At 47.5% G+C, this 121896-nt stretch overlaps 1 protein-coding gene and 1 pseudogene across 2 annotated transcripts; one reads left to right on the top strand and one right to left on the bottom strand.

The window, feature by feature from the left end:
• Positions 1 to 270: 270 nt before the first annotated feature.
• Positions 271 to 61087, bottom strand: LOC309601492 (ubiquitin-conjugating enzyme E2 R2). Its single transcript, XM_082334518.1, has 5 exons — positions 60828 to 61087; positions 14008 to 14094; positions 9833 to 9930; positions 4039 to 4173; positions 271 to 1228 (listed from the first exon to the last, which is right to left on the bottom strand). Exons 1-5 carry the CDS (start codon positions 61002 to 61004, stop codon positions 1009 to 1011), a joined length of 717 nt encoding a protein of 238 aa, XP_082190644.1. The 5' UTR covers positions 61005 to 61087; the 3' UTR covers positions 271 to 1008.
• A 30132-nt stretch (positions 61088 to 91219) lies between these two features.
• On the top strand, positions 91220 to 108640 carry LOC309601924 (nucleolar protein 6-like; annotated as a pseudogene). Its single transcript has 22 exons — positions 91220 to 91237; positions 91994 to 92104; positions 92372 to 92551; positions 93080 to 93248; positions 94038 to 94172; positions 94317 to 94480; positions 94974 to 95094; positions 95408 to 95466; positions 95621 to 95706; positions 96238 to 96353; positions 96759 to 96936; positions 97338 to 97399; positions 98031 to 98097; positions 98258 to 98406; positions 99179 to 99261; positions 101132 to 101272; positions 101572 to 101689; positions 101908 to 102056; positions 102292 to 102448; positions 102904 to 103056; positions 107402 to 107531; positions 108491 to 108640. The product of its transcript is annotated as a nucleolar protein 6-like (transcript).
• The last annotated feature ends 13256 nt before the right edge of the window (positions 108641 to 121896 follow it).

Here is a 121896-nt window from a genome sequence, read left to right as displayed (position 1 = left end):
AGCAACAGAAATAAGTCTCAGGCCAGCACTGCATTTGGGCTGCAGGAAGCAAAGGCTGCTAGTGAGCACTGAGGCAGGAGACTATCAGTCTCTCTCACTGCCAAAAAGAAGTTCAGGATGAACACCGGCCTGCTGGGCAGCGGGATGCATGTCTGTTCTCCTCCCTCCAGAGAGGGGCAGCTGGCAGCAGATCTCAGCAGCACAGCTAAACTGAACTTTTTCAACCCCAACCTAGTCTGAAAAGAAAAAAAAAATAGCAACCCAAGGCTCAGTTGTACAGACATGAAGTGTTAAGTGTTTATTTTAGGGTTCATATCACAAGCCTTTTTCAGAGACAAAGTTGATTGTGCCCTCTGGGGCTCCAGGGGCCAGCTATTTCCTAACTTGAGCAGGCTGAAAAGGAATACTGTACCTTTCAGTGACATCCCATCAAGCTCAACACACAGTAGCTTTACACCCTCCGCCCCACACCTTATGAAGGAAAAGCCACCATGACAAGGCTAAACAAATGTACACACGCTATTATTGTAAATGGAGCAGCTAAACCTTGGCAATATGCTTTGTGTGGATTTTGCTTCCCAGTAAATGCAGCACTTGAGCTCCCAAAAACCCAGCTTCCGATGGGTTTGTTCCAGCTTTAAATACATTAAACATCTCAATGCAAGACTATTTAATTCAAGAATTTAAACGTGAGCAAACCTGTTTCACTGTGAGCATTTCGTAGAAGTGAAAAGGGGAGTTTCTTTTTTTAAAAAGAAATCATAATACAGTGATGAAAGGGTTAAGAATGCAAGAATTCAGACATTCTGTGGAGGGTCTCTAAGAGGTCCATAAAAAAAGGAGCAAACAGATCCATACAACAGGAGACAGCAGGAGACAGGTTTTTTTTTTTTTTATCCCCCCCCCCCACACACACACACACACTTTTTTGCTGGACTGCTGCTAGGTTACCACTGCTCCCTTCTGGCCTGAGTCGGCAGGGCAGTACAGGGGCATAGAGGGAGCAGGTCACGACTCCTCATTGCCAGAATCATCATCATCATAACAGTCGGCATCCTCCTCCTCCTCATCTTCATCATCAATGTCATCATCATACAAGTCGTCATAAAGCAAATCTGAACTGTTGTCATTGGAAGGCACTTTAGTTTTGATGCAGTACTCTGCCAGTGTAGTGGGGACCTTCACACCATCCTTCTCTGCCTCGGCTTTGGTAGCCAAAACCTGTTTCCTGCAGGGAAGAGGACACAGCAATGTAAGCAGGGCCACGTGCCAGCAGCAGCAGCATGGCTCAACTCCCCACCTCCCAGCCAGCCCCCCTATCAGCTCAGAGTCAGGAGAGCTGATGTTTGGCTGAAGCACCACAAGCAGCACTAGTAACAGATTTAGTTCCTGCAGCTCCAGGCTTGGGTGTTTGCAGCACGCACACTCTCAGCAACATATGAAATCAGTTATTCTACAGGACTCTGCATTAGAGACCTGTCAGAGCTCAGAGCAAATTTCATTACATCTGCTACAGAAGGGATGGTCAGAGATTTCCTAAGATGACTTACTGACTCCACCCACTGATGAGACTACCCCAACAGGCTCAAAACCACAATTCCCACAAGCATTTGGCAGCTCTGAGCTCCTACTGGAGGTTAAGAGCAGTCAGAGCATGTGGCTGCACCAAGACTGAAGCCAAGGGAGCTGGAGGGGACTAAGACAACCTCCCAGCAAGGCTCTTTGCACAAACCAATTGCCCTGCATCGCTCCAAGCAGAGGTGAATCATCGAGTCAACAAGGTTGGAAAAGACCCTTAAGATCATCGAGTCCAACCATTAACCTATCACTGTCAAGTCCATCACTATACCATGTCCTTGAGCACCACATCTATCCGTCCTTTAAATACCTCCAGGGATGGGGACTCAACCACTTCCCTGGGTAGCCTGTTCCAGTGCCTGACTACCCTTTTGGTGAAGAACTTTTCCTAATATCTAACCTAAACCTCCCCTGGCGCAGCTTGAGGCCATTTCCTCTAGTCCTATTGCTTGTTACTAGGGAGAAGAGATCGACCCCCACCTCGCTACATCCTCCTTTCAGGTAGCTGTAGAGAGCAATAAGGTCTCCCTTCAGCCTCCTCTTCTCCAGGCTAAACAACCCCAGCTCCCTCAGCCGCTCCTCATAAGACTTGTGCTCTAGATCCTTCACCAGCTTCACTGCCCTCCTCTGGACACGCTCCAGCACCTCAATGTCCTTCTTGTAGTGAGGGGCCCAAAACTGAACACAGTACTCGAGGTGCGGCCTCACCAGTGCCGCGTACAGGGGCACTATCACCTCCCTGGTCCTGCTGGCCACACTATTCCTGATGCAAGCCAGGATGCCATTGGCCCTCTTGGCCACCTGAGCACACTGCTGGCTCATATTCAGGCAGCTGTCAACCAACACCCCCAGGTCCTTTACTGCCAGGCAGCTCTCCAGCCACTCCTCCCCCAGCCTGTAGTGTTGCATGGGGTTGTTGTGACCCAAGTGCAGGACCCGGCACTTAGCCTTGTTGAATCTCATACAGTTGGCCCCAGCCCAACGATCCAGCCTGTCCAGGTCCCTCTGCAGGGCCTTCCTACCCTCCAGCAGATCGACACTTCCACCCAACTTGGTGTCATCTGCAAACTTACTGAGGGTGCACTCGATCCCCTCATCCAGATCATCAATGAAGATATTGAACAGGACCGGCCCCAACACTGAGCCCTGGGGAACACCACTTGTGACCGGCCGCCAACTGGATTTGACTCCATTCACCCCCACTCTCTGGGCTTGGCCGTCCAGCCAGTTTTTAACCCAGCGCAGAGTGCACCCATCCAAGCCGTGAGCAGCCAGCTTCTCCAGGAGAATGCTGTGGGAGACAGTGTCAAAGGCCTTACTAAAGTCCAGGTAGACAACAGCCACAGCCTTCCCCTCATCCACTAAGCGGGTCACCTTGTCATAGAAGGAGACCAGGTTGGTCAAGCAGGATCTCCCTTTCATAAACCCATGCTGGCTGGGCCTGATCCCCTGGTTGTCCTGCACTTGCTGCATAATGGCACTCAAGATGACCTGCTCCATGACCTTCCCCGGCACCGAGGTCAGGCTGACAGGCCTGTAGTTCCCGGGATCCTCCTTCCAACCCTTCTTGTAGATGGGCATCACATTTGCTAACTTCCAGTCATCTGGGACCTCCCTGGTTGACCAGGACTGCTGGTAAATGATGGAGAGTGGCTTGGCCAGCTCCTCTGCCAGCTCCCTCAGTATCCTCGGGTGGATCCCATCTGGCCCCATGGACTTGTGTGCATCCAGGTGGAGGAGCAGGTCAGTGACTGCCACCTCTTCGACAACTGGGACTTCACTCTGTGTCCTATATCCTGCATGCCCAGCTATCAGAGTCAATGCAGATATGGTCTTTCACCAGCCAAGTGTGACAGTGATCCCACTGCAATATGGGTTGCCCATCCACTGCTCTACAGCAACCCTAGCTCAAGTTTACATCATCTCCCTACAGCACCTGATTAACCATGAACTTCTCAGCAAAGGACAGTCAAAACTGAACAGTTCTTCCAGCTAGTCAAACCCAGCTTTGCAAGTGCTTGCCAAATCCCACTGATATTCCTTCAAATTGGAGGGACAAGATTAAGATTCATGAGTGCATTAAGCACAGAATTAATAGGATGCAGTCAGTTTGAATCACATCCCAAGCAATGCAGGCAGCGCTCAAAGGCAAGCAGGGACTTCAACTGGGATTTACTAGCAGCCAATAGGTTTTGCAGAGCATCATGCCAGATTAGTCTGAAAAAAGAACAATTTAAAGATAGATCAGCCCAGTCCTCCTGCTCCAGAAGTTTGCACTGCTTCTGTGTGCTGAAAAACCTAGAGGGACCAGAAGTGTAGACTTAGAATAAAGTGGTAAAATTCATTTCCAAAGAAGCAACCACAGCAAGAAGCTGGTTTCAGCAAATTCAGCAAGCAGCCTGTTTTATAGGATTCAAAGCAGGAGGCTTGTAGCACAGCATCACACATGGCAAAGCTTACCTTATGATTTCAGCATACTCCTTGTCTTTTCCTTTACTGTCCCTCCATTTCCTGAACATGACTGACGCATCCACATTGGCAGGAGAGAATGTGTTGGGCTCATTAAGCAAAGAGATTACACTCAGTAAGATAGTCCTGAAAAGGTAACCACAACAACAGTCAGAGCTAATGCATTCATAGATTCTGGATGCCGTCGACTTCTTTACGTGATGCATCAGAAACTTGTTTAAAAATCAAAGCTTAAACTAAGGATAACTAAGGATAATAGTTGAAGCGAGAGTAGATATTTATGAACTTTAGACCCCAGCCATCAGCATAGGAAAGGTGACACAATACAAACCTCAAGAACCTAAACTGACTACAGATCATCATGTCTATGCACATGCTTGTGAAGGGGTGGCAGCTAAAGCTCAAATCAGACCCGAGTTCAGCTTGTCCACACTGCCCATGGATAGTACAGGGCTGGAAACCTGCTTGTTGAGCCTGTTCCTAGTGATATTTGGCATCCCAGCAGAAAGCTGGGCTCTCCACCTGCCCCCTGCGTAGGGAGGACCACTACAACACAAGACCATGAGGTGAGACTGCACTGCCTTCCCTGCCCTACTGGCTGTTAAGAGGTTAGAGCTGTGGCCAGGTCTCTCCTCTCCTCAGCCCATGCGCAGCTAAGGCTACTGTAACAGTACACAAGCACGGCAAGGGGAAGACAGTGCAGATGTTTTTCAGTACCCAAGCAAGCCACCAAGGGCCCAGCAGGATTCAGCTGCTGGTACTCAGCAAAGCCAGCATGAGCCAGTCACATAACCCCCAGCAGACAAAGCCTTCCTGGATTGCTAGCAGCAGCACAGAGCTGCTAGCTGCCAGCTGCCCTGCTCTGCTGGCATTTACCAGAGCAAACACCACCTCCCTCACTCAGACCCTTCTCCTGCATTTCCTACAAACCTCTGCACTTCAGAGATTCAGCCCTTTGCTCCTCGCACAGTGCCACAACCAGCACAAAACTCAACAAGTCCCATCAGGCAGCTCTACACACACCACCACCTGGCTGTAGCTACCACAACAGCTTCATGTGTCCAAGGTGGTCCTGCTGGCAACAACTTTCAATTTAAATGGAAGGGAAGAACAAGAGACAAGCAATAAGTCTTGAAATACAGCAGCACATAGCAACTGCTGCTGGAGAGTAGGAATGCCCTACAGAGGGACCTGGACAGGCTGGATTGATGGGCTGAGGCCAACTGTATGAGGTTCAACGAGGCTAAGTGCCAGGTCCTGCACTTGGGTCACAACAACCCCATGCAACGCTACAGGCTGGGGGAAGAGTGGCTTGGAGAGCTGCCTGGCAGAAAAGGACCCGGGGGTGTTGGCTGACAGCTGGCTGAACATGAGCCAGCAGTGTGCTCAGGTGGCCAAGAGGGCCAATGGCATCCTGGCTTGCATCAGAAATAGTGTGGCCAGCAGGACCAGGGAAGTGATCGTCCCCCTGTACGCAGCACTGGTGAGGCCGCACCTCGAGTACTGTGTTCATTTTTGGGCCCCTCGCTACAAGGAGGACATTGAGGTGCTGGAGCGTGTCCAAAGAAGGGCAAGGAAGCTGGTGAAGGGTCTAGAGCACAAGTCTTATGAGGAGCGGCTGAGGGAGCTGGGGTTGTTTAGCCTGGAGAAGAGGAGGCTGAGGGGAGACCTTATTGCTCTCTACAACTACCTGAAAGGAGGTTGTAGCGAGGTGGGGGTCAGTCTCTTCTCCCTAGTAACAAGCAATAGGACAAGAGGAAACAGCCTCAAGTTGCACCAGGGGAAGTTTAGGTTGGATATTAGGAAAAACTTCTTCACCAAAAGGGTAGTCAGGCACTGGAACAGGCTGCCCAGGGAAGTGGTTGAGTCCCTATCCCCAGAGGTATTTAAAGGACAGGTAGACATGGTGCTTAGGGACATGATTTAGTGGTGGACTTGGCAGTGCGAGGTTAACGGTTAGATTTGATGATCTTAAGGGTCTTTTCCAACCTAAATTGTTCTATGATTCTATAACTGCTTTGCAGAACTTAAGGAGAGTACAGCCCCAGCTGTACTTGCATTGATTTAGGGGCCCATTCAGAGCAGCATGTGCTGAGCACATCTACCAGATCATATATCTGGGACACAATTCCAGGAAGTGCTTGGTCATTTGGATGTGAGTTTCTTGAAAAGGTTTTGAAACTAGACACTTGTGTCTGGTCAGACTGTTCAGTGCAGCTATCAGGAGAATCTTATACAATTTATTTTCCAAATGATATAGTTCAGTAGGAAAAGAGAACAGCAGCTCTGGAAAAAACTGTCTGGTCAGACTGGAATGATGGGCAGAAGAGAGACCATCTTCTACTTCATCTCAAGAATTCATTTAACATCCGTTGATTCTCAGCAAACAGGCCGTAAAGCCAGCACGTCAGCTCCAGCATCATTGCAACAGCTTTACTGTAGAGCAAGCAAAGTCTAGGGAAGGTCAAGGACAGGAATCCATGTCTGGATTTAGTATCTGCTCTACCACACTTCAAAGTGAAGAAAAGCAGATTTCTACTGTGGTGCCCCAGACTCCAAAGTTACTGCAAAGCTACTTAAATACACTAAGGCAACTGTCTATTAGAGGTGAGGCTCTCTGCACTCTTCATTCCTGACCAGCACGTTAGATCAGCTCCATCACTGCTGATACCTTAAGAGCTGGACAGTCTGCTCCGGCTCAAACCCTGCTACTGTGGGTAAGCAAGGTGATCAAGGTACAGTAACAGGAAGGGATCCCAACACATGAGATCTGACAGGACCAAAACCACAAAAAAAGTTCAACCATGTGGGACTGAAAACATCCTCAGCATCAGATACAAACTGCACTGGACTGGATACAGACTGACCATCTGCAATATTATCGGGGACCTGCAGAGTGGGGATTTCAAGCCTGCCTTCTGCTTTCTTACATCCCACACCCCATTCTGGGGAAGATGAGCTGTTTTAAGCATTTACAGCACTGTTGTCTCCAGACTGAGTCTCTACATCCCTTTACCAGCAGGGGAGGGCAGCCAGCAGAGGCTCAAGGAAACAGACCTGTTAAGTACCTTTTTCTCTCCATGTATCAACACAAAGCTCAGACACAGATGAATTTCATCCAAAACAGACATTATGTAGACTGGCTGGGACTCCCAACCAGTACATCTATTATACACCTTGTTGAAAAGGTTGTGGTTTTTTTGTTTTTGTTTTTTTTTTTTTTTTGTTTGTTGGTTTGGTTTTGGTTTTTTTTTTTTTCCTTTTCTTTCCCCAGATGCTATCCACATTGTAGCCTCTCGGAACCACCTTTAGAGGTAGGTATCATTTTGTCCTAGCACATTTTTGCTCTCCAGTATAAAGTAAAAAGTTCCGGCTTAGGCTGTACTGACAGTCATGTTAATGCATTGAGCTGGTTGCAGAAACCATCCAGATCTTAGGCAGCCAAAAAAAGCCAACAAAAGTGGGCATCCTCAGGAAACAAAGCAATAGTGAGGCAGGGCATCACCTATCTTCACAAGATACAGATGTACCAACATCTTGAATATTGTGCTCAGTTCTGGCCTGTGCGCCTCAAAGGACAGAGGGTAGACAGGGGAGATATGGAGAAGGGCAACTAAAATGATCAGAGTCTCAATTCTAAGCCCTGCCACCACTTCCTCAGCTTTCTGGGACTTGGGATGCAAGAAAAGCAGTATTCTCTGCCACACAGATCACAGCTGCATTCCTTCACATCTTGCTGGATGTTTGCTATACTTATTTATGCCTGCCTCATCTAGCTCTAAGTGATAGGAAAGTCCATATTGATTGTGTTAAAAAAGTTAGAGCATGCTTGACATTGTTAGAGGTAGAAGCACAGGTGCTCTCAAAGTTGAAAAATGACATTCCCCTCTCCAGACACTTCAACCAGTTATCTGTAGTAAGCAGTCAATACTTAGCAGGATTTACAAAATTTAGCAGCTGAAAAGAAGCCCTAGGTTACACATCCAGCTCATTACAAGCATGCTCCCCTCCCAAACCTTCAGCCCTGCTGCCTCCTATCTGACACTCTGGAGCTTTGCAAAGCCAGATGGGACCCCAGCAGGATGCATTTCTATCAGCACTTGGCCCAACAGGTGATGCTTGTAGCAGGCTAGCAGTTAAGAACAAGTTTTATTTCTGTTTGTGATACAGCTGAGGAATGTTTTCTCCCCAAATGTCACCCTTAAGCCCAACACATTCCAAGAGAGTAAGCACCAAGAACTGCACCGTGGTAAGGGAGAACAGAAATCAGAGAACTAGCACCATGAGAAGTTTCATGTCAATCTTTAGGGTTGTATATAATGAAATACTCAAAATGTGTGTGTGTGATATAAGTGATTAATGCCCAAAGCTGTTTCCTAACTATGAGTTGAGGCTTGTCACCTACTCCTAACCATATCAGATGTATGAAAACACAGTTTAATAGCCACATGAGCAGAGGGACAGGTGAACATAACTTAGCAATATATAGCTTAAAATAGTATTTAAGTTTGTTTGTTTTTTTTTTAAAATGAACTAGAACTTTATGAGAGGTTGCTTCATACTCACTTGTACTTGGCACAGATGGACTGGATAACCTTTACCTCAAGCTCAGAAGGTCAGATTCCCAACCCTTCATGACTTCACACAGCTAAGACACCATTTCTCTTGAGCCTTTTTAACCTTGAAGCAGCATGCTCCAGGAAGAACATCAGTTGTTTTAATTTGCTGACTGCTACAATTCCTAGTCTCCTGCCATGTTAGCTCTAGTTCAGCACTTTGCAGAGCGCGTATTACAATCCTATTTCAAGGGTCAAGAATGCAATAAATCCCCCTTGCTAGATCTTCACTTTGACAAAGGCTCTTTTCAAATTAATTTCATGAAGCCAAATTAAATGAAAGCTGAGTCAAACTATCACATAACCCTTTTCAAATCACTGCACTCCCTCAGGTGTGCCAAGATCCCTAGCTGGCTTTATCAGTAAATAAGTAAGATAGATGTTGGTTCACCAACTTGACAAGTCATCACTCTGAAAGCAAGCATAATTCTCATACGATATGCTGAAAATCTAGAGGCAATTATTTTAACTTTAATCTGATTCATTATCCAAATAATAAGTTAGAACAGGAAGTACCTTACTTTAAGGTTTTTCTACTACATCACTCACTACTCCAGCTGCACAGGTCAGTGAGCTGCTACTTGATACAAAGTTTTATCAGTTCTTTATTGGCAGTCTTGTAATAAGAACAAAATTCAGCTGGTGTTTCAAAAAAAAAATGGACAGGCTAGCCTTGAATGCCTCTAGTACTTAGTGATCCTTCATTTTTTTGGCAGGAAGAAAACTACCTGGCTATCTGCTCAAGATACAATACTGCAGGACAGAAGACAGAGACAAATACTGGAAGGCAAACGGTACATAGGATTATGCCCACCTGAATAGGCCTGAATACTAAAAAGTGTTCTTTTCCACTAGTTGTGGGAGTTTGAAAAACCTAAGCGTAGGAAAACATGGACTGGGAAATACTAGAACATTTGAGATAATTTGCTTTAAGAGCATAAAACCCTGTGAACAGGACAGAAGTCTCCACATTGTTAGCCCAGCATCAGGACACACAGCACTCCAGTATCTTAGACAGCTTGATAAGTCTGGTTCCCACTTGATTCAAGCCCTAAAACCCCCAAAGTCTTAAATTCCCTTCCAAACCTCTCCCAACACAAGCCTTAGTCTTGGAGACAGACAACAGGCATTTGAGGGCACTGTTGTGCATCATGGATTCACGCTGTTACCTGACATTTTGGGTAGGGTTCCACCTCTCAGATGGCAGCTCTCCACTTTGTGGGTCATCTACAGGTGGGTGAAGAATTGAAATACATACATCTCCATTCTGCAAGACAGAAACAAAAGCTGAGAATAGAGGTAGAGGTCTGACAAATCGACTCCACCACTCTGGCTACGTTCTGAGCAGTTTAACCTTGTTGATATTAACACCTCAAGTGCCAGTAAAAATATGCAAGAACTGGAAGCCATTCTCAATTCTTCCTGGGTCTACTGTATGTTCAAAAGTTTCCCTTGCTAAACAGAGTTAGTCTGCAAATTGGTACAAAATCTCAAGAGGTTTAAAGAATGTAGCAAAGCAAGCAAAAATAGTAATAAAGTCACATAAAACTAAATTGGTCTCCAGATAGCAAGTATGTCACAGTGACAGAAGTGAGCTTTAGTCACAGGAGATCCAAAGTAGGGTTAAAGTTTTTTTGTTCCCAGTGGTAGCCAAGTTAGCTACAGGAATTTTTGAATTGAAGGGTTTAGTACTCTCTACTAGCTCAGGTATCAAAACAATGCTTCTCCCAGGACACAAGGAGGTTGAACAGATGGTGCAGGGCAGGCTTATGCCACTCCCCTAGGACACAGCTGTTTGAAATATCAGGTGAAAAAGCAGGAGATGCTTTCTGAAAGTTTCACTGAAAATCCCTTCCAGCATGCAAGAGGAAGAATATTTTGGCAGTATATGGAAGCTATACAGCCACATAATTCTCCATCTGTGTTTTACTCACCAGTGTTATAGCCTGAATATAGATTTAAAGCTCTATGCCTACCATTTATAAACACTTTGAACAGCCTGTAAAACCAATTCTCCATCAGCAACAGCACTATGACATGATTACTTTGTAGGAGTGCTGTAGCAGTACCCACCACAGCTGATATTCTCCACTGAAGATGACTCCAGGGACTCATGGGGTCCCAATGCCTTAATGCAGGATGGGGTGGAGGTGCAGATGGGGCCTGAGGCTAGCCAGCAGATGTTGACTTCTCCAGGCCCCGCTGGCTTGCTGCCTCTTGCAGCTGGGTGCTGGTATGACTTACAAGTTCCTAGAGGCAACCCCACACCTTCAGGTGGCACAGCCTCAGCTGAGGGGCAGCACTCATGCTGTCCCTTGTCACCCTGATCCAAGGTACATGATGATAGGAACAAGAGAAGCTGCAGATAAGTTCTGTTTGAGACTGCAGGCTGGCAGCTCCCCACACACCTGGTCTCAGCTACATCCTAAGGACCCTCCAACACTGTTCAACATATAGGAGCCAGAGCACAAAGCAGTGCTGCTCACTATGATAGCATCCATGCCTTTGAGCCTGAGCCAGTGATCACAGTTACAGATAGCAGCAGCTCACCTGAAGGGTCTCCCAAATATTTCAACTCACCTTGATTAACAATGACATTTGTTTTATAGCCAAATGAGATCCTACTTCAACATTGGAGGCTTGTGATCAGTCATCCAGATTTCAGTGGCTCACTAATCCTGCCAGGTATGCTAATCTAGCAAGTCCTCATCATTTCAAAACAGGTTTTCGTCAAGAACACAACTACACTCAGCAATGTAGCACCTGGAGCTGCTGAATACCCAAGCATGCACTTATGTTGCTGGAACAGTTTGCCATAACAAGGCAGTTTCCTTTTAGGACTCCAACAGGCTTGTACACCTTAAAATGATATTAAAAAATATTTCTAGATTGAAGTTAACTTTACCAAGGTTAGATTATGTTCACAGCCTATTCTGGTTTTATTAATAATTTCCATAAATTTACCCAGTTTTTCCTTTAACCATCTCCTGGGAGAATACAGTGCTGGTGGCCAGAAGAAAGCATCACAGCACTTGGGTGAAGTTCCTTGAGCAATCAGGTCAGCAGCATGTGGACAAGCAGATATTTGGCAATATGAAAATATAGAGGAAAGCAAGAACAGGAGAAGTTTCCCTCTTGCAACAATAAATGTTACATGTTTGGAAATTCAAGCAGGGCAGCACTGCATTATAGAGTCTGAAAGGGTAAAGGTGTCATGGGGCCCGATGAGATCAGCACAAGGTTTTAGGGATCAGTGTAGTCAAGGGGAGAGCCTTTCCCTACATGCATTTTTGAAAGATATAAACAAGGAGGGTGGAGTATTCATCTGCCAATGGGAAATAACCTATACTTCTATTAGGACTGAGAACTGTTATGTCATAAAAATAAAACAAGTGAATGTAGTTTTACCAAAATTAAACTAGATGACCCAAGTAAACTGGAGATGGGGAAAACACAAGTTACTCAAGCCTCTCTGCTTAGAACTGGAACATCAGCCCCAACCTCTTCATCTGGTCCCACCAGCAGATTCTGTAAACTGCTACTTTCTTTCATCTTCCTTATACTGAAAGATTTTTTTCCTCCTGACAAACCCTCAAACCTCAAGCACTTTGCTGATTTATTCTCAGTTTCATTTGGAGTTATCCCAGTGCCTCATCTTCATTGCTTAAATGTTGTTTCCAAAACAGCCTGCAAGCCACTTCAGATTCCCTCAGCTCCAAGAAATACTGCTATGAACAAAGTACAAAGCTGAGAGCTGGAGTATTTGACCAGTAACCCCAAAATACACCCATCAAGTTTTGGGTTAGTTTCTCCTCCTACCTTCAGTTGTTTCTAGAGCCAATTTTTCATCTTTCCCACCAGGGCTGGGAGAGGTCCTTTCCAAGACTCATTTTGTACATACCATTTTGGTAACCATTTCCCACTCACCTCCTGCATGAGAATTTCTGGATTCAGAATCAACATCCACAGTATGGATCTGCAATAATCCGCAGGTCACAAAAGTTGTCTTTATTTATAGATCAAACTCCTACATAACTGAAAGAGCGCCTTAAAGAGAAACACCATCCTTTGCTACATGCAAGATTCTGTGCCAAGTCCAAAACTCAAGTCAGAAAACTATCAGGTGACTGATTTCAGGATGTCCCTGGGCTTAGGGCAATCCTCCTGAGCATCCAGTAATTAAAGCTGATTACTATCCTGTTTTGCACTGAAGTTTGGAGAGGCTTTTGGCCACTTATTACTAAGCCATCAGTGTACATTTTCACCATGACATTTGAAGCATGGTTATTCCAGGCTGGACATTTAGGAGCAACAACTTGTTCACAGCAAAGAAGAGAAGTGACATTCCTGTTTTGAAGTGGGCCCAAAGGAAGCCTACAGAACCTCTCACAGGAAGACCTGTGATAAGGTGACAGAGCTGCACCAACAGGAACATTTTGAAAAGCCTTTAGCTCCTCAAACTATTCAACCAGTAGTCCTAGCAGGCTGACACTTGTCTAGATATCCAAAAGTTTAGTGAGGATTTGACTGGCCTCCACTAAAAAAATCAAGTTTTGAGCCAAAACAGGCCTTTAGCTTTCAAATACAGCTCTATGAAATTCGGTAATTTTGAACTGATTGCTTCTATATAAAATCATTCCCCTTCTGGACCTGCTATGTAGTTGTACCATGATCCAACTATGGACTTGACAGCCCATAGCATTACCCTCTGAACGTGAGCCATACAACACACTGAACTAAAGGCTACTTCAAATTGACTAGCAGCCATCAAGTCTGAAGGTATCTGGTCACCCTGGTCCCAGGGTGACCAGGCTGTGCATCACTCCTCCTGAAGCTAGACTCCAGCCCAGCTCCAGTTCTTTCTGCAGTCGGAGCACCCAAAGTCCAACCCCCTTCATTTGTAGGCTGACTGCTGCAGAAGACTGTTTTCCATTATTTCTTGTCTCAGCACACAATTTTGTAGGATATACTCAAATTAAAGTGTACTTGAACTGTGTACAAACAACAACTAGTTACTTAAGTATTACAGTAGGGTAAGACCACATACACCAGCCTTGATCCAAGAATCCTCTAAAATTGCCAACACTCATGGCATAGTGCTTCAGCTGAGGCTGCCTGCTGCACTTGTAGGTATGAGAACAGCTCCATCCCTGCCTACAAGAACAGCATTGCCTACAACATTTAGATTTAAACTGTTCAACCATGAAGCTGACATTTAACACCAATAGCTAACCACTTTAGTTATGGCTAGAGACATTTAGTACCTTCAATACTTCCAGAAGTTTAAGGAAGTAGAAAGCCTTCTAACATGCCTGAGAAAAAGATTATTTAAAAAACACCTTACCTCATAAATGTTGGGGTGCCACATTTTGGTCAGAAATCTAAAGGTAGGTGGTGAATATGGATAGTCAATAGGAAATTTAATGTGAGCCTGGAAAAAAAGCAAAATATTTTAGTTATGAAACAGAACAAGAGATCAACAAGCCAACATTACAATAAAAAAATGGAAAAAACAATTTCAATTAAGGCCATTGAACTGTTCATTTTACATACCAGTGCCCATATGGCCCCACAGTATAACTCCACACAATTTCTTATGAGCAAAATACTAACTGAACAAGAAAAATCTACACACCAGGACTGATCTGGGCTGGTAATGCTCAGAAAACAAGCCAAAAGGCATCTACTACATCCTAATTCTAGAAGCACTATCCAACAACTGTTGTTAAACAGGGTAAAATAGATTTGAAAAGCTGGAACTCAAGATACTACTGATGTCTTTCTGGGTTCAGAAGCAGGCTAAAAACATTTGCTAAGGTGAAGAGATCCATTTTACATTTGCCAGTGCAAATATTTTAAATTACTCTTTCTGTGCAGAAAAAAAAATTAAGATACTTGCTCTACTGAGATCCAAAGTTGTTTTGCCTTTCTTGTGCGAGAGTTAAGCTGGTCCATCTACCTGTATTCCTAATACTACATTTCTTGCCACCACAAGCATTTCCCAAGTCTGAATACCATCTGGGTCTGTTTAATAAATCAGTGCAACTCGATGAACCAAATATTGATGGGCAATGACAGCAAGCATTACCTTCCAGTGCCTCTGAGGTCAGCAGCCAGCTATGGGGCAAGACTCTGAGCTGAATCAGTTGTGGGAAGACTGCAGAGATCCCAGCACTGGATATTAACTTCTCTGCGCTGTCCTGCTATTCACAGCAGTCAAAAGCCAGCCAGTAGGAAAGAGGGCTGAATCTGGACTGATTAAGTGCCAAAAATGCTCCCCTCTGAAAGGGAGACACACACACTGCTTGCTGCACTGCGGAGCACAAACCCTTCCCTTGGCATTGCTCAACCCACTGAGAAAGTCCCACCACCAGTCTAGCATAGGATCTCCAGAGAAGCATCTCCCAGCCCCTGCACCACAGCTGGGCTCACATGTAACTGAGAATGCAAGAAGAGATCCCAAAAGCAAATTGCACATAGCTAGAGCAGAATCACAGGTCACCCCCTTTCATTTAAGCATCTAACCATGCCACTTGGACACAGGGTGCTGACCTTGTTCAGCAGGACAGACTATGGAAAGTTTTATTCCCAGAAACAGAAGCAGGCAACCAAACAAACTGGATTACTGAGTGATTAAGTACCTGGCTACAGTTTTAGTTATAGATCAGCATATGCCTTTGCCTTGCAACCCAAATTTTATGGGGCAAGAGCGCCAGTTAGCCAAGAAAAGAAGGTTTTCTGTTCACCTTTATGAAAAAATTCAGCAGCTCACGTGGCTTTACATTCTGCATATGCCAGCTCATAATACTGACTGTATATGGGGATGTTACAACAGCACCGAGTCCTCACCCCGCAGTCATTTGCCACAGCATACTCACAACCAAAAGATTTATGATCTGCTTAAACAATCCTAGCCCACAGTTTAAGGTCAGTTACACAAATGGCATTGCTCCAAGAGCAAGCAAATGCCTCTTGTCACCACACCATTGCAGAAGAGAGCAGCTGCTGCAGCAAGGACATGCCTAGCTCTACAACATGCCACCCTGCACTGGGAACAGAGCAGAGATTTACCCAGAGCAGATTCACATAGTTGCAGACTCCTCCAGACCACTGGGGTTTTCCCAAGAAAACCCATTCCTGTGCTTACATGCAGTTTCATGATATCCAAGACATAAAACAGCCCAATGACTGAGGTTAAAAATGCAAGAGAACAAAACTCAGGGTTGAGCTAGCTACAAGATTTCTTGGCAGAACCTATAAGTCTTCTACACAGGTATAGTTTTAGGCAACCAAAAAAGCATACTGCCAGTAGCATACCAGCATTACCATGTTTATATACCACATACATGGTCAAGGAGCTGAGGAAGCAGGTCTCATTCTTCTCAGTAAAAACCCTCTGCTCTCAAATTGTCTAACCCTGAGGGTTTTGTCTCAAGAAGACCACTGCAAAGGCTGAGCCTGGAGCACCAGTTATGGCCTCTGTATGTGATGCAGACTCATGCAGAAGCTGTAGGATCCTGGAAGACTGTTTCAAACTTCTAAACCCTGTTTTGCAGCCACAACTCTTTAAAAGAAAAGGGCTATCTGCCTGCAATAACAATCATTACAGAACTAAATAAAGCTGATGTTTTGCCACATGAAGGATGCTTCTTGAGCTCTGGCACCAGAAAACGCAACTGGAGATAAATAAGAGAAACCTTTTCTTCTCATGTGGAAGCAGCCGAGACCCAAGCTTGCCTGTAACCAGTCACATTTTTAGAGAAATCAGTCACATTACTTGTTGATAAGCTGTTTCTAACTAGCCTGTGTTTAGCAGGCTGATTTCAGAGCCAAAATCCACCAAACTAGGAAACCCCGCATTACAGGCAGGGATTTTTTGCAAACAAGAAAAAAAAAAAAAAAGCATCACTTTCAGGTCCCTATGTTGAGATCATTCAGAATTTGGAAAGTGAAACCAAATGCTTTTCCAGGGCATTACAAACAGATAACAAAAAACGTTTTTACAAATATATCAGCAACAGAAGGAGTGCCAAGGGGAATCTCCCTCCTTTGTTGGATGCAGAAGGTAACCTTGCCACGAAGGATGAGGAGAAGGCTGAGGTACTTAATGCCTTCTTTGACCAGTCTAACTAATAAAGACTGAGGCATCCTCAGGGTTTTCAGGCCCCTGAGCTGGGAGATGGAGGTAGGAAGCAGAATGAAGCCCCAGTTGTCGAAGAGGTGGCAGTCACTGACCTGCTCCTCCACCTGGATGCACACAAGTCCATGGGGCCAGATGGGATCCACCCGAGGATACTGAGGGAGCTGGCAGAGGAGCTGGCCAAGCCACTCTCCATCATTTACCAGCAGTCCTGGTCAACCAGGGAGGTCCCAGATGACTGAAAGTCAGCAAATGTGATGCCCCTCTACAAAAAGGGCCGGAAGGAGGATCCCGGGAACTACAGGCCTGTCAGCCTGACCTCACTGCCAGGGAAGATCATGGAACAAATCATCTTGAGTGCCATCACGTGGCACGTGCGGGACAACCAGGGGATCAGGCCCAGCCAGCATGGGTTTATGAAAGGAAAGGGAGGTCCTGCTTGACTAACCTGGTCTCCTTCTATGACAAGGTGACCCGCTTGGTGGATGAGGGGAAGGCTGTGGATTTTGTCTACCTGGACTTTAGCAAGGCCTTTGACACTGTCTCCCACAGCATTCTCCTGGAGAAACTAACTGCTCACGGCTTGGACGAGCGTACTCTCTGCTGGGTAAAAAAACTGGCTTAACAGCCAGGCCCAAAGAGTTGCGGTGAATGGAGTCAAATCCAGTTGGCGGCCGGTCACAAGTGGTGTTCCCCAGGGCTCAGTGTTGGGACCGGTTCTGTTCAACATCTTCATTGATGATCTGGATGAGGGGATTGAGTGCACCCTCAGGAAGTTTGCAGATGACACCAAGGTGGGTGGAAGTGTCGATCTGCTGGAGGGTAGGAAGGCCCTACAGAGGGACCTGGACAGGCTGGATCATTGGGCCGGGGCCAACTGTATGAGATTCAACAAGGCTAAGTGCCAGGTCCTGCACTTGGGTCACAACAACCCCATGCAACGCTACAGGCTGGGGGAGGAGTGGCTGGAAAGCTGCCTGGCTGAAAAGGACCTGGGGGTGTTGGTTGACAGCCGCCTGAACATGAGCCAGCAGTGTGCTCAGGTGGTCAAGAGGGCCAATGGCATCCTGGCCTGTATCAGGAATAGTGTGGCCAGCAGGACCAGGGAGGCAATAGTGCCCCTGTTTTGGAGAAGAGGAGGCTGAGGGGAGACCTTATTGCTCTCTACAACTACCTGAAAGGAGGTTGTAGCGAGGTGGGGGTTGGTCTCTTCTCCCTAGTAACAAGCAAGGACAAGAGGAAATGGCCTCAAGCTGCACCAGGGGAGGTTTAGATTGGATATTAGGAAAAACTTCTTCACCGAAAGGTTAGTCAGGCACTGGAACAGGCTGCCCAGGGAAGTGGTTGAGTCTCCATCCCTGGAGGTATTTAAAGGACAGGTAGACATGGTGCTTAGGGACATGATTTAGTGGTGGACTTGGCAGTGATAGGTTAACGGTTGGACTCGATCTTAAGGGTCTTTTCCAACCTTAATGATTCTATGATTCTAAGTCCCAGAGATTTACTCCACATATCTTCTGTAAGAGAAATAATGGGAAGTTATGTAAACTCGCTCTGCTCTCACTGAATGCTATTCAAGTTTGAGTGGGTTAAGCAAGCCAAGAATTTCCAAGACAAGCTGCAAGACTGTTTGCAAAGATGCAGCAACAGCTACAATTACAGGTCAGTTTTTTCACTAAAAGCCTAATTCTAACCATGTTGAGACAAAAAGACTTGAATTAGGCAGTAAACTTTTTTAAATAAAGCAGTAGCTCACAGAAAGGTTTCCACCCTACAGTTTCACTGATGTAAGACAAATCAGCTATCTGAGCTTATTTCTGGTAAGTTCAGCCAGGCACTGCTAGGTGCTAGAGAGTAGAGGAATTTTAGGGCAGCTTATTGTTAGCTCGGTTACAACCAAACTAATTTAGGTGGACTAAAGATGCAGCTCAGTCCCCCATCCACAAGTACCCAACCGTTACTGCATTTACTATGTGTTTGACTCCTCTAGCTGAGCTTAAATGGAACAAAAATAATCCTCTTTCAGTGTCCTGATTTTAGCCGCCTGCTCACCATGGCTCTTTGACACCACTGAATGTACTCAATAGCCAGGAAGGTAGAGACCACAGTCATCAACCCATTCCCCCCTTCCCTAACTTATAACTAGTCACACTTATAGTCCCTAGAAAAAGAATAAACTCCTCTGATGTTACATTGAATAGACCAGCCTGGCAGAAGATTCAGCCCTTTATAGGCATTTACAGCTACTGCACAAGAACTTCAACCTCTAAGTTACACCATGACACATTTTAAGAGTATTGCTACCAGTGTGGTCAACATGTTTCCTATTTTACTGCCTTGCTCCCTGGCATCCTCATTAGTGACTGCACTTCAGGTTTGTTATTTTTCTTTTATTTGGATAAGGCAAAGCCATAGTGAAATCTATGTATACCAGAAAAATAAAAGTCTTACTAGATACCATGCTATTTGACTGAAAATACAAACCTAATGTTTCTACCAATCGTTAAATTAAGTCCTGATTCAGTCACTATGAGTAACTACTACAGTAACTTTGTTTCTGGAGATCTTGCCATGCACTTGACTCAACACTTACATATATCATCTCCCTCTCAGTGGGGAGCACTAACACAGGCAGGACTCCCTCCTAGCTTCAGCTGGTCTAGAAATTCAGAAAATCTAGATCCCCAATTTTTAGGCAGCAAGGGCAGAAATAGTGAATCCATCCTATCTGCCCACTACAGAAAGGAAATGGGGGGGGGGGGGGGGGGGGGGGGGGAGAAGACCACACATTTCCTGGAAAGCCACCAGCATCACAACTGACCTGATTTGGGGAAATCAGGAGCACCAGCAGCTTTTACAGTGGCCAAACTGCAGCTGCTTGGTGTTTCTGGAAGTGCCAGTTAAAGGTAATTCTTATTATAAAACATCACAAGCTTAATGCAAGCCCTATGAAAATGTAGCATCAGTGAAACTGAGCATCCTTTGCAAACTGTACTTAAGATCAGATACAAAGAAAGTATTTGAGTTCTTAAAACTACTTTGTGCTTTTTTGTGATTATCTGCTACAGCCAGCCCACAGACAAGCTCCTATGACTCTGTGTGCAGGTACCACCAAGGTCTCCTACAGATCACCCACCCTACCCTGGTAAGAGTTACAGCACTTACAGACAGCACAAGGCCGCCTCATTTTTCTTTGTAACAGGCATAATCAGGTTCCTCGCTGTGCACATCATCACTTCCCATAGCTGCACTCCTAATGAATGGCTCCTGCCAGCATGCTGCTAACTACACCATACATTTAACATACAAGAAAACCAAAAAGAACAGGAACTACAGACCACTGCTGGTTTAAGTGTTAATATCTAATCCCACCAAATGCCCTTTACTGCTTTTGGCGCATCAAGCATTTATACAATTCATCTAATGGATTCTCCTCTCCCACATTAAGCCTGGATTAGTACGTGCAGTATTAAATACTATGTACTGGAAAACATGTTCAGTAGAGGTCAGCAATAAGTACTAGTAGCCTGTTTCTCACATCAATGAGGTTTAAAGCACCTTGATATCATCCAGCTTTAGAACTGTAAAGCAGCATTAAAGCTAGCCACATTGCTTTGTCAACTATTTGACAAGGTAAAAACGAATGTAGTACCAACATCACTATTTCAGCTCCAGATATTATGACTTAGGACATAAGTAATTTCTTGTGGCAGAGCTGGGCACTAGCCTGGTAATTTAGTCTCAGTTCTGGCCTCATTTCCCAGCAGCACCTTATCAATGCTTACTGATATTCATTGTGCTTTTAGAGAACTAGGACCACATCTCTGATCCAAGTTAGAAGATGAGTGACCAGGTAAATTAATTTGTGTGAGTCCTGAAAACTCCCTTGCTGCTACAATGGCCATATTAACACTAAGAGCAGCAAACCCCTTATATTCTCTATTACCTGTGCTTTTTCATAAGGAATTTTAATCACAAAGACCTGAATGTAAAGAGTGAACTAGATCTCAAAAAAGTACATGAAGCTTCTAAACAAGAAAGAAAATAGAGCCACAAGTCAGTAGGCCAAAGATGAGTCAAGTGAGGTTAACTTACAAAATCAGAGACTGGTTTGACAGGCAGAAGCCCATTCTTGTTTCACACTAGATCATATCTTATATACACTTCCTAATTTAGTTCTCTGAGGATTACTAAAAGCTATCATTTCCAATGAAGGACTCCTCTGATATAAACTAGGTTTCCTTTTACCAAAACTTCTTTTAATAGTAAATTGTTACTAAATATTTCTGTCCATGTAGCTATCTATGTTCATAAAGCTGGGACTGTTAAGTCACCCAACCCAGACCAAAGCAGAAAGCCTGTGATACAATAGTCAAAGTTACAATTATACCTTTAAAGAAAGGGCTTTGACCCACATACTAGTCTTTTGCTCCTTAGATCTGAAATCAGGACTAACAGTAGACATGAAAATGGGGTTGAGCTGAATGATAAGGGGGGGATTCACTACAGCCCTGTTAAGCTGGTTTGCATCCAAGCTCCTGCAATCTCATATGTTCACATTCCTGTTGCCTGGGCCATTTCTCAAGGGATCCAAGTAAATAAAACTGCTCTGAACAGTGACATTGGAACAAGCAGTGTTTGGAAACCAAACCATTTTCTTCTAACATTAAAAAAAAAAATCTTTTTTTTTTTTGAGTAATATTGTCTCCCTTTGATAACCTAGAAGTTCAGTCTAGAGGTTCTAGCCTTCATGATAATCGCTCATGGCAGCTGCTACTCATCTTGAGACTGAGTTAGCCCACAGAAGTCAGCAGTGTTTAGGATCTCAAGCAGTTCAGCAGTTAGAGAAGATATTTCTTTCTTGCAGTGGGTTTTACTGCAGGGACAGTCCATGGTATTGCCCAGCTAACCGTGCCATTCAGTCTGAACCATGTGACAACCATTTTGGCTCTGGCTAGAAACACTCATTGTCAGTGCTCTTGAGCCAGGGAGCATCTAGCTTCAGACATGGCAGCTGTTAACACTCATGTGGAAAGCTTGCTGGGGACTGAAAGCTAGGGACAGGCTAGAAGCCAAATAAGAAGTTTCCCTTGGCCAGAGGCCACCTGCACACTCCTGAAGCTGTTCCCCTCAGCTACACAACCGAGCACAGCCCCACCAGCATGGGGCCAGCAGGTGCCCATCTCCAGCTGTGCACAGGTCAGTCCTACAGTGTCCATGGTTTGACAGAGAGGTTTTTCCTGCCTCAGCTCTATGTCCCAGGCTGATAATGGCAAAGCAAGAGCATTTCCAGACAGGGCTAGACTTCTGAACTCCTTAGTATAAACCCTTAAGACACAGCTGTGTTACTTTGACAATTCCCCCCCCCCCAAAACTGCAGGTCAGTGCCCCCATAGCTCATGCAAAGGAGCATGTTACAGGAGCACTCGCCTACATGAGGCTAACAACTGCCAGGTTCACTTCCATTACTTTTATCATCAGTTTGACTTTACATGATGCTACAGAAAACATCACTGCAACAGCTGCAGGAGATGTAGCATCCAGCAAGAGAATATTGAATTGGAAACAGTGGCATCCTGAGGCATCCAAATGGTTCTTCTGTAACATGTCCATTTTCACTCAGTTTTTGCATTTGCCTGCCACCTCATCACAGAAAAGGAAACTACCAGCAGCTATACAAGACCTAACACCAAACAGAACTAATTGGTCCTCTTCCCTATGGCAAGCTGCCAGCCTAACAGCTTTGCTGAGCTTCAATCACAGGAGCCAAGCACTAAAGCAATTTCAGATTCCCACATGAGAAAGCTAACATCATACTGAGGTTTCTATATTTTCCTGGGAATTCCCATGCTGAAATATTATTAGATTCTGTCCCCAATTCAATCTTCACTCCAGGATCAGGCCTGATTAAGAGAAAAAATTAAGATTGAATATATTAGAGATTGTGACAGACCAGATGTGAGGAAACTTCTGCCATCACCGAAGGCCTCATGTTGAGATTGTGCTCTTGGGTCTGATGCCTTCTGGTTGCCTGCAGACTGTACGTGAGTTGTATGGCTTGAAATCAGGCACACTGGGTGCATGTTATGCAGAGAGGCTAGTCTGTGTGACTATTTTCTGGGCAGAAAGAGATAACTTCGTTCTTATTTATATCTGTATAAACACACTGACTTCCCCATTCGGACAAAATAGGAAGAATAACTCCAAATGTGTAAAACTTAAGTCTCCCTATAGCGTCTAATACTTGCTGAAGGAGCCAAAGATATTTGGCAATACTGCACCTAAAGTTTACTGCAAATCATACATCTCCTCTTAGGTCTCTGCTTTAGAGGAGAAGCTGGCACTTGAAATAGTCCTACTGCAGGTATAACCGAGGATGCTGGTACCTGAACTGGTAAAGCTTTAACACTAGTGCAGCTGTTCTAGAAACAGTTTGTGACTACTTCAGAAGAAGCAATTTTCCAATTCTTTCTATTTGCAAAAATAAGAGTTTTGCTGGAGCAGTGGTGGGAATATTTGAGGCTGCTTATTCAAAGTATCATGCTATATTACTGGCATCTCTGGCAGCAAGTGTGGAAATCCTCTAGTTAAGCATGGATGGGGTTGACACTCTGGGCACCTGCCTCCACTTGCCAGGCTTCAGAAGATTGTCTCTTTTGTTAAGAGCTGCATTAGTCTACAACATCTTCAGCATCCTGTTCAATCTCATGTTTTGAGCTTTCATTTCCTGGGTAAGTAATTTACTTTCTTGAAGCAGATTTACATACAGGCATGTCTATGGAATGGTTGAGCATGAGATAGTATGATATACTTCAGACTTATCCTGGTCATTTCTATAGTTTAGTTTGCTCAAATTCAAGTGATCATGACCAAAGCATATCCCAGTTTCACAGCATTTTGCATCAAGCTTGACAGAGTTTGTAGAAACTCACCTATTCATTCCTCCATTTGCATACTCGCCAAAACACAGCAGATTGCTTTACTGTTCAGTGAAGCAAGCCATACCATTTGCAACTGTGAGTGAAAAGATGTCCAAGCTAGCTCGATATACAAACACCCTTTCCTTCAGCCTGTTTTAACTATTTTTAGACAATTCTTTAAACAAGCACCATTCATGAGGCAGTGAATGACTAATTACCTTGATTTTCTTCATATACAAGCTGAGCTAGATACAAGAAGAAAGCTCTCCTCAAGGGACAGCCAATCATATGTTCTGCTAAAAACACTAGGCAGGTCTTGATGCAGCCACCTCTTTCATAAGCAGCAAGGGGAAAGGAATATTTACAGCATTGTAAGTATAAACCATAGCACTGTGCTGCAGTGTTACACAACTTTGCCTTTCTCAGCACAGCAGGCAGCAGTTCTTCTAACAAGACTTCTCAAGCTGGCATACCAGCCTTTATTTAAACAAGGAATATAGGTTTCTAGAAACTGAATGGCAGCACCTAGGAATTGCAGTCGAAATCTTATCTACACTGGCTGCTACATAGAAGCCACCTAGGCACTTATGCAGCCCTTCTACTTATTTTTCAGCCACTGCATTACTGATCATGAACCCTCCTGTTTGGAGCTGGTCACAGGCAGTAAATCTAGGCAGATGCAGGTAACACTTACTCAGCAGTAGTAGTAAGCAAGTCTGCTGGGCTGTACCACTTGCAACCAAAGAGCTAAATACAGCAGCACCATCTCCTAGTATGGAGATGCAATCAGCATTGTATTAGTCTAGATTTATAATCCTATACTGATACAACTGAGCCCCAGTGTGCAAGTGTGTATAATCCTGTATGAGCCAGTGAGATCTGATACACCTATGCAAGCTGCCTCCCTGCCCAGCATCCTCCAGTTCACTGCAGGAACCAGCACTATATCAGAAGGTATTTGCTAGTGAGAAGCCTATGTTTGAGACAAAAGCATATTTTCATGTTATTGCATAATGATGTGCCTGTCAGCTCCATTATCACAGGCTGCTTCAAACAGCTCAAGTTTAAAGTTTAAGCTAAAATAAGTGCATTAGCTGATACATACCCATCCTTGCTCCTAAGGTTTTCTTACACAAAATGTTTGCTTAAAAAAAGCAGATCAGACAGCACTGCTGCTGTAGTCACAGGGACAAGATATTCAACCACTCTGGTCTTCAGTGGCTCAAGTACTACTGTTTGAACCACATCTTGAGTTGCCTTGTGTTAGGTACCATATAGACCTTATGCTCCCAACATGGCCCTAAGGAAACAGCTACTGAAGAACGTCCCTTCACATACAGTCCTCATCTCCTGCAGATCACCAGGAAGTCACCTCCCTGCTATAACAACCGTGCTCCATTTAAAAAGCTAAGTACACATGGCTAGACTAGAACCAGCTACAAAATGGTTGGTCTTGATCATCATTAATACACTGATGCTTAAAAAAACATCTTTCAGGCCAGATGGATATACAAGAGAAAGTACAACACTGAAGTGAAAGCTAGCATTGATATTTCTACCTATGTTCCAACTAGTTGCCATGTCAACAACTAATATGACATCTAGATAAAGCCAGAATCCTCAGTTTGCTGAAATATCTCCTGAAAGAGCCAGCAAAAGGGTGCAAAGCAGGTTTATTCATCTGCAGTGCAGCACAGATATTTAAGGTACTCTATACTTCTGATAAAAGCAGAACCAGTGTAATCAAGCTAAGCTCAGAACATGAATGAACATCCTTGAAATTCAAGCTTGTATCTGATTAATTGTAACCATTTACATTAAGTTTGAAGGCATACAGGGTAAGAGTAGCAGTCAGGAAGAACCACTTCAGACTACTGCAGGTCAAGAGGATTTCAAGGTCAAGACAGAAGTATTGAGACAGAGATAAGATGAGAATGCAGGCAAGGGATCTGATCATTTGGACAGAGAAAGTTGGATCTTGTAGGAAAGTCAGAGGAAACTTGTATAATTGTGCAACTAAAAGCAACCCTTAAATAGCTCTAACGCTATGTAGCATTGCCTACCAGTACCAAGAAAGGAACTGGAGGGAAATTAAAACTCATTTAATTTTTATTCCTGTATTTAAGCATGTCATAGATATTATTCTTGATTTGAAGTGGCTTATCTGACTTAACTTTAGAAGAAATGTGTGACAGATAAGCGATCACCCATAAGTGACATACCAGGGAAGAGAATAAAAGATCTATGGTAGATCAACAGTCTGCTTTTAGCGAGAACAGTAGTATGGACGAAAAGCCTCCAACACAACAGTGGGGAAAAAAAAAGAGAGCAGTCTAAGTTGAGCAACAAGATAAACTGCAGTAGTAGATTGACAGTAGGAGCCCTTGCAAGAGGTGCTGCATCTATGGCTATGGATATTTGTAGGAACAGGTGATGCTTCAAGAAAAAAAAAAAAAAAAACGAACTTCAAGACAGAGCAAGTTTTCGACTGTGAGACATCACTGTCTACTTAGACCCTTCTGGTATCTACCTTCTGGTGAATTTTGGATAACTTTTCAGCTTCACCCTTCCCTTTTAAGGTCTTGAAGTTTAAGAACACTAGCTGAATACTAGAGAAACAGATAAGTAACCTCCCAATAGGTCCTCACATGTATGCCAGTAGCCACACAGCACTTTCTTATTTTGAAGCCTCCACAGAAACAAGTCATGTTGCTTTCCTGCAAAGACTCATCTAAAAGCTCCTCCACTTTCTAAACAGGATCATCGCATGTAAGTATCTGTGACTACAGAGATCACCGATGCTTAATCTACAAAAAATGCATGCTGTGTCTCCAATAGCTCCAGTACAGTGCTCCAGCATGCCACCACACTCAACAATTGTAGCATCCACACAGGCAGTTTAGGAACTGGATTATCTCTTACTCCATTCAGAGAAAAATTATACCCATACATCTGCAAAAGCTTAAGACCTGAGCACAGGACTTGCTTGCTTGTATATGGAATAAGCGGAGGCTACCAAAATCCAGGAATGGCAAAGAACAGAAAAATCCATCCTTATTTGTATGCTAGCCATGATCCCATGATAATATTCTTTCCTGTCTTATTAATTCTTGAAAACTTAGTCTTAATGTTGTTAGGCTGTTTGATCAGAGCCCATATCTCAGACATACTGCACCTGATGTAAGATGCCTACACCCTATCAAATTACAATGCAGTAATAGTCAGTATGCAGCAAAAAGTTGACAGTGTTTTGAGAATACAAGTGTAAGTACAGCCCTGTCATGGGAAACCTACCCCAGACATACATGGAAGTATCTGAACCCTAAAGTAATCTGCGTTGGTAATTATAGCCTTATCTATACTGGGATAAAATATGTTGATGTTAAGAAAATTATTTACCCACACTCATTACTACAAATATTTTCATGCTTGTTTTTTCCACTTACTAACAAGCAACACTAAAGTGATGTTGACTAGAAGCTTGTAAAGTTTATCAGTAGTTAATTATCAGTAACTATTTCAAATTGATTATTCAGATTCAACCATACCATCAAGAGGATGACTGATTATTTTGATTTAAAAATTCATTTCTTTTAAAGAAGTGTTACTCTGACAGATTCAGACATCTGCATGCTACTTAAAGAATGAGCTGCTTCCTGACACAGAAACATATCCAAAGCATGACTTGGAGGAGCCTCTAGTGGTGATAAAGTAGACATAATTATGAATTAACAGCTGCTCAAGTATAAGCTAACAGCCTTGCTGGTATTCACACTAGCCTACAGATGCATTACAGCATCTGAAAGCCACGCACACTTGGTACCAAGTATGATGATTTAAATAGTGTTCTACCTACAAGTTTTACCTTACCTTGATTCAAAAAGGAAACAAAATGGCTTGCTTCTTGTCCTCTTCAGCTTGTAGATAACATTTAGTACATAAACTGAATAAAGAATTCTGAGAGTTTCCTAGAACAGGGAACACTGTTCATACCTGATTTCTGCACCAAGTTACATACTGACACCGGTAGACCGCTATTTTTAATTAAATTGTGTCTATGCACACAGAAAGTAAGAACATTCAAGATCTGCACTGCAGCAACACATCCTTTGATCAAACTTAATGAGACATTAGAGCAGGATCTTCCATAGGTACCAAGACCCCATGTGCCGTAAGTCGAGCAGGCAGGGGAGAAGACCAGCCTGGCTGAACAGAGAGCTTCAGCTGAATCTCAGGAAAAAAGGAGAGCTTACCACCTTTGGAAGAAGGGGCAGGTGACTCAGGAGGACTACAAGGATGTTGTGAGGTTATGCAGGGAGAAGATTAGAAAGGCAAAGGCCCAGCTAGAACTTAAACTGGCCACCGCTGTTAAAGACAACAAAAAAGTTTTTACAAACATATCAGCAACAAAAGGAGGGCCAAGGAGAATCTCCATCCTTTGTTGGATGTGGAGGGAAACATCGCCACAAAGGATGAGGAGAAGGCTGAGGTACTTAATGCCTTCTTTGCCTCAGTCTTCAATAGTCACACTGGTCATCCTGGAGGTTTTCAGGCCCCTGAGCTGGGAGATGGAGGTAGGAAGCAGAATGAAGCCCCAGTTGTTGAAGAGGTGGCAGTCACTGACCTGCTCCTCCACCTGGATGCACACAAGTCCATGGGGCCAGATGGGATCCACCCGAGGATACTGAGGGAGCTGGCAGAGGAGCTGGCCAAGCCACTCTCCATCATTTATCAGCAGTCCTGGTCAACCGGGGAGGTCCCAGCTGACTGGAAGTTAGCAAATGTGATGCCCCTCTACAAAAAGGGCCGGAAGGAGGATCCGGGGAACTACAGGCCTGTCAGCCTGACCTCGGTGCCGGGGAAGGTCATGGAGCAGATCATCTTGAGCGCCATTACACAGCACGTGTGGGAGAACCAGGGGATCGGGCCCAGCCAGCATGGGTTTATGAAAGGCAGGTCCTAGTCCTGCTTTACTAACCTGGTCTCCTTCTATGACAAGGTGACCCGCTTAGTGGGTGAGGGGAAGGCTGTGGATGTTGTCTACCTGGACTTTAGTAAGGCCTTTGACACTGTCTCCCACAGCATTCTCCTGGAGAAGCTGGCTGCTCACAGCTTGGATGGGTGCACTCTGCGCTGGGTTAAAAACTGGCTGGATGGCCAAGCCCAGAGAGTGGGGGTGAATGGAGTCAAATCCAGTTGGCGGCCAGTCACAAGTGGTGTTCCCCAGGGCTCAGTATTGGGGCCGGTCCTGTTCAACATCTTCATTGATGATCTGGATGAGGGGATTGAGTGCACCCTCAGGAAGTTTGCAGATGACACCAAGGTGGGTGGAAGTGTTGATCTGCTGGAGGGTAGGAAGGCCCTGCAGAGGGACCTGGACAGGCTGGATCAATGGGCCGGGGCCAACTGTATGAGATTCAACAAGGCTAAGTGCCAGGTCCTGCACTTGGGTCACAACAACCCCATGCAATGCTACAGGCTTGGGGAGGAGTGGCTGGAGAGCTGCCTGGCAGAAAAGGACCTGGGGGTGTTGGTTGACAGCTGCCTGAACATAAGCCAGCAGTGTGCTCAGGTGGCCAAGAAGGCCAATGGCATCCTGGCTTGCATCAGAAATAGTGTGGCCAGCAGGACCAGGGAGGTGATCGTCCCCCTGTACTCGGCACTGCTGAGGCCACATCTTGAGTGCTGTGTTCCGTTCTGGGCCCCTCACTACAAGAAGGACATTGAGGTGCTGGAGCGTGTCCAAAGAAGGGCAACAAAGCTGGTGAAGGATCTAGAGCACAAGTCTTATGAGGAGCGGCTGAGGGAGCTGGGGTTGTTTAGCCTGGAGAAGAGGAGGCTGAGGGGAGACCTTATTGCTCTCTACAGCTACCTGAAAGGAGGATGTAGCGAGGTGGGGGTCAGTCTCTTCTCCCTAGTAACAAGCAATAGGACAAGAGGAAATGGCCTCAAGCTGCACCAGGGGAAGTTTACCTTGGATATCAGGAAAAACTTCTTCACCGAAAGGGTGGTCAAGCATTGGAACAGGCTGCCCAGGGAAGTGGTGGAGTCTCCATCCCTGGAGGTATTTAAAAGACGGGTAGACATGGTGCTTGAGGACATGGTTTAGTGGTGGACTTGGCAGTGACAGGTTAATGGTTGGACTCCATGATCTTAAGGGTCTTATCCAACCTTAACGATTCTGTGATTCTATGACTGGAGAACATTTTGCTGCTGGAAAAAGACTTTTCCAGAGCATGAACTTTGTTTGACAGTATCAACTAGAAGCAGTTCTGTTTGCACTCCATTTGGCAAGCCTGAGAGCAGGTATCATTAACTATGCAGTTTCTCCAGTCTTGTGACCTATTGCAGCCACACAAAAACTTGAAAGCTAGTTTCATTCTTTCAGGAAACCCCAAAACATTACACTTTTTGATAAGCTTTAATACTGATGTAACACTTTCTTTAGCCTAGCACAAAAGAAAAGCAAAAAAACCCCATGCATTTGGTGACTTGCTTGCATCCACTCACATACCATTTAGGTTCCAGTAAGATCCCTTAAAGAACTGAAGGACTTAAAGGCTCATCTGGCATCAGGTACTGAACAGAACAGCCAAATCATTGGTAGTTAAAAGATTCAGACACTGAAAAAGTTAATGATGTTTCAGCACTTTGCAACAATTGCAGACTACACACTGTCAAAGTACTTCAGAGGTTTGTTTTTTAGCAGCTGAAAGATTTGTCTGACAACTATAGGTCTCTATCAGACTCCATCTGATATGCAAAGTAAAATGTCCCCAAAAATCAAAACATTAACAGAATTTATGTTGAATTTTTTTCAGATACTACCAAAAGTTATATAGCTGTTTACAAACTAACTTAAAAGCCATCTATACATGACAGTACATTTACAGTAATTGCCACTTGTCAGGGTTTGCTTTAGAAGACCTGGATATAATAAGATAACAAGTATAGCCCTCAAGGCATTCTCTTCCTAATAAATAATATATAGAAAGCTACACATCATTATATATTATTTAAGTTATAAATATAATAGACCATGCTGCTGTATTAGATCTCTGGATGATAATTATACTGCAAATTGACTGGAAGTCAAATACCATTTCTTACCCCCTATGTAGCCTACAAAGCTATACTTTTACCTGGTTCCAATTATATTTCTGCATGGAATTCATTTCCTAAAAAAAAAAACCACCACCCAGAGTTCTCCAGATGCTACTGTGGATCAAGCATGCAATGGCATGCATTTAAGAGCTCTGTATACCTTGGCAGATTTTAGGGAAGATCACAGTATTGACTGGGATGGGAGAACACTGCAATGTGACCAACAGGAGTCTACCGCTTTCCTCTAGCTGCTTTATTCTGCACTTCTCAGTTGTATTTCTGTACAGGAGCAGCTATATGCTGGAGATTTTAGTCTAAGAAAATCCTTATGCTATACATATGTTTTCAGTTTTAAAAGTATCTAGCCATACAAGGGGCAATAATGGAACATAACAGCTCACAAAGAACATCTCAGGTTATGCATCCTGTAATACTGCAAAGAGTTTCAAGTAACACATGAAGGAAGTACCTGCACTACAAGGGTGGTGGCATGGGGGACAACTGCAGGAACTGATACCAAGCACTTTCCCAGAAAAAACCCACAGAGTTCCCTTTGTTCCCATTCTTGGGCATTCAGCATTATTCACTAGAACCACTGCTCAGTCCCTACTACCCCACCTTGTCCCAGTTTTCATAGCCTCTAAGGAAAAGTGTTTTCAGCCAAGCAAAATGGTCTCCATCAGACACTGCAACAGCGGTAACTTTCACTAGCACTGAAGGCAGTCTGGGAAGTTGAGATCCAAGAGCCTCCCTTGCTGTACCAAAAGGGTTATGCATTTCCCAGATCAGTACAATTTGCCTCTACATCCCTCCAACCCTGAACTGGCCCTGTGAAACAAAGATTATGCACCTCTTAGGAACAGCCCCATCAATGCCTGTAAAGTACACCAAGGCAGGATTTTAGGTGACCAGTACAAAATACACTTATACACCCATTGCAAAGAAGGATCAACAGCCAGCGACCTTGGCCATGCCACCACGCTCATTTTCTGCATCAGGCACACGAAGAGCTCAACCAAGCAGCACAACTGTCTCTAAAGACCTCTGCATATCTGACCCTTAAAATTATTCATGCCTGCTCAGCATTATACTGATTTATATCCAACGTTGTTAGTACTGGTGCAATACAGAATATACTGCAGTATGTCCAAAACTACTTAGCCTTTAATTGTCCCACTGGAATCAGAAGTTTACACCATGCTACTTGAACCTTAAGGCCAATAAGCTTGCTTTTTTTAGTGCTAAACACCTCGAACTCAACAACTCTCAGACCATAAAGAACAAAGTGGTTCAACAAAATGGTACATGTCAACACAGCATCTTTTCCTATGCACCAAACCTGTGGACAAGTAACATCACCAGCATTCATTTTAATGTTCACACGAGCACTACCATCTTGAACTTGTTAATTTTAAAGAAAATCCTCACACTGCTCTTATAAACGGACAAATTTCTTGGAATACAAAACTGCAATCATCCACCTTTTTGAAAACACTTTAGTGCACCTGAACACACCCAGACACAATGCTTATATTTTCATATTAGCATCTCCTTACTAAAGATGCTTTGCAGTAACAGAGCTCTCCTCCCCTGCATAGCAATAGCTAAGCAATCACACAAAGATAAAAGAATCCCTTTTAACTCCCGCTTTGCACCCACCTATTAGTACAGTCATGAATACCTACTCTAATAGGACTGCCTTCAGAGCTTTTAGGAAAGCTTAATTATCACCTTTGGCATCAATTAGGTCAGCAAAAGTTGGTGCTTTCTGAAACCTGCTGGAGAGCAACACAACTTGCTTACCACTGTCATGTGAATTTAGGAGGGGAAAAATCAAAGCCATTACCATCCCAGGAAGTAGCAGAATCCACATATAGTATCTACAACATCAATTATATGTGGTTTTGTTTCAAGTCAGATTTAGAATCAGAGGAAGTGAGAAAACGTTTCTCAACAAGGATTTCCCTCTCCCAAACAGGGTACCTTCAGCTACAGATTTCTTGACATTCAGTCTCCTCATCTCAGCCACACTGCTGACTTTGAAGTGTATTAACTTTAGTCCATTATCAATATCACCAACATTAAATACATGCATTCAAACCAAACTAGGTTTTATCAGCAGGGTAAGGATCTGTCTCACAGTTTGCAATTCAAGATACTCAATACAGTTCCAAATTAGCATGCTACGCTTTGAAGTTTGGAAGAGTCACACACCCCCCCACACCCCCCAAATTACCACCACAAATGGCAAGAAATTTCCTACAAATTCCTGTTACAGAAAGTATGCAAGTGTGCTTGACAAGTTATCCCATGTCTCATTTTAAGAGAGACAACATTTACACTAATATACAGCATTGTCAGGAATCCTTCCTAACGGGATACTTGAGAGCTACACAAGTAGATGACCTGCATCTACCATAGAAAGAGCAAATGATAAAGATGCCTGCCTTTGACTGCATCACCAGTCTTCATGTGCTACAAAATAAACTACACCATATTGATTTTGCTAATCCTTTCCAAATATTGTACACTTCAAACAAACCTGTGATGTAAGTTGATTAGACAACACTGACAGAGTCCAAGAGCAAAAGAGGAACAACATCCAATCCATTCACGGCTCCTGCTCTGGTATCCCAGGAAACCAGTTGCAGCTGCTTGGTTCAAGTTGTGTACTATGGCAAAAATGTCTGCAATCCAGCTCTAAATAACCAGCATTTCTACAACGGCTAAGTAGTGTTTATAAAGCAGAGCAGCAGCTCCTCTACAGAATCTGGACCATGGACTGCACATGGAAAAGCATGGTGTGTCTGGGGAGTCAGGGCACTCCCATCTCAGAAATGTTTTTGCTAGATCAGACACTTACTACACAAGATTTGCAGAAACATCAGTATAAAACCTAGCTCACTTGCACAGAGCTGCCTAATTAAGTAAGGCAGCATGTGATGCCAGGGTATCACAAGCTAGATAGTCACTCAGTTCCCTTCCTCGGAACAGACCCCAGCAACCCCTTGGTCATCTAACTCAAGAAGACTTCCTTAACTTCATTAAACACATTTAGCCCTTCCCCAAAACAAAAGCAGAAAGAATCAGCTGGAAGGTTGTCTACCTGGTAGTATTTAGTTTGTAATTTCAATGTCCTAACAGCCCTGGTCTCCTCCAACTGAATTATTAGGTCATTAGCTTCTAGAATAATCTAAAATTCAAATGTATTTCAGGTATTGTGTGTGCTATTTTAGTCTGCCACTTCATAGCCTTGAAGCATTTATCTGTCTGTACAGGAAAGATGCAGAGAAGACACCAAACAGACTACCCACACTCCAGAAGTCAGCATTTAGACTCCTGGATTCTTCTCAGAGGATGCTTTCAGCAAGCCATATTTAGTCCAATATTCTTTTTCAATGTGCTACACAGTTCAAGTGGTACTTACCAAACTGTTTAATACAAAATAAAAAAGGCTGTGTAAGAAATTAAGATTTACAAGATTAACTGAGAAATTCAGTGAACTATCTTCCTACTAACATGAAATACCAGGAGTACTAAGCTGCACTGGGTATTCTCAATTAAAATGCTCTGCAGAGACCCCAGGTGAGCCTCCAATGTCCATCTTCAGGGGACAGGCTGCTACACTACACGTTAGCAGCACATGCAGATGAGATACCAAAAATAGTTGTTCACACAAATGCCTATAATCATTTACAAGGGATGACCAAACCATAGTTAAAGCCTTTATTTTGTTGCTCTCTTCCTCCCCACCAAAACACACAATGCAAGTTCAGCTGCCTTAAGTTTTTTATTAAAACATACCAGGCAGTATCAGGGACAAAACACTGGACTGAACAGACATAAGCATTCGTGATTTAGTGCATAAAGCAGCACTAGGAAGGACAACAAATTAAAATATGACAGCAATTCAAATATCAACTGTTTGGAAGTAACCACATATTAGCACCAAAACAAGATTCAGAGATTCTTCCAAGCTGATTTTCCATGCAGTCACCTTCACTGTGCTGTAGCATAAAGAATCATGGAATCATAGAATCCTTTAGGTTAGAAAAGGCCTTCAAGATCATCAAGTCCAACCATTAACCTAGCACTGCCAAGTCCACCACTAAACCATGTCCCTAAGCACCACAGTCTACACATCTTTTAAATACCTCCAGGGATGGGGACTCCACCACTTCCCTGGGCAGCCTGTTCCAATGCCCGACTACCCTTTCGGTGAAGAAGCTTTTGCTAATATCCAACGTAAACTTCCCCTGGTACAACTTGAGGCCATTTCCTCTCATCCTATCACTCGTTACTTGGGAGAAGAGACCAACCCCCACCTTGCTACAACCTCCTTTCAGGTAGTTGTAGAGAGCAATAAGGTCTCCCCTCAGCCTCCTCTTCTCCAGGCTAAACAACCCCAGCTCCCTCAGCCGCTCCTCATAAGACTTGTGCTCTAGACCCTTCACCAGCTTTGTTGCCCTTCTTTGGACACACTCCAGCACCTCCATGTCCTCCTTGTAGCGAGGGGCCCAAAAATGAACACAGTACTCAAGGTGCGGCCTCACCAGTGCTGAGTACAGGGGGACGATCACCTCCCTGGTCCTGCTGGCCACACTATTCCTGATACAAGCCAGGATGCCATTGGCCCTCTTGACCACCTGAGCACACTGCTGGCTCATGTTCAGACGACTGTCGACCAACACCCCCAGGTCCTTTTCTGCCAGGCAGCTCTCCAGCCACTCCTCCCCAAGCCTGTAGCATTGCATGGGGTTGTTGTGACCCAAGTGCAGGACTTGGCACTTAGCCTTGTTGAACCTCATACAGTTGGCCTCAGCCCATCAATCCAGCCTGTCCAGGTCCCTCTGTAGAGCCTTTCTATCCTCCATCAGATCAACACTCCTGCCCAACTGTCATCTGCAAGCTTACTGAAGGTGCACTCAACCCCCTCATTCAGATCATCAATAAAGATATTAAACAGAACTGGCCCCACTACTGAGCTTTGGGGAACACCACTTGTGACTGGCTGCCAACTGGATTTAACTCCATTCACCACAACTCTTTGGGCCCAGACATCCAGCCAGTTTTTTTTTTTTGTTTTTTTTTTTTTGTTTTTTTTTTTTTTTTTTTTTTTACCCAGCAAAGAGTACACTCATTTAAGCCATGAGCAGCCAGTTTCTCCAGGCTGTAGGAAACTGTCAAAGGCTTTACTAAAGAGTCTGTCAACAGCAAGGAGGCATTTTGAAGTAACAGAAAATGTTACAGTGAACTCAAAGCACTGAGGAAACTCAAGGGGTACTGGATGGTGAACACGAATGAAAACTAGTTTTAAAAAAGATTAAAAGTTGTGGCTTGGACTTCTCAGTTAAGGAGAGATCTTTTCAATTCCAAGAAGGTATCACAAAGAGAAAGCAGCATCCTTGTAAACTTTGTTACAGTTGTCCAGGAGAAATGATGATGTAAAGTCTCCACACCACTATCTGATAAACTTCTATTGAACTAAGTTCAAAATATCTCTAGAAACCTGAACTTGTGTCTATATTTTTCCCATTAATGAAAATGCCTTCCTTCCTCAGCTATCTTTGAAGAGCATCATGTATCTTCTCAGTATCAAACTTGCTCACTACCAACACGCCTTCTCTCCACCACTACAGACATTTGAAGTAGCAGTATTACAATGCTCACGTGTAGAGTTATGCTTGTACACAAACAGCTGCAGCATACCAACTGCTAAGGGAAACAGCAAAGCACTGGAAGCTCAATACCAAAACAGTCCAAGAACTTGTTTAGATTTATATCCTTTAAAAAAGTGAGGACTAGCAGGTAAGAGCAGCTAACCAGTTGGACACCGAGCTCAGGGTCCCAATCGAACACCACAGTGAATGTGTTGTCACACTAGGACACAAGCAATCAGAATTACTGTCAAACAGATTATTAAGAACCAGATGAATGACAGTGTGGGGGCAGCATTGTCACTGGCATCTAAACCCCCCAAAACTAAGTAGTACATAAACTGTTGTTTCCTACTTCTTACACTCAACTATGAGTCAGATAGATAAATCCTCAGTATTATAGCTTAAGAAATACCTTAGCATCCAAACACTATAAACCCTAAGCAAGAAGTAAAGAACAAACCAGCATAAGTCATAGCAGAGGTTCTTCCTCCCACCCCTCCTGGCACCATAGCTGGCACCACCATTTGTGCAGCCAGGTAACAAACTAGCCAGAAAGCCCCTCATTTTTAACTTGAATGGTTTATTTTGGAAGAAGTGACCACTTAGACCTTTATTTCCGGAGTTAAGCGTCAACAGTTTAGGCAGGACACACTTAGACCAAGCAGCCACTTGGTTCTTTCAATAAGTGTAAGATTACATATGCAGGAAAAAAAAAATCCCAACCAGGAGCCTTTGCCTACTACTGAAATCCTGCAACAAATGCCTGATTCCTGTCATGAGTTTTCTACTAGGAAAGGTCAGTTTTGTATACTGTCAATTGTGGTTAAGTGTTAATAATCTATTTATAATCTGAAAACTGCATACACACATGCATACATATACTCTATCAGTACTTTTCTACTCCGGGAAGAAAAAAAAACATAGCCAGGTTTTTCCTTCCTTTTCTATCCTAATACCCAAGCAATATCTTGGCAGCTGTAATACAGGGAGGTGGCAGCAGGGAAAAATAATCTAACTTAAATTAGTGACCTACTTGCTTGTTTAGTGATAAAGATAGCCAAGGCAGCAATTTTTGACCAGACTTAGCGATCACCTGATTTACAATGTAGATTTTAAAATTACAGCTTCAGCAGCACATGTACCTCTACAGAGCATATCATTAACATCCTGTGTTTAACTTTTTGGGAGAGTGGAAGAAGCAAGCTCTTATATAGCCTAGTTACAGCAGGGGAAAAAAAAAAAAAATCACCCATTGCCACCCTTCAGAGTATGCTGGGCTTTCAAGAGAGCTCTAATTTACCTATATTTGCATACCACAAGCTGTATAGTAACCATTTTTGCAGCTCATTAGTAGCCACAAACCCCTTATTGCATCTGTGGGCTGGGTTAACTTTGCAGGTTTGCAAGCACCTAGCAAGTCACAGCCTCATTGTACTGGACATTACACAAGCATTAACACATATCTCACCCCTAAAATACACCAACAGCACTGACTGCCTCCTGCAAAAGGAGACAAGTTTCAAAATATCCTTCTTTACTCTTCCTATGCAGAGATTAGTCTCATTTGAGTACCACACTGCTGCTCAAGTTACTCTGCAATATTTTCAGTTAGCCTCTTCCCAACAGGACATCATTCAAAGTAAGTATCAATGTTTGAAAGCAGAAAAAGAAGAATCAGATGCTGAAACTAACACTGGACCACTAGCTACAAAGTCAGTTCCAGGTGCTTTTAAAAAAAAAAAAAAAAAAGCACACCAAAAGCAACCAACCAAAACCCTTTGAGTCAATTTGGGCTTTGTAGGAAAAAGTACTTTCGCCTGCTGGCAAGATAGCTCTCGTACTAGAAGCAAATATGCTGGCAGCTTTGCTGCAAATCCAATATATTTTATGGCTTCAAAGTGTTTCAAAACAAATGTCTGGAAGACATCTAGATAATTAACTATTGTTTAGTGTTGCTCAGCAAAGTCCTGTCATCTTTTCAAGATAGAAAGCCTGCAGAGATACAAAGGCTTAATATGGGCTGTAAACAGCTACTGTGTTCACAGCAAGTGGGACAGCATTTCAGGCTCAGTATTCCCAATGTTCCTCAGAGGGAAAAATTGAGGAGTCAGATGCTGGGGAAGTGACCTCAGGAGCATCCAAGCAATGACATACACAGCACAAGCTCCTTCATGTTTGCTGCAATCCTGCCCAACCTTTCAGGGTACTATGTCTGTGGACACCAGATTTCATATTTCATGTTGGGCCATTTCACTGGCTGCAGCCATCAGGATTAAAATGCTGTCATTCTCCTATCAGCAGGGGGAAAAAAAAAAAAGTTTTCCTCAGCAAAACCAAAGCAGGGTAACCCATACTGTGCACTAAGCTGTATGTGCTGCAGAACTCGCATTCATTATGCAATCACTTCTGCACTGGGCATTGCAGCCTATATCATAGGGGTTTTTTTATGCTTCTGCTCTAATCTCCAAAATAAACATACAAGGCAGCATATCTAATTACAGCTAAGGTAACACATAGCTCATTTGCCTTTTTTTTACTATGAACAGATAGCTTTAAACATAGTGCAATATCAGATTAATGATCATGGAAGTCTGCATCACTAGTTCATTATCCTTACAGTTGATTAGTTTAACACAAAAAGCCACAAAAGCAAGATTTTTAATTTGCAAATTAGACACTGACTGATCTGACATTCTTGTACATGTTATCATAGGACATTAAAGTTGCTTCCAATGTGAAATGATGTCTTTAAATCCACAGCTTCATCCAAGAGACAACTGACTACAGCAAACTAATGAGAAAATTTCACCAGATAAACACTTTGTTATTGGCTGACTTTTTTTTACATATTCTTAAGTTTATAAAGATTGATTTTAAAGTCATCTTATGTTACACTGAAAGATTTTTCTCCCATAAGTACATTACTAGGCACAGAGCACAGAACAGGAACTGGTTGAGGCTACCTCCTTACCCCATACGTAACAGAAGTGCCCTCCAAAAAGATAACAACAAAAGTTTAAACAGGAAAAAAAAGGAACCTGCACTATCCAGAAGAGATTAATTAATAGCTACTTACAAGTAGCTTATCCTTTGATTTTCTGGACACTGCTAGAACAGGAATGACACGATAAGCGTTGCATGGGCAAACATGACAAGTCTGGTGCTTGCAAAGTGCATCTCAGGAGCCAATGCTGACTAGGGACCCACCCTGGGAAACTCCAGGTCTAAACCCAGGATTCTCAATATGTTCCTTTTCAGTAGTGCTTAGTGACCTGCCCAACAGAAGTGACAGGGAAGGAAATGCCTTGACATGTCCTGAACACTGAACTCTGGGAATTTAATACTGAACTCAAGGTTACATGCAGGTATGTGTATGAGGCTGACTCAGAGCCTGAAATCCTGTACATGACCACTTTTTACCACACATTTGGTTCAGATGATTGTCCTATTTTCCTCAAAAAAAAAAAAAAGCAGCTAAATTGGGACACCTTAGTCAGCTGGCACTGGGGCATTTGGTCCAAAGGCACTTTAACTTGCATCCTCCACCTTCCGGGCAGATGCCCTACCCTAAAGGGCATTAAGCACAGCTCTCTTCAGCTTTCCCCTTGGCATCAGGCCACTGCCCAGACAGGAATGCAAATGCCCAAGCCAGAAAACAAAAGGAGCCTGACTGCTTAGAGTACAGAGCTTGGAAAAAGCTGTCAGGATTATAAGTATTTCACACTGGAAAGTGAGCTGATAAACAGGAGCAATCCTTCCTTCCAGCTGAGCACCTTAGGCTACAGAGGCACATTCCCTCACTGCTGGCTGGGTTTAGGCCCTACCCCACTATGCAGCCAAGAGCCCAGGAGGCAAAAGTTTCAACAAGGGGAAGGAAGGATTCCTCAGTATAAACTCACAGCCTGATGACTATGTTACCTAAAAAAAAAACCCACAGAAGATATGGGCTTAGTCTCTTCAAGATGAAGAGGGAACTGAACCCATCTCCAAGCAATAAATCAAGGTTGGCCAGTACTTTTGGCTGAGAGCCACATATTAAATTTCTTGCACAAGCCAAAGCCCTGAGGAAGGCACAGTTGTCCCCAGACAAGAGATGGCAGAACCCCACCAAGTCCCACTACAAAGCTGAACACTTAAAATAAGTGGGGTGGCCCTTAACATCACTCTTCTGTACTGAAGTTGTTGACACTTCAGGCACCTCTGCACAATTTTAGTTCTTTACCCTACTTACCACAGAGTGCTCTAAAACTGTGATAGAGTTACAAGGCAAGACTGTATGGGATAGAAATATTGCAACAAAAGCATAGCAGGGATTATTTAAGAAGCCTATATTATTCCTTAACTTTAAGTAGAGCTTTGACCTTGAACAACCAAACTTGCCTAGAACAAATGCATCTGAGAAAGGAAGAACAGGGAATCAAAATCACAAAGTAAAAGGCCTCTCCAGTAACCTAGCAAAGCTAAACCACCTCCAGATCAGACATCCAAAATGTCTGAACACCAACTACCATTCCTCCTTCATCATAGCCACGTGTAAGAGCAGCATGGTTAAACTGAAAGTAGCAGAATGGGAACCAGCAATGCAACTCACAAGTTTAAAGAAGTACACAGATGCTTTGTTTTCTTTGTGAATGTGAAGCTTCCTACAAAATACTCCATACTTTGGAAGGAGGCTATAGGCACTCTTGAAAGCCTGCCATGTCAAGCAGGAACACAACACAAGAGCTTTGGAGACAAGCTTAAGAAAGATCCAAGCTCAGGGCTGGCAATCAGGCTGATGCAAGTATCCATCTGAACAAGTTCCCATTCACTGTTCAGCAGTGGAAGTATTACCAACATAAAAGCATAACAGGTCAACACAAACAAAATTTCAAAAGGTTTGATCAAGAGTTAAACAATACACAAACCACCTGTATTTTGCTAATTATTGCTAAGCAACATTAAGGCCAACAGTTTAGCAGAATTCAAGAGGGATTAAGCATTATATGGGTAATAAGAACATCCACAATTACATTAGCTAGGATAAAACAGTTTATAAAAGGATTAAAGGAATACCAAGCCTCATGGCATGAGTCAGCCACCATATCATAAATTGTTCTTTGATTGTTTTGCTTAGAGTAGAGCAGTAGAAACCATGCCTGTTGTTCTAGCAACTGTTAGCTAAATCACACCAAGGATCAGCCTACAAAAACCAAAAATCAAACTAAATTCCACTTGCTCAGGTTCAAACTTCTCTAGTGAGCTTGTTCAACTGTATATTACATTTATCTTGGAATAAAAGCAACTCAGGCTAAACTTTAGCTGATTTATATTCACAAATGCTTGCAATACATTAAACTAGAATTGAGACATTTAAGTCACAGAAGTTGATGTGACTCACCCTCAAAGCCAGATCATCACAACAAAACATCCAGACCATCACAATGAAACACTTAAGTAAGCAATTCTCTGCTGATTTCAGTAACCAGCTACTACCTGAAGCTAGAGGAAAAAAACCAAAGGTCTCCAACAAGCTTGCCTTGTCCTGTCCTGAAACAGATCAACCAGAGAATCAAGACCTTTCTCCATTCAGAAGGTTTGTCAACAGTGGTAGGACTACTCACTCATTTTAGAAGAGTTTAACCACTTTGACCTCATACCTTGGACTCCAAGCTTTTGGCCCAGTGCAAGTCTGAGAATAATTAAAAGATGTGCAGAAACCAGGTATTTTTAGCAGCCTGCCTTCCTTGCATCTACAAAGAGCAGCTTAATTTGCTATTAGCCCCATAAAATGGCAGAGGGATTCAGACAAAGGAGCTACAATTACCAAGTAATCTCCAGCTGAAGTGTCAGCTACCATATGCTCTCTTCAGAAAACCCAGACTACTCATGTGCCTAGTTTATAAAGCTCCCTATATCAAGCTTCATTTTGACAAGAGGGTGGTTTTGATTGTACCAGGCCTTTTTGGAACTTTTAGCTGTTAAAATAGTGAAAGTAGACAGATAAAGAATAGCAGATCCAAACAGCAGAGCATCCCACTATAAATACAGAATTCAAAGAGTTTACATCAGGTGATCCAGGTTTCATCCCATACTCCCTCACTTCTTTAATTAAATATTCTTTCACAATAGGAAATATTTGGAAAATGTACCACTCTACTTCCAGAGGTGATTTGTGAACCTTAATCTGTTGATCAGTGTCAGATGAAGTTTCAGAAGCCTTAACAAGTCTGAAGTCCTGTATCTGAGATTAGCACTTTCAATATAAGAACACCTTGAAGGGTCAGAGGGAGATGTGAGACAGGTTAAAAGCTTATAAGCCAGAAAGATGGAAAAACCTAAATAGGTATTTTTGCCATTGCTCCTTCAGCAAAAGCTACTCATGAATGAAAAAAAACCACCATCAGTATCTACATTACACTAGGGACTGCAATTTTTTACTTTAATATTTCAGTACTGCAGAAGCTGATGTCACTTGCCAAGGAAAACTTCCCTCTAATTTGGCAAGGCTTCAGAAGTCCAACCAACTATTAACTGTAACACTGGCTTACATTGCTAGTGGAGAAAGTTAGAAGAGATTTTGCCTGTGCTAAAAAAATGTGTCTAAGCAGAATAGCTGGTCAAACAATTGAAGGTTTGAATGAAATAACTAGAGCACCAAACTGGATCTGCATCACAAATATCAAATCTGCCTAGTATCCTGACCACTACCAGTGGAGCCAGGTAGCTTTTAAACATGCAGGTAAAAAAAAAAAAAATATATATATATATATAGTAACTGTTCCTATATCTGTAAGGTAGAATTTTTCCTAGAAAAGTAAAAAATGTGATAGGAAATTGATCCTACCACCAGTTTTTACCACTTACTACCCTTTGCAACAAGAAGTAGCTTTGAGTTTTCCACTTCCATTTGAACAAAGCTTTTGACCACGACTTTTCACAAGTTACTACACAAAGAGAAGCTCAGAAACCAGTTGTTAGATGAGAGGCAGAAAGTGTACACTTAGTCTTCTGTAACTTCTCTGAGCACCTGGTGTTCTGCTTAAGATTCAGTGCCTGTAGAAATACCCATCATAGTTGGCAGTTACAAATATGCTTGTGGCAACAGGAAACAATTGGCTCAAACTCTGCTTGTTTTATTCAGTCAGGCTTTCTCTGGGGTTTGTTTTTTGTGCCAACATGAAAGAGGATTAAGTGCTCTATAAGGAAAAGATTAAAGCTTATAGTTTTACCTACAGAACCACAGAACAGCATGTGCAATCATGATTAGCAAAACACACATGGTAATATGTCTCAATTTCTCATCACAATAAGCACTGCAAGGGCCTAAAACAATCCCTGACACAGTTGCAGCTTCTGCAATTTAGCTCTGACATAGAATACAAGTCTCATACATATACATGTACTCAGCACTGGTGAGGCTGCACCTCGAGTACTGTGTTCAGTTTTGGGCCCCTCACTACAAGGAGGACATTGAGGTGCTGGAGCGTGTCCAAAGAAGGGCAACAAAGCTGGTGAAGGGTCTAGAGCACAAGTCTTATGAGGAGCGGCTGAGGGAGCTGGGGTTGTTTAGCCTGGAGAAGAGGAGGCTGAGGGGAGACCTTATTGCTCTCTACAACTACCTGAAAGGAGGTTGTAGCAAGGTGGGGGTCAGTCTCTTCTCCCAAGTAACAAGCGATAGGATGAGAGGAAATGGCCTCAAGCTGCACCAGGACAGGTTTAGACTGGATATTAGGAAAAACTTCTTCACCGAAAGAGTAGTCGGGCATTGGAACAGGCTGCCCAGGGAAGTGGTGGAGTCCCCATCCCTGGAGGTATTTAAAAGACGGGTAGATGTGGTGCTTAGGGGCATGGTTTAGCGGTGGACTTGGCAGTGTTCGGTTTATGGTTGGACTCAATGATCTTAAAGGTCTTTTCCCACCTAAACAATTCTATGATTCAACGAACCCCTAGGGGTTTCCAGGCAGTGGAGATGAAGGGTGGCTGGAGGCAGGAGCCTGGCAGCAGGGGCCATGCTGCAGCTCTTTGGACAAGGTAGGATGGTGGGAGGTACATGACACCTGCAAGGGCAGGCATGGGGTGTGGAATGCTGCAAAATATTTTATTATTAGTATTAGCATTATAGGATGAGGCATAATTAATGAATCACTAGGTGCCAAAATACTTGATAAAATAACCTGTTCTGGGAAAGGCATGTTCTGGTTTAGTGGTAGACTTGGTAGTACTAGGTTAATAGTTGGACTTGATCTTAAAGGTCTTTTCCAACCTAAACGATTCTATGATATGCTTGCATGCAGTGTTTACTTTGCAGTGGGTTTTGCTGCAATATTTGTACAACTCCATCAAACACTGGGGCTGCAAAATAAAGCGCTCCAATAGTACCTGAATTCACACCACATTCATCTGCTACTATTTTGGAAATGAATATACCCTGGGAGGTCAGCATTTCTCCCCAAGGATCTTGCTTCATGCAGCAAGAGGGCAGCCAGACACACTGTCATTACAAGAGGAGAACCATCAGGGTTGCATCACTCAAGAATCCCACCACTGAAAATAGCAACTTCCTATTGTAGTCAAATCAATTCCCTGTATAAACATCAAGCTGCTCATTGCTCCTGGTTCTTCTGTCAACCCATCGCCATTTCTCAATCTTAACATTTGCTAGCTATTTTCCTAGAAATATTTAAGTTACTGCAGTTGCCAAGACAACCGCTTCATCAACACCAGCACTTCAGCTCATCTATCTTGGGCTTCCCTTCTGTTCACCATGACTTCTAGGAAATCAGCTGCCAGAAACAGTCATTTTGAAATCTGGCTTTTTTTTTTTTTTTAAACTTTTAGTAGCCTTTGAGATCTTCTGTCCTAATAATCTCAAGTTCCTTTCATAGTAACAGATTTGTTTTAATTATACCCTCAGAAGCGAGGCTTCCTGTAAAGCTGGAAGAAGTCCGATAGCTTAAATTCCAAGGCACTGAGGTGATGAAGGGGAAGATGCAATCAGAGAGGTATACATTCAAACCATGTTTGTGCACACCTATGCTATCACTTTCAATAACTCACTGAAGTCTCCTTCTATTTTGTTTTCTGTTACCAAGAGAAGCAGAGTGTGACTCAATATTTCTTATAATACTTATCAAACTCAGCTAGACCTTGAAATGCACGCCCATACAGGTGTCTTTTTTAAAAAATATCACAGAACTTCCACAGAGAAATTAAGTGAATAAACCCCATAGCTATATGCATGTTTTAACTAAGTGAGGGTTAAGCTGTCGGACTCTCCTGCTGTGGCAGCCACAAAACCTAGTGGCCAATTCAGCTGAGCTCTGCAAGCAGCTAGAGTCCTCAGAAGATATAATACAGTTTGAGTTTCACAACAGTAAAAGTAGGGAAATAGGACCCTGCATAGCACTCCCCTTCCCCAAATCCATCTATGTTAGACCCAAAAAAAGAAGGCATCACAACTTCAATCACAACAAGAGCTTTGATCAGAATTTACATCTTATAAAACATGGGATAAGCCAACAGAAACAGTTAAGCCAGGTTTAGTTAAGTTCTACCACCAAAGCTACCAGTGTCTTTGTACCATCAGCATTTGAAGCCGTACAAGAGCAGCTTCCCAAGCTTATGTCTTCATGGCCCTCACTGCTGTGACTTACACACAGATTTACAGCTGCAACTGTACTAGCTTTGCATCCATTAGCATGGATACTGGTAGCAATCTAACCATGGCAACATGGGATTAAGCATAGGCTGCAAAACCAACTTGTAAGCTGGGTCAATTCACAACTGGTGTTAAATATCATGCTGTCACTACCAGACCACTACTGTGCTTGAGACAGGTCGAATGTGCCATTGCTGCAATGCAGACATACTTAAACACTATAAAATGATCTCAACAGTTTAGTACTGCAAACCTTGGTAGTTTGCCATGGTTGACACAGTGTCATTGGAGAAAGCCCCAAGTATTCCTTTCACCATACCTATTAATACAAGGTTAACAAAACCAGAGCAGCAAAAGACTTTATATTCTGCCCAAAACTCAAACTCTACATGGCAATCGCATTAAGCTGTGACCAAACTTAGTTTAGCAAATAAGCATTATACAACAACATTTATCAATGCACTTATAATTAAAACAAAAAAGCCTCTGGCAGTTAGAAACACCAGCTTCCCTTATAAAAGGAAAGGTACCTGCAGGTCACTTGTGCTGTAGTTTTCTATTTAAAGTGCTTGCTAAGTGTAGAATTTGGCTTTTTGCCCAGTGTTTTAAGCTCAGTGTTGTGGCATAGCCTGGGTAATTGCACTTCAGGTGACAAGCACAAGAGAACTTGGAGGCATGTCAGTAATATACTTTAAGCCTCATCTTAACTTACTAGAACCAAATCTTGCCCTGTGAACATGCCAGCTCCACAACTGGCCACACCAGGCTGTTTCCCTGGCTGTGCTACAGAGCTGCAAGCCATTTCACACTTCCACAAATCCAACATGCCAGTTTCACTATGCTGAGAGTCTTTATTCTGAACCTAATCTTCAAAGCACAGGAGAGAAGACCTGGGGTGGCTGTAGTAGAAGAGCACAGGAGCTAGAGCAATTAAGACAGTAAAAGAAAGAAATCCCAGAGTTGGGATGTAAAAAAGCTGGGTAACTCTGAAATCAGTGCAGATCCCTCTGACATTTCAAACTGCAAGGCAGCCAAGGCATAGCTTTGCCTCCTCCAATGAGGAAGTTTACCCAGATTCTCCCTGATACACTTCCTGAGAATTATTTGTGAAGCCTGCATAGCATAGGTCTCCCCCAGCAAGCCTACATGCCCAAGCCTTGACTTGATAGCTTTATCTTCAACACCAGGAATGTCCCCCCTCCTCCCCCAGGTTTATACAACCCCAGCTTTATTTTTTGCTCTTAGAGAATTGCTGCAGCTGCCTCACAAAGTCTGTACAGGAGTGTGACTTGTCAGTACATCAGGATCTGTGCTGGGGCACTTCAGGAAACTGATCAGGATTTTATTTTTAAAAACCAGGAATAAGCAGAAGTTCTTATTCCAAAAGTCTTTTTGCTTTTGTGCTTAAGCAGCCTGAAAGCTTGACAATTTCTTCAGCTATTCCAAATTTAAATACTGTACTTGTAAACATACAAGTTGAATTTGTTTTGGAAGAAAGTTTTCCCATGTGCTATTTATAAGAAGCAAAACACTTTCTACCTACAGATTTAATCACCTATGCTATTATAAAAGATATACCCGTTTTATATAAAAAAAAACGTTAATTTATCCAAGATCATGAATACAAACCCATTACAGATAAGACTTAGTCCCTATCCTGTTCACTAAATTATACTGCCTCTTAATGTTGCAGGGCCAAAATGTTCTCTGACCTTACATTCAAAGCAAGCTGTACAAAAACCCCATATTTCTACATGACTCTTCCAATCCTAGCCCTGTGTCCTTCAGATGAGCACCTCTTACATTCACCAACATATCTAGAACAATACATTGCATTGGCGCTCTCATCTTGTTTGTGTAGCATCCACAGACTATTATAGACAAGTGCCACACTTCACCCACACAAAGGGCCTAACAGATGATGAATTCTGGATTGTGCATCCCTTTCACCCAGTCTAACATCAGATCATAGCAATTCACATTCACAGTAAGTGTGACACAGCAATATTTAATAGCTTTACCAAACAAAGCTCAACTAAACATACTGAAGAAAGCTTGTTGGCTGCTACCTAGCAGAAGACAGTATTTGGGTGACCATATGAGCATCTAGCAACAGACACAAACCTTTCTTGGAAGGAAGAAGCTGATTTCCCATAAACCTTTTATTTCAAGTTGACATCATCTAGTTATTAATCTGTAAATTAAGATCCAAATTCAACACCAACCAAGTGTTAATAGTAGGCTTTAGGCTCAGCCTAAGTTTTGTCATCCTCAGTTTTTCTGCATTACTACATTTGCACAAGTTATGTATCACATAAAAGTAGTCTAACAAAACTGAAGTCCCTTCTAAGACTAGGAAATCTCCTTCCTAGTGCCACCACTAGGTTCATCTACCATAAAACACCTCCTTCATAGTAATTGGCTTTTTTACTAGAAAAATATTTAGAAAAGAGTTTAGATGACAACAATGCAAAAATCACTATTCATACAAAGTTTGTTCCAGGAAACATACTGTATCTATTCTTCTTTCTAGAACAGAAAATCACTGCTCTATACTTCACAAAAGAAGGGAAGAAAAACCCTAAAACTTATACTCCCAGCTATGACCTAATGCATACTGAACAAAACAGCTAGGAGACCACAAATAAATTGGTGCATACAAGAGGTATAGATACAGAACTGATGCAGCTGTTAAAGGAGGAGCAGCTGCTCAAGCATTCACACACCATTCAGGGAGTCTCACACACACCACCCGATACTTTAACTGCTAAGACCAGAGGCCCTTCACAGCAGGCAGCTCCATTGAGCTGACAGGTGCCCCTTTTCAACTCCTCACTCACACACACTCAGGTGCTTTCTCTCCCCTCAGGCTCAACCCTAGGTTTCCCCAAAGCAGAGTCTCTGACATGAAGTACGCCAGGTGAATTTGAGTGGTACAGCAGTGAAGAGCAGCTCGAGCTGGGTGCCTCCAGGGCAGGACCCTGAACAAAGAAATCCCTGGGCAATTATACCCTTACAGTTTAAGTTTATGGGACCCACCCAAGGATACTGAGGGAGCTGGCCAAGCCACTCTCCATCATTTACCAGCAGTCCTGGTCAACCAGGGAGGTCCCAGATGACTGGAAGCTAGCAAATGTGACGCCCCTCTACAAGAAGGGTCGGAAGGAGGATCCCGGGAACTACAGGCCTGTCAGCCTGACCCTCGGTGCCGGGGAAGGTCATGGAACAAATTATCCTGAGTGCAGCACATGTGGGACAACCGGGGGATCAGGCCCAGCCAGCATGGGTTCATGAAGGGCAGATCCTGCTTGACCAACCTGGTCTCCTCCTATGACAAGGTGACCCGCTTGGTGGATGAGGGGAAGGCTGTGGATTTTGTCTACCTGGACTTTAGCAAGGCCTTTGACACTGTCTCCCACAGCATTCTCCTGGAGAAACTAACTGCTCACTGCTAGGATAAGTGCACTCTCCGCTGGGTAAAGAACTGGCTGGATGGCCGAGCCCAGAGAGTGGGGGTGAATGGAGTCAAATCCAGTTGGCAGCCAGTCACAAGTGGTGTTCCCCAGGGCTCAGTGTTGGGACCGGTTCTGTTCAACATCTTCATTGATGATCTGGATGAGGGGATCGAGTGCACCCTCAGTAAGTTTGCAGACGACACCAAGCTGGGTGGAAGTGTCGATCTGCTGGAGGGTAGGAAGGCCCTGCAGAGGGATCTGGACAGGCTGGATCATTGGGCTGAGGCCAATCATATGAGGCTCAACAAGGCTAAGTGCCAGGTCCTGCACTTGGGTCACAACAACCCCATGCAACGCTACAGGCTTGGGGAGGAGTGGCTGGAGAGCTGCCTGGCAGAAAAGGACCTGGGGGTGTTGGTTGACAGCTGCCTGAATATGAGCCAGCAGTGTGCTCAGGTGGCCAAGAGGGCCAATGGCATCCTGGCTTGCATCAGAAATAGTGTGGCCAGCAGGACCAGGGAAGTGATAGTGCCCCTGTACGCAGCACTGGTGAGACCGCACCTCGAGTACTGTGTTCATTTTTGGGCCTCTCACTACAAGAAGGACATTGAGGTGCTGGAGTGTGTCCAAAGAAGGGCAACAAAGCTGGTGAAGGGTCTAGAGCACAAGTCTTATGAGGAGCGGCTGAGGGAGCTGGGGTTGTTTAGTCTGGAGAAGAGGAAGACCTTATTGCTCTCTACAACTACCTGAAAGGAGGTTGTAGCAAGGTGGGGGTAGGTCTCTTCTCCCAAGTAAGAAGAGATAGGACAAGAGGAAATGGGCTCAAGTTGTGCCAGGGGAGATTTAGATTAGATATTAGGAAAAATTTCTTCACAGAGAGAGTGGTTAGGCATTGGAACAGACTGCCCAGGGAAGTGGTGCAATCACAGTCCCTGGAAGTATTAAAAAAAAAAAAAAAAACACGTGGATGTGGTGCTTAGGGACATGATTTAGAGGTGGACCTGGCAGTTAGGTTAATAGTTGGACTCGATCTCAGAGATCCTTTCCAACCTTAATGATTCTATGATTTTATTAAGTTCCCCTCCCCTCATGCGATGGTTTGGTCCAATAGTAATATTTGGGTCTGGGGTCTTCTTGCTCCTTCTTGGATCCTTTCCCTGTCTCCAGGCAGGACATTCCTTTTCTTATCTTAATAGTTGTAGCTTCTGCTGATGGTTTCAGCTACCTTATCTTTCTGGTTTGCACTGGTTTCAGGGCCTTCCTTCATGTAGCTATGTAGGAGTTCAGCATACAGTCAGTGTATCTAGGTGAAAGTTCACAGCTTGCAGTCTAAGGCTTCAACAGGCCTTGCTCCTAATGCTACGTATTGGATTCTATTTGAGCTAGAAAGTGACTTCTACAACACAGCTTTCCAACACCTCAAGAATTTCTTTCTATCCGCTAACCTCCACCCAGAGCTTTGCTAGATTTGCTGAAGTATAACTCACAGGCTCTCCCTAGCATCACCAGCAAGCTTACTTTTGTTTTAATAGCAGAAATTAGCCATCTTTGAAGCAATGGTTAGGAGTAGGTAGGTCAAAAATACTTCACTGTTCTCTTGGAAATAGGCAAGTCATCCACATGCTCAGCAAAGCTGATGGGGCAGACAGAAAGATGAAACAGAACAAGCCTGAGACACCAGGAACTCTAATCAGGTCACACATGGTGACCTCAGTCATGCCCCAAAGTACAGTCAGTCTAGTATAGGAAGAGAGATGAAGGAAGAGGGAGACATCTGAGATGAACTTGGATTCCCAGAAACCCCAAGACAGATGACAAGGCCTGGCAGCATCATGATGACAGGTCTTCTGTGATCAAGCATACTAGAGCCTTCCTCCACACCTCTGCCATTGCAGAGAGCTGACCCCACAGCAGTATTACCTACCTGGACAGCAGGCAGGATCTCAAGTATGGTGCACATGCTGAAGATTGCTAAGATATCCCCATGTGACATTTCATTGCACCCCCATGAGGCCTGGGAACAGGCAATGCTATGCTTTGGGATGGTTACTCACAACCCTTACCCCAACCTGACCTGATCCACCACTTAACAACATGCCTACAACTCCCAGCAGGCAGCTCCCTGGCTAAGGTAGGCAGCACATACCTACAGCAGCCAGCCTAGCTGTGGTCTCCATGGCCATTACCATTAAGCAGCATGGCTTTTCACAGCTTTTGTTGACTGCCAGCACATTATTTAATTGTCCCTTGCAGGCAAAACATGGTCCCTGGTTGAAGAGCCCAAGCATAAGCATATCACTCACACCAGAGACATGAACCAAATTGAACAACTAAATACCTGGTAGGTATAGGATAAGCCTGCAAATTGGATGAAACTTAACAATGATTTGTCCAAGTTGAACATTAAGCAGGCTGCTTTGAATCAGTGAAATCAGAGTATCACCTCTAACAGCACTAGAAGCCAGACTTATTCCATAACATCCAGAAGAAAGTGGCCAAGACCAGCAGCCTTCTTACCCCATCCCTCCTTAGTAGCAGCCAATACAACTAGGATCTCTTTCCAACTGGAGAATAGCCATGGATGATATGGGTTCAAGACCATGAACTCTGCTATTATTGCCATTTAAAATAGATCTCCAGAGTGACATACCACAATGACCCTGCCAAGGCTGGTCTTTAGCTCCTGATGAGTCTGCCCATAAGCCTCCGAGGGTCAAAACAAACTTCAGTATTAACAAATTTTCAAAAATAATCCAGCCAATTCCAAAATGTAAAAGCCCAAATGTTCACAGCCTCAGTGAAGTCTATCCCACCTATCCAGCTTCCCCCAGTAGTGCCACTATTGCTATATTTCAGGCCAAAGGCAGCCAAGCTTCTTCCACACAAATGACTCCTACCAGCTGGGGGGAGGAATGGATCAGTTAAATATCACAGAAAGCATATTAATCAAATTTTAAAACACATAAGCTTTCAGGTTTCTGGCAGACACTGAGAAATAGAAATCATTCCATATGTTGGTCTCAAAACTTTCATTTTTATATGCTCCAATGGAGATCATAGAGCAATATAAAATGCCTAGTTTCATTTGGAAGTTCTTTCAAAAAAAAAAGTGACAACAGGTCCTCTATAGAGAATTATTTAAACATGACTGCGGTTGTCTCAAGGAACAGCCACTTGACACTTACAGAATTATACAAGAGAAGAAACACTAAGTTTTCAACAGGAGTTGAGCCTCAATGCCTTTTTTTTTTGCTTAGCATTGAGTAACATGCCCACAACAACAAAAAAAATAGGTTAGGCAGAGATCCCACCAAAGTGGCAATATCACTAAGAACAGACAAGGCCTTTTCTTTCCACCTTAACCAAACGTGCCACGTACCTTCATCTGAAACACTTGGGTATAGGTATTTTGTTACCACATGAAGGGCAAATTAGAAGGGATTTAGATAATAGCTACAAGACACTTAAAAGGTACAGAAGAGATGTTAGCCTCTCAAGTTATACCGCTTAATGCACCACTGAAGGGCATTCAGCTACTAAGTGGGTACAGTTACTAATCTGCAAGAGAAGTAATCGGGAGCACTGAGATGAAATTCAGTTTTCTTCAATACATAAGAAGCCCATTCTTTTAATAAAGGTGAGTGCTTTTAGGAGATTGCTATTCTAGCCAAGATAAGCAAACACTTGTACACAAGTGTAGTTTACATCCATGAATATAGAGGCTTATATGAGCAAACTTTATGCAAGAACAAATGCATCTTCACAGAACGCATTGTAAGTCAAAGCTACTCCATTGCATGGCTTTTGTTTTGATAAGTCCAGAGAGGATGCTGCAAAAAAGAGAATATTATTTCAGCCTTTACCTAGGTCTGACAGCAAAAGGTTTCTAGCTGCAGAGATGTCTAAGGATTAATTTAAAATCAAGAATTTTTGCACAATGGACAAGTGTCTATCACACAAGAATTGCCCCAAGTGGCACCACTGGCTAAACACTGGTCCTTACACTGTTCCAATACTCTGGCAAAGGGTTTTGCCTCTTAACCCCTCCAAATACTTTGCTACAGTGAGCATTAAAACATATGTTTTAAGATATGTATCCTAGTTAAAGTATTTAACTTGGGGGAGAATCACATAGCTATTGCAAACATGTCCTTACTGCTATCAACTTAAGTTCCATCTCCCAAGCAAAAGCCCTTTACCTGAATATCTAAATTACTTTTATAACTTTAAGACAACAAAACAGACCAACAGAAACACATCATGTCATGCTTTTAGTACTAAAACCTTAAGGAGTAAGACACAGTCTGCCTGCCAGGCAGCCTTCTCTTTGTTAATCACAAATACTATGATATCCAAAAGTGTCACCCACTTAAGACAGCCCCTTTACATTCCCCTTGTTCTCCAGGCGATAGTCTCAATTAAAAAAAACACACACACACACACCCCCACACACACCACCCCCCCCCCGGAAGTCTTAAGGTCATATTTCTTCAAATCAAGCAAGATTCCAAAATATCCTACACATACCCCAATTCAGTAGCTTTACCATTTTTCTCCTATTTGTAGGCCACTTTGGGCAAATATTTATGCATTTTAAATATTTCAGAAAGTGTGGAGATGAGCCAAATTGATTGATTGCCTATCTTGGCTACTACTGCTTCAGGGGAGGGTACACAATGCTAAAGTTATTACTGGCCTGGTGAGATGAGACGTTCTCAGTAAGTCACTACCACGAAAGCTTAGTAAGATTAACTGCAACTCCTCTAACTCATAACACTGGATAAAACACTTAGGTTTTAAAAATGAAGTAGCACTCTGGAAATAGCAAGCTAATTTTGTGCACATGCATATGCACAGATCTGATCACATGCAGCCCAAATTATAAGAGAACCTGCTATACTATGAGTCATATAACCTCTAGTCCATCCACAGTGCAGTCCATCTGTAACTCTGCTACATTTCCAACTTTATCTCAGTTACACTTCAACATAAGATCTCCACCATTTAGTCCATACTATTCATTACTAGGAACACCTGATGATGGCCATAAACTACACAGCTAAACTGCATGTCAAAGATCAGAGTTAAGGTTCTGCAAGCGTTTTTCTTCTGGCATTTCCTACCCTCTAGATGCAAAATGAGCATCATGCAATAGACCTAAAGTGCTATTAAAGATAAGATACCCAGTGTGAATATATCATTATGTAAAATAGCAGGTAGTGTGTGACTTCAGGAACAGCGAGATAAAGACATGTTTGAGCTTTTGAGAAGTTACAGATATGATACCACACAGACACTGGCATAAAACATCACTGCAATACTGTAGTTCTTAAGGATTTACACAAAAAAATTAAAAAGAACACCCTTCTGACACTATAGAGTAAAAAACTTCCACTAATTCCTATAATATGAACCAGATCTAGAGGTATCTACATGCTTTTAGTTACTATCTCTTGAACAGACAGGCAAGAAATTTCAAGAGGCACAGTTCTTTGCATTGTTAACCAAGAAAAAAATTCATGTTGTATTTTACCTTATCCAAGGATCATTCTGTGCAAACTCATGGAAATAGAGCCAAACAATGGAAAAATTATGCAAACGGACAGTGCTCAATCTTTACAAATGAAAAGCTTTCCATTTTTATTTCAATGGCAGAGGTGGGCTCTGCTACAGCTTTCCTCAGGACCTAATTGCACATGATCTTGTATTTTCAGGCAGTATCAGTACTGGAAATCACTATCTGTGCTTCTTGGCATACACAATAACCCTACCTGAATCAAATGAGCCCTAGGGAAAGGACTGGGAGCTGGCTACCATTATTACCTTGCCCATTTCTTCCTAAGGATAGACTGCTGTCCAAGATAGGCTATAGGCTGGGTGAGTTGTCTGGGGGGTTCTGTGGGGCCCACAGAGGTACCCATCCAAAAAACTATATGCAACAGCAGAATGAGGGTCAATCAGGTACTCCCCAGGCCTGAGAGTTAAAGACCATAACTGTGCTTATGATCAGTGAACCAACATCAGAAGTTTCTTGCCTCCCTGCCTGTAGACAGCTTAGCAGCTCTTCTGCTTTGGAAATAGCCTGCTCTTAACAGGAGCTCTTCAGACCCAGAGCAAGCAACCAGACCCAGGCTCTATTCACCTGCAGTTCCGTAACCCTTTGCTGCATCAAACCTCTGCTTATTAGCATCAATGATACCTAAAGGCAACAAAAATAGAAAATTAAACACACGGAGAGAAACTCTGTAGCACCTTGCAATGCAGAGGCCTGCAGAAGGCAGCTTTTGTGCTGAGAATACCACACATTTTTTCCTTTGCACCAAGGAATATTTTTGTGGAGTTAATGTTCTACCAGTTACATAATTCTAAGTGCTTAAGAAACTTCTATTTGCTTAGTTTTAAGCTTTCTGGGAAGTAGCCTACAATACCAAACTTTTAAACGTGGTGCTCATTCTTGCCATCAGTTATCTGTAAGCAAGTTCCATATTGATTTCCTGCTCTGAAAAGAAATTATTCCCACATATTGCAAATTGCTTTGAAATCAAATCACTTGGAAGAAGCTGAGATCCAGCAAAACAGAACTCTAAACAGCACACGGTTAATGAGTTACAAAAAGCAAGGAAAACAATGCCTTGACAAGTATTTAGCCCCCAAATTACTTGAGGAAAACTAATCATAATGCTTGGGTTCCCCCCCCCCCCCCCCAACTTATGTGTCAAGACTTGCTCCTTCAAGTAGCAAAAATACCTTATGAAATAAATTGCCTTAAGAACTATCAAATAGCAACTCTAACAATGCAGTTAATTTTTCTTGTTTCCTTTCATGTTAGGTGTATTCATTTTCATCTACCCAGCCTAAATCACCTCTGAAGGAGCTTTTAATATTGACTCTTGCTCTACATTAAACATGCTTCTTGATCCAGCATACTTGGTCAAACCATGCTTCTGGGCAGCACTGTGTATTTAATAATGAATTTTCTATTTGTATAATTTCTCACTTGCATCTTCCCCGAAAGGTTGGCTCCCAGCACAAGAATACCATTCAACTAAAAAAAGGAAATTCTTCTCATTTTTAAAAAAAAACAATCAAAAGCTGTGACGCTAAGGTACAATTGCGCCAAACACGCAGAGCTTTGAGTAAGCCATCAGGAAACACTTTCTAATAGTTCTGCAAGTATCCCGAAAACATTGCTTGATCAAAGCATTGGGCAGAGGTTTATCAACCTCCAGGCTCTGAAGGCTCAAGCACCAAAGTAAGACACTGGATTTCAAGGCAGACAGAGATTGATCAATGGTCAACTGAGATGGTGAAAGTTTCACCATGCACAACTCTCAGCCATTTAAATCTATCCCAACTAGCACTTATCATCACCAGATTACAGCTTAATAACCTTTGTTGTGGTGGTCCCCATTTAAGTATCAGCTGTCAAAATTAAAGGTGAAGAAGTTCTCCTGCCATGTAGGAAAGAACCCTCTCAGCTGAACAGAAGATGCCTATGGCATAAAGGTGGCATCGATGAACTGCTCACATGTAGTTCTGCAGATTACAGCACTATCTGGTTCTCTGCTGCTCAGGCACTGCCTGCAAAACCAGAAAAACACATTCCCATCATTTCCAGAGCAATTCAGAACTACCACATAGCCCAGTGGAGTCTGATCTAAAGGCCTGTCTTATCACACCATGTCCTTCCCAGCTGACCTAAGAAAGAAGCAACTGGCACTACCTATGACCTGGACATGAAGCATTTCATTCTGAGAAAAATCTTCCCTTTGTCACTCAAAAACTGAATCAGCTGTGAGCAAATCAACATCTTAGACACACAAGGTCTACCCACCTTTCACCCTTAAACAAACTCTGAATAAGCCAGGGACCAAAAGTCAAGTTCACCTATTACAGTCAAATACCTGTAACCCAACACAACTGATTCTGCCAGAAACTTTAGTCAAACTGGCAATTTCTTGCTGACAGCAGCTGAAGAACAGACATTTGCTCTTATCACTGGACCTCTTTTGAGGACTTAACATCACTGACCCTGAGCTACTTTTGCCTTGCCAGCAAGGAATGAGAGGTAACTAGTACATGGAATAGCTCAACTCCTTTCTTGAGTGTGGTAATCTGGAACTTAAGCAAAGGGTTGCCCAAAACATTATTCCTGGTCATACTTGCATAGCTACATAAAGTCACTAGATAAGGCAAAGGTTGATATAACCTCCACTACAGATGTGTACCTTCGGCTGATCATATAGTAGGGGCTTGATGTTCAGGACTGCTCCTATCCCTCACTGATACAAGCTGCTCTTCACAAAGTGGTTGTTTCTGAAGGCTGCTGCCCTTTCCATCTAGCTGGGAGGTCCTAAACTACGAAGTATTGCAGCAGATCTGAGCATGCTGTATTAGCCGATAAAATATGCTTAGATGCTGTGTTTGAATTTTTAAGAAGTCCCTGTTATTATAGCCAGCACTAAGGTATGATAACCTACCATTTAAACAAACATTCAGGGAGACATGTTTTCTGCTTCAATTTATCAAATGCTAGTTACAGTATTAGCAACTGAAACCAGAATCTGTTGAAGCGTTGAACCAGCTTTTAACAGCAATAGCTCCTGTCAAGCAGGTGCTAGGAGAGCACTTTCCTCATTTCAGTTTATTCAGCTAGTTCAACAGCCCAGAGAGAAAGGTCATATTCCTCCAAGAATAAACAGGGTGCCAAAAGCTGATGTTACCAACTCCAAGAGCTCCATGAACACAAATCAAGTGTTTGTATTCCCAATCAACCATCACTAACACTTTCTTTATTAAGGTCACATTAAACACAGGTTTTCCTCAAAAATATTTATACTTGAGCTTAACTAGAAGCCTTTGTACTTTCCCTCCAGTTCCTACCCTCAAACCACACCTCAAGTGGAAGAAAATTCCCAAACTCTCATTGCCACAAAGTTTAAAAAAGTTACAACCTGTAATTGCATATTTCTAATCCTGCTTACCTAATCTTAGGAAACTAAAAATGCAAAACAAGATGAAGCTAGATATTTCATCAAGTCAAGAAACCTGAAAAATAAATCAGATTCTGATCTGAACTAGTGCTCACTTTGCATATACTATTAACATATCACAGAAGTCACCCCACCAAGTAAAGTTTAGGGTATTAATCTTATCTCTAAACAATTCAGTAAGCCAAGTCTAATACATCTAAAGGTTTGCCTGAAGGCCCAATACAAAGAAAGCCAAGAACATCACTTCTCAGGACAACTGGACTCCTCCCTAGGGACAGAATAAGGGTCTAAGACCACTTTTTCCAGTGGCTGAGAATTTAGGATGCATAAGAAAAAAAAAAAAAAAAAAACAACCACACAAACCCAAACACTACCAAAACACCATCCACAGCTCCTCATGGAGGAAAGATGAGACAGAAACAACATATGACAGACATCAGCCATGCCGCTTGAAGGGAATCCCTCTGCTGTGGAGGGGTGAAGGCATCATGAAACCCTTGTCTCCCACTCTCAAAATAAGTATCACAGGATCGTTCAGAAGAATTTAGAAGAAAGGCACAACAATTCAAGGACATCAAATACCAAAAAAGATATCACATTCATAATACTAAGGGGTAAGGCATCTGGCAACCTTGCCTGAATCCACGCTTGTTAACACACATCCCCTGATTATTTCACAGGCTGCTTCAGCTTCTTTCCAGGAACAATTACAAACATACAGTCCAAAGAGTCCCCCAACCACACAAAAATATTTTGACCTATTGTGATTGCTTTGAAAAAAATGGATGAGTAACATAAGTGCAGGAAGAGGTCACCAAACCATTCGGATGTAAAAATGACCCAGTTACCAACCCAACACTAGAGCAACTTCCTGAATAAGTAATAATGGAGGTGAGTCTAAGAATATACCTATCACACCTACGTGAGTAAGCTGGCCAACTCATTACAAAAGGCAATCCTTGTGCCAAAGCCTTCCCTTCCTTTAAAACAATGAGGCCAAACTGAATGTGACTCAAATCTATTATTCCCCAAGCTACAGGTTATTTTGGTTTTGTGGAACAAAGCTCTTAAACCTTGACCCCAAGAGGCCAAAAGGCACCGAAGATGCATGCTAGCCAAGCAAAGAGGTCATCCAAAAATTTCTTTCAGTTTGACAGAAGCCAAAGGGCATGAAATGGGAGACACAGGAGCCACTAATAAAACGATAACTCCTGGGAGAAGTGAGCTGAAGGGGACAATATTTTGCCAGAGACCAAGCAGACATCAAGTGCAAAGGGGCATGCCCAATGCAACATATCTTCTGCAGGCACCAATGTTTTTTTAATTGTTTCTTTTAAGAAAAATGTGCAATTCCTCCTCTGGTTGTTTTGAGAATTTAAGTCTGCTCCCTTCAGTTCCTTTCTCGGACAACAGTGCCAGATTTCTTGCTTACTGTATTTACAAGAGGGGAAATAACAACCACAAAAGTTTTTTTTTTGATTAACAGGAAGGTTGAGAGAGGAATTGAAAGCATTTATCTACCTTCACGGATTAAGCATTGCTGTAGCCCTTTGAAGGCTGCTCTCCGAAAGTTTAAAGAGGAAGAAAAGGAAAACAGTGGGGGAAAGAATAATCATGGAAAACAGTCCTGAAGCACCATGAGGTTTTGAGGAAAACAGTCTTTATCCTGAATTAGTCACCCTACACAAGATGTTCTTGTGAGACAAGCAAAGCAATTGAGGGAAGGTTAGGAAGCCCTTTACTTTGAAATAAATATACACAGACCAGAGCTAAGAGGACAACTTGGGGGTGGAAGGGAAGAATTTGCACGCTGCCATGAGGTACCTGCCTTTCTTTGGGGTTAAAATAGGGAAATAATAGAGACGGCTGTGGTGTGGCCTCCTCTCCCCAGAGCACATCCCAAGGGACAGGGGAGGAGAGGTCCCGCAGGCCCCGGCCAGCCCACCCTGCAGACCGTCTCCACCACCCCGCCGCCGGGCGGCGGGAGGGGAAAGTCAGCTGGCGGGGCACCACCTCCGGGCCCCAAGCCTCCCTTCCCCCCCTCCTCCCGCAGGCCCCGACCCCCTCCCGCGGGGGGCGGAGGGGCTGACAGCGGCCGCGGGCCCGGGGCCCCTCCGAGCCCGACAAAGAGGCCCAGCAGGCGGAGCGAGGTGTGTGTGTGTGTGTGTGTGTGTGCGCAGGCCCCAGCGGCAGCTCCCCGGAACCACCGCGGCGGCGGGAGGCCCGTTCCGGTGGCGGGGCTAAGGCCGTACCTTGAAGTACCCGCCCTCGTAGAGGGTATTGGGGGGGCCGAAGATCGCCACCTCCCAGTTGTAGAGGTCAGACTCGTCGACCAGGGTGATGCGGAAGCCCTCCACCGGCTCTTCCTGCAGCGACTTCAGCTCCAGCATCAGCGCCTTCTGCGAGCTGCTCATCTGCTGCTGGGCCATGGCGCGGCGCGGCGCGGCCCCCACCGCCCCGCCGCTGCCGCGCTGCCCCGTGGGCCCCCGCCCCTCCCCACACTAACAACTACCACCGCCGCCGCCACTTCCTTTTGTGACGGCGCCCTCTCGCCGCTGACCTCAGCGCGCCGCGCCGCGCCCTGCCCCGCCGCACGGCAGGCCACGCCCCGCCGCACGTCCCGCCCCTACCGGAGCGCTTAAAGGGGCAGAGCTCCCGCACCGCAGTGCTTGTAGGGGTGTGTGGGCGAGTGAGGCTTCGTGCTGCATCGGCCCCCGCGGGCCAGGCTCGTATCTCGCCTGGTGGGGGAGCCGCGGGGGCAGAGGAGAAGCCGTGTGCGGGAGTGGGAGTGGGACGGAGGGGGCGGTGCTGCGTGGGGGTCACGGGTGGGTATAGCCGGCCCACGCTGCTGTATTAACAGACACCCACGGTCAAAAAAGAGCCGTTTTTGTACAAAGGGTGGTTTCTGAGGAGCGACCTTGCGTGACCCAGGGTCCCCTAAAAAATCCTGCAGCAACCTCCACGCAGCAGTAGGAGAGGAACAGGCAGTTCCCCTCCCCGGGTGTTATTTTCACGTGGCTCCACGGATGTATGAGGTGCTACAGGCAGCAAACGCAGTTTCAATCCTTCCTCCCATTCCCCAACGCGGTTAAGGGAGAAAAATGTTTGCAGAGGTGGCAAGGTACATTGACCTGCGAACGCGAGGAAGTGCCTATTCCTTAGCAAGTCTTTAACAAATAACATAAGTATTATTCGTTATAAAAATAAAGAAAGAAAAATAACAAAGCAATTATCCAGGAGGAGGATAAACAGCATAGCACAACCCCAGATGGTGCAAATCTGGGTTTCACTTCTGGAAACATTACTGCATGCACCTACCCGTTGGTCAGCACACAGGACCACCCGGCTACGTGAGCAATACCCAGCATGGATGTACTTGCAAGCTGGACATCTTATCTCAGCTGGAAGAGGAGAAATAATAAGGATGTAACAGCCCTGACAGAGAAAAGCTGATGCGTATTCCTTGAATTAAAGAATTAATGTGGTTCTAACAGGAAATTTAAATAACTAATAGGCTGTGATGAGTTCTAAATTAATTGTAATGTCTCCCCCAAAATGTCAGAGTTATTTGAAGGAAATCTCTGCTGTCTGTGGACTTGCAGTCAAATAAAAATTGGGGATGAATAAAAGTGAAAATTGTGTAATGCCTTAATGTAAATCTGTGGCGTTGGATTACATGGAGTCCGGGGATGAAATGGTAAAAGACACTGAGATGCTGCTGTATAGAGAGGGATTAAGGAGTGTTTACTTTGAAGATTAATTAAATGATCAAAGACAGCAAGAATAAGGGGAGAGTCAACAGGGACTGTCCGGAAAGTAGGAACCGATAATGGGGAATACTTATTTCATTAGAGTGTGGGACTCACTGCTGCGGGATGTTACTCCATCCAACAACTCAGCAATGTTCAGAGAGGCAGGACATTTATTTAGACAATAACAAGAATACCACAGTTACCACATAGAAAGGAATGGGATTCATTGGACACCTCATGTTTGAGATATCTTAACCCATTTCTGCTTGGCATTTCTTTCATCCTTCTGCATGTGGCAGGGCTTAGTCCACCTCACAGAGGCTCCTGCTCCTTGGACAAACAGATTGGATTGTGTGTCCCATCATCCCTACATCCTTATGTAGCTTTGACCCTCTCCCTTGCCTCCATCACCACACACTGCTTTCCAATCCCGAGGATAGCTCCGTGGGCATGGGTGACCATTAGACCAACCTTCTGTCTTTTCCAGAGTCATGGACTTTCCCGAAGGCACAGGACTGACAGCAGGGGCTACCTGCATTGGTGGGGGATCGTGTGGCTGGGGCAGCCTGCGCTGCAAATGGACCTTGAAGTCCCTACCTGGCACTTGGCAGCCACCACTCCTTCTCCAGACCCTTGCCCAGGGAAGAGAGCAGGAGGCAGATGGTTTTCCCCAAGCACCAGCTGTTACCAGGACAAATTTGCTGTCGGCCCAGGGGCAAGCATGGCATCCTCCTGCTTGTCCCTGTGACTGCTCCACTTGCCCTCCTCCTGCCTCTTGAGCTCTCCCCAAGGAGGCTCCCATCACCTCCTCCAATGATCATAGAATCATAGAATCATTTAGGTTGGAAAAGACCCTTAAGATCATCAAGTCCAACTGTTAACCTAGCACTGCCAAGTCCACCACTAAACCATGTCCCTAAGCACCACAGTCTACACATCTTTTAAATACCTCCAGGGATGGGGACTCCACCACTTCCCTGGGCAGCCTGTTCCAGTGCCTGACTGCCCTTTTGGTGAAGAAGCTTTTCCTAATATCCAACCTAAATCTGCCCTGGCGCAACTTGATGCCTTTTCCTCTTGTCCTATCACTTGTTACTTGGGAGAAGAGACCGACCCCCACCTCGCTACAACCTCCTTTCAGGTAGTTGTAGAGAGCAATAAGGTCTCCCCTCAGCCTCCTCTTCTCCAGGCTAAACAACCCCAGCTCCCTCAGCCGCTCCTCATAAGACTTGTGCTCTAGACCCTTCACCAACTTCGTTGTCCTTCTTTGGACATGGTCCAGCACCTCAATGTCCTTCTTGTAGTGAGAGGCCCAAAAATGAACACAGTATTCGACGTGCGGCCTCACCAGTGACGAGTACAAAGGGACAATCACTTCCCTGGTCCTGCTGGCCACACTATTTCTGATACAAGCCAGGATGCCATTGGCCGCCTTAGCCACCTGGGCACACTGCTGGCTCATGTTCAGACGGCTGTCGACCAACACCCCCAGGTCCTTTTCCGCCAGGCAGCTCTCCAGCCACTCTTCCCCAAGCCTGTAGCATTGCATGGGGTTGTTGTGACCCAAGTGCAGGACCCAGCACTTAGCCTTGTTGAATCTCATGCAGTTGGCCCCGGCCCATTGATCCAGCCTGTCCAGGTCCCTCTGCAGGGCCTTCCTACCCTCCAGCAGATCGACACTTCCACCCAAATTGGTGTCATCTGCAAACTTCCTGAGGGTGCACTCGATCCCCTGGTCCAGATCATTGATAAAGATATTAAACAGAACCGGCCCCAACACTGAGCCCTGGGGAACACCACTTGTGACTGGTCACCAACTGGATTTAACTCCATTCACCACAACTCTTTGGGCCCAGCCATCCAGCCAGTTTTTTACCCAGCGAAGAGTACGCCTATCCAAGCCGTGAGCAGCCAGCTTCTCCAGGAGAATGCTGTGGGAGACTGTGTCAAAGGCTTTACTAAAGTCCAGGTAGACAAAATCCACAGCCTTCCCCTCTTCCACTAAGCGGGTCACCTTGTCATAGAAGGAGACCAGGTTAGTCAAGCAAGACCTGCCTTTCGTAAACCCATGCTGACTGGGCCTGATCCCCTGTGTGTCCTGTACATGCCGCGTGATGGCACTCAAGATGACCTGCTCCATGACCTTCCCCGGCACCGAGGTCAGGCTGACAGGCCTGTAGTTCCCTGGATCCTCCTTCCAACACTTCTTGTAGATGGGCATCATGTTTTCTAACCTCCAGTCCACTGGGACCGCCCCGGTTGACCAGGACTGCTGATAAATGATGGAAAGTGGCTTGGTGAGCACCTCCGCCAGCTCCCTCAGTATCCTCGGGTGGATCCCATCTGGCCCCATAGTCTTGTGTGTGTGTCTAAGTGGTGTAGCAGGTCACTAACCATTTCCCCTTGGATTATGGGGGCTTCATTTTGCTCCCTGTTCCTGTCTTCCAGCTCAGGGGGCCGGGTACCCTGAGAACTACTGGTCTGACTATTAAAGACTGAGGCAAAGAAGGCATTAAGTACCTCAGCCTTTTCCTTGTCCTCTGTCACTATGTTTTTCCCCCCGCATCTAATAGAGGATAGAGATTCTCCTCAGGTCTTCTTTTGTTGCTAATGTGTTTGTAGAAACATTTTTTGTTGTCTTTTACAGCAGTAGCCATTTTAAGTTCCAGCCTGGCTTTGGCCCTTCTAATCCTCTCCCTGCATAACCTAACAATATCCTTGTAGTCCTCCTGAAATGATGCTCCAGAACCAGTACTGGTACTCGGTCCAGGGCTTGTGACTGCCTCTAGGCTGTACTCAGCTGGACTCTATGATCTTAAAGGTCTTTTCCAACCTAAATGATTCTATGATTCTAAATACTCCAGCTTGACATGTCAGGGGCACGGGCCCTTGCAAAATCCCACCTCACCCTGGAAACTGTCCCTGCAGAGACTGGCACGGGTTTTCTCATGAGCTGGGATGAGCTCTCATTCACTGCCATGGGGGTAATCTGGAGGAACATCCCTCGTCCATTCATGGCTTGCCTGTCTATGCTACGAAAAAGTGCGTGTTCCTGTACACGCAGGCACAGGTCAGCTGCTGTCGCTCACTCCTTACCACCCCGGAGTGAGTTCAGATTTACAGAAAGCTGCTTAATTCTGCTCTCACATCCTCAGCCTGGGGGCTGGAGGGCTGGATCACAAATGCTTGCGTGGCCAAAATGCTGTTTGTTGTAGGAGCTCCTCAGCAGCCAGGCTGTACCGTGCTGAGTGTATTTTCTGGTGGAAGCTCAAACCCGTGTTCTTATTTATGTCTTGGGTTGATGGATGTAATGTTTCATCAATACGGGATCCAGTTGACTGGCTGGACATGTGGGCGGGAGCCAAGCTCTGACTTTGGTGCCAGGCTTCCTGGGTGGCAGGTACTTCCATGACCATTGGGTTTGGCCACCCTTCTCAGTACCTCAATATCTGGGCCACATTTGGGAGGGTTCCAGACACGATGCTCTCAGCAGTGCTTCCTCCAGGAGAGAGAAAGCGCTTCACCTCTGCCCGCCACGTCCCACCTGGCCCTGCGACGGGGGTCAGCAATGAGTCTTTGGCTTCATCCCAGTCCTTCCCAGTCCCAAGAGCCCAGTCCCAGCTGCCCATGCTTCATTACTGCTCCCTGCTCCACAAACCCTATCAGCCCCATTCACACCTCCATCCCCACCTCCCAAACGCCCAGGTTTAATGTCATGGCCACTATCATTCCCAAATGCCCCAGCCTCAGTGCCCACTTTCAGCTGCCCCTCCACATGCCCCATTTTCATTGCTAGCAGGTCTAATAACGCATCCGACCTGGAGGTCCACAGTGTGACCTTCCTCGTCGATGCCAGCCAGCAAGGACCTGCCTGCTCTGCTCCGTTAATGTGGCATCTGTCGTAGTTTAACCCCAGCCAGCAACTAAGCACCACGCAGCCGCTCGCTCACTCCCCACCAGTGGGATGGGGGAGAGAATCAGAAGGGTAAAAGGGAGAAAACTCGTGGGTTGAGATAAGAACAGTTTAATAACTAAAGTAAAAATAAAAATAGAACAGTAGTAATAACAATAATAATAATAACAAGTAATAATAGTACAATAGTAATACAAAGCAAACAATACACTCTACAATTGCTCACCACCCTCCGACCGATGGCCAGCCCGTCTCCCAAGCAGCGATCGTTGCCCCCCCCCCCCCCCCCCGGCTAGCTCCCCCAGTTTATATATACTGAGCATGACGTCACATGGTATGGAATAGCCCCTTGGCCAGTCTGGGCCAGCTGTCCTGGCTGTGCTCCCTCCCAGCTTCTTGTGCACCCGGCAGAGCATGGGAAGCTGAAAAGTCCTTTACCACTGTGAGCGCCACTTAGCAACTACTTAGCACTACTTAGCAAGAACAAAACGTCAGTGTATCCTCGACATTGTTCTCATCCTAAACCCAAAACACAGCCCCATACCAGCTACCAAGAAGAAAATTAACTCTATCCCAGCTGAAACCAGGACAGCATCCCATCCCACTGGTGAAACATGTCTTTGCTCAGGCTTGGAGGAAAATGTTGGGTTGATTCAATTAAGAGAGAGATGCAGTTAGAAAAGCAAAAGCTCAGCTTGAATTGGAACTGGCCAGAGATGTCAAAAATAACAAGAAAGGGTTCTTCAGGTATGTAAGTTGCAAGCGGAAACAGAAGGAAAACATAGGCCCACTGTTTAGAGGTGAATCAGTCACCAACAATGCTGAAAAGGCAGAGGTTCTCAACACTTTCTTCACCTCTGTCTTTACCAACACTGTTGGATCCCAGGCGTTGGGAACGAAAATCCAGGAGGATCCAAACATAGACCCACCAACAGTGAAGGAGTTGTTAGTATGTGAATTATTACAGGAGCTTGACCCCTACAAATCAATGGGCCCTGACGCCATCCACCCGAGGGTGTTGAGAGAGCTGGCTGATGTCATTGCGGGGCCACTCTCCATAATCTTCGAGAAGTCGTGGAGATCGGGGGATGTCCCAGAGGACTGGAGGAAGGCGAATGTTACCCCTATCTACAAGAAGGGCTCAAGGGAGGATCCGGGTAATTATAGGCCCATCAGTCTTACTTCAGTCCCCGGGAAAGTTATGGAACAGATCCTCCTGGGGGCCATCACAAGTCAAATGAAGCACATGACTGGGAAAAGCCAACACGGCTTCACAAAAGGCAGACCGTGCCTGACAAATCTGGTGGCCTTCTATGATAAAGTGACCTGCTCGGTTGACAGGGGGCGAGCGGTCAACGTTGTCTACCTGGACTTCTCCAAGGCTTTCGATACAGTTCCCCACGGCCTCCTCCTGGAGAAATTGATGTGTTATGGCCTGGACAAGTGGTCTGTGCAGTGGGTGAGGAATTGGCTGGCGGGCCGCACCCAAAGGGTGGTGGTAAATAGCTCTTTTTCAAACTGGCAACTCGTCACAAGTGGGGTCCCCCAGGGATCGATATTGGGCCCAACGCTATTCAATATCTTCATAAGTGATCTGGATAACGGGATCAAGTGTAGCCTGATGAAGTTTGCAGATGACACCAAACTGAGTGGGGAAGTAGACACTCTGGAAGGGAGAGCCACCCTGCTGGAAGATCTGGATAGGCTGGAAGAGGGGGCTAACAGGAACCTTATGAAGTTTAACAGGGACAAGTGTAAGGTCTTGCACCTGGGAAAACACAATCCAGGAGTGCAGTTCAGACTGGGATCCACCTGGCTGGAGAGCAGCTCTGTGGAAAGGGACCTGGGGGTCCTGGTGGACAGGAAGCTCCATATGAGTGAACAGTGTGCTGCTGCGGCCAAGAAGGCCAATAGGATGCTGGGTTGCATCAAAAAGGGCATCACCAGCAGAGATAAAGAAGCCCTTATCCCTCTCTACTCAGCACTTGTCAGGCCACACCTGGAATACTGTGTACAGTTCTGGTCCCCGTTATACAAAAAAGAAGATGTGGACAGGCTGGAGGGGGTCCAGAGAAGGGCCACCAAGATGATCAAGGGTCTGGGAAGCCTGCCATATGAGGATAGGCTGAGAGAGCTGGGTTTGTTCAGCCTTGAGAAGAGGAGGCTTAGAGGTGATCTCATCACCATGTACCAGTACTTAAAGGGGAGCTACAAAGAAGATGGAGACTCCCTTTTTACAAGGAGTCACATGGTGAGGACTAGGGGTAACGGGTACAAGTTACTCCCAGGGAGATTCCGATTGGACTAGAGAGGAAAATTTTTCACAGTGAGAACAGTCAATCATTGGAATAACCTCCCCAGGGAAGTGGTTGACTCCACTACGCTGAACATGTTTAAGACTCAGCTGGACAGGGTGCTGGGCCATCTCGTCTAGACTGTGCTAGAAAGGTTGGACCAGATGATCCTTGAGGTCCCTTCCAACCTGGTATTCTATGATTCAACAGGTGGGAGCCGAGCCCTTTTGGGATTGCGCTGCCCCTATCTCTATGGTTAATCGAAACACCTTTCCTTGAAGCCAGCCTCCAGCACAGGCTTTGTCTGAACCAGCCTAACGCTGGGAGAGATGGGAGAAGCAAAGTTTGGAGCTATTCAGGACTTATCTCCACCTGCTGCCTATCTCAAGAGTTAGCGAAAGAGGTAATCATGCAAGGCAGAAAGTAAAGAAAGTCCTGGTGTATTCAATAGGGCAGGCTGAAATTTTTCCATCAGGCCTGCTTTTAGAGAGAATGTTGGTCTTTTCCCCCCCAACTTTTTTTCCCCTCTCCTACATAAACATCCGCTGCTCACAGAAAATAGAAACCGTTGAAGCAACAGAGCACTTTTTGATGCCTGGGCAGCCCCCTCTGAGGCTCCTGCCTGTGTTTCTGCCTGCGCTCCTGGGGAGGCTCAGCTGCTCTGCCTGGTATCCCCTTCCCCTAGCCCAGGCTGCCCTGCGGCTGATGTAACTTTTTGATTTATCATACAGCATTTCTCCCCCCTGATCAGCTCCGAGATATCGCAGTGAAAGGATGAAGCCTTGTCCTTCTCCTCCTTTAGCTGCTCTCCTGTGGATGGTCACTACCTGCCTGCAAGCAGGGCTCTCTGTGGGGTGTGCTCTGCCACAAACCTTATTGTTCCATCTTCATCTCCATTTCTTTTTTCACCTGAAGGAATCAGTTTGTTCTTTGGGCTCAGAGAACAAGAAATAGGGTCTGGTGCAGGAACACGTGGCTCCAGGAAGGGGAAGTCTCACGAGGAGAAGGCTACCTGTGCCATTAATCCAGCTCCCAGTAGCAGAACTTGTCGCTGTAAACTTGACCTCAAGATGCCACTGGTGCCTTATGTAAATCTGAGATGAAAACTTCTCTTCGTCCTTTCTGCTTTGTTCTCATAATCTATTTTTAATATCTCTCTTCCTCTTCTCTTTCCTCCTTCCTGTGAGCCGCATTCATGAAGGATGACAAACTGAGAATTAACTCCTCTGCTTAGCAACAGCAGAAGCTTTGAAAATGCAAACGCCGTCTCAGTGTCACATTAGAGGGTTACTGCCACACGAGCTAGCAGAGAGAGGGGACAAGAGGTGGGAAGATGGGGCAGGTCCCACCTACGCTTCTCTGTTCTTGGGGCAGGATCATCTCACACGATATTCTTTGGTGATTTATCCAATTTCTTTCCTGAGTGGCTTAAAGGATGAGACATCTGCTCCTTCCTCTAGGAAACCAGACTCACCTGGGCTAAAAGACACCACCATCTCCTCTCCTGTTGCCTCCTCCCTGCTCCTCTGCTCTGGTGAGGCATCGTCAGGGATCCTGGGGACTCTGGGCTGGACTTCAACACTGTCTCTCACCCCTGGCACGTCAGATGGATGCTCCTGTGATGGAGAAGATCAGGCAGGGGGTAGGAGCTCTGCTCAGCTCTCCAACAAACTGCTTACAGCCCCCCCCCACGAGCCCCTTGTAGCTCAAACCACCAACAGCTATTCCTTGGGCTGTACTGAAGCAGAGCAGGACATCTGGAGGTCCACCTCATCACCCTCCTGCCCCAAGGCAGTATCAGCTTGTCCTAAGCAGCCCAAGACATATTTGCCCAACCAGCTCTTTAATATTTGTCCTTCAAACTGCCCAAAGTGGAGATTCGCTTGCTCCTAGGTCAACATGTCTCTGGGCTCAGCTCACCTCCCTGTTAGAGAGCTGTTACATGCCCCCCCGGCCCAAATCTCATCCTGTTTCTTCTTGTCCAGACCACTATGGGGATATAGAAGATAGAGGGGCCAGGATTATTTCCTCCATCTTCTTCCTGGAGTGCCGTTGCCCAGGCTGGATGCAAATCTCCAGCCAAGGCCATACTGGTGTTGGCAGTGCATCGTTCCCACGCTGCCCATGGGCCGAGGGGAAACACCACTTGGGGCTTTGCAGGCTGGTTTCTCAGCCCCAGAGGAACCAGCGACAGAGGAATCTGGGGTTACTTATTTTATTTACACTAGATACCTCGGTCCCAGACCGGAGGGCAGACAAGCACCATGATGATGAATCTCAGCCCAGGCACTAATGCCCTGTTTCCAAGGAAAGATTTTCCCCAAAAAACTCCCCAAGCATTTAATGAGGGAAATCAAAGTGCAATTCTCTGTTCTGCTGCCCAAGTGAGCAATGCAGCAATACTGCACAGGCTGATCCTCACCTCCCAAAAAAGAGAATGGGCGTACAAGAGTCCTCGCTTTCACATTGGCACCTATATAGGTTCCTATATTTGGGGAGCAGAGCATCCAAGTACTCAAGGGAAGCGACTGTGAATCTTTGAGGATAAAAGTCTGTCCAAAATTCACCTTTTGGCTCTCTTTCACCTAAAAATGGGGCAAGCCGATCCTCAGGCAGAACTCATCACAGGGATGAAAAGATGCTTTTGAGCACCAGTCGGCAGCATCTGGGTTAACGGGAGCATCAAAGTAGCCACCAGCAGAGAAATGCAAAGTTTGGAAGATTCAGAACAAAGCAGAAGAAAAATGAAGAGAAAAAAAAATATCTTTAGTGGGTTTTTTTAACCTTATTTTGATTTGCCCTTTTTCCTGCTTGTTTAAATTTGAATGGAATAAAGTTGTCTCTTTTTTTTGCCTTTCTACTCTAGTTTGCTCTTTTAAAATGGATGAAGTCCATCACAGGGGTTTGATAAAAGAGTGCCATCAAAATGCCTGCTGCTGCTCTCATTCAGCTGATGAATAAATTATAAGCATATTACAATGCTATTTCAGCTGTGATTCCAGGGCCTGGGGAGGGTGACAGCTGTGACCTTATGCCTGTCAGACAGTGGTTTGCATTTCCAAAGAGTTTGTGTAACAGACTGTTCAGGTCATCTTACACCTCCCGTTCTGGGCTCAGTGCGCAGAAATATCTGAGTCTGTTCAACCTGCCAGCTATGGGGACAGTCCTCCAGCTGCACACAGCAGTGGTGGTACATGCCGTGGTCCTCAGAGGCTCCTGATCTGATTTCTGTTGAAGCATGAAGTGACTGTTGTCACCCTCCAAAGCAGTGATCTGGGGAACATAATGCTTTATTGATGGGGATGTAACCGAGATATCCATATGGTTCGGTCCCAGCAATAGTTTCTGTGTTGGGGACTGGCGTTTTAGGTTATTCTTGCTGCACAAGACATCCCTGTCTCAAGCATTACGGTGTGGCTGAGATGGCGTGGCCATCAGCATCACTGGCATGAACTGGTGTAGGACCCTGGGTACGCTCTGGGAGAGGCACCAGCCTAAGCCGACATCCCCAGTGCTTCACCTTCACCTCTGCTGCCGTGTCAGCTCTGCAGGACTGTCCTTCCCTTGAGAGTGGGTGACCATCAAGCAGGGATTCCCAGCTGTCCCCATTCCTGGGGATGAGCCATCTGGGTTAGGCAGGCACTGGCAGCAGGGTGAAGGAGCTGGAGCCCACAGAGCAGCTGCCTGGTGGACTCCTGAGTGGTTCCATCAGACCCTGGTTTTACCTTCAGAGCAGCCAGCTCCTTGTATTTGGGCAGAAGCCACAGTGAGAAGGGACAGCATTTTGCAGAAGGCGAGCGAGGGGGAGGAGGAAGCTCTTCTGGGTCTCACATTGCTCCTGGTTCAGGGACTGGGTGCACATCAACACCATGATCTGTGCTGGGCTGAGACCTTTCACTTCCAGCATGTTATCAGCTGCTATCAGCTGAGTTAGGCTTACCTGAAGATGCACAGCTCAGGTCCTGCCCAGGGCCTTGAAAACTGACCACAAAGAAGAGTTTCCATTAGGAAACAGAGGGAGGGCCAAGTGAGTTGAGCTGGACCTTGTTTTGCAGAGGCTGAATTTAGCCTTTTCATGACCCTTCCCACAACAAATATGAACAGATTCACAGGAAGGAAGCCAAACTGCAGCGTAAGCACCAAGCCCCAGGCACAGGCAACAGGCTTGGGTGGCTGAACGGCAGAGACTCCCTTGGGCAAGAAGGTCCAGAGAGGGGTTGGGGCAGGAGATGTTCCCTTAGAGACTCCACCTCCAGCTTCCTAAAAATGAGATGTTCCTCTGCAAAAATGCTTGCAGGGCTCATGTGGCAGATGCAATGTCTCACTCCTCTGTATGCACAGGTAGGCTATGAGCTCTGGAAACCACACTGTGGTAGGTGTGAAGCCCTGCTCAGGAGCATTGGGCTGGATAGAGGGGAAGACTGTTGCACTGGCCCTGCAAACTGCTCTGTGTGCCCAAGCATGGCGAGGAGGAGGCTGAACTTTTCTGCAGGAGCCTGAATCGCCAGGAGGGTAATTAATGCAAATTTCCCAGACAGGCGAACAAGTCTGGAGAAGCCTCGCTGCCTGGCCTGAATGCACTGAGCAGCACAGTCATCTCCACCCCCGGGGCTTGCCATCCCGTGGAAATTTGGGAAGAGCTTCTAAGGGGTCTGGGAAAAAACAACCAGAAAACCACTGGTCTGATCTCACAAGGCTGAACCCCTCCAGTGTTGTCCGTGTGGGAGAGCGGTGCTCATGCGTCCTCCTGGAGAAGGGAGGCTCGTGGAGGGATGAGTGCCTCAATGCCAGCCTGCAGGGACAAGGGCTCAGGAGGCAATAGCTGGAGGTTGAACATCTGCCCCTCGGCCCCACCAGCTTCCCTGCACCCATGTTCCCTCCAGCCACCCCTCGCTGGTCCTCCTTGCTCCACTGGCACCCTGTCGCAGACCTTGGGGCAACCCCAGTATGTCTGTTCCCAGTTTTCGTGGCCATGGCTGGAGGGTTCAGCCCTGCGAGAGGGTCCCTGGGGGAGCTGTAGACAAGGCAGAGGGTGGCTGCGCCCTGTGGATGCTGTGCCTCAGTGCTTTGCTGTGCCACCATCTCAATCCCCATCTACAGCTGCCCACAGGGCCAGGTAAGCCTTTTCCAGACTTGTTTACCTGCCAGGAGATTTCCATTAATTACCCGCATGCTTCTCCATCCTGCAGGAAACCCCATGGCTGCACCAACTTGAAGCTCTCAATGCATGGTGAGTTTGGCACATCCCATGTCCTTGTGCCATCTAGCACATCTCAGCATCCTCTGCCTGGCCTGTAGGATGGGTTATTCCTCTTCTCTGAACCTTGGCTGTTGATACAAGGGCTGGCAGAGCGCAAAGGGAGCCAGCAGTGGGCTGCACACTTGCATCTGGGTGTGCATCAGGGCCAGTCCCCTCTGCATCCCAATTTTAAAGGTGAAGGCTCTGATGCTGCCCAAACTATCATCAGCTGTGGATTTTATCTCAAATGGGTTTGTTTTGTCTTTGCATGAATGTCCTGAGGGTTTGGAAGAGTAGGAGGAAAGGAGTTTAAGACCCAACCCAAGCCTTTGCATCCGGACCCTCATTTCCACAGTGCTTTAAGTTAAATGCTCTTGTTCTTGTCTCTGGTAAGGGGTGGGAAATGGGTGGGAGAGGGCGATGCATTCACTGGTGCTGCAGGGGAGGCAAGCCCGGTCCTGTCTGGTCTGCGTGCTCTGTATCTCTGAGACAATCAAAGGACCCTTCCTTGTTCTCACCCCGGGGAAGGAAAAAAAAGCTGAATGTACTTGCTGGCTGGTGGGAAGGACCAAAAAGGGCAAGTTTTAGCTATTTCCCTCTTCCTGCTGCCCCTCTGGTGTGAGAGGGAAGTGAGTGGGGCAAAGCAGGGAAGCCCCATGGAGTGGAGGCCTGAAAGCATCTTCCTCGACAGGGAAAACGTACGGAGCAGGGGCTGCAAAATGGGAACTGAAGGAAGCAGTGAGCACCTTACAGGGAGCAAATCCTTCCCTTTGCAAAGAAGAAGCCAAAATACTGTGAAGGCCACACAACTTGGATAAAAGCTTTTCTCCATCTCAAGCATGTTCTTCTCTCAGCATCCATTTTTCATATATTTCTCTCTTTTTTTTTTTAAGTGCAGCACTGATGAGCATTGCCAGGGCACTCGGATCCTTCCCTCAGCAGCAGAACACGTGCTCAGCTTCAGAAATACAGAGGTTTTCCCTAGAGTGAGACATATTTTCATTTACCTGATCACTTATGAGCAAAAGAAATTAGAAGGGAGGGTTTAGTAACGTCGTGCCTATCTTGTCCTCTAACAGTATAAAGCTGTTCCTTCCAGAGCCATCTCCAGTTCAGCTTGACTTGATCATAGGGCATTCTCCTGGTTTTGTTTTCATATATGTGAAAATATTGTCCCATTGATTCTGCTGCCCTACCCTCCTTTTTGTTTACACTCATCAACATCACGTCTATCACGTCTGAAATATATATACATATATGCTTCTCTCATATCTACTTGCTGTCTAAAAATTTGCAAAAGCTGTCGAAGGATTTGATAAAAGAGCACAATGAAAATACCCTGCTGTTACTCTTAATATTCTGATGATTAATAAATAATAAAAAACATTCAAGTAATATTTTATCTGGGGCTCTCAGAACACAGGACATGGGAATATATATAACCTGTGACACTCATGGCTGCTGTCATCCTTGGAGGTATTTCCAAAGGCTTGGCAAAGCAGGAGAAAACAAGAGGCTTCTCACTTACTGACTGTATTTCATGGGCATCTGGTTGGCGATGTGGCCGACAGCATTTTATTGACATTGGCGATGGCTGCAGAGCGAGACCCAAGACTTTGAGGCTCTCTGCTAGTGCTGACGCTGGCTTCACAGGAGACATTTTGCACACAGACAGAGGGATGCTAACACTTTGCAAAGCCCTTGGTGTGAAGATGGTATTCTTTCCATTCAGTGGATGCACAGTAATATGGGGGCAATGGAGGGGTTGAAGATTTGGAAGCAGTTTTGGGAGCAATGAACTTGTCTCTTTTACAGGCAGACATGAGAGCAGCCCAAAAGATGGAAAGGTGCTACCATCCACTGGGATGACTCTGAATCTAGCTCCTACTGGTGCTTTCACCGTCCAACTCTCAAGGCATCTTGGTCATGAAGACCATGAAGATATTGCACATGCTGTGCCCTGCTCACCACTTCAGAGCCTGACCCTGCAGCTGGATCTGGGGCAACCAGGCTGAGCTGTGCCTGCTCAGGGTATGTATTAATTGCTTTGAATATTTTCCTTTTTGATCTTGTTTTCCTGCGTCACAGGAACGAAAAAGAAGATTCAGAAATTCTCAGTGCCAGGTCATGGATGGTTTCCCTCTTCCCTTGCCTTATCTCATGGCCTTCAGGCTCGGTTTCTCGGCTCGAGAGCCGGCAGCTGGTGCTCTATCAAGGCGCTACACCAAGCGATTCCCCCGCCATCGCCCTATCTCCAGGAACCTGCCTGCATGGGTCCTGCTGGGCACTATCTCCTTTCCCTATCTTCTGGGTGCCACATGTCCCCCCCAGACCCCATGCCTCCAGGAGATGCTTTGCACAGCACAGCAGCGAGATCTTGGGGCAGATTCATGCAGGTGGGTAACAAATTTGTCACAACTGACACTGCGTTTCAGTGCTGGGTGCTTCTATATTCTTAAATATAGAAATGGCCCCCAATGGCCCGTCTAGCCGTGTACCTCTCTGCGGAAGTCCACCCTTGGAAGGGCGTAAGGACCTTTGTCTCCATCCCTTTAATAGTAAGCACCATGAGTCTTGGGTGCACCCCCCCAGATTGTTTAAAAGACAAATCAAAGGAAAATGCCCCAAAGCGAGATGTCCAACATCTCCCAGGTGACTTCAAATTGTCCCATGCCCATATTTGCTCCCCTGGGTGCTGCTGCTGTCCTCACCCAGACTGCAAGACCTACTGCCTGGGGGACCTGTCACTTTGTGTTTCCTCCTACACTAGGCACAGGGGAGGCAAAGGAAACCCCAAATGACAGCAGAGTCATTCATCTCCAACATAAAACTTGGGTTCAGTTGAAAGGGTTAAAGCCAAGATAGACAAAGCCACTGCATCAAAATGCCTCCTGAAAAGCCTAGGGGCAAGGAGGATATTTAAATATCTTAGTCACTTAACTAAACAAAAGAAAGGCCTTTGTGATTTAGGGAGCAGTTAGAATGGTTGTAAGATAAGGGGGCTCCGGGATAATCCCATCTCAGACAACTGGGCCTTGGGAGAACAAATACATGGAAGACAGGAGGTCACAAAAGAATGACAACAGCCTTGAAGGGCACCGTTTACGTGATCCTAGGACTGAGTTTGCGCAGAAGCAAAGGTCAATCAGCGAACACAGTGAAGAAGACTACGAGCCTTCATCTGAAGACCCCCAAAGACCACCTGAAGACCACCACGGGAGACGACTGCGCATGTGGATCGGACATTTGCATATGTTAATAAGTTCCAGGGAATCTCATGTTTATGTAAATGATTTCTCGGAAATCCTGTGAATATGTAGGATTTTATAGTATATAATCTCTGAAAGTCTACCAGATCGGTGGAGCACTCATGGTGGAGAATCCCCAGCGCTGCAATAAAGGATACCTGCTTAATAGTAACTTCGTTGCTATTGAGTTTCATTTCAGGGACTCTCTGAATGCTCCGTTTCTCCCTTGGGGAGATTCGGACTGTGAGGAGAAGCATCCGTGAATTTTTGTATCACAGTAACCAGCCTGTTTCAGGACAGAGGCTCATCACCTGGGGGGCAAGGAAGCCTTCTGCTCGTGACTTGGTAAGCCACAGTAGGGCAGGATGGGGTATCCAAGCGAGAGCATCCAGCTGGGAGTTTCAAGTGTGCCTCTCACCCCTGGGTCTGGGCATTTGGGATTTTTGGATCCACCTGGTTGTTAGGCAGCACAAAGCCCTCAGCTCCCTGTGCAGCCTTCAGGGCCTTCAGGAGGCATCTGGCCTCACCCCATGTTCCTCCTCCCAGCTGAGCTGCCTAATTCCATAAAACATCTCTGAAACACCTACCTCTTGGGGTGAAGCTGCCCCCATGGGTTAAAAACCATGAACAAGGAGGGATCTGGCAGAGAGACAGACAACAAACACAGTTGCAGAATCTCTGTTTCCGTGGGAAGCGAGAGCAAAATGGTGAACTGTGAGGGAGTTTCCTGAATGCCCATGTCAGCTCTGACTCAGCTTTCCTACACCCCAGCAAACCACGCCACTGCTCTGACTCACAAGGATGGACCATACCTATCTTGAAGAGTCATTGGGATAGAGGGGCTAGGACAAAGAAAAAAAGGGCCAGAGCTGTTAAATCTGAGCCAGGTGTGCCTGAAGATTTCAATTAATCAAGTCATCATCATCAATCATTATCATCACCTCTACTGATGTTTGCTCAGCGCCACATGGGTTGGGTTTGGCTGAAAGGGAGGGAGTGCAGGCACTCGCATTGCCAGGCAGTTTGGCACTCCGAGGTTTAAGCCATGAATAAATAAACACCGCATTTGCATGTTCCTGGCTTTCTCCACTCCATCTAGTCTCAGGAGCTGTCCTGGAGATGGAATTTTTATTTTTTGGGGGGAAAACAGGGCACTATTCTGCTGCAGGGAGATTGCCAAGGGCTGTTTTGGTGGGACAGACAAGGCGAACCAACCATTGCTGATAAAACATGGCACGACTACAAGAGGAAAGGGGGCAGAGCTTTTGCCCTCCCTCAGTGTCTCCAATGTGATTTTTGGAGGCTGCAGGTTGTTTCTTACTATCAGAAAAAAAAAGAAAAAGGTTTCTCCTCCTTGTTGCTATGTCAAAAGCCCACAGCAACAGCCGGGAAATCAGATAAATTTGCTCTCTAGCCTGTCACAGAACGCAAACAGAAGTGACTGGAAAATAAAAACAAGGTGTCCTGGGATAGAGTTAATTTTCTTCTTGGTAGCCGGTATGGTGCTGTGTGTTGGGTTTAGGATGAGAACAATGTCGATGATACACTGATGTTTTGGTTCTTGCTAAGTAGTGCTAAGTTGTTGCTAAATAGTTGCTAAGTGGTGCTCACACTGGTCAAGGACTTTTCAGCTTCCCCTGCTCTGCCGGGGGCATGGGGGGGCGGGGGGGGGGGCGGGCTGGGAGGGAGCACAGCCAGGACAGTTGACCCAGACTGGCCCAAGGATTATTCCATACCATATGACGTCATGCTCAGTATATAAACTGGGGGAAGAAGAAGGAAGGGGGGGATGTTTGGAGTGATGGCGTTTGTCTTCCCAAGGAACTGTTATGTGTGATGGAGCCCTGCTTTCCTGGGGATGGCTGAACACCTGCCTGCCAATGGGAAGTAGTGAATGAATTCCTTGTTTTGCTTGGTTTGCGTGCGCAGCTTTTGCTTTACCTATTTAACTGTTCTAATTTATTTTACTTCAATTATTAAACTGTTCTTATCTCAACCCACGAGTTTTCTCCCTTTTACCCTTCTGATTCTCTCCCCCATCCCACCGGTGGGGGAGTGAGGGAACGGCTGCGTGGTGCTCTAGTTGCTAGCTGGGGTCAAACCGCGACACAAGGGCACAAAACAATCTATGCAAAAAGCAAATAGGTGATGTAAAACGAGGCAAAACACTGCTAACATGTTACGAAGTGTATCAACTTCCCATTAGTTCTCTTCATGTAATTCAGGTTGCCACAGTTTGAGATAAAGCTGCCAGAGCCACTGACTCTCGACAGTCAAAATCAGTCTCTCCCTCTCTGCCCTGACCTATAGAATCATTAAGGTTGGAAAAGACCCTTAAGATCATCGAGTCCAACCATTAACCTAACACTGCCAAGTCCATCACTATACCATGTCCCTAAGCACCACAGTCTACACATCTTTTAAATACCTCCAGGGATGGGGATACCACCACTTCCCTGGGCAGCCTGTTCCAGTGCCAGACCACCCTTTTGGTGAAGAAGTTTTTCCTAATATCCAACCTAAACCTCCCCTGGTGCAACTTGAGGCCATTTCCTCTCATCCTATCTCTTGTTACTTGGGAGAAGAGACCAACCCCCACCTCGCTACATCCTCCTTTCAGGTAGCTGTAGAGAGCAATAAGGTCTCCCCTCAGCCTCCTCTTCTCCAGACTAAACAACCCCAGCTCCCTCAGCCGCTCCTCATAAGACTTGTGCTCTAGACCCTTCACCAGCTTTGTTGCCCTTCTTTGGACGTGCTCTAGTACCTCAATGTCCTTCTTGTAGTGAGGGGCCCAAAAATGAACACAGTACTCGAGGTGTGGCCTCACCAGTGACGAGTACAGGGGCACTATCACCTCCCTGGTCCTGCTGGCCACACTATTCTTGATACAGGCCAGGATGCCATTGGCCCTCTTGACCACCTGAGCACACTGCTGGCTCATGTTCAGGCAGCTGTCAACCAACACCCCCAGGTCCTTTTCAGCCAGGCAGCTCTCCAGCCACTCTTCCCCAAGCCTGTAGCGTTGCATGGGGTTGTTGTGACCCAAGTGCAGGACCCGGCACTTAGCCTTGTTGAGCTTCATATGATTGGCCTCAGCCCATTGATCCAGCCTGTCCAGGTCCCTCTGCAGGGCCTTCCTACCCTCCAGCAGATCGACACTTCCACCCAGCTTGGTGTCGTCTGCAAACTTCCTGAGGGTGCACTCGATCCCCTCATCCAGATCATTGATAAAGATATTAAACAGAACCGGCCCCGCTACTGAGCCCTGGGGAACACCACTTGTGACCGGCCGCCAACTGGATTTGACTCCATTCACCCCCACTCTCTGGGCTCGGCCATCCAGCCAGTTCTTTACCCAGCGGAGAGTGCACTTATCCAAGCCGTGAGCAGCCAGCTTCTCCAGGAGAATGCTGTGGGAGACAGTGTCAAAGGCCTTATTAAAATCCAGGTAGACAAAATCCACAGCCTTCCCCTCATCCACCAAGCGGGTCACCTTGTCATAGAAGGAGACCAGGTTGGTCAAGCAGGATCTGCCCTTCATGAACCCATGCTGGCTGGGCCTGATCCCCTGGTTGTCCCGCACGTGCCACGTGATGGCACTCAAGATGATTTGTTCCATGACCTTCCCCGGCACCGAGGTCAGGCTGACAGGCCTGTAGTTCCCCAGATCCTCCTTCCGGCCCTTCTTGTAGAGGGGCATCACATTTGCTAGCTTCCAGTCATCTGGGACCTCCCTGGTTGACCAGGACTGCTGGTAAATGATGGAGAGTGGCTTGGCCAGCTCCTCTGCCAGCTCCCTCAGTATCCTCGGGTGGATCCCATCTGGCCCCATGGACTTGTGTGCATCCAGGTGGAGGAGCAGGTCAGTGACTGCCACCTCTTCAACAACTGGGGCTTCATTCTGCTTCCTACCTCCATCTCCCAGCTCAGGGGCCTGAAAACCTCCAGGATGACCAGTGTGACTATTGAAGACTGAGGCAAAGAAGGCATTAAGTACCTCAGCCTTCTCCTCATCCTTTGTGGCGATGTTTCCCTCCACATCCAACAAAGGATGGAGATTCTCCTTGGCCCTCCTTTTGTTGCTGATATGTTTGTAAAAACTTTTTTGTTGTCTTTAACAGCGGTGGCCAGTTTAAGTTCTAGCTGGGCCTTTGCCTTTCTAATCTTCTCCCTGCATAACCTCACAACATCCTTGTAGTCCTCCTGAGTCACCTGCCCCTTCTTCCAAAGATGGTAAACTCTTTTTTTTCCTGAGTTCCAGCCAAAGCTCTCTGTTCAGCCAGGCCAGTCTTCTCCCCCGCCTGCTTGTCTTTTGGCACATGGGGATGGCCTGCTCCTGCGCCTTCAAGACTTCCTTCTTGAAAAACATCCAGTCTTCCTGGACTGCTTTGCCCTTCAGGACTGCCTCCCAGGGGACTCTCTCAATCAGGCTCCTAAACAGGCCAAAGTTTGCCTTTCTAAAGTCCAGGGTAGCGGTTTTGCTGACCCCCTTCCTTACTTCTCCAAGAATTGAAAACTATCATGTCATGGTCGCTGTGCCCAAGACAGCCTCTGACCACCACATCGCCCACCAGGCCCTATCTGTTCGTAAACAGCAGGTCCAGCGGGGCACCTCCCCTGGTTGGCTCGCTTACCAGCTGTGTCAGGAAGTTATCTCCCACACACTCCAGGAACCTCCGAGACTGCTTCCTCTCTGCTGTGTTGTATTTCCAGCAGATATCTGGTAAGTTGAATTCTCCCACGAGAACAAGGGCTAGGGATTGTGAGACTTCAGCCAGCCGCTTGTAGAATACTTCATCTGTTTCCTCATCCTGGTTGGGTGGTCTATAACAGACTCCCACCAGGATATCTGCCTTGTTGGCCTTCCCTCTGATCTTTACCCATAAGCACTCGACCTTATCATTACCATCGTTGAGCTCTATATAATCAAAGCACTCTCTAACATATAGAGCTACCCTACCGCCTCTCCTTCCTAGCCTGTCCCTTCTGAAGAGCTTGTAGCCATCCATTGCAGCACTCCATACACTATATGTATGGATTGGTTTAGTCCTCTGAATTTTTGACCTTTTAGGATTTTTTTTTGCCTAAGGCAGAGTGTATAACACACCCTCCCAGCATACGAGGAGGCCTCCGGCTGTTGTACCATCCTATGAACCTTGGCTTTACCCTCATAAAGCTCCGGAGCCACCTCTGCTTCTGGTGGGGGGATGCGAAGTGGCTGCTCCATCACCATGCAGACAGGTGAGACTTAACGAAACATCATCCATCGAAGCAACGAGTGATGACTGAGGCTTGTTTTAATCAACGTGGCATTGCCTGAGTGGTCCCTGAGCGACAGGAGGGACCTTGGTATCCTTCTGACCCCATCCCATGGGTGAGGACCTGGTGGTGTCTGAGCCAGGAGCTGGGCTCCAGCTCTCTCAGGACTTTTTTTTCTTTCAGTGGCTGCCAGGAATGTGCTGGGTGCCTGCCTCAAGCTGGTGGTGAAGCCCTTGGAGTTTTGTTTAAAGCTTCAATGGCTAGAAATATCAGCTTTACCCTATTTCTTTGCCCTGATGAGGTCCCCCACTTCTTGGCCATCATGAAGATTGCTTGTTAGCTACTCATTTCTGTGATATGGCCATACTTGGTATGGACAGTCAAACATTACAGGAGTGCTTTCTTGTGTCATTACTCTGTGTACCGGATTATTTTTGTCTGGGTGTTACAAATTACTCTATCACATGTTAATACTTGAGAGTTTGAAGCACTTGAAAGTACTTTAGAAACCAAAGGGAGGAACTATTTAATCCTACAATGAAATGCAGATTCTGCTGGGGTGGGACAGAACCCCCTCTCCCCAGGAGAAGCAAGAAACTCCATCAAATCTGGGTAAAGCTGCTGGGAGGGATTGGCTGGGCAATGGCTTTCCTCGCATGGCCGGACGTGGCTTTCTGCCTCACTCCAAGCACTATTGCTGAGATCAGGTTTTGAGGGGGCTTGGAAAAAAACTAGCCATGGCCATGGGGTGGCCAAGGGGGATTAGAGATGGATGCAAAGGTCTGGTGGGGAGAGCCCCAGGCAGGCGCTGGCTTTGCCTGTGGGGAAGCATGAGACATCCACGGGTGATGCCGAGCCCAGAGACATGCCGAGGTTTTAGCTCGAGGTTTAGCTCCCCACAGCTGCTGTGGGACTGGAGCATTTCCGCAGCAGAGGTTTGCGGGAAGGCCCTGAGGCAGACACAGCACGAGCCGGGGTCAATGTGACAGCTAAACCTGCTCGGCAGCCCGATCCGACCGCAGCCCCTTCCCGCCAGCTGCGTGCGATGCCAGCGGCATTCCTGAGGCAGGAGCAGAGGAAGCAAGGATGTGTGTGCACGTGGGTGTGCGTGTGGGTGTGCACTCGTGCACAGCGGTTCGAGCCATGCGGTCGGGGGCACCAGCACCATGGTGGGCTGAGGTTTGGAGGTGCTCGGGTTTTTGAGAGATGCTCCTAAGAAAGGCAGCGCCGAGCAGCCCTGCGCCTCCCCACGCTCCAGCTCAGTGGGTTCAAAGGTCCGAGCCTGCGGGCAGGAGGTTGCTGGGCTGGGATCTAGCACCCTGTTTGCAAATGACTTTGGCAGGCCAAAGGCACTTGGGTCCCCTCGAAAAAAAATGTGGGAACTATGTCTGCAAATCACCAGTGGGCTTTTTGTTTTGCCAAGCGTAAAGGGATGGTGGGGAGCAGCAACCCCCTTTTTCTTCTGCAACTCCCCCTTTTTGGGACACCAGCGATCCCCACTGGTGGTTCAACACCACCCCTGGCCTTCCTTGCGTCCCAGGGGAAAGGACAGCCCTGCTCCACTAGCATGGAGATGTTTTAAAGGAAGTATGCATGTTATTTTGGGGAGTTTTGCCATTTGTAAGATGCCACTGTTGAATTTTGATGGCGGTGTCTGGATAGCTGGTGTTGATGTGGGATTTTCCCAGGGGTGTGTTGATGCCGGCTTGCTGTCCATCTGCACCTCTTAGGAAAACAGGAGCTCCAGGATGTCATCCTGAGAAGATGCTGGTACACAGAGTTTGGGGATGCTCACCTGCAGTGAGAACCCACCTGGGAATGGCTTCACCTGGGCTGGGAAACCTCAGATTCCTGGGGACGGAGTCAGGGGAAGGACTGGGGGGCAAAGGTCCTCCCACTGTAAGGGAAGATCAGGTTCGTGACCACCTGAGGAACCTGAACATACATAAGTCTATGTGTCCCAATGAGATGCATCCCAGAGTCCCCTGAGGGAATTGGCTGATGTAGTTGCCAAGCCACTCTCCATCGTATTTGAAAAGTCATGGCAGTCAGGTGAAGTCCCTGGGGACCGGAAAAAGGGAAACATTGCACCCATTTTTAAAAAGGGTAAAAAGGAGGACCCTGGGAACTACCGACCTGTCAGCCTCACCTCTGTGCCTGGGAAGATCATGGAACAGATCCTCCTAGAAGCTGTGCTAAGGCACATGGAGGACAGGGAGGTGATTTGAGACAGCCAGCACAGCTTCATCGAGGGCAAGTCCTGCCTGACCAACCTAGTGGCCTTCTATGATGGAGTGACTGCATCAGCGGACGAGGGAAGAGCTACGGATGTCATCTCTCTGGACTTCTGTAAGGCCTTTGACACGGTCCCCCACAATATCCTCCTCTCTAAATTGGAAGGATATGGATTTGATGGGCGGACTGTTCAGTGGATAGCAAACTGGCTGGATGGTCACATCCAGAGGGTAGTGGTCAATGGCTCGATGTCCAGATGGAGAACAGTGACGAGTGGTGTCCCTCAGGGGTCCGTACTGGGGCCAGTGCTGTTCAATATCTTCATCAACGACATAGTGGGATCGAGTGCACCCTCAGCAAGCTTGCAGATGACACCAAGCTGAGCGGTACAGTTGACACACCTGAGGGATGGGACGCCATCAAGAGGGATCTGGACAGGCTGGAGAGGTGGGCCTGTGTGAACCTCATGAGGTTCAACAAGGCCAAGTGCAAGGTCCTGCACTTGGGTCGGGGCAATCCCCGGTATCAGTACAGGCTGGGGGATGAAGGGATTGAGAGCAGCCCTGCAGAGAAGGACTTGGGGGTACTGACAGATGAAAAGCTGGACATGAGCCAGCAATGTGCTCTCACAGCCCAGAAGGCCAACCATATCCTGGGCTGCATCAGAAGAAGCATGGCCAGCAGGTCGAGGGAGGTGATTCTGCCCCTCTACTCTGCTCTGGTGAGACCCCACCTGGAGTACTACGTCCAGCTCTGGGGTCCTCAGCACAGGAAGGACATGGACCTGTTGGAGCGGGTCCAGAGGAGGGCCACAAAAATGATCAGAGGGATGGAACACCTCTCCTATGAGGAAAGGCTGAGAGAGCTGGGGTTGTTCAGCCTGGAGAAGAGAAGGCTCTGGGGAGACCTTATTGCAGCCTTTCAGTACTTAAAGGGGGCCTATAAGAAAGATGGGGATAGTCTTTTTAGCAAGGTCTGCGGCGACAAGACAAGGGGCAATGGTTTTAAACTAAAGGAGGGTAGATTTAGACTAAACACAAGGAAAAAATTTTTCACGATGAGGGTGGTAAAACACTGGAACGGGTTGCCCAGAGAGGTGGTAGATGCCCCATCCTTGGAAACATTCAAGGCCAGGCTGGATGGGGCTCTGAGCAACCTGATCTAGTTGTAGATGTCCCTGCCAATTGCAGGGGGGATGGACTAGATGACCTTCAGAGGTCCCTTCCATCCCAAAGCATTCTATGATATGATTCTATGATTCCTCCGAGTCAGAGGACTTAAGCTGAAATTACAGGCAGTCACTACTACTGAAAAATCAGGCCCAGACTTTTAAGATCTTTTAATGTAATGATCATCACAGTGTTCAAATGATCTTCTTCACTGTTCAAGGGCAGTATCCTCTCAGTACTTGCTTTATATTGGGGGTGTTTGTCGACAGCCAGCTGAATATGAGCCAGCAGTGTGCCCAGGTGGCCAAGAAGGCCAATAGCACCCTGGCTTGTATCAGGAATAGTGTGGCCAGCAGGACCAGGGAGGTGATAGTGCCCCTGTACTTGGCATTTGTGAGGCCGCACCTTGAGTACTGTGTTCAGTTTTGGGCCCCTCACTACAAGAAGGACACTGAGGTGCTGGAGCGTGTCCAAAAAAGGGCAACGAAGCTGGTGAAGGGTCTAGAGCACAAGTCTTATGAGGAGCGGCTGAGGGAACTGGGGTTGTTTAGCCTGGAGAAGAGGAGGCTGAGGGGAGACCTTATTGCTCTCTACAACTACCTGAAAGGAGGTTGTAGCAAGGTGGGGGTCAGTCTCTTCTCCCAAGTAACAAGCGATAGGATGAGAGGAAATGGCCTCAAGCTGCACCAGGACAGGTTTAGACTGGATATTAGGAAAAACTTCTTCACCGAAAGGGTAGTCAGGCATTGGAACAGGCTGCCCAGGGAAGTGGTGGAGTCCCCATCCCTGGAGGTATTTAAAAGATGGGTAGATGTGGCACTTAGGGACATGGTTTAGTGGTGGACTTGGCAGTGTTCGGTTTATGGTTGGACTCAATGGTCTTAAAGGTCTTTTCCCACCTAAACGATTTTATGATTCAATGATCCCCTAGGGGTTTCTAGGCAGTGGGGATGAAGGGTGGCCGGAGGCGGGAGCCCGGCAGCGGGCGGGTGGCTGGGGCCATGCCGTGGCTCTTTGGGCAAGGTGGGATGGTGAGAGGTACGTGACACCTGTGAGGGCAGGCGTGGGGTGTGAAATGCTGTAAAATATTTTTTTATTATTAGTATTATCATTGTAGGATGGGGAGTAATTAATGACTCACTAGGTGCTGAAATACTTGATAAAATAATCTCTTCTGGGAAAGGCATCACTGGCCCTGCTCCCTGCTGCAGGGCTGGCCAGGCTGCCTGGCTGCCCCAGTGTGCCACGTCCAGGAGCCAACCTGCCCCGGTCCCCCTGGCCCCCCTAAACTCCCCCCAGTGCCCCCAGGTCCCCAGGACCCCCTGGCTCCAGCAGAGCTGGCAGCTTCTTGGCTCTGTGGCTCTGTGTGCATGAATGCATGTTTCTGTAGGTGTGTATATGTAGGTTTGTGTGCATGTGCATGCATGTGTGTGTATGTGTGTATTTCTGTGTGCATATGCATGTGTGTGTATGTGTGTATTTCTGTGTGCATATGTATGTGTGTGTATGTGTGCATGCGTGCATGCATATGTGTATACATGCATATGTATGTGTAGGGGTGTGTAGGGGTGTGTGTATGTGTGTGCGTATATGTATATACATGTGTATGTATATGTGTGTATGTGTGTATCTACGTGTGTGTGTTTATGTGTGCACATGTGTGGGCATGCATGTGTGTGCATGTGTGTCTAGAGGTATATGTGTGTGGTGGGGTGTATACATATGTGTGTGTGCATGTGTGTGTGCAGTTGTATGTATATATATGTAAGTGTGTGTGCATATATGCACATATGCACATGTATCTGTGTGTGTGTGTACGCGTGTGCACATGCCCCGTCCTGGAGGCTACAGGGTGAGCGCTTTCACCTGGAAGCGGGGGTATGCAGGGTGCTGGGGGGTGGCAGGAGGCTGGGGAGGCTCCAGGCGCTGCCCTGTTATCCAGCCCCCCCCCGAGGCCAGACCCTGAGCCCCCTTCTGCCACCCTGGCCGGGTGTTACACCCTGTCCTGGGGACAGCAGGGACTAAGGGGGGATGCTGAGGGGTTTGCATGATGGGGCACCCCAAGGACCTGCCCTGGACCTGCCATTTATTCCCCAAGTGACCAAGTCCCCTGTTGCTCACAAGCAGTGCAGGGATGTGACCTTGGGGCCAGGGATGACCAAACTGGTTTTCCCAGCCTTCCTAAAAATCCTGCACAGGGCTGTAATTACCCTTGCCTTAAATCAGAGGGGAGCTTGACACCGCAGGTATGCCCACAGCACCCGGAGGTGTCGGGCAGTGAATCATGTCTTGGGGAGCAGGGCGGCACAGTGGGGATGGGGAGCGAAGAACCGGGAATGGGGGAGAGGATCGGAGCTGGAGTGTGGGGGTCCTGGTCCTGTCGGGGGTAGGAGGGAAGGGGGAGGAACGGGAGCTACTCCAGCCAAGGAGCTGTTTCTTTTGGGAATGTGGAGGATAAATTCCTCCTGAGTTAGGAGCTGATGCTGTAATTTGTACTCGGTGGAGTCACTGGGGCTGTGCACATGAATTACTTGCAAAACAGGACGGGAGTTAAAAATCTACGCTACCTGGAAGTCAATTTTGGAGGCGACCTTGGGATGCAAGGGAGTGTGGGGGAGCATGTGCACAGGCGTGGATGGATGAAGGGCGTTTGTCTCCTCAGCTCAAGGGGCAGGGGTAAGTCTGTGGGACCCGACCCAGGCTACTGAGATGGAGGAAGAAGCAATTCGGAGGTTTACAATGGGGAAAAATCCTCTCCTGGGATGCTCTGGAGAGGGTTGGGGATGTTGCTGCTGGTGGCTGAGATTGAGAGAGGCCATGATGCAGCAACTGGTCAGGAGCTGCAATGAGCAGTAATAGGGACCAGAAGCCTCATCTCATCAGCCATCACCTGCATCCCCGCCACAAGTGTTTGCATGCAGGAGGTGGTCCCCAAATACAACAACGGGTCAGCTCGGCTCTCGGGAGACTTTCCTTGGAAAGCAGGAGCCAAACACCCCCCTGCAGGAGTCCTGGTCCCCTGGTTGACACAAGGCTGAGACCCCACTTTCAGCAGGTTTTCTTGCATGGAAGTTGTTAAATATTGGGGACATGAAGTTTACGGGGGCTCTTGGCGATGACGCTGGCGACCGTGCCCAGCTAGGCAGCAGGTCAGGTGACACACGGGGTGATGCCAGCCTTTTTTGGGAATGGAAACAATGCCTGGCCCCAAGCAGGAGCTTGGCACCGGGATTTCCCAGGCAGAGATGCTGCGCAGTGGCAGCATGTGAAAATGAGCTCTGCCAGGTGAAAGCTGGGCAGCCACGGGCACCAGCAGACACAGCATTGCTCTGCTTTCCCTAGCAGAGGTAAGGGTGAGAGCCTGCCCTGCTCCATCACAAACCAGATGCAGCAAAGACCTGCAGGGCAAACAGAAGATCAGCTGCAAACATCCTCTGAACACCCAGCTTGTTTTTTTTCCCTCCAACACCCAACCTGCTTGTTTTTCCCCAAACTTGCTCATGTTTCCTGCAAGCACAGCCCACGAGCAGAGTGGGCTGATTTGGCTTAGGGGTCCTGTGTTGGGGACAGAGCTCAGCCCAATTCACTGGGGAGTTCTCTGAACGCCTACACTTACCTTTGGGATGGATATGTGTTCTTTTACCCTCTGTCTTAACATGCTCACACACTTGCTCTTGAAGAGATCCTTATAGCATTCCCACAGTGCAGGAAAAAAAACCTGAACTGAGGGTGGCTGGGGTTCAGGGAGAAGAATTTGGACCTGGCGTGGAGATGACACACTCCAGGCTGGGTTTGCTATCCCAGAGCAGAGTCCTTCTAAAGAAGGACGGTCCCACTTGAGTCACAACATTCCTGTTTCATGGCAGGGTGCGGAGAAGTGAATTAAACTGTCTACAGTTATGCAAAAGCCAGTCAAAGAGCTGGAAAGAGTACTAAAATTATCTGAGTCCCAAACCTGTGACCTCCTGTTCAGGGACGCACATGGGGTGGGCTTTTAAATACCCTGACAACCCAAATCCAGTTGGACCCGGGGTTTGGAGTTGCTTCTGTAAAGACATATATATGTAAAGGCATATATAAAGGGGATATTTCTCCCGCTCTGGTAATCTGCATGTAGGCTGCCGCTGGCCCTGCCCCGCTCCCCATGCCTGTTCCAGCCCCTGTGGGAGCTGGCCAAGCCGGGTCCGGCTGCCACAGCTTTGCTTTGTGCTCTCTGCAGGTCACGTAGGGGATGTCCACCCTGATTAATCATGAAGTACCAGAGCCCGGCTCCACGGCACACAGGCAGCTCTGTGCTCGCCCTACCCAGGATCAACCCAGCTGTGCTGCCTGCAGCCTGGCTGCTTTGGTAAATAAAGCTCTTTTCTGAGTGCAGGAAACAGTCCTTTGTCTTCACTGTGTCTCGAAAATGTCGAATAACTCAGGGTTGTTCAAAAATCCTCACGTCAGAAGGCACACACAGCTCTACTGCTCAGCCACCCGAGGCTCAAAACCGGAGAGGGATGATTTTCCAAACCTGGTTCAGCTTTTTGCCAGAATTGTGTGTATTGTGCAAACTGCAGCTTATTTTACTATGTGTTTATTTACAGCTGGCAGCTCACAGCTTTGGCATCAACTGCTCTGAGCCCAGCTGATGCCCTAGTTACCCACCTAACCCCAAACAGCCCCAAATTTTCCCCATGTCTAGAGTACGAAGTCACACCAGACTGAAAACTGAAGTCTGGCATGTTTGTTAAAGCCAGATATACTTCATCTCCCCCTCCCCAATTAATTTAAGGTCCCTTGTGAACACAATGTGAAAAATGTGGCACTGCTTAAGTCAGGGTCCCCAAGAGGCACCACAGGTAGGCCTGGCCTGGTGGGGTAATGCCAGTCCCCAGCCAGGTTCGTCCTGTGGGGCAAGCTGGCTTGTAGCACCCATGCACGACCAGCCTGAACATGAAACCACGCCGGGCTGCCCCAAGAACTGCGTTTTGGGGGGTTAAAAGTTGTGAATTTGGATTACAGCCCGTCTGGCACTGGACAGCCAGCGGGGGCAGCTCTGGGCTTCATCCCAGCCAAGGGAGGGGGTCGGAGGAAGCCCAGCCGAGGGTCTGCGGGGCCTGAGGCAGGCGGGGGCACCTCATCGGGACGACCCTGGGGCCGTGCCCCGTGACGGGCCCGAGGGGCACCGACCCCCGCCCCGAGTAGAGCCCCTTCCCCACAGCCCTGCGGAGCAACCGCTGCAAAACACTCCACTCCCAACACGACCTGCCGCAAAGCGAAGAAATACCCTCCCCTCTACCGCTCAACCGCGCTCGGCTCCGTGGGCGGCTCTATGGGCGGGGCGGGGCGGGAAGGCGGGGCGAGCCGGCGCAGACAATAGGAGCCGGGGGGGGGGGGGGGGGGGGGGGGGGAGGCTGGGGAGAAGCGGGATCTCCGACCCGGAGCTTTCCGGGAACCGCCTGAAGAAGACACCCTGGGCTGCTGGCAGGCCCTTGAGCCCTCCTGACCCGGTAAATCCGGGCAGCAGCCGCGCCTCTGCAGGAGCTGGACATGGGGCAGGGACAGAAGGTACAGGCTTCACAAGGCACCCAGCATATTACTGATATTTCCACCGTAATTCTTATTACCATCCTGCACCAGGCTCTGTGCCTCTTTTACACCATTAAAATTTAACCCTTCCAGCATATAACTGCATTATGGTGGAAGCGCAACTATTGCATCCTTCACTGCTGTGATTTATTGCTTATGGGGGTGAGGAAGTAACATCACCAAGTGCACCCAGCTCCTGTCTTTGACCAGTTTATGGTTTGGACAGGAGGGTTGGTTTATGTCCTGGGAGCAAACTATCTGTGTTAGGGGGAGGTCAGGCTGGTGACTATATGACTCCTTGTGGTTGCAACGTTGATGTTATGAGGAGCAGCTTTGATCTCCTGAAGATCTGCTGGTTTTGGTGGCAGAATCTCTAGGGTCTGCAAGGTCATTTCCTGGAGCTGATACTCTCATACAAAAAACGTTTCTGAGAGCAAAGCCTACATGAATCATACCAGTTTTTTTTGTGGCTGGACCTCACACAGAAGCTGGTGAGATGGAGTTCATTTCCATCCAGCACTTCACAGGAGATGGCAGGAGCTATGCTGTCTTTCTGCCCATGGGCTGACTGGACTCCTAGCTCTGGGCAGGATTTGTGGAGAGGCTTGGGTGTTGTTCCCCAGCTCACCTGCTGCCCTCTTCACCAGGCTCATGGATGGTGCTGGAGGATAAGATAAAGGGCAGGAGCAATTCCAGTGTTGCAGCTACCTTTTGTGGTCCCCTTTCCCCCTACAGATTGAAGAGCTTCTGAAGGAGGTGACATTGAAGGAGATGAAGAAGATTGATGCCTTCCTCCATGAAATTAACAGCCTGCTGAGTGCCATCCCAGAGACATCAGAAACTGAAGTATGTCCCAGAGGGATGGAGGAGGTGGCAAGGCCCCTGTATGGAGCAGGCTCTGCTGTTGCTGTACAGGCAGAGGTCCTTGTGGAGCATCTCCCTTAGGGACTGAAAAAAATATCACCTTACTTTACGTTGGAGGGGAGAGGGGGATGCTCCATCTTTAAGCTCTGAGTGCAGGCACTTGTGGTTGTGTGAGGAGAGGGATCCTGGTCTCTGCACATCTGCTGTTGGTGATGCTTAGAGCGTTTTGCATGTCCTGTCTATTCCCAGCTCACCGACCAGGCCTGGCTTCCCAAGGGCGTGAAGGTCCCATTCCTGCAGGTGCCGTTCAGTGTGAAGGGGAGGTTCTGTTTCCTGCCCCCAGCCAAGCTGAAGGTGGTGGGCAGCTACCTGCTGGGCACCTGCATTAAGCTGGAGATCAACGCGGATGTGGTGGTGACCATGCCGCGGGTGAGTCTGGCCATGCCTGCTCCCAAATGGCCTGGGGCCTGGCTGAGCTCCGTCACCTCCTGTCCCCCGCAGCCCCTGCCCTGCCCTCTCCATTCCTGAGTGAGGTTGCGGCATCTGGACGTGCAGTGTGGTGACTCCCACGAGGAGCTGGGGAGTGCAGTCTCACCACTCACTCAATCAGAGCTTTCAGCTGCTTTGATTTTAGTTCCTCATGAGGATCTTCCTTCTCTCTGCTTGGGCTGAACCTCTTCCACATTGCCAGGGAGATAGATGCTGTCCAGCTTTGTACCCCATTGCACTTCTGCCCCAGCTCCCAAGTCTGTGTTACAGGGAGGATGATATTTGCAGGCCCCTCTAGAGCTCCCTCCCCTTTCTCCCGACCAACTTGGAGCTCCTTGGGGCTGTAGCCACATGTCTGAGATAGGGCTGCCTGTGGGGCCAGGGGGAGCAGTGGGTGGTGTAGTGCCTTGGGCTGAACTGGGCTCTGCAGGCAGGTAAGCTGGGATTGCTCTGTCCCTCTCTTCCCAGGAAATCTTCCAGGACAAAGATAACCTGAACCAGCACTGCCACTGGAAGAGTGCTCTGTACCTGGCCCACATTGCCCAGCACTTCTCCAAGGAGAAGCTCTTTGGTAGCGTGAAGTTTGCCTACATGAACAGCAACCATCTCAAGCCCATCCTGTTCCTGAGGCCTCAAGGTAGCACTTGAGCCTTGCTCTGGTGGGGACTGTGAGTGGGTTAGTGGGCATTAGGTGGAGGGTGGTGGTGGTGGTCTCATACCATGTAACAGGCCCTTTGGAGAGGGGTCAGCCTGGGGCTGTTGTCAGAATTGGTGATAAATTTTGGAGCTTCGATGCTCCCAGTTGTCCTCTCCCTCCACACAGAGCCTAATCCTCAAGGTCTCTTCCCCTCCCAATCCCCCTCTGCAGCTTGGCTGGGCTCCCCAGCCTTGGCCTTGCTGGCTGGCCCACCCTGTAGGTACTTCAGGGAGTAAAGCAGACCCTACAAAAACATGTATGTGTCTAGCACTGTCCTTCCTCCCTGCTCTTCCCACCCCTGCTCCCCTCCATCCTCTTGCCTTCCCTAGGCAGCTGTGCGCAGCCTGACTCTTATCTGAGATGACGTGGGATGCATGGGCTCCTGGGTGCTGCTTGTTTCCGCAGACCCCAGGCAATAGCGGGTTTGGGTCTGGGACTGGCAGTGGCCAGTGACCTGGCAAGGCCAGGGCAGGCAGGAGAGTGCTGGGGTACCAGACTGGCCAGTGGGGATGAAGATAGGACTCGGACATGAGCAATGTGACATCAGGGTTATTGTTGGCTCTGGGATGTGGTCACTCTTGGCTCTGAGATGATGTCCACTGCTGCTGAGCTTTGCTGGGAAGGAGCTTTTTCCTTTCCCCAAGCTGGGGGTGCTCCCTGCTTTCTCAAGTTAGTCTCTGGGTCTCTGACATCTCTTCCTCCTGCACATCTACCCCCTGGTGCTTACGGGCAAGGATGAGAAGATGGTCACCGTCTGACTCCATGCCTGTCCTGTCCCGGGTCTCTTCAAACCCAGCCGCTTCTATCCCAGCAAGAACAACATCCAGACAGCCTGGTTCATGGAGCAGAGCACCCCCAAAGAAGGTAGGGCTTGGGGCTAGGGGAACATGAGGCTGCTTGGTTCAGCCAGAGACTGCATGCAGTGCCTGGAGGTGGGTTTGCTGCAGCCCTTTTCTGTGAACAGGAGGTTTGTGGTTGGGTCCAATGTGCTGCTGTCTCCCCACACAGGAGCCAACGAGCCCCCGACCCCGCACTACAACAACTCCATCCTCTGCAACACGGTGCTTCTGTCCCACCTGCACTTCTTGTCTAGCACAGCTATTGACTTCCCGGGTGTGAAGGATGGCCTGGCCCTTCTCAAAGTTTGGCTGAACCAGCGGCAGCTCAGCAAAGTACGTCCTGTGCCAGGGGACAGCGCAGGCTCTGCTCACCTGACTAACCTGCCTTTGGCCTGCTCTCCCTTCCTGGGTGGAAGGACAGTGGTTTGGTCCTGGTGGGTGGTGTGGTGGGCTTGTGACTCTGATTTGAGCTGTGTTGGGTTTCAAGGAGCCCCATCCTACCCTGTGGGTTGCAATGAGTCTGTGTGTACCAGACAATCGTGCTTCTTTGAGATCCCTGGAATGATGTAGTGGGTTTTGGGGTTTGGTTTGTTTTGGGGGGAATTCATCCCATTTCCCAAAGAACTTTGAGGTGTTGCCTTCCTGCAAGGGGATCCATATCTCTGCTTGTTGTACAGGGCTTTGCCTCAATGTCTTCCTGGCTGGATTGGGGCTTGGGGGCTGCCCTGCTGGTGATGACAGAGGCCAGAAGCAGTCATGTGGGGTGGGCTCTGGGGCTCGTGGTGCCTCATTGAGCTCTTGTTGACTCACCCCTCTGTTTTCACAGGGCTTGGGGTGCTTCATCGGCTTCTTGGTCTCCATGCTGGTTGCCTACCTGCTGATGAAACGCAAGATCATCAGGATGATGAGTGGGTACCAGGTGCTGAGGAGCACCCTGCAGTTCCTGGGTGAGTTTCCAGGGAAAGGCTGGTGTCAGCAGAGTCTCTGTACGAAGCCTGAATGTGGTGGGGAGAAGGGGGAATTGTGGTTTTTCTCCCTCTGATGCTGAGACCCTGTGGGTGAGATGGACAGATGGGTATGAGGCAGCAGAGCAGGGCTGGATGGAGCAGCTTCCAGAGGGGTGGGTAGTGGTGGAGGCCAGCATTGCATTGTAGCACTGTGTTGCAAGACCACAATGGTATTGGCATGTAGCTGTACCACCCTCACCAGTGGGGGAGATGTGGATGGTGGCGTGACTTGTTCCTTCCTGTCTGCCCACAGCCACCGCTGACCTGAGCGTGACAGGGATCAGCCTAGCAAAGGATGTGGATGCCTCTCTGGTAAGCAGCCCTCCGGGAGGGGCTCGTGCCTGTGTCTGGCTGCCCTGCCTGGGCAGGGATGTGCCTGTTAAAGGGATGTCGAACGGCAAAGAGGTGGTGGTGTGTTGGTGTCTGTGCTGCACCATGGCACTAAGAACTGTGCTTGCTCTTCCAGCCTGTCCTGGATGACTTCCACCAGGTGTTTGAAGTGGTCTTTGTGGATCCCTCTGTGCTGATATGACTGCCAGCAAATACCACCAGGTACCAGGCAGGTTGTGATGGCATCTTGAGATGCTGTCTTAGGAGCAAGCTGAGGCAGGCAGAGGGTGGTTAGATGTCTTGGAGGAGGATGTTGGACATGGGGAGGGGGTTCAGTGTTGCTTTTTAAGCTTTTAATATCCATCTCCAGTTCTGAAGCTTGGAAGTGAATTTTAAGACTTGGATGTAGTGCTGGCTTACCTGTTTTGCTTGAATGATGGAGGAAAGTTGTTTTCCTCTTTGTGGGCACCTTTGGGTGAAGCCAAGCAGCTGTTTAGCAGAAATAACTGTTTTGGAGCAGAAAAAAAACACCTTGATGGCAGGGATATCAAAGAGGGACTGTCTGGCCAGCAGTGACAGCTGTCGATGACTTGGCTTCACACTGAGGACAGAGGCTGTCTGAGATCAGGGTCTGCTGGTGACTATGGAGCTGGGGTGGCCGTGGTTGATGGGGGAGCATTGGTGACCACTGCTGGAGGGATTTGCTTTCTTTCTCCCCTCCCATTCATGCTCTTGCTCTGTCTTCTTGCTCAGGTCCAGTTCAAAGCCAAGCGCTCCATGGAAATTTTGGATGATCGGATGGTGGATGGCTTTCAGGTGCTGCTCATGACTGCAAAGCCTGTGCTCAGAGCCTTTGACCATGTCTTCCAGTGAGTCTCTGTGCTGCCAGGGTAATGCTGAGGAGCCTGTTCAGAGAAGAATGGGCTGCTTCTGGCTTTGGACTGGGGTGGATGTGAACCTTCCTGGTAGGAGGTGGCCCTGCTAGTTTTGAGATAGACACTGGTGCCTCTTGCATTTGGCCATTTTGCTTTTACTGTCTAGATAGCCTCCCAGGAGGAGGAGGGCAGTGCTTTGGCCTTTGGGAATGATGACTGTCCCAAGGACCAGCATCTCCTGTGGTGCATCCTGAGATGCCGAAGTGCAGTGTTTCTTCTTGTAGCCCCCATCCTGGGCCAGGACCCTCAGCTCCCCACTTTATCCATCCTCTAGCATATCTCTCTCAGAAAGGATTTGGTAGCAGGGGTGGGTGACCAGCTTCTCTCCTTCTCCTGTAGCCTGAAGCATGTCTCCAAGCTGCAGGGTGCCTGCAAGAAGATGCAGCTGCTGAATGAGCTGATGGATCGGGGTGGGAACTATGTGGCCACAGCCCTTCCCTTCGTTGTCTTGCTGCTGGCCTGTGGGCTGGCCAGGAGAGCGCTGCTCATGACTCGCTCCTTGCCCCAGATCCCTGAGGTAATGCAGCTTGGCAATGACACTGCATCCTTCGCAGCACACAGGGTCTCGTGTGTCCCTTGTGGCACTGCTGGGCACGGGGAGGGGATCTTTGCTCTCTGGGGGACGAGACAGGCCTGTCCCCTTTCTGGGGAATACAGGACCTGAGGCACTGCACTGGGGTGTGGGGTGCAGCTGGGAGGCTTGGTCTAGGTAGAATTCCTGGCCCAGCAATGGGGCAGGGTGAAAAGAACCAGTTTTCTCATCAGGGAGACCTATTAAATGAGGCTTTCCCTGTCCATGCTTGTCCAGGCACCCAAGAGCATGTAGCAGGAGGTTCATCTAGCAGCCTGATATCCCAGCAGCTGCTGCTCCAGCAACCTCATTTCTCCTTGTGCTTCATGTTCCCCATTTTCCTGCAGTGGCTGATTGACACTGAGCCCCCAAAACACAAGGATGTTGGGCCCCTGAGGTTTGGGCTTCTGTTTCATAGAATCATAGAATGCTTTGGGATGGAAGGGACCTCTGAAGGTCATCTAGTCCATCCCCCCTGCAATTGGCAGGGACATCTACAACTAGATCAGGTTGCTCAGAGCCCCATCCAGCCTGGCCTTGAATGTTTCCAAGGATGGGGCATCTACCACCTCTCTGGGCAACCCGTTCCAGTGTTTTACCACCCTCATCGTGAAAATTTTTTTCCTTGTGTTTAGTCTAAATCTACCCTCCTTTAGTTTAAAACCATTGCCCCTTGTCTTGTCGCCGCAGACCTTGCTAAAAAGACTATCCCCATCTTTCTTATAGGCCCCCTTTAAGTACTGAAAGGCTGCAATAAGGTCTCCCCAGAGCCTTCTCTTCTCCAGGCTGAACAACCCCAGCTCTCTCAGCCTTTCCTCATAGGAGAGGTGTTCCATCCCTCTGATCATTTTTGTGGCCCTCCTCTGGACCCGCTCCAACAGGTCCATGTCCTTCCTGTGCTGAGGACCCCAGAGCTGGACGTAGTACTCCAGGTGGGGTCTCACCAGAGCAGAGTAGAGGGGCAGAATCACCTCCCTCGACCTGCTGGCCATGCTTCTTTTGATGCAGCCCAGGGTACGGTTGGCTTTCTGGGCTGCGAGAGCACATGTTTGTCCCAAGTTTGCTGCCAGCACGCTGGAGAAGGGACTACAGGCTGATCACCCTGAGGTGAGGGGAGCCCTGCTTGTGCTGAGTGGGGTGGAGCAGAGCTGGTGTTGTGCTGTGGTTATAGATGGCTGCGGGGCTGGCTGGCGGTCATGGGAATGGTTTGGCTGGCCCCAGTGGTGACCTGTGTCCCTGGCCTGGCTTGGCCAACATCCCCCTGCAGGCGCTGGACTTTCGGACCCTCTGGGGGGAGAAATCGGAGCTGTGGCGGTTCCAGGATGGCAGCATCTGTGAGGCGGTGGTGTGGGAGGCCGACACCATTTGCCAGAAATGCCTCATTCCTGAGCAGATCGTCAGGCACCTGCTGAAGCTATAAGTCATACCGAGCAGCAGCCAAAGCTGGGAGACCTGCAGCTGTGTGGGGTCACTGCCGCTCTCCTGGCTTGTGCCACATCCCTGGTAACCCCATTGTCAGCTTTGTGCTTTGGGGGATGTTGTGGGTCATTTTGGCTTTGTGAAATCTGGAAGTCATTTCAGTTGTGGTCCTGATGCTGCAAGCTGCTTCCCAAGAGAAAGTGGGGAGGGCAAGCACACGGTGCTATAGCTTCTGCTGATGGCAATGCTAAGGGCAAGGAGGCAGCATGGTCCTGCCCTTACATGCAGATGGGATGTTGGGACACTCATTGTTGGCAGAGATGGAAGAGAAGCTGTCTGGACCTTGTAGGATGTTTAATGAAATCCTCTGAGATCCTGTAGTGGTTCACAAGGTTGAGTCTCCCTACAGCATTGGAAAGCCTCCCTGTAGCAGTTTAGACCTTCTGCCAAAAAATGAGACCTTCTTGCACAGAACAAAGGGGTTGCCTGGACCTCTTTATCCTGACTCAAGGAGGGGTCTTGTGAGGAAAGGCTGCACATTGGCAGCTTTGGCTTTGAATCCTGTGAAGCTGAATGAGTTGTGCCGCTTTGGGTGGATAACTTGGGCATGGGAGGAACGCACAGAGATTGGTATCCTCACCATGATCTTCCTGTATGGAGGGGTTCCTTGGTCTTGGACTGACCCTTGCCTGTGGGCACAGCATGCAGTGTCAGGATGGATGTGTTGATGTGTCATAGCTCTGATGCTCTGTTGTCGTCTTCCACGTAGCCACACAGACATTCCCAAATCCTCCATCTGCTCCACTGGATCCCTGCTGTAGTCTGGGACTCCAGTCTGAGACTGGGCAAGAGGTACAGTTGTTCCTCCAGTGGGGCTGTGGGTTTATCAGGGAAGGGAGGTACGGGAAGGGCTAAGAGGAGGTCATTTTAGCTTTGTAGCCCCGAGGCAGCTAGGTGGTTCCCAAGAGAAGGAAGCGAGGGTAAGGAAAATGCCTGCCTGTGGGCGCTTGGATGGGCAGCGTGGTGTTCTCCTTGGATCTGCTGAGCCTTTCGTGCCAACCAAGGCATAGCTGCTGAAGTCCTCTTGCTCTGGTAGCCCCTACATCCCATTTTCTCCTGCAAGCATCCCACTGGCCTCCTCTTTCTGCTTGTGTCCACTATGTCCACATTGTCTGAGGATATATCACTGTCCCACTGTGCTCCTCTGGCTGTACCTTTCAGGTCCTGTGTCCTTCAGGACATAGGCTAGACACTCCTGTGCTTTCATCCCATAGGCCCACCTGGGAAACCCAAAAGGATCTTTCCTGTCATGCTGCAAAGTGCTAGATCATGCCCACTGAGCCCTCCCTAGTGTTGCAGCTGAATGTGCATCTGAAACAAAGAAAAAGATGCATCTTGGAGGCTGGGAGATGTCCCCCTCCCTACTTCTGCTCTCCAGCTTGTGAAATTAAAGCCTGGAGATGAGCCATGAGCACTTTGGCACCACTTTGCTGGCTTTTGGTAAAACCAGCTTTTTTACCTGGTTGGATGAAGGAGGAAGTTGTTTCCTTTCCCCTTTTTAAGAGCAAAGGGGACCAAATCTGACTGAAAGTCTCCTGTGCCAGGACCAGCTATGGTCTGGGCAGAGCTGCATGTCAGATTTGGGATGAGATGCTAGTTTGTACAGCCTGCTGTGCAGTGTGGCAGCAAAATCTGTGTGCGCCGTGTCCCTGCAAGCTAGCCTGGGGTGAGCAGGGTGGATAAACCCCACACTGAGAGGGGATGTGCTTTCCTGGAGCTGGAGGGGCATTTAGGAGTCGATTGTTGCCAGTCCTTGACAAATGAAGGAGAAACTTGCTCTTGTGCATGGGGCAGCGGGTAGGGGTATCTGTCTCTGCTCCTCCAGCTGCTTGTTTGCAGGCAGCCCAGGGAGTCTCTGGTGGCCGAGGGACATGGGGGATGAGGGAAGATGGATGGCGCAGCCAGCTCTAGAGACAGGCAGGACGGGGGTTTGGCGCACCCCGCAGAGGGTGCTGCTGCTCTGCCGGAAAGCCCAGGCTGACTGGATGTGTGTGGCTCGACTCAGCTGCGTCTGAGCTGAGTGGTTTGGTGTTGGTGATGTCTCCTTCTCCTCATTCAGGCTCCTCTGCTGTGCTTTGGAGAGGCGGAAGCTTCAAGGGCAGCGGCAGTTCTCCTTTCGGTGCTTCTCATCTGCCCTCCCCAGGGCTCCTGCAATGCTCTGGATATTTTCTGTCTTTGCTTTTGCTGTGCTTCACAGCTCTGCCTTGGCTAAGGATGTAGTTGGAGCAGTTTTCTGTTAACTGCCGCCTCTGTTGGCATAGTGGTAACTGGCGGGGAGGCAGTAGCAGAGCTCTCACCTTGCCAGTGTGGGATCTCTTTACCCCCAAATCACTCTTAGCTTCTCCTTTCCTAGGGAGAATGCTGGCAGTACAGCTCTTGGTGCTGTCTTTGTGTCTTGCACAGGAAATAATTTCACTTGCTGCTTGAAACGCAGCCTCTAAGATGCCCGTGGCTGCTGGGGAGCCACAGACAGTCTTGCCCTTGGCTTCCCTCTCTCTCTTACCTCCTTGTTTTGCTGAGTGCTCTTGCCAGAAGCTGCTCCCTGGGGTGGCAGTCCTGGCTCCTTAGAGCTTGGCTACGATACCAACCTGAGAGGGAGGCAAGGTGGGCGTCTGTGCAGGAGTGAGAGAGGCAAACAGAGAGGCTCCCTGTGTGTCTGCAGATGTTGGGGGTGGGCGAGGAGGCCGTGGTCAGTGTTGTCTGCTCCTACGATGTCCTGAGCTGCAAGCTGTGGAACCTGAAGGGGCTGCTGCTGCCGGTGATGGCTGTGCAGGGCATCCATCCAGCCCTCCGGTACACAGATGTGAGTGTCACGGGGCACAGTCCATGCGTGGGGGTCTGCAAGGAGCTGGGGGGAGGCCCTGGGCTGAGAGGGGACAGAGAGAATTAATCTCTCTCTGCTTTTGTGGCTCCTGAGAGCCCTCGGCATGATGCAGTGCCTCTTCTTTGCTGTCCCATCCCTGGGGCTGGCTGTGCACAAGTTGGCCAAGCCCTTCGTGCTGGGGGGCTTTGCTGGAGCAAGAGGTTTGGGGTGAGGGGGTGTGCGGTGCCCTGGGGTTTCTGCTCCCTCTTCTCAGTCCCTGGGCAGCTGTTCTCTCCCAGGTCTTCCCTCCCATTCCCATGAAGCCAATTTATTCCTTCCATACCTGAATCAGGACCAAGCACTTGCTGCTTACCTCAGAGGAGAAGCCCTGCCTGGCCTACATAGCCCTTTTGAAGAATAAGTGGGGAGAGATGTGAGTGGGAGATGATTTGGTGGGGTAAGTGGAGGCACACGACCGTGCTGGCTCCATTACTGCTGCGTTGGTGTGCCGCAGGCAGGAGCAGAGCCCCGGCTCCTCCTGCTCTCCTGCTGTAACCTCTAGTCCCAGCCACCCCCATCCAACACCTCACTTCTGTGTGGGGCTCACTGGCCTCCTTCTGTCCCTTTGCCCCTAGTCGTCTGCCACATGGGAGGCAGTGACCAGTGGCCACAGGACAAAGAAGCCATCAAGCGCATCAAGGTGGTTTTCTACCTCCAGCTGGCTGAGCTCCTCCAGCACCAGCTGGTTTGCAGACCTGCGGTCACCCACATTGATGTGTACAAGGTAGGGGGGTGACTGGGACCTTTTCCAGACCTGACTTGTTACCAAGGAGGCAGGCAGGGGCTGTGGCAGTGGTTGCACTGGACAAAACCAGGATTTGGATGGCGGGCCTAGGAAAGAGCATAGTGAGACTGCGCTGATGCCAGGATGCTGCTGTTGTGTCCCTGAGGTGCAGTGTAGCACACCAGCCTGCTTATGTTACCACCAAGCCTGACTTCACCTTCTGTTCCCATCTCAGGATGGCTATGTTTTCCACCTCCAAGTAGCCTACCACCGGGAGCCCCTGATCTTGAAGGAAGTGGTCACCCCAAAGGGATGCTGAAGTACCAGGACATAGAGGAGTCTTGGCAGCTGGAGATGTCGTATCTGCCCTATCTAACCAGCTCCCTGCATGGGTAGGTGAGGTGGGGGGTGTCTGGAGGGGCCAGGACACAGGACATGACTGGAAGCCGGTGTGGAGGTGCCCTTGGATGTTGGAGGGTGATGATGGGGAGAGGAGCTTACTGTGGGAAGTGGCACTTCTGCCCACCTCATGAGAGGCTCTGTGGGAAGATGGAGGGACGAATGTGGGTGGAGGCGGCACCGGTTGTCCCTGTTGTCACATCTGAGGTCATTGGTATGGGGAGACAAGTACCAAAGAGCTGCATGGTTAGAGAGGAGCATGCAGCAGCATTTTCCCCTTCGTTCCCCCAAAATCTCAACACCCATAGAGAGTGCCCTGTGCTCGTGATGCTGCGCACATGTTCCTGGCAGACATTTGCCCCTCTCTTCTCTCCTGCCGAATGCCAAAAGGGCATTTTTGGGTCCTGGGGTGTGTGGGTTGAGCAGTAGCTTGTCTCCCTCCTTGCAGGCTCCAGCAGCAGCACCCTGTCTTTGGCAGCACCTGCCGGCTGGCCAAGTGCTGGGTCAGTGCCCAGCTCCTGAGCGACAACATCTCTGAGGAGTGTGTGGACCTCCTCGTGGTGTTTCTCTTCCTCCACCCGGCCCCCTTCATGCTGCCCAGGTGAGGATGAGGAGCCTGGGCTGGCCCAATGGGGATTTAGTGCTTTTTTTCCCTTACCTGGAATGGAGGAGGGATGGGATGCTGCTAGGGCAGGAGGTGCTGGGAGGGTGCACAGCAGTGATCGTGAGGCCCCTGTGCTGCCAAAATGCTGTCCTAAGCCCTGTTGGGAGTGGCTGGCCAGAGGAGATGGAGATGCTCCGTGCTGCGGGGCTGTGGCTTCCCCTGCCCAGTGTGCTGCAGAGCGAGAGGTGAAGGAGGTAAGGATGGGAGCAAGCATCTTCATGGCCTCTGGGTGCTGGTGGCACAACCACAGGGTGTCTTGTGCCTTCTTGAGGACTGGTGGGGCCCCTCATCCTGCAGGGGATAGCCAGGAGAAGCAGGGGCAAGGGCTGCGTTGTGGCTCCTGGGTTCACTGGGAGGGATGTTATGGTGGTGCTGGCGGCTGCAGCCTCCCTTATGGAGAGGACTCCTGAGGGAAGGGTGAGAGGTTGGCTGCTGAAAGATGAATTGGAGTAGCATGTTGGTAAATAACCCTGCAGGGCCAATTGCTTGCTGGCCCCTGGCAGGTGGACAGGATGCGGCCCAGAGTGAGTGAAATGAAGTTAAAGGGAGTGTTTTTGCTCTGTGTGGAGCCAAAAGGTTACTCTGCCCTGCACTTGGGGTCCAGTTTCCTTCCCCAAAGTAGCAGGAGTAACAGCCTGATGCCTAGAATGCTTTCCTGTCTCCTAAAATACCCTGCTAGCAGGAGCCTCAACATCCCAGCTGTCTGGCTTCATGCACGTGTTGTGTCACAGGGGAAGAGGCACAGTGGGAGCTTGGCTGGCGTTGTTTGGAGCTGCACTGGAGATGGGAGCAGCCCTCTCTCCACCTCCCTCTTGCTCCAACCCTGGGAGTCTGGAACCACAAACGTAGTTGTTTGTTGGAAGTAAATAGTTTTAATAGGATTTTTATACTGGTAGATCCCTTGCTGAGAACACTTAAAATGTTCTAAGCACTGAGCAAATGTTGATTGATGCATTTGCCACTTGAACTGCCATCGTACCAGGAAGAGCTGCTAGGCGCATTTTGGGTGCAGAGACCTTCCCAAATGGCTCCTCATTTTCCAGCAGCTGTGATGCAATGAGCCCAATCTCTGGGTATAAGTAGGAGCAGTGAAAAAATGGGTGTATAAATGGTTAGGCCAAAAAAACCTAAACCCCTAAACAACAATGTAGTTGCTTAACTAGTAATGAGCACTTACCTCATTGCAAAATTCACGCTTCAGCCTGAGCTGCTTAATCCAGTAATCCCACTTTAGATCAGGGTATTGTTTTACTCACCACCTTTGTCCATCCTTTCATTCAAACAACCGAGATGGCTCCTTACAGACCTTGAGGTAATCTTCTTCCAGGTGCTATGTACCCCTTCTCTGGACTATTAGGCTCCTCCAAATCACAGCCCCGAGCTTGCAGGTCCCCTGTGCCTCTGCGAGATGGGAACCAGCTGTAGGTTTTGCTGATGGCAGGGATCCTCCTGAGAGGGGAGAGCTTTCCCTGGGCCTTTAAAGCTGAATTGCAACCAAAGATAACAGCAGCTCGAGAAGGGAGTTAGGGGTTCAAATGTGCTCCCTGCCTTTTCTCCTTTTTCTCTTAAACTTTCCCTTGAGGAAGGTGTTTGCAGGCTCAGGCAAGCCCAGTGGCACTCGTCATGGAGTCATGGGATGTGGAAAGGGAGGTGAACTCTGTTTCCTTTTACTCCCCAAGCTTCTGTACAAACAGAAGTGCAGCGACTAATACACCAGACCCTTTTAATGCTGCGGTTTCCCAAGAGTTGAATGTGCATCTCTGCAGCTCAATGGAGCCAGCCCAAGCACTGTCATGTGGACGACGCTGGGAGCAGCGCAAGTGCAGAAGCTTGCCCTTTGCTGGGATTTTGAACTGGATGCCGTCCTTTTTAACATCTGTCCTCTGCTCTCTGCTGTCTGGATAAAAGGTGCTGGGTATCAGGCTGAACAGTGGTTTTACTGGGAAATGAGCTGAATCTGGGAGGGCTCCTTTCCTGCAAATGCTCCTGGCTCCTGTCTAGCAAGACACGCCTGTAAAAAAAAAAAATACCTTTCTCATAGGGAGCATCACATTGCACTCGAGACCTCGCCCTGTAGAGTAGCAGAGCTTTTTCAGGTTCTCACATGCTCTGTTCCCCTCTGGTTCGGAAAGCTGTATGTTGGCAGTCAGTGTGCCCTGAGCTTTCTTGCCCTTGAGCTTTCCCTCCCTCCTGCTGTTTGCCTTTCAGCAAAATGAGGAGTATTCCCTGTTGACTGGGCTCTGAGCGTAACCCATCGCTCTCAGCTGAGAAATGCCAGGGCGGGTTGCCTCTTTCTCAATGTATTTTTAGACAGTGTTTTTTCTAGCCAGTTTGATGAGATAATGCCTTGACCAGCCTTGCCCTTGTGAAGATCCCATGAAGTGGGATGAGCTGGCAGGTCTCAGGATCTTCCCAGCTTGATGGCCTAATTGTGTTGCCCTCTTTTTGTGATACTTCAAGTCCGAACTCTGGCTCTGAAGGTTGCAGACAACACCACCCCTCCCTGCTTATCAGGTCTTTACTCTTAAAATTCCACCCCACCCTTTGTGATCACTGGTAATATTAATCCAATTCATGGTTTTTCCCTCCTACTGCGATCCTGGTATGTCTATACAAGACTCCTTCCGAGCTTGCCTTTGATGTTGATTTTTTTTTTTTTTTTTTTTAATGCACATCCTCATGAAAACCTCATGATACAATGATGCCAGCAGAGAGCTCTCTTTGTAAGAGCATGGCTGAGTTGCAGCTGGGGAAACTAAGGGGATGGAGGAGAAGGATGAAGAGGGAGCAGAGGGTCTGTATTTCTTGCAGTAGGTTGCTCCAAAGCTGGTGAGGCCATGTGCAGAAACTTCTCCTGTACCGATGCTGGGGGCTGTTTGCTCTGCCTGGTAAACATGTGCCGTTGCCTGATGTTAATCTCCACCAAGATGAGTAAGTGTCAGGGAGCAGCTTCTTGGATGTCTTGGTCAGCTGCGCTCGGGATGCATATCTCCAGGTACCAGTGTGTTGGGTGCTGAGCTGTAGGGCCAGACTTTTGGGTTTGAAAAGTTGCTTGCACACAGCGTTGTTTACTTCTGCTGCAATGCTCATCCCCTGCCTTCTTGCAGTGCTGGGAATTCAGCTTGCGTGAGCTTGGGGGAAGCCAGACTGTGGACTTCAGTTATCTCTTTATGCAAGGTCTGTTTTTGAGCTCTCCTGCCCAGTACTACCAAAGGAGCTACTCATTGACACAGCTGCTGAAACACAGGGACAAGGAGAGCAGATTCCCGCAGTGCCTCCATTGAGCATTCTATCTCTTTGCACCTCACAGGACTTTGTGTTACTTAAAATTTCTGCTGTTATGTTTCCTTTTGGGACGCTGTGCTGACAGCACACATGGGGTTTGTCCTGGCGGAAGAAAGAGCTTTGATATACCTTTGTTGCACAGATTGCAGAGCTCAAGATGCTGGCCTCCAGTGCAAGATCCTTGACTGGGGTTGGTCTTTGCTGCCATGTAGTGAAATGTATTGTGGCAGGATTGCCTGCTGGGCAGGGCCCGCCTCTTGCTATCTGATGCACTGTGAAATCTTGGACATGGCTGTTGGACACTGGGATAGGACAGCTTGGTAGTGCCAGATCCAGCTGATGGGGGATCATGGTGAGAAACACTCAGTGGGTTGTCACCTAAGGGGTCCAATGTCCTAAAGCTGGATGCTGATTTCTTGGTGCTCTTGCAGGCCTGTGGGAGGTGGTGGATCATGTTTCTACTCTCTGGGACAGCAAGAGGTAGTCAGCGATGAGGTCTGCATGCAAAACTTGGAGGCAGCGCACTGTATCCATTGAGGCTGGGGGAAATAAGGCAGCAGGAGGCACCTAGGACTTGTCTATGGGCTGCCAGTTGCTTTCCTTGTTGGGAATCCACTGGAAGAGTTGCTGTTTTGGTCCTGGCTGGTGTGGAGCTACTGTGTGGCCCTGTGTAAGGAGACTGAATCAGGGATGGGCTCTGGCTCTGGGATGTCTGGCACAACCTCTGTTTGTTTTCTACCCAGGACACCTTCAGTGATCTCGTGTTGTTGTTCTACGACAAGCGTGGTGGGGAAGTGGTTGCAGTTTTGTGGAAACCTTTGAGCTTTCAGCCTCAGCCTTTTAAGGTGAGTTCTTGACTCTACTTTAAGGTTCATGTTACCTTTATGCCCTGAAAGCTTGGAGGGCTTTTTTTTTCTGTATTGTAATTGCTTTGTCTAACTCTCATCAGCCCCAAAGCCCTTTGAGAAATGGAGCTCATACTTCTGTCCCTTCTTAGAAAGGGTAAAACCAAGACAGGGCTGTGGCCAGAGTTCCCCCAGTCATCAGCAGAGCTGAGAAAGGAACATGTGTCCCTGGACAAGCCCCAGCACCATGACTACGGGTCAGAACAGAGCTCTGTGTCCCAGGTACTCTTCTCTGGTCCCCTCTGGGAGGTGGGCGATGCCTCTTTTGCCAGACATTTGGTGTGTGCAGCAGGCTGTCTCATTCTTGTGGCTTTGGGTGTCTTACCCAGAAATACCCAACCTGCAAGAAGCTGAGGTGGCAAGCCTAGGTTCATAGTGCCCAAGTCCTATCGATGTATGGAGATATCTTCCAGCTACATTGTGTGGGTTGGCAAACTCTACAGGGTGGTTAAGCTAGGTGTGAGGTACACTGGAGTGATTCATGCTGCTTTCTATGAAGGAAAGGCGCAAAGAAACCAGTGACTCATGGCTCAGAGTTGAAAGCCCAGGCTCTTCTGCTGTCAGTCTCTGGGTGATTTATCTCCCCTCTCTTCACGGCCAGAGGGCATTGGCTATTCAGCCTAGCTGCAGTTGTGAAACCCAGTTATTCACAGTGGTGAAATGAGAGGAGGAGATGCTTGCATCTGAGCCGAGTATGGCTTGATTAAACATGAGGTTTTTTTTTTACTGGTGGAGCCAAGGATCTCTTCCCACTCAAGGTCTTGACACCCAATAACAGAGCAGAGCAGAGCCCAGGCAGCTCTTACTCAAGATCATGGTATGGTCCCTTTTGCATGCCCTGTCTGCTCTTACACAAGCTCCACCATGCCCCTGCACGCTCTTTTCCCATCTCCACCATGCCCCTGTCTATTGCTTCTCTTCCTTCCTTGCAGTCTTTGGACTGTGGCTCCAGGGTAAACCGTGAAAGGGGCTGGAAGGGCCACTCTTGCAGTTTATTAGCTCTAATAATGAGCAATGATGGTGTTGAGAAGTGAAGCTTAGAAAATTGGGTGTAGTGGTGTGGCAGGGGTTGGATGTGATGAGGCAGGAGAACAATTTACTTCTATGTGGGGCTTGCAGAGTTTGCAAAGCAGCTCTGAGCAGGTGCTCCCATTTACGCGATATTTGTGTGTGTCCTGCAGGTCTCCAGCATGAAAGGAAGGATGGTGACAACTCTGAACAACAAGCTGGTCTGTGTTCCCGATGTGGAGGCAATTCTGGAGGACTTTGAGGTTTTGGGAGAAGGCCTGGTCAAAAGTGTGGAAGCTCGTACAGAGAAAGAGACAATCTGAGGCCACTGAGAGGTGTCAGAGGGACCTGTCCTGAAGCAGAGTTTGTTCACTCTGGGACCTTTCCTTTTTATAAATCAATCCTAGGAAAGGCTTTCAGCTTTTTAAATCCCAGAACTTTGTTTTACTCTATTTATATGCCTTGTTCAGAAAAGTGATGGGATCTGTTATTGTTTTCAAGAATACAAATGCCTTTTTATTTTGAAGAAAATATAAAGATGGGATAAAGCGTTCCTGTTCGTTGTAGGAAACAAAGCTGTGTTCACATGAAAATGTCAAGGCCTGAAAATTCTGGCTGAGGTATGCATTGGAAGGCAGTTTCCTAGTTCAATAGAGAGTTCATAGCAGCTACTGTTATTCTAGTGGTTAGCAAAACCAAAGAAACACTGAGCCATTCAAAAATGACCAGGTTATTCCCCTCTACTCAGCCCCGGTGAGACACATCTGGCATGCTGTGTCCAGTGCTGGGCTCCCCAGTAAAAGAGAGACATGGACACACTGGAGCAGGTCCAGTGAAGGGCAAGGAAGATAATAAAGGGGTTGAAGCCTCTGTCATACAAGAGGCTGCAGGAGCTGAGGTTGTTCAGCCTGGAGAAGAGAAGGCTTGGGGGGATCTTACCAATGTGTATAAATACCTGATTGGGAGTACAGAAGATGGAGCCAGTCTCTTCTCAGTGGTCCTCAATGATGGGATGAGAGATGTAAATTGAAATGCAGGAAATTCTACTTAAACTTTTTTTACCATGAGGGTGGTTGAACACTGGCACAGGTTGCCCAGGGAGGTGGTAGAGTCTCTATCCTTGGAGATATTCAGAACCCAACTGGACATGGTCCTGGGCAGCCTGCTCTAGGTGACCGTACTCTGAGCAGGGCTGTTGGATTATTTCTCTCGTGTGAAATGATCATGGGGACTCCTGATGGGAAAAGAGAGAAATAAGAGGGAGCAAATCCACTAGTCCCATTCCCTCTTCTGATGGAGGCAGCATGCATGTTCCAACAGCAAAGTGTGGGTGAATCACATATAGAGTAAATAAAACAGACTTAGTGACAGCAGATATTCAGAAACAAAAAATAAATCAAGGTTGGAAAGGCAAGTGGATGTTCAGGCAGTTTGATAACTGTAGACAGTTGTCATTTGGTAAGGAGCATTTTGGATGGGATGTTAAATCTGTTGCTTCAAGACCTACTGGCCTCTCCAGCTTTTGGAAGTGGGTCTGAGGCTTTGTGGAGGAGATTCACAACTTATTTCTCAAATGTTTTCTCTGAAGTATTTGAAAGCGGGCTGTGGCAGAGGTGTGGCACTGGGCTGATGCTGTCTACCTGGTACCCATTGATCCACTGTTTTGGAGGCACAGTGTGTCCTACAGGATAGATACATGTGTGCAGCATCCCTGGTTTTGGGATATATCTGCTATATTAAAATCGCAAGAAACATTTTTCTCTCTTCCCTGTGCTGGTGGCTGAGGGAGGCTGTAGGTGAAATCCTTTTCCCCCATCTACTGCTTGCAAGAGCTTTTTGAGTACACCTAAACTGAAAACATTGAAAGCACTTAGTGGGTAAAACATATCAAACCTGAGAACAAAGCAGCACTTTCTGTTGCTACCATGACCCCTGCAGCCTAAGCAGCTGCTGACAGCTCCATTAGCAAATGAGATGCAGGCAATGATTTCAACAGGTTTCAAAAGCAATTAAGGATTAATTTTTAGGCTTCTCTTTGTTCTGTTTTATTGTCCTCTAGATGTTGGAATTGCCCAATCTGCCTTCAGTGATGGCTGTAATTTTCCTCGGTAGTCAGATTGTTCCTGCTTTTTGTGCCTATCTGCCTTCACTCTGAATATGCAGTTTGACATTGGCATCCTGTAAATTTGCCAACACAACTGTTGGACAATACTTGAGTTGCCACACTGGTTGCTTGTGCCAGAGCTCTGCCTGTTCCTTCCACGGCCTGTCCTGCCCTCGCTGTATGTTGCAGATGTAAATGGTTTTGGGCCGGGGTGCTCTCCTTGCTGTGTATATCTGTGCTTTTCCCTAGGGCAGAGGTATGTGCCGAAGCCCGCGTTAGCTCACAGAGGAGCAGAGCTTCTCCAGCCCTGCTGCTGCACCAGGCAGACAGGAAGGCCCTGCTCCCCCTTCCCTGGGGCTGTCACGGGATGCAGCCTCTTGCTGGCTTATTCCCTGCCTGGCAATATTTACAGAGACTGTCTCTGCTTTTGCTGCTGAGCAGTGCCGTAATCCCCCCTGTCCTGTCCTTTCCTTCCCAGCCCAGCTACCATGGTGGGGCTTGTGAGGTACCCCCCTGCAGCACCTCTGTTTTTATCTGCTGCTGTTACGCTGTCAGGTATCGTATTGCTGCTCCTCTTCCTTTTTGTCTTTAAAAAGACTTAAAGCTATGCGTAGCTTCAATCTACTGTATATTGGATCTCCTTTCTGCTCCTCCATCCTTGGGTAAAACACTGCCATTTGCAGCTTGCAGCAAAGCATCGGGTAGCGTCCAGGCTAGCCTTCTGCAAAAATAATGATGCCAAGTTAACTGATGGTAAATGAACTCAATCGTAACCAAATCCTCATACAAGTACCAACCTGCTAGTGTTTCACAAGGTAACACCACTGTGCTCAGCAGCCAGATGTGAGCCTAGGTCAGGCCTGTGCTGCAGCTATTTGCTGGTGTAAAGGTCCATTTTGGTGACAGATAATGGTATCTCAGCAAAGGCCATGAAATAAATACACTTAAGACTGGCAAAACTGACCACTGCTAACCCAGCTTACATCACCTGGAGGGGATGCATCTGTGTCAGCAAAAGTTACCCAAGTAACACGTTATCCCAGCTGTGCTTGTAATGCTCCTCATGTTGCCAAAGCCTTGGTTGATCCAGGGGCTCCTGCCTCCTCTTTCAGAGGAAGAGTACCTCCTCAATGCCCCAAATCCCCCAGTATCCAAATATTTAAAGGTGCCTTTGAGCTGTTCTGGAGCCCTTGTTTGTATGATCAAACATCGCAAATGTTCTGGGTCATGTTTTATCATCTGCTAAAATCAGACCCCTGTGGCCAATGTAAGTGGACAAAACCACCTTGAAATTTAGCTGGAAAAGCCTGGGGATGCTCTTGGGGACTGGGTGTTGGTGCCATCTGACTTCTTGAGCAACAGTTGATATCTAAAGCAAAATGCAAAGCACCTCTGTCTGAGGAGCAGAGGGTCCCTGTGCCTCTAATGGGTCTGGAAAGGCAGGAGCCAAAGGAAAGGGGTGTCTCTGGTACATAAGAGAGGATAAGTAAGGTCTCCATTGCAAACTTATCTCCTGTTGCCTGATTTACTGCTCTTGTTGTTGCACCGTGACTAATTTCTATTGTGAAAGCTGGGGTAGGGCCTGGGTTATTCAGAGCATGCTTGTTTGACAACCTGTGCTGGGTTTCTGCTTCCAGAGCAGTGAGCGGGCACTCGCTTGCTTGCAGGTGTTTGCTTAGCTGTGGTCCCATCCATAAACAAGAGCTGTACAAACAGAACTGCCCTGGAGAGCCCATGCTTTGTCATGTTGCGAGAGGCACAACAAGGGGAAAGGGAGGGAAGCACTGGAGCTGAGGCGATAGCAGTGGGATTTGACATGTTGCCACCGCTCTGGATGCGTAGGCATTGCTACCATGTTGATTTTGTAGAGAGACAGGAGACCTTTGAAGCTCTTTATGGTGAGTCTCCTGTGTATGGGAGGTGAGCACAAATGGGGAGGTGTTTCTAAATGCAGTGCTGGGCTGGAGCGATGTTGATGTGCATAGTGGGTGGATGGAGTCAGCCAAGACAGGGCTCAGCAGTATCTGCTTTCTAGCAGACCTTTCCAAAAGTTGCTGTGTCCTGGGCCTTTTCCTGAGCCATCTTTTGGGCAGCTTTCTCCTAAAAGGGTCAGCTTGTGCTTTGCAAGGGTGTTTTCTGAAGAAGGGGTTGTTGGGAGGCGCCTGGTGCTGGCTCAGGAGAGGGGGTGATGGACAGAGCCTTTCTTCTGCCACCAGACCCCTGCTTGCCAGGCGCCCTTGATAGCTTCGAGTGGCAATGGCAAGATTTATGAAATGAAGCTGGGGAAACAAGTTGATGAAACACAGCTGGGATGATGGGATGATCAGAGCAGGTTGAGTGGTGTGGGGTTTTCTTGCCTGCTGAACTGTTCAGCTCTCACTGATCAGGGCCACCGAGATCTTTTTGGAGGCGGTTTGGGGTCTCCATGGCTGGCTGGCTTCAGGCTGACTCCCTGAATGCAAGAAGCATGTGTTTCCTGGAAATAAAGGACATTTTGCTCAGGCACCCACAATCACTGTTCATTTTTAAAAACCCTTAGGCTAAATTTCCATGGCTGGCTAGGGAAGGAGCAATTACCTGTTTTTTGGCACAGAAAGGGAATATCCTCCTCTAGTTTGCTGTTCCCACAGTGACTGTACTGCTTGGCTGGGGGATGGCTTGTTTGCTGAGGTTTCTGTTATCAGGAAAACACTCTGGATCTGAAGTGATTTTTTCCCAGCCAAGGCAGCAGCTTTTGGGAAGCACTGGTAGCAAAGTGGCTCTGGCGGGCAGCAGCTTTTGACATGCGTGGTCTCCCTGGGAAGGCAAAGTGATGCTGCTCATTGGGGTGAGGGTGGCACTTAGCAAGTGCAGGGTGCACCACAGGGAAGGAAAAATCAAAAGGTCGGGTGGGGGAACTGAAAAATGGGAGAAATGTGATCTGGAAAGGGGCTGGGGTTGGAAAAGAAAGGGCAGTTTGGCAGTGGGGGAAGTGATGCTGGTCGCTGGCACCCCAGGGCTGTGCTGGGGGAGCAGGATGAAACTGCAAGTTGCTCAAACCATATGAGCTGGTGCAAAGATGCAGCCTCTGGTGCTGTGAAGTCTTTCATAGAATCATAGAATTGTTTAGGTTGGAAAAGACCTTTACGATCATCAAGTCCAACTATTAACCTATCACTGCCAAGTCCACCGCTAAACCATGTCCCTAAGCGCCACATCTACCCATCTTTTAAATACCTCCAGGGATGGGGACTCCACCACTTCCCTGGGCAGCCTGTTCCAATGCCTGACTACTCTTTCGGTGAAGAAGTTTTTCCTAATATCCAATCTAAACCTCCCCTGGCGCAACTTGAGGCCATTTCCTCTCATCCTATCTCTTGTTACTTGGGAGAAGAGACCGACCCCCACCTTGCTACAACCTCCTTTCAGGTAGTTGTAGAGAGCAATAAGGTCTCCCCTCAGCCTCCTCTTCTCCAGGCTAAACAACCCCAGCTCCCTCAGCTGCTCCTCATAAGACTTGTTCCCTAGACCCTTCACCAGCTTCCTTGCCCTCCTCTGGACACGCTCCAGCACCTCAATGTCCTTCTTGTAGCGAGGGGCCCAAAAATGAACACAGTACTCGAGGTGCGGCCTTGCCAGTGCCGAGTACAGGGGGATGATCACTTCCCTAGTCCTGCTGGCCACACTATTCCTGATACAGGCCAGGATGCCATTGGCCTTCTTGGCCACCTGAGCACACTGCCTGCTCATATTCAGGCAGCTGTCAACCAACACCCCCAGGTCCTTTTCTGCCAGGCAGCTCTCCAGCCACTCTTCCTCAAGCCGAAGGCAGAAGGAGAGGACCTAAGAGAAGGAGGAGGATGGAAATAGATCCCTTCTCAGTGCAGCAGGCAAATCCTCTCCCAGCCTACTTTGCCCTCCCAGGTGCCCTTACAGAATAGGTATGAAGCTCTGGAACTTGAGGGCCAGGAGAATGATGATGCAGACAGTGATCCATCGAGGGGGTTGACTAGGGGGAGCTAGTTAGCCCCACGCATTACAACGGCCACTGGTAAGAAAAAAAGAAGGGTAATTGTCATAGGTGACTCCCTTCTGAGGGGAACAGAGGGCCCGATATGCCGACCGGACCCATCCCATAGGGAAGTCTGCTGTCTCCCTGGGGCCTGGGTCAAAGACAGACATTACTAGGAAGCTCCCTAGGCTGGTACAATCATTTGATTATTACCCACTATTGGTTGTTCAGGTTGGCAGTGATGAGGTAGCCGAGAGAAGTCCAAAGACGATCGAAAGTGATTTCAGAGAACTGGGGCGATTGCTTGAAGGATCAGGAGTGCGGGTAGTGTTTTCCTCCATCCCTTCAGTAGCAGGGAGGAATATGGAAAGGAACAGGAAGACCCATCTCATTAACACGTGGCTCAGAGGCTGGTGCCAGCGGTGGAATTTTGGGTTTTTTTGATCATGGGGCAGTTTACATGGCACCAGGCCTGCTGGAGACAGATGGGGTTCACCTGTCGCAAAGGGGGAAAAGGGTTCTAGCTCAGGAGTTAGCAGGCCTCATCACTGAGAGAGCCTAAAACTAGATTCGAAGAGGGAAGGGGATAAAACCAGGCTTGCTAGGGATGAGCCTGGGGGTGTCATGCCTGTGTTGGAGAAGAGATCTATAGCCCAACTGAAGTGCATTTACACCAATGCACGCAGCATAGGCAATAAGCAGGAGGAGCTGGAAGCCATTGCGTGGCAGGAAAACTATGACGTAGTTGCCATCACGGAAACATGGTGGGATGACTCGCGCAACTGGAGTGCTGCAATGGACAGCTACAAGTTCTTCAGAAGAGACAGGCAAGGAAGGAGAGGCGGTGGGGTAGCTCTATATGTTAGAGAGTGCTTTGATTATATAGAGCTCAACGATGGTAATGATAAGGTCGAGTGCTTATGGGTAAAGATCAGGGGGAAGGCCAACAAGGCAGATATCCTGGTGGGAGTCTGTTATAGACCACCCAACCAAGATGAGGAAACAGATGAAGTATTCTACAAGCGGCTGGCTGAAGTCTCACAATCCCTAGCCCTTGTTCTCATGGGAGACTTCAACTTACCAGATATCTGCTGGAAATACAACACAGCAGAGAGGAAGCAGTCTCGGAGGTTCCTGGAGTGTGTGGGAGATGATAACTTCCTGACACAGCTGGTAAGCGAGCCAACCAGGGGAGGTGCCCCGCTGGACCTGCTGTTTACGAACAGAGAGGGTCTGGTGGGCGATGTGGTGGTCGGAGGCTGTCTTGGGCTCAGCGACCATGAAATGATAGAGATTTCAATTCTTGGAGAAGTAAGGAAGGGGGTCAGCAAAACCGCTACCCTGAACTTTAGAAAGGCAGACTTTGGCCTGTTTAGGAGCCTGGTTGAGAGAGTCCCTTGGGAGGCAGTCCTGAAGGGCAAAGCAGTCCAGGAAGACTGGATGTTTTTCAAGAAGGAAGTCTTGAAGATGCAGGGGCAGGCCATCCCCATGTGCCAAAAGACAAGCCGGCGGGGAAGACGACCGGACTGGCTGAACAGAAAGCTTCAGCTGGAACTCAGGAAAAAAAAGAGTTTACCATCTTTGGAAGAAGGGGCAGGTGACTCAGGAGGACTACAAGGATGTTGTGAGGTTATGCAGGGAGAAAATTAGAAAGGCAAAGGCCCAGCTAGAACTTAAACTGGCCACTGCAGTTAAGGATAACAAAAAATGTTTTTACAAATATATCAGCAACAAAAGGAGGGCCAAGGAGAATCTCCATCCTTTATTGGATGTGGAGGGAAACATCGCCACAAAGGATGAGGAGAAGGCAGAGGTACTTAATGCCTTCTTTGCCTCAGTCTTTAATAGTCAGACTGGTTATCCTCAGGGTATTCAGCCATTGGCCCTCTTGGCCACCTGAGCACACTGCTGGCTCATGTTCAGGTGGCTGTCAACCAACACCCCCAGGTCCTTTTCCTCCAGGCAGCTCTCCAGCCACTCCTCCCCAAGCCTGTAGCGTTGCATGGGGTTGTTGTGACCCAAGTGCAGGACCCGGCACTTAGCCTTGTTGAATCTCATGCAGTTGGCCCCGGCCCATTGATCCAGCCTGTCCAGGTCCCTCTGCAGGGCCTTCCTACCCTCCAGCAGATCGACACTTCCACCCAACTTGGTGTCATCTGCAAACTTACTGAGGGTGCACTCGATCCCCTCATCCGGATCATCAATGAAGATGTGGAACAGGACCGGCCCCAATACTGAGCCCTGGGGAACACCACTTGTGACCGGCCGCCAACTGGATTTGACTCCATTCACCACCACTCTCTGGGCTCATCTTGAGTGCCATCATGTGGCACGTGCGGGACAACCAGGGGATCAGGCCCAGGCAGCATGGGTTTATGAAAGGGAGGTTCTGGTTCACTATGACAAGGTGACCCGCTTGGTGGATGAGGGGAAGGCTGTGGATTTTGTCTACCTGGACTTTAATAAGGCCTTTGACACTGTCTCCCACAGCATTCTTCTGGAGAAGCTGGCTGCTCACGGCTTGGATAAGTGCACTCTCCGCTGGGTAAAGAACTGGCTGGATGGCCGAGCCCAGAGAGTGGTGGTGAATGGAGTCAAATCCAGTTGGTGGCCAGTCACAAGTGGTGTTCCCCAGGGCTCAGTGTTGGGGCCGGTTCTGTTTAATATCTTTATCAATGATCTGGACGAGGGGATCGAGTGCACCCTCAGGAAGTTTGCAGACGACACCAAGCTGGGTGGAAGTGTCGATCTGCTGGAGGGTAGGAAGGCCCTACAGAGGGACCTGGACAGGCTGGATCAATGGGCTGAGGCCAATCATATGAGGCTCAACAAGGCTAAGTGCCAGGTCCTGCACTTGGGTCACAACAACCCCATGCAATGCTACAGGCTTGGGGAGGAGTGGCTGGAGAGCTGCCTGGCAGAAAAGGACCTGGGGGTGTTGGTTGACAGCTGCCTGAACATGAGCCAGCAGTGTGCTCAGGTGGCCAAGAAGGCCAATGGCATCCTGGCTTGTATCAGGAATAGTGTGGCCAGCAGGACCAGGGAGGTGATAGTGCCCCTGTACTCAGCACTGGTGAGGCCGCACCTCGAGTACTGTGTTCAGTATTGGGCCCCTCACTACAAGAAGGACATTGAGGTGCTGGAGCATGTCCAAAGAAGGGCAAGGAAGTTGGTGAAGGGTCTAGAGCACAAGTCTTATGAGGAGCGGCTGAGGGAGCTGGGGTTGTTTAGCCTGGAGAAGAGGAGGCTGAAGGGAGACCTTATTGCTCTCTACAACTACCTGAAAGGAGGTTGTAGCGAGGTGGGGGTCGGTCTCTTCTCCCTAGTAACAAGCATTGGGATGAGAGGAAATGGCCTCAAGTTGTGCCAGGGGAGATTTAGATTAGATATTAGGAAAAATTTCTTCATGGAGAGAGTGGTTAGGCATTGGAACAGACTGCCCAGGGAAGTGGTACAATCACAGTCCCTGGAAGTATTAAAAAAACGTGTGGATGTGGTGCTTAGGGACATGGTTTAGAGATGGACCTGGCAGTTAGGTTAACGGTTGGACTCGATGATCTCAGAGGTCCTTTCCAACCTTAATGATTCTATGATTCTATATATCACTTTCCATTGCCATTCCTTAGCCAGGCATTGGACCCCAGAAACAAGGGGAGGAAGAAACACATTCTTTATTCTGCTAGAGCCTGGGGAGGGGTGGACATCAGTGTAGGGCTTTGGGGGGGCAGCTGGTCCCATGCAGAGGGTGATTTTGGACTTGCAACACATGGCCGCCTCTGTTCTGTAAGAGCTCCCCGTAAATCGCCCTGACTCCAGTGGGTGCTTTAGTGTCCCCACAGCAGCAACCAGATGTTTTCTGCACTGGGCTGTAGGTGACTTGAGTGTTGCTGCACCTGCATCTTGCAGTCTTCTGCCCCATGACCCTCCCTGCACAGCCCGAGACACAGCAGCTCCATTGTGGCAATTTTCAACCAAGGCATGGAGAGTCTGTGCAAGGCTCCCCCAGGACACCTGGGGAAGGGGACTGCTGCAGTACAGGGGCACTTCTAACCCCAGTGGCCTTTCCCATGGTATTAACTGCCCTGGCCTCTATACAGTACACAGCAGGGGAATCTGAGGCTTGACAAAGCCTTGGGAGATGGACTGATGGGCCAGTGTCTTGCCAGGAACACTTGTGCACTGCCTATGTTGTACCAACATAGTCGTTGCTTGGCCAAGAATGCACCATTAGTAATTTCCAGTGCTTGGCTTTGGTGAATAGTTTGACCTCGAGAGTTTGCAGTGTTCTCCTCTGAGCCTCGTTCTTTGGTGCAAAGTGTATTCATCATCTTCGGTTCCCTGACCCAGGAAATCCCTGGTGCAGGAAGGCTGGTGCTGGTCTGCATTGCCTCTTCCATGACCCATGGAGGGCTCCTTTGCAGCCGGAGGGTCTCACCTCCCCTGTGCATCTGTCTCAATCACGTGCTGCTACCCACAATGACAAAAACCCCTGCAAGGTATCAGCCTGCGTATCAAATGGGATTCTGGATTACCTGACTGTCACTAAGGCTTGCCAGGACCAACTATGAGACCATTTTGTCAAATTGTGTTGTCTTTTGTTTGACTTTGATGGGAGTTTTGTGTTAGTATGAGCTTCAAAGCCTGATCTTAATAAGACTAACGTGACCCCATGATTATCTCCTCTTGCAAAGGTCGCAGTCTGTTTGCGTTGGTAATAAGCAGGGAACTCATGAACGCACCATTTGTGTGAGACAGAAGTGTGGGTGGCACATCAGTCTTTTTTGGGGAAAGTGTGAGTGGAAGCACCTCTTTAATGCTGTTTCACATAAAGGGAGGATTTGGTGCAGGCACCGCCGGGGCCAGGTTTCCCTGGTCACGCTGCAGAACCAGTTTCCCGACTGGACGAGTGTCCTGGTTTCAGCTGGGATAGAGTTAATTTTCTTCTTAGTAGCTGGTATAGTGCTGTGTTTTGGATTTAGGATGAGAATAATGTTGATAACACACTGATGTTTTGATTCTTGCTGAGCAGAGTTTACACTGGTCAAGGACTTTTCAGCTTCCCATGCTCTGCCAGGTGCACAAGAAGCTGGGAGGGGGCACAGCCAGGACAGCTGACCCAGACTGGCCCAAGGGCTATTCCATACCATATGACGTCATGCTCAGCATATAAACTGGGGGGAGTTGGCTGGGGGGCAGCGATTGCTGCTCAGGGATGGGCTGGTCATTGGTCAGTGGGTGGTGAGCAATTGCATTGTGTATCACTTGTTTTATATATTCTTTTATCATTATTTTTATTTTTATTCCTCTGCTGTCCTATTAAACTGTCTTTATCTCAACCCGTGGGCTTTACTTTTTTTTTCCCGATTCTCTCCCCCATCCCACTAGGGGGAGGGTGGAGGGTGAGTGAGCGGCTGTGTGGTGCTTAGTTGCTGGCTGGGGTTAAACCACGACAGTCCTTTTTGGCACCCAACGTGGGGCTCGAAGGGTTGAGATAACGATAGATCTGACCAGAGCATGTTAAAACAAATTTGTTATAAGCATTCAATATATTGGTTTAGTAATCGCTGGTCACAATGTCGATTTACTTGTTCTCAGAGCTGTGTTATTTGCTTTCAGAGTTGTGTTATGTAACACCTCACTTGCCATATATACTGTGTCTCAGTATTTATGTGCTGTTTATCACTTCTGGGAAATGGATTAAAGTTGTCACTTTGCTGTTCTGTGTAACACTGGCTTACGGTATGATAAAATTACTGGTCATGAGATCAATCTCGTATTTATACTCAGCATTGCCGTCACCTCTGTATGTCGGGAGCCATCTATCGGAAATTATTAGTAATTACACTTTTTACTTTTTCTCCTCGGAGAGCCAGCCTACGGGGGAGACACCTTCCTCTATCTTCCCTTTCTTCTCCAGGCTAATTACAATAGATCTTGAGAATTTTGAATATCCTTGGGATGTTCAAACCAGCATGGTCCTATTGCTATGTCTCCTGAATGTGTGTCAGGTCTTGCTTAGGGTTAAACAACTATTTAAGAATACTGCAGTTACTCAAACCTTGGTGTCAGGAACTGCAGTTACTCCAACCCCTGCGACAGGCACTGTGGCTACTCAAATCCCGGTGACAGGCATTGCAGCTGAACCAGAGAACCAACCTGTGCTGGTATCAGTCACCCCTATACACAAGAAGAAATCTTGGAAGCAAAAGTCAGCTCATTTAGAAAAGGATGATGAAAACACAGGGCCATATCAAGGAGAGGAGGAGGAAGAGGAAGAACCTGTAAACAAGATGGAAACCACCCAATCCCTGTCCTTGAGTGAGCTGCGAGATATGTGAAAAGATTTCAGCCATCATCCAGGCAAGTACATTGTCACCTGGCTGCTCCGATGCTGGGATAACAGGGCCAATAGTCTGGAATTAGAGGGTAAGGAAGCCAAACAGCTGGGATCCCTTTCTAGGGAAGGGGGCATTGACAAAGCCATTGGAAAAGGGGCACGAGCCCTCAGCCTCTGGAGGCAACTCCTGTCAGATGTGAAGGAAAGGTATCCCTTCAAGGAAGATAGAATCATAGAATCATAGAATCGTTAAGGTTGGAAAAGACCCTTAAGATCATCGAGTCCAACCATTAACCTAGCACTGCCAAGTCCACCACTAAACCATGTCCTTAAGCACCATGTCTACCTGTCCTTTAAATACCTCCAGGGATGGGGACTCAACCACTTCCCTGGGCAGCCTGTTCCAGTGCCTGACTACCCTTTTGGAGAAGAATTTTTTCCTAATATCCAACCTAAACCTCCCCTGGCGCAGCTTGAGGCTGTTTCCTCTCATCACCCAGGCAAATGGACCACCATGAAGAGAGGCATTCAGTACCTGAGGGAATTAGCCGTGCTGAAGGTAATTTATAATGACCTGGACAACGAGCAGTTACCCAAAGATCCAGATGAAGTCCAGTGCACATGACCCATGTGGCAGAAGTTTGTATGGAGCATGCCAGCATTGTATGCCAACTCATTGGCAATACTGTCCTGGAAAGATGAAGAGGGACCAACGGTGGATGAAGTGGCTAGTAAGCGCTGGGAATGTGAAGAAAGTCTCTCTTCCTCCCTCATCTTGGCTGTGGAGAAACTGTCCCAGAAGTTCCAGCAACTTGAAGAGGATAGGTCCTACTCTCCACCTGTACCGACCAGTATCTCGGCTATTAGGAGTCAGCGTTCTTCTGCCCGAGAGAGATTGAACCACATCGTTAAACCATGACAACGAGCAGGAGGCGAAGCCAGCCCGAGTGTCCCATGGGTTGGCATCTCGTGTCTGCCCAGGGAAATTTTACTTGGAGTATAAAAGCCCACAGCTTTCTGCCAGGCATGGGGCAGTCATCGTCGGGAACCCAGCTCCTTGTGCAAGAGCCCTCTCGCTCTTGCATTACATATATTATCTCCCCAGTAGCACGGGTTTGCTTTCGATCTAGTGACTCAGTGAACTAAC

Source organism: Platalea leucorodia (assembly GCF_965183815.1).
Source record: "Platalea leucorodia genome assembly, chromosome: W".
Classification (NCBI taxonomy): Eukaryota; Metazoa; Chordata; class Aves; order Pelecaniformes; family Threskiornithidae; genus Platalea; species Platalea leucorodia.
The sequence above is the reverse complement of the archived record's forward strand: the minus strand, read 5'-3'. Positions and strand labels throughout refer to the sequence as shown.

Excerpts from the sequence above, each read along its gene's own strand:
- LOC309601492 (XM_082334518.1), bottom strand. The coding sequence starts at position 61,004 with ATGGCCCAGCAGCAGATGAGCAGCTCGCAGAAGGCGCTGATGCTGGAG. Across the intron at positions 14,095-60,827 it reads ACGAGGGCGGGTACTTCAAG|GCTCACATTAAATTTCCTAT; the intron begins GTACGGCCTTAG and ends CTTTTTTTCCAG. Across the intron at positions 1,229-4,038 it reads GAGTATGCTGAAATCATAAG|GAAACAGGTTTTGGCTACCA; the intron begins GTAAGCTTTGCC and ends TCTTCCCTGCAG.